Below are 144,179 nucleotides of genomic sequence, written 5' to 3' on the forward strand. Positions count from 1 at the left end.
TCAAGGCTTCCTCTCTATAGCTTAAGTGGAATCACAACACCCTAATCCTCTCAAAAACCCACAAACAACCAAAATTCACTTCAATCATTGATCATCTACACACAATCAAGCACACAATCACACACAAAAGCACAACTTATTGCATTCTAATCATCGTAATTGCTTCTAGATTCTCAACCAAGTACATAACACCTCTCTCTTCTTCTCTCTTTGCAAACACACCAATTGGCTCGGGGGGCTCAAACACAACCTACACACGCGGACATCATTGCACAAGAGAAAAGAAGAAGGGATGGGGGAGACAACACCAGAGACAATGCTGTCAAAGCTCGCTTCTTTTTCAATTCATTGGCTATGGTGGCTCATACACATAAAAGCTCTGTTAGAGCTCTCTCTCCTTCTCTGTCATGCTTGCAGCCTGAAAAAATAGTAGGTTACAAAAACTAAATTATCTCTCAAACGGTGCGGAATCAACCTACGTGCATGAGGTGCAAAAATGTTTGAAATGGCTTTTTCCTTCTGTGCTGGAGGCCAGGTTTTACAAAAAACGATTTTTGCAAAAAAAATTAAAGAATGAGAATTTTTGGCCCTTCAGTCAAGTTAAGCCATACATCCACTTTCCTTTTTATCACTAACCACGTGGCCTTCAGTTGTCAACTTGCCTTGCATGTACTAAGTGGCTTTTCAAATGAAAGGAGGGCCTCTTTATTTGCAATGAGATTATGAAGGTGATTAACATTTTGAATAGGTGCATGTCATGTGTGCAAGAATGGTGGGTGTGTAAGAATGATCAAAGTATGAACTTTTTTCCCCCAAAAAGGGGGGGACAAATTTATGATTTTTTGCCTTCCATAATCACTACATATGATCTCTGATTTGCTATAATCTACACGCCGAGCTATTTCCATATATATGTTACATGATATAGTTTTGCTCACTAGATTTTGAATTTCATTTTGGGGGGAAATTTTGAATTCATATAAACTAGCCATTTTGCCTGTTTGAATTCAAAAGTTTTCCTTTGATTGATTTCTTAATACTAGAGCTTTGACTCTCTTAAATTGCCAAATAAAGAGCCTCCTAGACTCCATTCTCTTCCTAATGACTTAGCTCTTTAGGTACATGACAAGGTCTTGTTTGAGCAAAGGATTTTAGAGGGTAATTTATCACATACCACCTTTACAAATTGTTTCTTTTCTTTCAAATGAGATCGAAGGTTCACTCCCTATTGAGACAGTTATAGGCCTACAAGCTAGGGATCGGTTTGGCACGCGTTGACAGTCCCAAGGTAAACCATATGGGCTAGTAGCTCATCGAATTTGTTTTAGCCAGTATGGTGCAAGGTTTATGAGGGTCCCTCTCACTCATATCCCTGAGTGTCTTCAATTATCTACTTCACGTATTGGAAGATGTCATATCTGTGGACATTACTATATGAGACATATTCCACATGTGGAGAATATGAGTCTTTGGGATTGACATTGATGCCTTCTCCTTGATTATGTGTTGCGATAGAGTCCCTATGTGCTTGTCAAATTCATTTAATATACTGATCCAAGCATGTCATATTGGAAAGATTTTTAGTAGTTACAACTTGATTATGTAACAAGTATCGATAAGCAACATTAATGGATGGTTGTTTCAACTTTTCAAGCTACAATTTTGCATATCTATTCTACCTAAAGTAAGGCTATGTCATTGCAATGAAAATGTTTCGTTATTTATAGCTATGTGTGATTTATGATCACATTCTATTATGGTTTGAATTTTTTTAGCAAGGACTACCTCTTAAGTGTTCCATCTAGCCTCTTATGGATTGCTATGGTTCACTATGGGAAGTAATTTGTTTTTTTTTCAAGACATATTCTCTCAACTTTCATTGATTCTATTAGCATAAAATAATCCATGGGAATTGGTAAGCACAAAACAATATAATTATTGAAATGCAAGCTCGGATACATTTTTCTATTGCATACATACTAGGTGTTATGGGCCCCAGTGCTGTAGCAAATGCATATTTGTAGTGGAATGCCATTGATCTTCCAACCATGCTCTCTTATAGTGCCCCCTAGTGCATGTATGCTTGACAGGTGGTAAGGTATGCCCTAGGGCCTTGTACCCATGTGGCCACCGACTCAAACCCTATCTAAGACATTCCTACAACCCTCAGCTTGACATTACTTTAGCAAAAACATATCTACAATGGCATGCAACTTCTTGCAGTTTCACTGGTTAAGAAGTTTTTTTGGCACAATAAGTGCTATCTTTTTATGGATTTTAGGGTGGAGGACACGACTCTTTATGGGTGATATTAGGTAGATTCACTAAACTTTGAAAGTGTATTCCAACCAAGTCCACTGCGAAAATTGTAGACTTAGCAAAGTTCTTTGTAGATAATTTGTCTAGGGATTTCCTAGACTAATTTGTGAGTGATTGTGATCCCACATTTTAACAGTCACTTCAATAAAACAGTCTTTAAATGATCGTGGTAGTCTAAGTCCTCCAGAGATGGATGGGTAGATTGAACGTGTTAAATGGGTGCTAGATAATATGCTAAGAGAATATGTTAGCATGAAGAAATTTGATTGCAAAAATTATCTCCCTACTTTGGAATTTGTAGGATTTTCAACCTAGATCACCAATTGCGATGGGCTTGGCTACAAAGAAGATTTAGTAAGTCAAGGAATTTATCAAGGACCAGGACCATATGGATATGCTGTAAATTTCTTGTCAAAAAGACACACATAGAAAAAATATAAGAAGCATGATGAGGAGAAATGTTGGCAACTTACTTTCATGAAAAATCATGAAGAGGTATTTTTACATGTTCTAGAACCTTCAGAAAATCTAAAAATTGATCACCCTTATCGATACCCAAGTGAGTTACAAATCTGCCTACACACTCTTGTATTCATTTGATCTTTTTATGTGTTGTCAATCAATATTTTCTCATTGATTTCATTGAGCCTCCCACTTACCACATGATCCTAAAAATATTCTTGACTATCATGGCATAGTTCAAGGGGGAAAATATTAGTGTTCCTAAGAAGGAATACCCCAATTTTGTTTTTGAGGACAAAAACTCTTCCTTAAGGGGAAAGTAATGTCAATCCAAGGGTCCTAAAAATGAGTTAAACAGGGTTTGAGTTAGTGGCCATGCAAGTACGAGACCCATGGCCCTACCATGTGTCAGGCATGCGTGCACAAGGGTCTTTGTGAGAGCATGATTGGAGGTCAGTGGCATTCCAGACAACTTGTAGTCTTACAATAGCATGATGCATCAACTCATAAACTTGAGAGTCCAATAACCTATAAGACCATGTTATAGAGATGCTTACAAACGTGTGCAAGCCAGCTATAATCTGCAACCATGCTAGAATGAGTCAATCATTAACTAGACCTATCCCCTAGGTGTTGTGATGATATTTTGAGTCTCTTAACTCCCTTCCACCAACACAATATTGGCATTGACAAAACTATGCCCTAGGCTGCTAATCCCCATATCCTACATTAATAAGTGACTTAAATCTACTAGCTTCTATGTAGAACTTTGCATAGTCACCATGCTAGGTGCTTAATGATCTTTCCCTAATCTATGTTTACCTTGATTATGTAAGAGTGATTTTTGCCATACTGGAAGGGGAGGTATGCCACTTGGCATGCGTGCACTGGTGGTAAAGCTAAGCATGGGCATGCGTGAGTTGGTGTTGATTTGCTGAAAGTATGCAGAAAAGCAGCCGCCGCAGCCACCACCTTTTATAGCAGCGTGGTACCGTTCTTAGCGTGCAGAAAAGCAAGCAGCGCGCACACACACACACACACACACACACACACACAGAGAGAGAGAGAGAGAGAGAGAGAGAGAGAGAGAGAGAGAGGGAGCAATTGACGCAGAGCAAAAGAGGTTGACGTAGAGAACAAGACGCAGAGTGCAGAAGAGATAGCGCAAAAGAGGTAATTTTCCTTGCTTTTCCATGCTACTGCCGGAGAGAGAGAGAGAGAGAGAGAGAGAGAGAGAGAGAGAGAGAGAGAGAGAGAGAGAGAGAGAGAGAGAGAGAGAGAGAGAGAGAGAGAGAGAGAGAGAGAGAGAGAGCTGTGTTATTGCACTCTGAGAGCTTGCTTTTCCATGCTACTGCCAGAGAGAGAGAGAGAGAGAGTTGTTTTCGTGATGAATTTACAGTTTTGTTAGGCGATTGCTCCTCCATCGCCCTGCTCTGTGTCTTCTCACATGAAAAGTGTAACGATTGACCACCCTAGCCCAATACATCTCTCTCTCTCTCTCTCTCTCTCTCTCTCTCTCTCTCTCTCTCTCTCTCTCTCTCTCTCTCTCTCTCTCTCTCTCTCTCAGATTCGTCCTCAATACCTGCACGCTTACATGCAAGCGCTACTCTGCAAGATCATTGTGTGTGTGTATGTGTGTGTCAACTGCACTCTGAGAGCTTGCTTTTCCATGCTACTGCCAGAGAGAGAGAGAGAGAGAGAGAGCTGCGTCTCTGCTGCCTGTTGAGAGAGCTGCGTCTCTGCTCAGAGAGAGAGAGAGAGAGAGAGAGAGAGAGAGAGAGAGAGAGAGAGAGAGAGAGAGAGAGAGAGAGAGAGAGAGTTGCATCTCTGCTGCGTGTTGGGAGAGTTGCGTCTCTGCTCTGTGTGTGTGTGTGTGTGTGTGTGTGTGTGTGTGTGTGTGTGTGTGTGTGTGTGTGTGTGTGTGTGTGTGTGTGTGTGTGTGTGTGTGTGTGTGTGTGTGAGAGAGAGAGAGAGAGAGAACTGTGTCTCTTTATACTGTAGCTCAGCGCTTTTGAGGGATTGTGGTCCCGCTTGCCTCTGATCAAGCTTGCGATTAAAGTTGCGCACATGAGCCTACATTGTGCTGTCTAGATTGCAACCCTCATAGGTGCTTAGCACCAACAGTAGCTGCTCAACCGGCCAGTGATGATGCTAGGCCTAATGTCAAGTGTCAGGGTTGCAGATTATAATCACTTCAGGTCAGAGAGAGAGAGAGAGAGAGAGAGAGAGAGAGAGAGAGAGAGAGAAAGGGAAAGAGGGAGTTTGCGTGCATCTTGGCTCATTCCAAGTTCTAGAGAGAGAGAGAGAGAGAGAGAGAGAGAGAGGGAGTTTGTGTGCATCTTGGCTCATTCCAAGTTCTAGAGAGAAAGAGAGAGAGAGAGAGAGAGAGAGTGTGTGTGCAATCTGCAATCGCAAGATGCTAATATAGACAAAAAAAAATCACGATGATATTGTTAGTCTAAGGCTTTTCGATTATACTTTTGAGCAGCAACAGCCAATTACTTTTTTCAAGTAATTCACGAAGATATTGTTAGTCGAAGGCTTTTCAATTATACTGTTGAGCAACAGCCAATTACTTTTTTCAAGTAATTCACGAAGATATTGTTAGTCGAAGGCTTTTCGATGTTCTGGCTGACTCCAAGTCGGAGACGGAGAGAGAGAGAGAGAGAGAGAGAGAGAGAGAGAGAGAGAGAGAGAGAGAGAGAGAGAGAGAGAGAGAGAGAGAGAGAGAGAGAGAGAGAGAGAGAGAGAGAGAGGGAGTCTGCGTGCATCTTGAGTAATTCACGATGATATTGTTAGTCTAAGGCTTTTCGATTATACTGTTGCCAATTACTTTTTTTTGAAGTAATTCGCAATGATATTGTTAGTGGAAGGCTGTTCGATTATACTGTTTTTTATTATACTATTGAGCAACACCCAATTACTTTTTTGAAGTGGCCATGCTAGTCGTTTCTTAAAAAATACTGCATGCATGCTTGTTCCTTGAATCAAATGTAAGAAAGAGAAGCTAACAAACTATCGTCATTTTTTTCTTTTAATTTACTAAAAAAACTAGCCCCTCTAACACTAGAGGAAAAGCATAAGTCCCCCTTCAACACTGGAGGAGATAAAAGTGGTGGGGGAAAGGCACATTCCTTACGGTATTATAAAAAATATGGAGAATTGTGCCAACTCCACACCATACTTATGTATGGTTTTTTTTTTCCACAACACACCAGCATTCTGTGCACAATGTTTGCACAAAAAACACTAGCATTTTGCACGTGCATGTGGCTGTATTGTACGGTTTACTGCAACAAACAATTTCATGTTGTCAATTAACGCAAAACTTCTGCATTGCCTTTTTTATTGAGAAACCATATTTCCTTGACACTCTGTCATTAGTTGGTGATTTAGTGATCAAGGCTGCTCATCTATTATGCAGTACTATGATGTTGTTGTTGAAAATCCACGGATCAATTGATTGCTAGTATATTGTTTAGCATTACCAATTTAACGTTCCACGTTTAGAGGTCGTTTTTTTGTACATATCAATTTAGGGTATTAAGAAGAAAACTGAGATTTTTTTTGTATACATATCAATTTAGGGTATTAAGAAGAAAACTGAATTTTACTTATGTTGTTGGATAGATGTGAAGGATTGTATGACTCTCCAAAAGCCTGATCACTTCGACATCAATCGTCCTCTCGATTGCAAATGTCGTGCTCTCCCATTCACACACTATAGTCATCATCTCATTTGTGCACGTTCCCGTCTTAAACTGTAAAATTGAGTTTACTTTTGTTGTGGGGTAAATATAGAGACCTATATGACACTGCAAAAGCCTGATCACTTCGACATCAAGTGTCTTATCGATTGCAAATGTCGTCATCTCTCATTTCTGTACGTCCGCATCTTGAACTGTAAAATTTATCACACACCAAAAGCATGATTACTTCGACACCAATCGTCCTGTCGATTGCAAATGTCGTTGTCTCCCATTCAGACACATTGTGGTGATTGCCTCCTTTGTACACACCCCCATTTTAAACTGTAAAGTTGCATTTAGTTATAGAATTCCATTGTTTAACTCGTCGACTGCAAAGATCGGATCTCGTACTACAACATTGTCTATCATTTTGACCCCCCCATGTCGTTGTGCCTAACTGAGCCACTTTCTGTTAGTTCCCATTGTAGGAGCACAATTCCCATTAGTTGTTACCCTTAGCACTCCATCCAATGTGAAACAGTTGCACTTCCTATTAGTTTGTACGTGGAGGGCCCGTCCTAGGTTACGAGCATGGATCTTGACCAAACATATTGCACTGTTTTATCAACTATTTGATGTCATTTACAAAATTTATTTATATACACTAATTTATTGATTTCCATTCCCTCCTCCTTGTCAATACAACACTTGTCATTGCTGCAAGAAATCTAGCTCCCCTTTTGAGCTGTGAAGTAATAAATGCTCTGGCCAATACATCATAATGTCATTTCAAGGGTTGTAGGTAAAATGCTTCCCGAACAAGTAGCACAATTGAAAAAGAGATTATACACACAATTAGTGCGTGTAGTGGATGCCCTCACATTGGACGAGATAACAACAACCTTGTGAGATGAGCGGCGCTTGCAAGCCTTGCTCTTTGAAGTGGTCCGCTCAACAGCCTTGAAGTTTGAGGGTGCAGATATTAGTGACGTGCAGCACCTTCTCTTTAGTATTGTTGGAGACATGCCAAAATGTGCTATTGACCTACGAGCTGACTTACCAGAGGACATACAAATGGAGAAATTACAACATTGGTATAACTGCTGGAAGGTTGAAAAGGAAAAATCCACTCGTGCAAGAAATATTGACACATAGAACACCTTCAGTAAGAAATTACGAAAGGAGATCCTTCGAGATACCAGAGGATCGATGTCTAGCTTGCACATTCAGAAAACTGTATTCAACTCATTTTGCTATGTCACCTTGGGCATTCCATTTGAGGCTATAAAACGAGGAAGGAAACTAGGATCTGGGTCATATGGAGACACTTATGAATGCAAGATCATAGGGATTTCTTTCCTTCCGTCTAACAATGTGTACTGCTGTAAGGAATTCAAAGGTCAAACAAAACAACAATTCAAATCATTCGCAATCAAGAGCAGTGTTGACCTCAATCACCGAGGTATTGTGTGTGCCCTTGCACATACAATTCAATCACCATGGATACTTATATTTCCTTATTTCAATAGATCTTCCCTTGGCAATTTGATGGAGTGTGTGCCTACACCTTCTGGAAGCATCAGTGAAATTGTACTTGCCATGGGTGATCAAAAACACAAAAAACCATTGAACTATGCTTCGTCTTTGATTCATGCACTAATAAAATATTTGGCATTTGCACATGACAATGGAATTATTCACAATGACCTTCACCCTTGGAACATTATGCTAGACTTCACTAGAGAGGGAATACCAAGAGTAGGTATTATAGATTGGGGTCTTGCCCTTCAACCACCGTATGAGAGAATACCAACAAATATTCGTAAGCCAAAAGAACATGCCAAAAGGCCTTAGCGAGCAGCTGAACTATTGAATACCAGATCTACATGCCCTTGGAGCAAATCAACCGATGTATATGCACTTGCATGGGTCATCAATCAGCTCGGTATTTTTTGCAACGAATTTTGTGTGTATTACAAACTTGACTTGATGCAAACAAGCATTGCTATCGAGGTTGAAGCCATACAGAATATAATCAACAATGCCTACCTTCTAGAGAATCCGTCTGAAAGAAAGACGCTCACTGATTTAGATAAAGATCTGGAACATCTGCATATGCACCCCAAACAATGCTTGCGTTTCATCTCTGAAATGTGTATTTCTTTTTTTCCCTGAGTCTAGAAAATTTATCGCAACTACCAAGCTCTTTTTATTTATTATAGAGATTCTATTCTTTTCTTCCAACTTGTCTCCAACATTAGCATGCCCTTCTTCAGTATTAGCTAAAAGTTCCATTATGGTTTGCAATAGTTCTTTGAACATTGATTTGTTGCCTACTTCCATTATATTCATCCCTTCTACTTTTTTTTGTTGTCCAATTTCATTATATTAGTCCCTTCTAATTTGAATCGGACTAATTTATATCTGTTGTGTTCACAGTTGCATTTAAGTGTAGGCCTTCTCAATGGCAATCGCTACTACGCTACGTGCTACCCACAAAAGACGCCGGGAATACGCCACTTTTCAAACTATGAATAGACAAAAAGTCCTACTTTGTCCTGTTGCTTCTTCATGGTTTAGTGTGTAGCATATTTATGAGGCTTGGCAAGAGGAATGCAACATCACAGCTCACAACATTTCCATCTGCGGAAGGTGTGGCATGTGCAATCTATCAAAAAAAGATACCCAAAACGATGGTCTTAACACCACACGCACGAAGCTAGCAAACGCAACCTTATTGAAAACAACTACAATGCGTAATCTCAAAGTGAATTGGACTTGCTGTTCTGCTTGCCTGAAAAGTTCAAGAGTAAGCAGCATTGTCATCTTGCAACCCGACTATATACAAGCCATCCTAAATACAAATCAACTAATTGTGCAACTCCTTAGCATCATCGATGTCACAATCAGCGTCACAAAAACAGCAACTGCGATTGCAAAAGGTCTGCTTGATAGAAGGTCGCTACTCGACAATCCACTAATCTGCATGTCTCGGCCAACTTCGTTACTTGCAAACACGCCACTAGCAACAGTGCTAGCATACAACATAAAGAATAATCCAATTCTCAAGAAGTACTGGTGCATCGCTGAGCAGCCAAACAAAAGGACATCTATTTGTATTCTATCAGCATCAACTATACATAATATCGTAAGGGACCACTTAGAGAACAATCCATTTGAGCTTATGCAACAAGCAGAAGCACAATGTGAAATTAACATATTGCAAAATTTGTTCAGCACAACAAAGAGAACTGCATTTACTTAAAGACAAACACGAGCTTGGTTCCATACAAATACATGATACCGCTTATCTAAGCAAGCGGACAGTTAGCTTTCAATACAATGGACTTCCGTCTCATGAATCTGAAGTGCAGGAGATTGCATTAGAATCAGAGATATTCCCTTTCCTCTTTCCTGTGGAAAGAGGAAACTACCAAGGAGAATTCGACTTTAGTGAATACATTAGAATGAAAATCGAAACTTCCTTCTCTGTGTACACATTGTACAAGCCATATTTGCTCATGATGTACCAATTGAAACAAGCTATCATGATTGCAAAATCCACAAATAGTAATTTTTGCAAAGGGATAGTGATATCTACAAACGAGCACACACCGCGGCATCTACACACGATACAATCTCCTAGCCACAATGCCAGGTACTCCACCATGGCATCGACGAAACTTGAGAGACCTCACAACCAAGACTTCAAGTGGAACGATTGCCCTGTAGAGTGTGCAACACTGTTTCACCTTTGCTTGCACGCTTTCCTGAATAAATACATCATCAATGGAAGTAGCATACTTGGCCATGTAGAGCATCACATGGTGCGCTACGAAGTGCAAAATCGAGGCTCACCGCATACACATGTCATATTGTGGATCTCTAACAAAGATTTGTGCCGAGTTACAAACGAGATTGCTGCATACATACCAGCAGAATCACAAGATATCTTCACCACCAAGCTGCGGACCCTCGTTACCACAAAACAGATACACAAATGCAAAGACTCTTGCAGAGTTATGGGATCAGCTAGAGTGTGTGAATACCGCTTCCCGTTTGAACCACAATACAGGACGACTTCAACTATGGATGCATGTACCGCTAGATGGCTTTACTACCGTTCTGGGTATGACCATCGAAATGTTGTCCCGTACCATCCCACAATCTTGCTCCTATAAAAGGCACACATGAATATTCAAAGAGTCACAAATTCATCTATATTGTATTACCTTCTCAAATATGCAATGAAACCAGAACCCCTTGGAAAACTGAACCTCTCCACAGATGATGCAGCAAGGCTTGGACTTCACGGCTTGGACAAAGCAAAGCTTCAACTAATTGCAGCCTCTGTATTATCAAAGCCAATATCTGCAACAAAGGCAGCAATCAATTGTTTGAAGATTCCAATCATCACAAGTAGTGAACGGGTTGAATACATCTACTCCTCTCCACCATCACTATGGCAAAGGTTGCTATCTCGTAGCCAGACTATAGTCATGCATCCAATTGATTTATATTGTGCAAGGCCCCTTCATTTTTAAAAGATTACATTCTATGACTACCACAGAAGATACAAAATTCTAAAACCACACGAACATACTCCTGTAGTGAGTTTTTGTGATGCGTACAACAACAGCATCATAGAGAAACAATGCCTCGTCAGATTTACAGAGTATGATCTTGGCCATCAAACAAAGGGATTCTTCTTCAATGTCTTGTTGCAAAAACTTCTCTTTAGGAATGAGATGGAACTTCTATCACCAACCAACACACCCTCTTCTTACTTCCTGGAGTGCAAAATCCGTCGAATGATTCTTGATGATGAAGACTTGGAGATGTACATAAATGAGCACACCCAACGCAATATGCTCGTCTCTGAAAATACAGGACACTTTAAACCTCATAAAACAAAAGCTCATCCTCAATCGTGAAGATCCACTCACTTGTACAGTGAATGACACAGTTGAACCAGGAGTATCTCAAAGTCGTGCTAGAATGTTGAAGCTACTGCAAGAGTTCGCTGAAACCAACAATGCAGTTCTGATCTCTCAACGGCAAGAAATCTTCGATCGTATATCAGGCCTAAGTAATGGCCTCCATGTCATTACAGGCATTCCAGAATGTGAACAAACATTCCTCATAAGATTCTTCACCTCAAGCTTCATAAAAAATAATAAGACCGTTATCCTGACTGCATCAACCGGAGCAGCGGCTGCTCGCCTTAGCAGCTTTGCAACTACAGTCCACTATCAATTCACGATTCCTTGTTCCAAACAGCATTTTCCATAAGCAATTCATCCCACAGATGAAAGATTTGTCGATATACATGGTGTCAACATCATTATCATAGACGAGATATCAATGCTAACGAGTATAATCTTCAATATGGTCGTTCGCCACATAGTTAACATCAGCAACTCTTGACCCATTCAGTCAGAAGCTCATCTTGCTTTTTGGGGATTTGGCGCAACTTCCTCCAGCCTGCCATCACAGGAGCCATTATGCCATGTTTGCAACATACAAAACTCAGCTTACATCGCTGCAGCCACTACCACAACATGACCTTCTCAGTTCACCATACTGCAGACCCCGCTTACGTCCAATTCTTGGATACGATCCGTGTCAAGCAACCAACAGAACAACAAATAGCAGAAACGCTTTCACAATGTGTAATTAATGAAGCTGAACTCCTACGAGTAATTGATGATGCTACTACATTGATATGTACTCATAGGGAGGACGTATATAAGTACAACAACTTCATTCTGCAAAAGTCCTTCTCGGCATCCGATATTTTTGCCATTCCACTAAAGACCAATGCTCTTGACGAACCATTACTGCAGGAATGTGGCTCCAAGACAAGGCATTCCATGAGATGGACAATATTGCAATTAGGGCTAGATATATGATTACAGAAGACATTAACTTGGCTATGGGTGCCGCAAATGGCTCCACTTGCGGTACACTTTCCATTCATACGACTATACCGGTCAAATTGCTGCTATAGAAGTAATATTACTTTCCACTAATACCACCATGACAATACGAAGGACTAAACATACTACAAAAGCAATCAATTGCAAATGGTTCCACAAAAGCACATTCCCTTTGTCACTCGCGTACGCAATCATTGGACACAAATCTCAAGGAGCTACGATATCAAAGAAATCCATCCTCATTATAAAACAAGCTTTCGCCCCAGGATTGGCATACATCATGTTCTCTCGGGTGACAGAAAGACGTCATCTCAAAATATTGAACATCCCAACCCCAAGGATGTTCTGGCCGGCCAGTAGAACACTTCCCCAATGGTTAGACATTTCCTCGCTTATTTTCACAAACAAGTCCTCTAACTCTTTCTGTCTTTCATCTCGTAAGGTGCATGGACTACACAATCAATTCTTTGACGACAGTTTTCTTGACTACAAATTTCCTTCATATCAAGTAACAACCTCCAACATCTCCTCATGAACACCGATCAGGTAACCATTCCTTGAATTAATCTATTTTGTAGCTACATTTTATGCCATTCAATATGTAGAAAACTCAACCATCATATTTCTCTTTCTCTATCATTCAGATATTTGATAAATTCATCAACATCGCAGCTACCTCAAAACCAAAAAAAAATTATTCTGTATACCCATCTTCAAATCAAATGCGACTAGCAAATATGGATGGCGAGGCCCCGAGTGCATTCATTGAAGGGTTCCGCATGACTCATCTCCTCCACTCATACATCAATAAACGCAGCAATCGAAACAAAGAATATAGAAATAACGAGCTAAAGTTGACAACAGGTACTTCGAGTTCTTCATATTCTTGTATTGCAAACACTGAACATTAACAAATTTGGTTACTTCTACAACATCTATTTTTTTTTTCTACACGGTTACAAAAAGAGATACTGTTATCATTGGGCATTGACTTTGATGAGTCAAACAAACTATTGCAAGACACAGAAGCCCAAGAAATACTGAACACAAAGACTGTTGGAATCACCACCTATGCAATCGAGATACTGCACTACGGTTACAAAATTGCCCTTGACAAATTGTTTGTTCTCTACAAGAATACAGCAAGCCATGCACTTTCCAACATGGTCAAAGAGTTTGGGAACGAATTCAGAGGGAACGAGAGAGCAATCTTAATTGATGAGAAATTCACATGGCATTTTACTAGAGACCTTTTTGATGCCCGGTTTCGTGAGACAACTGATCTATTTCGAAAGCTTGAACCGCTATATGGTAACCATATGCACCCCTTATAGAATATAATTATCTGATTATTATATGATTACATACTAATTGAGCACATCACTTCAGTGCAGAACATCGACAACGAAACCAACAAGGAGATCCCCAACAACATAACAACTTCACAAGAGGAAGCAGCACGTTCTGACGCTACTCCAACTCCTAAAAGACAACGACAGACAAAGAGAACTACATAGTTTACTTTATTAGGTGCAAAATCAATAACCGTGTTTACATAGGCATGACATCCGATTTTGAAGCTAAGAAAAGAGCACATGACAAATCCACCAAAATGGATGAAACATGATGTGTCGTCCTTTCTCCCATTTTGTCAAAACTTCGAGTTTCATGTACTGCACAATACACACGATAAGAACACTACTATTGCACTGGAAGCACAAGAGATAATTACTCAAGATGCAACGTCCACCAAAAGATACAATAATTTAAATGGACATCCTCCAAACTACAAGAAATACTATTATTTAAAACACAATATAGAATATAACGTACAATGAAATTTAATCTTTGTTCTAAGATAGCAACTCTCATTCAGTTTTCTCTTCTGTATTAAATAACTTCTCAAGAGTCTTTCCTCTAATATCTGTGATAATTTTTATGTTATGTTTCTCTATCATTTGTGAGACTTTTTTTAAGTTATGTTATGTTTAAGCTTATGTTCTGCAATTTTTTTCTTAAAGTTATATTACGTTCTTACTTTTCTCTACAAGAAGCTTTCAAATTTTAGGATTCAACCCCTATAGTACAATTTTAGGATTCAACCCCTACATGTTCTACAGCTCAATGACTGATCAGGATACTAGTTCGTCCACATTACCTAAATGTCTTGCAATAACATCAAGAGAAATAGACAATGCATTCCAACAACCCCATGTCTAATACTTCTACAAAAAATGATCAACTAATAAAAAACAAACCATGTAGCGACAACTGATATATTTTACAAGAAACTTATACGTGTACAAATGTTGCACCTTGTCTTCAGCACAAATTAATAGTATTCCTTGCTACTGCTTCTCAATAACTTATGCACTAAACATATCATAACTCATTCCGGCACTCTCCAACTTTATACCTTCTCCTCCAAAGCTTGGCAATCAAGGCATACTAGTTTGAGTTGAAGACACCAATTTTATATAAAACAAAGTGAAAAGTGACCATGGCCTCCAGAAAAGAATGTGTAATCCACTACTCAGTCCTCTTTATAGAAATAGAAAAACAAATGTGACCTCTCTCACAATGACCTGCACATACAGAAGACATTTCTTTGTTAATTCCGAAGAATTCAAGGCTTTACTAAGGCCTTCTGCAAGCCAAAAAGTACAGTATCCTGCTTTGCTACCGACCCTTTTTTTTTGTGCAAAGCAAGGCAATTATTGTTTCCTTGCATAGTTTCACTTCTAGAGACCAAACCCCTCTATGCGATAGTGCACTGGATTGTTTTCTTGGCAACCTTCCCCATCAGTTCAGGTAACATTCAACAGGAATGCGCACAAACTAGCAAAATTATCCCTCAAATTATCCAAAGCCCATTCCATCTCACTAGAGTTGCCATAAACCAATGACTAGGATGATAATATGGTTGTATTGCCAAAACCAGCAAGCAACCAACAAGCTACCCAAAGATGATTCTGCAAAGGGGACATCTCACATCCATATGAGCCAAGGTTCGTCGCATGCAATACATAGTTTCAATTTCTAAAACAAAGTGGAACACCGAGTGCCCATAGAATTGCAAAAGAAAGAGTCAATAGACCTTTCAGGGCCCATATCTCTATCTTCCCATATCATTACCATCTCCAACTTCCTACCAAACATGCTGTTGTTTCATAAAATCATTATTCAGAAGTCGTCAAGATTTACCTTTGGACACTAATTTGTAGTATTGGCACAATCACACAGAGCAAACACCATTAACAGATCCTTCCTACAAGAAGTGCCGATGAACAAAATTTGTAAGCATTGAGGTGATAAGGTTGCAGTATCTCAGCTCACGGCTTACGGATAAGACCAAGTATCTCAACTCACTACACAGATAAAGGCAGACTATCAAAGGCCAATGGTTGTGGGGAGGCTTTGCAACCGGTACCCCACTTTTTGCAATCCCATCATGTTTGAACCGAACCCTATGCAAAATGTAAGCATGATCTTCTCGCAGCTCCAAAAACCCTTCATAAATGTGGAGTTACAGCATGTCCCCTTCCATCCGTACCATACACAAAAAATAAGCAGAACCTTTGATTCATCATAGCTCCAAAAATGCTGTCTATCATCATAAATGCAGAATTAAACCGCGTCCTCTTCTATCTTTCTGTAGGTCTTTTGAATCAGTTTGCCTAAAAACAAAGGGACTCTGTTATTTAGTTTTCCCCTTCATTGAAGGACTTGGTGTTAGATTGTCCCATTTCACCTCCTAACCCAGAACCTACAGTACCATTATTGGATAGTCGCATTTCCACAGCAGATCCTCTACTTATCTGTACGCCTTCTGGCACCCCACCCCCAGGGTAACCTCTGGACATCATCAAGTTGTTCATAGGCATGGCTGCCTCAGAGGGGTTCATTTGAAAGACATTTGCCCCTCCCTGCCCATGCATCCCTTGCTGTGGCTGTTGTAGCTTCGCTTGTTGTAATGCTGCTACCTCATTGGGTGTATACTGCATAGGATTCCTCATCATTGCTTGCGACGGCATATGCTTTTGTGCTTGCTGAGGTGACATATACTGCATTGCCATCGGCCTATGATGTGCCTGATCAACCAAAACAGAAAAAGAAAAGGCGTCAGCTGAGGTAGCATTGCTCACATATAGCGTCATCTGAGCACATAAGAGAGCATCAGCTACTATACCTGTTGGGCTATTGGAAGTGGTTGAGTTTGAGCATCTGCTACAGCAGCTAAAAACATCAGATTTGATTGCAATTTCTGTTGAAAGCTGCATCCCACAACTCATCAATATTCAAGCCTAGGCCAGCTGACAGATTAACTTGCAAACCAATCAAATGTTAACTCATTCACAGGTAAATCCACAAGGGTGGTCAACGGGAAAAAGAGCAAGTTTTTCCTACCCGAGATACACTTTTTGGGACACATCTTCTCCACATAGGGTGTACAGATGGACCCCGCCAAGATAGAAACCATCCGGAATTGGCCACATTTATAGAATGTACATGAAGTTTGGAGCTTTTTGGGCTTATGCTCTTACTACAGGCGGCTCATTAGAAAGTTTGCGAAGATTGCTTCTCCATAGCATATCCTAATTGTTTGCTTGGGCCCTCAAAAATTGCATCATTCAAGACACTCAAGGAAAGTTCATGACTGGTCCTCTTTTGAGTTTACCAGATTTGTAGAAACATTTCGAGATTTACTATGATGCTTGTGGTAGCAGTCTGGGAGCGGTCTTAATGCAAGAGGGCCATGTCATAGCCTGTGAGGGTAGAATATTCTCTAGACGGGAAAGGATCGCACAAATCTATGAGAAGGAGCTGTAAACAGTTAGACACATTCTGACTCAAGGAGACATTTCTAGCTCGGAGCAGATTTCTGTTACCATATACGTGTGGTAGTGATGTGTGTGAAACACACTTAGGACCGCTGGGGCATTTTTTCCATCACTCGTGCATTGTATATACGCCCATCACTCTAGGGCTATCTTATCTTTCCATTGCACACTAAGTAATACACTCTCTTTTGTGTGCCTTGAGCTTCCTTCATCTTCTCGAAGCTGTGTGTGTTTCCTTGCAACCCTAATTCCAACAATTGGGATCAGAGCAGGTTGTGTCCTCCCGAGCTTAGTCGCTAGCAGCTCCATCACACGCCTGCTCACTTTCTCCAATTTCTGTGAGCTTTGGTGAGCGTCAACGGGTTGACAAATACTTCGGAATGCCTCGTAGAGCTACGTCTACTCAAATTTTTGATTCGGGCTCATTTCGGCCTCTGTTTCCACTACAAACAGTCCTGTGCAAGCAATTTTGTCATTTTTTGCAAAAATTTTGTCAGTGTCGTTTTCTGCATAACAGGTCCCTTACAGTCTTCTACAGGTTGTGCTATATAGCACGTGTTGGTCCCGCTTCGTTTCTCCTCGACACAGATGTGTCAAGATGTTTGCCGTTGGGATGGGGACAATTACCCTATGGGGGCTTACATGATGCAACATGTCCTTGTATCAAAGGGCGTTTGGATTATTGTGCAGGACATTGATGTATGTCCTAGTTCCGAGGATGTAGGCAATGTTGAGGATGTTGCAAGTTTTGGTTGCAAGGTTGTTGCTGGCAGAGCCGTTTTGCCTACGACTGAGCAAGCTCGTTGGGATGTAAGAGATGCGTGCTCATGCATTGATTGCCTTGTCTGTGAAGCGCACTATTACTCCTCATATTCGTTCAGCAAAATCTGCAAAACAGGCTTGTGATATTCTGGCTGGTCTTTATGCAAGTCACAATGAGACTAAAATTGCATTGCTGCGTAAAGAGCTAGAGTCGAAGATTATGCATGAGGAAGATGAGACGGACGCTTTCTTTGCTCGTGTCAAGGATATTAATGAGCAACTTTTCTACAGGCAAAGTCATTTCTACAATTCCCTTGTGCAGTCTATTCTTGATGCTTTGCCAGGTTCTTACCAGACTTTTGCTAGTACTTAGAGACTTATGACCCAAGGAAATCCAAAAGTTGTCAAATTTGATGCATTATGCACATTGCTGTTGCAAGAGTCACTTTCCAGGAAAAACAGGGCTAATCAGCGTACAATTGAACACACCTTTATTAATGCTCAAAGAAAAGGTGGTAACAACAATGTAGCCACTTCTCATGATTCTTCTGCGAGTGGTAAATCACCTTTTTCCTAATGCTTCTACTGGCAGCAATTTATCTGGGAATTTTGGTGAAAGGGCAAAAAGAAGATGCATTGCCATTATTGTAAAGCTAATGATCACTTGATCAAACAGTGTCCTAAGTTGAAGGCAAAAGAGTCTAAGAAGAAAGAGGTTGGTTCCACTACAAATGCAACTATTGTTGAGTCTTCTGTGAAAGTAGATTGTGATGTTGATGTTGATGCAGAATGGGCTTTTAGTGCAGAGTGCACTTACGATCCTTTTGTCCATGATGCATGTATTTCAGTTGCTACAGATGCTCATGTGTGATACTTTGACAGTAATGCTACAAAGCACATTACCTCTCACCGTGACTTGTTTACCTCTCTCGAGGATGTCCCTCGTGGAAATTCAGTCACTTGTGCCAACAATGCCTCTTATCCGGTCAAGGGAGTTGGAAAGACTATGCTGACTGCTATGAATGGCATTTCTTTCACACTTGTTGATGCACTTTATGTAGCTGGGATCAAGAAGAACCTTTTGTCTATATTTGCACTTGCTAGATTGGTCTTGTTGTGAAATTTGTGGATAACAGATGTACAGTTTATGATCTCAATTTTGGTGATGAGATAGTTGCATCAGGCATTTTATGTCGTGGGTTGTATAAGCTCACTTTGTATGACAAGTGTGGGCAGAATTTTGCGAATGCAGTTGGGGATTCTGAGGCTATTTCAAATGCAAAACTCTCGATCAATCGAACTCGAAGGATGACGGCTTTTTTATTATGCATCAAAGTGATGGTTCAGTTTTGGATCTGAATGGTAGCATCTTTTTTGTCGTGCCAAGGCATGCCCAAAGAGTGTCGCAATGTCCTAACTTCATGGTGTGGAAGTCGGTCTTGCCATGGTATCCTTAGATGGTAACAGGAAGAGCACCAATGAGTGGTGCAATTTTATGAGTTTGCCCTATGGCTAACTCAACCTCAAGCTCTTCAGTAAATTGATCATATTCACGGTAATAGACTTGGATACTCCAAGCTAAGAATCTAATGGAGCACACTTGAGAGAAACTGAAAGAACTGAACAAAATTGAGAGAGAGAGAGAGAGAGAGAGAGGACACAGCACGACGGAGTTTCGCGCCCATAGAGACTTGCCCCAAAGACTAGCACCCCTTTCTGTATTACTACTTTATTAATGCTTCGCAAAGTACAATGTCCGAGCGTCCTCTTCTCAACAACGCTCCCAAGCTAATGCGTCCGTGAATGAGGCCCTAGCAATGAATTGACCGTGGGCCTTCCAAAAGGAGCTTACATGAAAAGCTTCAAGTCTAAAAGCATCTTGGCTCAAAAGCTAGCGCTAGAAGCTGCCATCGCGATTTATGGAAATGTATACAGCTTGCCACGTCAACAATGCAAATCGCAGACGTCCGTACAATTGCCACGTCATCAACCTTCTACGCAATTTTTTAGTGGGCCTGCTTTATTTTTAATTTCTTGTGTCCCTTAGGTATCATTGGATAGGGTCCCATAAGTTGGTAGGAACTAAACTTTTAAAATTAGGCCTCTCCACAAGACTTGAAAGTTGGTAAACTACTTCTACATCTTTCATTAGGGATTTGACTCCTCTCTATCAGAGTCCGTCCTTTAGGTCATGCCATGTCATCACTTTGTGACATACCCCCTTCTTGAACGAATTGTAATCAACCTTAATTACGCCTACAAAAACAGACATAGGGCAAAAACTAGTTCAGTACACACTGACTAGACGCACTAGGCGACACATATCCAGTACTTGCACGAAGATGAGAGTCACTGAACATTCAGATCACATTCATTATCCCCGTCGAGATCTTAGATGAGAATCATGATCACTATAACGTATTTAGCAGTCACATCCAGATCGCACAGATCTCTAGCGAATGTCTTGATTAACTAAATCTTGTTACTATCATATCCACATCACCGCTCAGGTGAACAAGACCTAAACGTTGTAATCATTTCATCCTTGAAACATGCACTCAAACACTACACGCATGAGAGAGTACATATAACCGATTCATTTTCAGAATTAGCATTTCAAAGTACTTCTTTTCATAAAGTCATACAAAAGAATATTGTCAGCCTGTCACTATCCCTGAAATCACAAAAGAAATTAGTGACTTTATCCCATCTGGGTAATCTGTGACGAAGGAGCGGAGTAACTCCCATCGTGCAATCCACACCGCACCAAATTCAACTTGATTAGAATGATTTTTAGTGTGCTTTCTATTTAGACTTTTTAACTCTACTTGAGCATGATGTTTGTAATTTGTTTGAAATATAATTTATCGGAACTTGTCTCGGTATTGATTGAGTTTGCTTGATTCTAGTTTTGATGTTGGTTTCAATGCAAACTGGAAGACCTCTGGATGACGCAGGCTGCGGTCTAGGGAGCATCTAGTTGTATTTGGCGATGCATGTAGCGGTCAAGAGTGTTTGGTTGTAAATGGAAACCTCCAAGCGACGCTGGTTGTGGTCTAGGGAGCGTTTGGTTGTATATTTGGCCTCTAAATACCTCATGGCCAGGACTTCGGTTCTAGGGGGAGTATTTATGGAGGATTTGTCTCTCTGTCTTGTGTTTCCATCTGTAATCATCGCCATTGAATCGTAATTTGTGAAGCATATACTTCCAAGTTGGGTGAGATTGCTTGGGTATGTGATCCTAGTGCATGGAGACACCCCTTTAAAGATCAGTGCGGTCTAGGTGTGATGGCTAGCCTTGCTACGCCAGAATATCAAGAGCGAGGGGCCTAAAACCCAAACTAAAGAAATTGCCCAACTTAGAAAACTTGGCCGAGGGGCCTAAACCCTAGCAGAAGAAAAAACTACAAAATTTGCGTAGAACTTGCTAATGCGGTATTTGCTCGAAAATCGTGGAAATTGTTGATGTGGCAACATTGTACGGACGGCACGGTTTGGAGTGGGCGCTAGATTTTGGATCTAGAGCTTTTAGGAATTGAGCTTTTCATATCTATTGCTTTTGAGAGGCCAAGGGCCTTTAAATAAGAACTTGGGGTTCTTGCTCTGGCATTTCAAATTGCAAAGAGGTAGAGGAGCCCCCAGTAGTTATAACCTGTTGAAGCATTATAAAGAAATACCGAAAGGGACGCCAGTGTTTTGGGGCCAATGCTCTCGTAGTGGAGCTCTGCCGCTCTCTCTCTCTCTCTCTCTCTCTCTCTCTCTCTCTCTCTCTCTCCGTTCAGTTGTTTTCCAGTGCTGAATGTCTGTTCCAATTTGTTCTTTTCAGTTGGCATGTGGTGCCCTCCTGTTACATTGCTCCTCACTTCCTCCTTGTCTTCGCCATCTTCAAATTCCGCAAGGTTGACGTGTCTTTTCCCGTTGAACTTGCTCCTATTATTGCTGCAACCTCTACTTTGACACTTGGACGATGAATGTCCCTTTTTGCCGCAATGCATACAAAATTTGTTTTTGTAGCAATCTTTGGAGGATTGTACAAGCTTGCCACACTGGTAACACTTCTTTATATTGGTTGAACTAGATGAGGAACTACCGATGTTGATGAAGATGCAACTAAAGCACCTCCACTTGAAACTAAAGCACATCATTAGTCTATTGACGAGACTAGAGACATCCTCTCCTTGAAGCATAACTAGCTTGTACAAGTTAATCTTGAGACCATTCTACTATGCTTTGTCTTTGCATCAAAAAAAAATTCTAGGATATCCATGCTTGAATTGCAATGGTGCAAATATCAACGAAGTACACATAAATATCAGGGAATTGCAATGATAATTATACATAAAGCTTGTTCATCTTTGGCTTGAGCTTGTTCACTTAATGCGCTAGTTTGAGTGCCTTCACTTGTCGATGGTTCACATAGTGCTGTAGATTTGACTACGGACCATGATTGTTTCTTCACGAGATGCCCTCTAACTTTGTCTGCCATATATGAAACCCCTCACCATTGAATTTCTCAACTCCCTTTTCTCCCATTGTGCAAAACTGCAAATAACGGGGTTTTAAGACTTGGAGGCTTTCCAAAGTCACTGTCTACCTCTTTGCAAAACCACGATAATTAGATCATCTCCATGAATGAGAATTAGTGCATAGAATGCAAGAATATTGTGCTTGCATGCATAACTTATAACTTTGGGTAACAAGCAAACGAGAGAGAGCTATAGGAAATGTGTCCTTTTCTTTGAAAATCCCTAAGCTAAAAAAGTGCTTGATGCCTTTTGTTGTGGATGAAGCTTCCCTCTTACTGGAATTTTTTGCTCGAAAACAATGTGACTTTTTGCTCAGCTTTGAGAGATTAGCATATCTTTGCAAGAGGTGTTGCTATTTCTCCTTGGTAACAAACCACCCCTAGAAGGAGTGCATTGGAGATCTTTTGGACAAGGGATTGCCCACGAAAAAAGGCCCCCTGTCCGACCTGACAGAAAGGATAAGCCCGATTGGAGATTGATTGGCATTCAAAAACCTAGTTATGTGAACCGCCGATGGGAACCTGTTAACAAGAGAACACCACGTGCCAATGGAAAAGAACAGACGAGATACCTTTAAACACTTCAAAACAACTGAATTGAGAGAGAGTGCACGACACATGGAGTGACACAGTTACACCCCAAGAGAGCATTGGCCCCAATGGCGTCCCTTTCGGAATTTCTTTATATTGCTTGAACTCTGTACAACGGCGGCGTCACCTATTTGCACCTTCACCCGAAAGAGTGCTAGATAATGAGCTATGACCACATATTTAAAGGCCCTACGCCAAAAGCAATTTACATGGAAAGCATCAAACTCTAAAATCATTTGGTTCCAAAAGCATCTCGCCCAAAAGCAACCAGCACTAAATCTGATAATCCGTACAGTATGCCACGTCAGTAGTCCAACGCAAAACGCAAAATTCCGTACATCTGCCACGTCAGTAGCCCAACGCAAATTACGGAGTGTCGTACAGTCTACCACATCATCAGTTCTCCACGCGATGGGCTTTTAAGTGTGCGTATTGGTCCTGCTTTATTAAATGGCTTGTGCCACTAGGGCCCCATGGACGAGGTCCCATAAGTTGGAAAGACTTCTTTTAAAGTCTTGTCCCAATTCGACGAGGATTTGTAAGTTGGTAAAAACTTCTACTTCTTCTTCTTCTATTGCTTCTTCATTTAGAGTTTAGGCCCCTTGGCCGGGATTTGCAAGTTGGCTCAGGTCTTCAGTCGCTTCACATGTCAGCAGTTTGTGACAGAACCAACTACAGTAGAAGCGACCCCACTTTAGGGTGTTGTGTAAGGTCTAGTGACATCCGAGAATGGGGGAAAAAAGGGGGCACGCAATAGCCTATGCGAAACTATACCTTTCGGACCCAAAACATCATTCAATTTGATTTACTGACATCCGAGAATGGGGGAAAAAGGGGGCACGCACTAGCCTATGTGAAATTGTACCTTTCGGACCCAAAACATCATTCAATTTGATTTACTACCATGAAGAATTCCGCCCACAAGCCCACATTATAAAATCAAAATACCTTCCCACTTGAACCACCAACCCTCTATACCAAATAGAGTGAATGACCTAGCCAACCCTCCTCGTGAGGCTTTGTGGGAGGGTAAAGCTCAAATAAGATGTTAATGCAAAGTCTTACACAGCTCACAAACTCACACCTATTTTTGGCAAAACTTGAGGTGGTTAATGAAAGGGCTATAATGCTGGCTTGATCAAGAGGTATTGATGCGCACTATGCATACACAAAAATTCCAAGTGGACTGAAGCTATCCATGAAGCCAACATTCCAATACCACTTCTTGAGCTTGGGAAGAACTTGACAAGACATCAATTTGATGATGAAAATGGAGAACTGTGTGGTTTTTATTTGGCACATGGAAATGCAATACACAAAATAGAAAACTAGTGATCTCCTAATCTAATGCCTAAGCCTTCTCCTAATCAAGGTTCAATTAACCAAGATGATTAGTGCCACTAGAGACTAGAACCCAAGTACATAATTACCTTAGCTAATCTCCGCATTAATTAGAGAGAAGAGGTGCAAATGCTAATTAATTAAGAGGTACCATCTTCTTATGGCTCCGATACCAATTCTTAATCCTATGGTGGATTAATTAGAGAAGCATGCATAGTGATTTAGAACAACAACAATACACACAATGTATTAAGATGAAATCAAGTACATTATTCACCATAAATTCACACTATAAGTGTGTACAAGATAGGCTCTTAAGTAAAAAGGTGTTGTGCAAATGTGTAGTTACTAAAACAATGTATCTGGCCCCAAGAGGCACCCCAAATCAGCCCCTACAAAGGGGGATCAACCCATGAAGCTAAGACAATGGTTTGGAGCCTTGTACAACTAATTTGGATGCTTGTACACCTCACATGGAGGTCACATGAAAAGTGCCACAAGCTAATGACTAGACTAGAGAAGATACACATCATATGCTGGTGCATAGGCCAAAGGCTGCATACCCAACAGTTTTTACATCCATTGTGTTGTTCCATTATTTTGCCGCCTTGTCAAGTGACTCATCAATTTCATATGATATTCTCATGTGCAGTGCTTCCAAAGCAAAACACTTGGAGCATCTTTGTATGGTTGTCAAATTGCTCCGTAAGCACAAGCTCTATGCAAAGGAGAGCAAGTGTCAGTTTCTGAGGACAAAAAACATTACCTTGGACGTGTTATTTATGAACAAGGTCTCAACTCTCCACATGGATCGGGCAAGCTTGAGACCATTTTGAAGTGGCCATGTCCCGCCAATTTAGTAGACAGACATAAATGACATCTACCCTATGTGGACAAGTTAACTCCTACTTCTAGGGTTTAAGACACCCTAGGAAGTGTTATAGCACCCTTGTGAGCCCGTATGCAAGATGTGCATGTCCAAGCACTTTAGTATAGTTGCATAGTGCAGTTGCATACCCTCTGATGACACATGGGCACTGCCAATGGCATTGGGGAGTGTTTCCATACTGTAGAACTAGTACCTAACCTAGGCACTTGACAGCATATCAAGCACCTCTAATCTAATAATGTTGACAATATTAATAAGTGAACTGGCATTAATTAACGAAGTCATGTGGGAAAATCTGGCACTTGCACTACTCGACCCACGTCCGGTTTCATATTCCATAAAGAAAATAGGGGGACAATATGTCACAAACTGCTGACGTATCAAGTCACTGAAGAGCAGAGCCAGCCTTCAGATCACGGCCGAGGAGCCTAAAGCCTAAGAAGAACATGCAACAGCAGAAGAAGAAGTCCTACCAACTTATGGGACCCCATTCGATAGGGCCAAGTGACATAAAGGGATTAAAATAAAGCAAGACCCACACACACACAAAGACTTGTGTACTTGATGACGTGGCAACAATATGGACGCTCCGAAAATTGCGTTGACATGCTGACGTGGCAATTTGTATGGATTTTCGCCATTTGCGTTGCTGACGTGGCAACTGTACGGATTTCCATAAATTACGCTGGCAGCTTTTGGGCATCGCTTTTGGACCAGATGCTTTTGAGTTTGAAGGCTTTTCATGTAAACTACTTTTGGGCCTAGGGTCTTTAAATATGAGGCCATGGGCTCATTCTCGGGCATGCTTCCTAGAGAAGGTGCAGAGTCTCGAGTACCGGCTTGTACTGTGTTGATGCAATATAAAGAAATACCGAAAGGGACGCCAAGGTTCGGGGCCAACACTTTTTGGGGTGGAATTCCGCCACTCCGTGTCGCGTGTTGTCTCTCTCTCTCAGTTCAGTTGTTCTTGAAGTGCTCAAAGTCTGTTCAGTCTGTTCTTTTCTATTGGCACGTGGTGCCGGTCTTGTGACAAGGGTATCAGAGCATCAGGCGTGTGCTTTTCTGAAAGCATAACGGTCCTACAAAAGAGGAGGCAGAACAAACCAGAGACTACTGGAATTTTATTTGAAGTATCTTCAAGCCCTGAGCCCAGACTTATTAGCCACTCCCACCCTTACTTCATTGTGCATCAGGCGCGCTACCGTCTTCATCGCTCTGTCTTACAGGGCATAAGCCATAAAGAACCCAAGACATGGCGTTCATGGATTCAGCAAAATATTTGCAGCTTCACGACATTCTTTCGCGGCATCCTCAGCAGAATCTTCCAATGCTACAAAGTTTTCAACAATTTTTGAACTACATGTTACCCCCTCTGATGCCCCAGGTGGTACCTCCTCCTCCGGCACCAAAAAGTACGAGAGCTTCCAACCGGCAACCTTCTCAGCCGTCTGTTCCAATCGGGGGAGTCTTCAGGAATATGGTGCAGCCATCTGACCCTGATCCAGTGCAACCGTGTTTGCCACCGTCATTGCCCCCACCTCCACCACCACCACCGCCGCCGCCACCACCAGGCTACAATGGTTGGAGCCCATATGGATACCCTTATTATCCATACCCGGGATATACGCCTAACCAACCCAAAGATTTCAAGGATGGCGGAACGACAATCAAATTTTTCACTTTTTCCGGGGTGAAAGATCGGAAGAAAGCATTGCAGTTCCTACAGCAATTCGACAACATCTATGCTTTGGGAAACTATACGTAAGAATCCAAGATTTCTCGAGTAACGGGATTTCTTAAAGATAATGCTATGCAATGGTGGAGTTCAATCGCGACACAACCGCATGCTCCAAGGACCTGGCAAGCTTTCAAGACAACTTTTGCACGCAGTTACATGACTTCTATGTTTGAAGTCCGGATTTTGCCATAGTGTGGCAACTTGAAAATGCTTGCCACCGAAACCATGGACGACTATAACCAAAGGATTCTCGACGTGTATCTTCCAGTGTCCTTCTTTAAGTTCATTTCCTTGGAGGACCAGTGCGAGCGCTACACCATTGCACGAATATTCTCTTTCCAAGCAAGTCTCTACCATGCAAGTGCTTATGGACCATGCCGCGGTCGACTACAAACTGATGAAGGGAAAGCTAGAGTTTACTACAGAAGAACCTCCGGCCACTAACCACAACTCTCGCCAACAAAGAACAAATTCTCGAGAGTCGTGAAAGCCAACCGCAAAGGCCTCCTATGACACCTCAACAACGAGATACCTTACTACAAGAAGGCCGATGTTTTGGATACTTTCAAACCGGACAACTATTTTGGTTGTCCCCAATGCACTGACAGACCAGCGGAGCCGACGCCCGCACCGACGGTCAACAGAAACCCAAGACCATCTCCAACCAAACGAGCTAAACTGGCCACTGGATAAGTACATGACATCTATGACATACGCCTTGAAAGTACAAATGAATTGTGTCGAGCATATGGCAAAGTCAACGGTTTGAAAGCCCTAATTTTCTTTGACCCACGAGCTACAAATAACTTCATCCATCCAGAATTCTTGAAGCAGATGGACTTTGATTATGATGCAGAGGGTGAAGAAATTGAAGTTGAGCTAGCCACAGGGCAAACTCAAAAAGTGGTACCGCTCATTAGTACTCTTCCACTGACTATCCAAGATTATCATGGAAAAGTCGATTTCCACATTGTGAAGTTGGGCAATTGTGACGTTCTCTTGGGCATGCCTTGGCATGACAAATGATGCTACTCTCCAGGTTCGGAATCGAACCATCACCGTGATGCAGAAGGGCAAGTCAGTCGTTCTCAAAGTTCGGTTGTCCGAACAAAACCCTGAATGAACTATCTAGTTGTTTTATAGTTAGATACTTTTGAACTTTGTTTGAGAAAGTATTGTTTGAAACTTTGTTTGAAATAGATGGTATCTGTTTTAACCCTGTCTTGGTGCCGATTTGAATTGTCTGACTCTAGTTTTAATACTGGTTTCAATGAATAGTGATTTTTACTCCCAACTAGAGTAGTGAGAAAGAATGCTTGTTCATACTCATGACCCGGACGCTAGTGGTTATCTGCGGAGGGAGTATTGAATGATTGAAAAGTGTTGTTTTTACTCATTGCCCTGACCTGGATGGTTATTTACGGGGGGAGTATTATGAAGTCTAAGCAATTCTTACTCTCAGCACCTCCAAATGACGCAGGCTACGGTCGGGTGGGGGGGGGGGAGGGGGGGGGAGGGATGTTTGGTGTAAAAGGCCTCTATATCTCATGGCCCGGACCTTTTTAGGTTATTTGGGAGGAGTGACGAGGGAGTCGTTGAATGACTCATGGCCCGTACCGGGATGGTTATTTGTGGGAGAAGTGTTCATCGACGACTTTATGTTTATATGTCTTGTAACATGCATATGTGAGCATTTGTGTTGTACGCCGGAATATCAAGAGTTTCGATCTGGACGAAAGGAGAAGACAACTCCTTGATCAAAAGAGCCGAAAAGAGAAGCCGACTCCTTAACAAAAAAAAAAGAGCAAACTGATTGTCCCTCGCAATGACCCTCAGAAATTTTTGAGCTAACTTGAATTGTATTGCAGATATGTTGTAATCGCGGACGATTACTTTCTTTCAAGAAGGGGGGATGTCACAAACCGCTGACATGTCAAGTCATTGAAGAGCAGAGCCAACCTTCAGATCACGGCCGAGGGACCTAAAACCTAAGAAGAACAAGCAACAGCAAAAGAAGAAGTCCTACCAACTTATGGGACCCCGTTCGATGGGGCCCAAGTGACATAAAGGGATTAAAATAAAGCAAGACCCATACACACACACACACAAAGACTTGCGTAGCAAATGACGTGGCAGCAATACTGACGCTCCGAAAATTGCGTTGACATGCCGACGTGGCAGTCTGTACGGATTTTTGCGATTTCCGCTGGCAACTTTTGGGCATCGCTTTTGGACCAGATGCTTTTGAGTTTGAAGGCTTTTCATGTAAACTGCTTTTGGACCTAGGGCCTTTAAATATGAGGCCATGGACTCATTCTTGGGCATGCTTCCTGGAGAAGGTGCAGAGTTTGGAGTACCAGCTTGTACTGTGTTGATGCAATATAAAGAAATATCGAAAGGGGCGCCAAGGTTCGGGGCCAATACTCTCTAGGGTGGAATTCCACCACTCCGTGTCGCATGTTGTTTCTCTCTCTCAGTTCAGTTGTTATTGAAGTGCTCAAAGTCTGTTCAATCTATTCGTTTCTATTGGCACGTGGTGCCCGTCTTGTGACACAATATAACCAGATGCATGAGTTTCCAATATCTTGAAACAATAGGATTTCATAAAATAAACAAACTATATTTAGAAGTTAGAACTTGAAAGTTGACAGTAACAAGTTACAAGTGACACAATGCAAAATAGACTCAAAGGCACAAAACATAGACTCTCAATAGTAGGTACTAGGAATTTAGACTCCCAAGTTCCAACTAGCAACACCTGAAAGTTAAGTAATTACAATTTATTTCAAAATGATATCCAATTGAGCCTTAAGGCCAAAAATTTGTAGACGCAAAAAAGGCATGGAAGTTTTATATCCAATCATACTCTTTAACATTTGCTGACGTTTACAAGGCCAAACATACACATATGAAAAAATTATGCCCTCAGGACCTCAACACCCCATCGCTAGCGTTTCAATCTCCTCTACCTCTTGGCGTTTCCTTGGAGGGGGGTTTGGGACCCCATCTGGTGCTAGTCTTCTTTCTCTCTCTTTCACTCCCACAACTTTTACTCACAATCTTCTCTTTCTTTGTCTATTGCACACCTCTCATAAGTAAAAGAACCTTGTGTACGTATTGAGCGCCAATCCTAAGGTATCACCATCAATCACTTCCGCTGCACCTAACAAAAGTATGACTGTGAGCCATGATATTGTAAAGTCTGATATAATATGGTAGTAGATGTTGAGTAGAGTGCCAAAGATTAATAATCTTAGCTTCACAGAGTTTCAAAGTGAGCTATTGGATCTCTATAGGACGAGTGGGAGTATGATCCCATATACTCCATGGTGTGGAATCTTGTGAAACGGAGAGATCACTCTCACATTTGAGCACGTGACAATGTTAACTCCACAAACGGTTCACCTATGGCAATTGTTGAATTGAATGGTTGGAAACATTTCTCCATCAATAATGGGTACTTGCTGCATGAAGGAAGAGTATGTATATCCACAAACTCAAAAACTAGGCTCCAAATTCTATCACGTTAGTGCAAGTCATCTAGAAAACATTTGCAATCATAAGACGGCACTTTACTAGCCAAATTTGTACCAAAAAATCTTAAGAGTATGCCTTACTTGTGCTAAGCATTGTAACAAGGGACACCCTTTTTCGGGCTTCCCGTCCCCACTTGCCGTCCCGCCCTCTTTTTTACACTAAAAATCTATTTGAGTCCCGTCCCCCATTCCCCGTCCCGGAATGCGTCCCTTGTGACTATGGTGCTAAGTTTAAACAAGGTCAAGCATCTGAAGGAAAGCCGGTTGTTGCATCCATTAAAGATTCCAAATGAGAAGTGGGAAAGCATCTCTTTGGATATTATTATAGGTGTTCACCCCACCAATCGCAAACATGATTCCATTTGGGTTATGGTAGACCGTTGACAAACATGTGCTAGTTTATTACCACCAAGTTAATAGTACGAACTTCAAAGTTAGGAGAATTGTTTGTGGAGAATGTTTACAAGCTATATAGACTGCGCAATAACATTGTTAGCGATGACAATCAAAACTTCAATGATAATTTTTCGATAGCCGTATTTGAAAAGCTGGGTATGATGCTTAGCTTAAGTCCCATTGATAATCCAATACCATAGTCACAAGGAAACTCCGTTTTGGGCCATGTCGCATCGAAAACTCTGTTTTCGAAGTCGCCCGTTTCTTGTTTTCTAGGTGACGTATCATTAACAAATTTATGAAAGCATACAAAACAAAACTAAGAAGCCATTTCTAATCCACTCCATTGCAAAGAGCAAACCATTTCCATCTTAGATGGCCTTTCCGGTCTTGTTTCCATTTTCCATTCCATACGACTGTCATCCACAAACGAATGGTCAAACAGAACGGGTAAAACAGGCACTAGATATTGCTTTACACATATGGACGCAAGAAACAAACTAATTGGGAGAAGTATTTTCCATATAACAACCAACTTTAGTCCATTCATGCTAATGTATGGCTTTCACGATGGGGTTATCCAAGGAGAAAATTCAACAAGCTGAGGATTTTTTCCATAATCACATGGACATGTTACACATTGCTCGTCGCAATGTATGACAAACACAAGACCGTAATAATCAGCATGCAAACGAAAAAGGAGACCTATTCCCTTGAGGAAGGTGATATTCCTCTAAGTTCAGGAGCATTCAGAAAGTCTACACAAGTTGTCTCCAAGCTATTGTGGACCATTCACAATACTTGAGAAGGTAGGTTAAGTTGTCAAAGGTGCAACGGAAAAGGCAGATCGGAATGAATATACAAGGGGGGATGGGGGTCCCTCTATGGAAACTCCCCTCATATGTCCGACTCACCTACTAAAACCCACAACCCCATAAAAAAGGGAAGGGGCCCGCGGGGGGGGATGCCACATCACTAATCATTAATAAGTGATAAACTAGCATGTGACCAAATCTGATCCCCTACCGTCCAAAAACTAGGAACAACTGCACAAATAGAGTCTGACCCCAAGAAACCCTAGGAACAAGTTACAAAGGTCCTGCCATGCCAGCCTACCAAGTCACCTAAAACACATCGATAGCTCGTATCGCCAGAAAAGGTACATTTGCCTCAAATACGGCCGGACACACCCACAAAACACCCCCCACTCCCTAAACTGCTCCTAGGAGATAATGGAGCCATCTAGGGTCTTCTCACAAACAAAGTGATATTATAGCAGAAAAAAAATTATTTGAATAGTCGCCATCCACACAGTTGGTGCAAAGATCTCGTCACAATGCACACCTGGTCTTTAGGAAAAACCCTTGGCAATGAGGCGTGCCTTGTTTTTATCCAAAGACCCATCTCATTTGTACTTTGTCTTGTAGACCCACTTAACACCAATGACCTTCCGCTTTGGTGGCCACACAACCAACTCCCATGAGTCATTCCTCTTGATGGAATCAAGCTCTACCTCCATGGCCTCCTTCCACTTCGATTAAGAAAGGGTCTCATCAATTGTAAGAGATTCTCTATCCTTTGCCACTGAGGACATCAAGGCATAGTTCACCTGTAATAAACCTCCAACTGTCTCAACATTTTGCAATCGTCAAGACTCTCATATTATCTGCATCACACCAATCGGGTGGAAAGTTTGAAGTAGAAGCATCTCGCAATGTCTCCAATAGCCACTTCGGTAACTTGACTGATTTGCTTGCAAATTCGAGAACTATTTATATCTCCTCCCCATCATCTACACCATGGTGAGAACCTTCATCCATTGCATCATCATGAGACTGTGCATCGCTTTCTGAAGCTTGAGGGTCAAGAACCAGAGAAGAAAGTTCATCAACCATAGGAGAGAAAGCATCATCTAGGTCACCAAGAACAGGCCGATTTGGAAATAATGTGGAGACTTGGGGACGGAAGCCCCACTAAAGAAATATGCTCGTCGAAGACCACATCTCGGCTCACCACAATCTCCTTCCTCTCAGAATCATAAGGTCGATATCCCCTGGAAAAAGTAATGTAGCAAACAAAAATCATTCGGTTGGACTTTAAGATCAAATTTCCCACCTTGCTTCTTCATAACATGGACATAGGCATCACTCCCAAAAAATACGAAAATGAGACATTAAATTTTCTATTGAAGTTAGCCTTAAATAGAGTCAGTCCAGGAAGCAAAGTCATAGGAGACCAATTGAGAGTATGAATCGTTGTTGCAACTGCCTCAACCCATAAGGTCCTAGACAAATTTCTATGCTCGACCATTGTCCGTGCCATCTCCACCATAGTCCTAATCTTTTGCTCCACAGCTCCATTCTTAAAAGGGATCCAATATTCGCAAGCTCTTGCTTAGTGCCATGGTCCGCACAAAACTGTACAAAAGCATGGGAGGTAAACTCTCCATCCTTGTCTGCACAAGTAGCATTTAACTCTTTACTGGACGACTCCTCCACAAGTGTACTCCAATTCTTGAAGATCTCAAAAGTACTTAAGAAAGTATACCCAAGTAAAGCGGCTGAAATCATGCACAAGCAACATAAAATAAAGAGCTCCACCTAAGGATGAAGCTACATAGGTCCACAAAGGTTGGTGTCAACCAACTCTAAAATTGTAGTAGCTCGGTGTGTTGTAACACGCTTGGGCACCCAAGCGAGAAATCTATAGCAACACACCAATAGCAATTGCAACAACTGCACTGAATAGACAGAGAGTGAGAGAGGAGACTCAACATGAAGCGGCAAAATCTCGCTTCCAGATGCACTATCACCAACCACTGGCACCCCTTTCGGTATTTCTTTCTTTATTGATGATCACAAAGTACAATGGTCGGGAGATGTGCTTTGCGTCAGCTACCAAGCTAATTTGCCAAAGCCACCCCCAAGGCACTCTTTTATAGGTCACAAGAGACCCCTAATTCTGGGTGCCCCAATGTTCCTTTTTATGCCCAAAACAAACCCTCCAAAAGTTGGTGTCAAAAACTGCTAAAAACAGGCCGTACTGACTACCACATGAAAACCTGCAATTCACGGAGTTGCCCACCAGCTTTTGCTGAGGCAATTTTTGATGCTTTTCTTTATGTTATGTCCGTCCATGCTTCAAGTGTCCACTTCAATAGACATGGTCCACTTCACTGTCATGCCACGTCATCACCTGTGACATACCCCCTTCTTGAAAGAAGAGTAATGGCCCTCATTTACACCTGCAAAACAAACAAAGGACAGAAACTAACTCAAGAGACACCGACTCTATGCACCCATGCACCAAACTACCCACATCCAGAACTTGCACAAAGACGACAATCACTGAACAATCACATCACATCATCATCCCGGTCGAGATCTCATATATGAATCATGATCATTGTAACTTATATAGCAATCACATCCAGACCGCGCTGATCTTTCAAGGATGTCTTGATCTACAAAATCTCATTACTATCACACTCACATCACCCATCAGATGAATAGATAAAATGGAGAAGTCTCAAGAGACTCACATGAAAAGCATTGTGAATCTTCCAAGTATCTCGCAACTTCATTCGAAAGGATACTTTGTCATCTCTCTTCCTATCAGTCGTTGTCATTTTCCCTATCAGATGCTTTGTCAAAATCCATGGTGCGTGTTGCAACAAGTCGGAGGAACCTTTGTAGAACAACAATCTGTTGCATCTCTAGTATGACTGGCGAGGGGGTAAATCAACAGCAAACACACATCGAAACTTGAAAATTAGTAACTTTTGAACTCTAAAAGATATGGTAGAGAGTAGCTCTCTACCCATATAAACTCGTCCCTAAGTCAAGCGCCCCTTTCGATACTTCTTTTATATTAATAAGTCACAAATTACAATTGTTGGGGGGTCGTTCTCTACAATTGTGCACCCATGCACTGATTTGCCAGAGAGGATCCCCAAGCCACACTTATAGAGGCATTGAGGTCCAAAAGCAAAAGCTAGAGAATCTCGCCCCCAAAAGCAAGTACTGCTAAAAACATGGGAGCCTAAAAAAAAAGCTTTGCAAATCAATACTTTCAAAACTGTCACCAAAAAGCTACCCTCGGTCTGCCATGTCAGCACCCAAAAAAAAAAAAAAAAAACGATGCATTTTCACGGCAAAAAAACTGGCGCAGATTTCAACATGTCCGTACAAGGTGCCACATCATCACTTTGTTGACACATTATGAGGAAACAATATGAGGAAGTAGACAAAAAAGAAGAGAAGAGATGGATACTTGACTCAAGCATGTAAAGCAACGAATATACCATGAGAAGATGTCCACGGTCTCCAAAGAAGAGCTGAAGAATTGACCAATTTATAACTTCAACCAACAAAAAAGAAGATTTAAACGGTAGTACAAACTCACACAGCACATTCATTGAGATTCCCAAGATTTTGATTCTCCAATATTGATAATATCAGGTCCTTGTTTTCATCGAGATACTGCAAAACATAATCTTTCAAGATTAGATTGTATCTTGAAACCCAAAAAAATCCTCAAAACTATTTCAACTAATCTTGAATATAATTTCTTATCGCTATGTTCATAGAAAGATTCAGCACTCTCATTATCGAAATGAAAACAAATTCAAATACACAATATTTCCATACATGTTGACATCAACATTGTTATTCACAAGGAATGATTGACGTGCAAGGACGCTAGCCAATGGTGACGAAATCCATTAAGAGTAAAATAAAGACAATTTTGACTTTAAAAAAACCTTTCTCACAAGAAAAGGGAAGTACACTAGTACGGGCTCACTTAATACACGTCCACCCAAAAAGGAGACCTACAAGAACATTCAAAAATGATTTGAACATAGGGCCTTACTCAGCTCCTCAGACCGTCAACCTACCTAGAATAACTTAACATAGAGACTAATCCAAGAGACTTAGCATAACATAATACATTATACTATCCAAGAGACTAATGTAACATTTTGCCACAAGAGGAAAGTTTCAAAGTCTATAATCGCACAACTCTAAAGAAGGCTTCCAAAAATCTCTCTCTCTCCCCCCCCCCCCCCCCCCCCCCACCAGCACCTTCTTTACCACTGAGATGGTAAAGAGAGCCATTGACAGGATGAGGACAAGCAGGGCATATGATCATGATGGTCTAGAGCAGAGCACTTTATACATGCTAGAGATATGCTGGTAGAGGTTCTTGCAGTGTTGTTCAATCGTGCTAAGTGTGAGGGGTTACCTGAGACTTGGGAGGTTGACTACTATTGTGCCTATCTTCAAAGCAGGTGATCCCACAGAGCCTGGGAATTACCGCACTATTATGGTTGGGCACACATTGGCACGGTTGTATGCATCCATTCTTGAGCAACACTTAGAGTAATTGGGTAGAGGGTGAGGGTGTACGAGCAAAGGGCCAAGCCGGTTTCAAGAGGGGTTTCTCCACTCTTGATGATATTCTGAGACTCAGAGCCATCATTGAGGAGGGCAGGTCACATGGAAGACGGATTTATTGTAGCTTTGTGGATTTCCGCAAAGCATTTGACATGGTACCGAGAGCTCGATTGATGCGCAAACTGCAGGAGATGGGGATGCCCAGAGTGTTGATTTGGGGGATTATGGCTCTATACAGATCAATGATGGGACATGTACACACTCCGGAGGGGATATCTGATTTAGTTCACTCCACCACTAGGGTGAAACATGGTTGCCCATTGTCTCCTACTCTCTTTGGTATGTATGTTGATGAGGTGTCTAATTACATTGACAGAGAGGGTGATAGAGATGCACAGCTGGCAGGGACGTGGATTCCATTGTTGTTATATGTTGATGACATTGTGTTGATCTCTGACTCACCAGAGGGTATGCAACTACAGCTCGATGCATTACACAGTTTTGCAAGCATAGTGGATTGTCTGTAAACCTTGGTAAATCCAAGGTTATGGTGTTTAACCCCACACCACAGTGGATCAAGAGATTAGCACCGACTTTCACATATAATGAGGAGATTCTAGAGTATACAAATGCATACACTTACCTTGGGGTTGTCTTCACTGGGCCGAGGTTTTCTTTGGGGAGAGCAGCAGAGACAAGACTGACTAGAGCTTTTGCGGCCTTGGCAAGCTTGGAGAGGATGTGTTCGCGGGTTCAGTTCCAAGAACCTCGGACAAAGTTATGGCTCTTTGATACTTTAGTAGCCTCAGCTATGTTGTATGGGGTGTAGATATGGGGACCTTCTGTAGGCCTGGATGGTTGGAGACGTATGGAGAGGCCCTTGGTATCCATGATCTCTCGACTGATCAGAGCAAAGGCCTCTGTACCCCACGCTATCATTCGAGCAGAGCTAGTTGCCCCTCCTATGGAGATTGAGGTGCTTACCAGCTTAGTCTCCTTTGTGCACAACTTGTGGGATACTACGAGAGACAGATATACTAGACTGGCCCTTGAGTCTTCCAGAGAGCTAGCTCTTCAAGGGGACACTTCATGCTGGTATGCACAGATGACATCATGGTTTCAAACGCATGGCTTCACCATGGACAGGCTACACCCTTTCCAGTACTCTCTTCAGGCACCCTCGATGTCTCTTACACGGGTGGAGATTACTAGACTCATTCGTCGGGACTTGATCAAGCTGGATACCAAGAGGACATGGATAGAGCTGCCATAGGAGTTGGGCATGAAGATGGCTTTCTATAGGTTTGTGATTCAACCCAGCTACATGGACACACATATGTCTCATGGTTTGCGGTGTGCCATTGGTCAGAGACGCACATCCTCAAATCAACTGGAGATTGAGACTGGTAGATTCAGAGGGGCAGATAGCAGGATATGCAGCTTATGCCAACTAGAGCCAAAGACAGAGCTACATTACATATGTCATTGCACAATGTACTATGAGATATGGGGCGGTTTCCATTGCTTATTCTAGGGTCATGAGTTATGAGGATCAGAGATGTCTTGGGCTATATCTACTTGAGTTACACAGATATAGAGACACTTTACTAGGGAGAGATAGAGAGAGACAGTCGCAGAGACAGATTGCAAATTTCTTTTCACTAGATATGGGATAGCCAGAGGAGCAGTTCGCTTTTCTTAGGATTGACAAGTATCCTATGACTGCACAGCTCTTCGAATACAATGGTCAAATGACGCCTATGCTCCTCTTCATTCTTCGAATAGACTATCATGTCATCGAAGAATGTGCCAACAAACTTTTAATGCGAGCGGAAAATCCAATCCATCATCCTATTGAACGTAGCAAGCGCATTTGTAAGACCAAATGGCATCACTAAAAACTCATATAGACCAAATGTTGTCCTAAACGCAGTCTTGTGCACATCCTCTGGCCTTCTGCAAATCTAATGGTGTTGAAAATTGTAGCACCCTCTAAACAGTCAAGAATATCATCAATCCTTGGAATAGGAAACCTGTTCTTGATGGTATTCTTATTCAACGCACGGTAGTCAATACACATGCGCCAAGAGACATCCTTCTTCTGCACTGGGGAGCAAATGTCACAAACTGCTGACGTGCCAAGCCACTGAAGAACGGAGCCACTATGTAGATCACCAATGAGGGGCCTAAACCCCAAGAAGCAGAAGCAGTAGAAGAAGATGACATGGCAAACTATACGGAACTCCAGATTTCGCATTGACTGCTGACGTAGCAGACTGTATGGATTTCCGTGATTTGCCCTGAAAGGTACTGACGTAGCACTGTACGGATTTTCGTAATTTGCGCTGGCAGCTTTTGGACAAGATGCTTTTATACCAGATGCTTTTGAGTTTAAGGCTTTTCATGTAAACTGCTTTTGGGCCTAGGGCCTTTAAATAAATGTGAGGCCATGGGCTCATTCTCTGGTATGCTTTTGGACGAAGGTGCAGAGGATGGAGTACCGGCTTGTACTTTGATGATGCAATAAAAAGAAATAACGAAAGGGACGCTAAGGTTTGAAGCCAATACTCTTTGGGGTGGAATTCCACCACTCCGTATCGCGTGTCATCTCTCTCTTCCAGTTCAGTTGTTATTGAAGTGCTAAAAGTCTATTATGTCTGTTCTTTTCTATTGGCACATGGTACTATCTTGATTGTCCGCCCTCCTTAAATTCTTTGGTCTTTTTGCCCTTGTCCTCGAGAAAATCATATTGGTTGGCTCTGTAAAAGTGTTTCTTCTTTGAATAGAACATGTGGTCATAGGAGTCCAAACTCTCATAGGAGGATGAATCCAGTAGAATTGTCAGAAACCACAATCTTGAGTAAAACGCTTTTTGTCGATTCGTTCCACCCTAAAATGTCGAACTTTACACCATGCTGCTGTGTATGACTTATACTACAACGAACAAAGATTATGAGTGGCCGTTCAAACGTTTATAAATAAAGTCACTTGCTAGTCGTACATTGCAAACTTACCTTGGTCGCGCAACCCCGAGAGTACTCCCACTCTTCTTCAGTCACTTCGTCACCGCATTGTTGTGCGCTTTTCAATTGGTTGTGCAACCATCTTAAGCTCATGAAGGTTGGTAGGCTCTCCAGAACCGCTGGATAGTGCATCGGTGGTCGTCTTCCCCGTCTCCACTCGATTCGTGCTCTTCTTTGCCTTCTTCTTGTTCTTTCCAATACTTTGTTTCTTGCTCTTTCTCTCCTCTTCACTCGAATCGAAAAAAGAAGAGCTATCCGAACTGTCAGAAGAGGATGACTTGGACAGTCCTTCGAAAGTGTACATGCTTCTTCTATTTTCTTGCAATAGCAAAAGAAGATTGACGGCCCAAATAACCGGGGTAGTCACTCCCCTTGTTGCGTTTCTTCGATGGTTTTTTCGTCCCCAAAAGTTGGCTGATGTCTTTCGACAACGTCATCAAGTTCTTCAGTAAACATCTTGGGGGTAGGTGTCACAAACAGGTGACATGGCAACAAGTCCCCCACAGACACAATGCTGACGTGGCAACAGGCTCCGTGAAACACGCCGACAGGCTGACGTGGCAGAATGTACGGACCCCCGAAAATTTGCACCGCAAATCACGCTCCTGACGTGGCAATCCGTACGAAAATCCAAAAATTGCGCTCGCTGATTTACGGCAGCTTTTGGGATTGGATGCTTTAATTTTTGAAAGCTTTTGGGATAATTGCTTTTGAGTTTAAGCGCTTTTGGGGCTCTGCTTTTGGGCATCCCTTGTACCTTTAAATAAGTGGGCAAGGCCTCACTTCTTAGAGAATCTGGACATAGAGTCTGAGAGTGAGCACTTGCCCGCTCTCTTGTACTTTGAACACAGATTAATACAAAAAGAAATATCGAAAGGGGCGCCGGTCTTTGGGGCCAATATCTCTAAGCACGGAACTATGCTGGGCCATGTCGACCTAATTGTGAATTGTGAACTGTTTTCAAGTGAATCTCTGTTGTGTTGCGGTAGAATCTTGACTTGGGGTGTCCAAGTTTGTTACAGTAGGAGGTTTCTTGAGGGCTGGTTTTAGTGGTGAGTCAATGGCTTTCTGCCAATGCGTATGCACTCCGTCAATCGGATTCCGGGTCAAAAATTTGGAATATTGTGGATCATTTGCAAATTGGAGCATCTGCTTTGAGCACTCATCAACCTACTATGGACGTTGCATCTCCATGAGCAGATATTGAGTAGGCCGAGATGGCTCGTATTCGTGATCTGCTAATCCATTCGAATGTTTTGTGTTGCCTCCCGTTCCACATCTTGCTGTGCACCATCGCAATCTTTTAAGAAAAGGATGCCTTGCATTCTTTCTTTCCATAAATCGAATCCAATGCCTTCGAATCTCTTGATTTTGAAAAGAAGGTCATTGTATCACTTTTATGCTCAAAAAACAGAAATTTGATTTTCCAAAAAAAAAAAATCAAAAGTTAATAATTGCTAAAATTTCACTAATTTTTGCAAAAATTTTGTAAAACGAACAACGAATTTCGTAAAATTTATTAATTTCTAGAATTTTCTAAAAAAATTTACAACATCTGAATTTTTCAAATTTGTCGTCCAAAAATTTGGAGACTTTCACAATTTCAAGACGCAATCCACAAATTGATAGATAAGGCAGAAGTATACATCAAAATGCCCAATTTTCACTACTGAAATTGACTTGTAAATGCTGAAATTTTGGGCCACTTGACTATTTTTTAAAGTGTTCACATTGTTCAAGTGGCCAAATGGCCCATTTTCATAAAAGGTCCGAAAACCTCATCACTTGAGGTTTTGGACTTCAGAAAAAACATGAACTTCTCCTTGCATCCAACGCTAAGAACCCATGCTGCCCGTCTTTGTCTCTGTGCACTCAACGTGCACGCTCACACCACTATGTAATCTCACCAACTTGGGTCTGCGAACCTCCTCCTTCAACTGGTATTAGAGCGTCCTGCAAATTCTTCGCGAGGAGTTCGCCGCGAACAGCTGAGTAGTTTAGCCTTGCATCCTCGAGAAGCCTTCTCTCTCGTATTAGGAAGCTTTCATCCCAAGTTTCCTCTCCGACTCTCTTATTACAATTCCTTTCTTTCACGGCAAGTGCATTTCAAAAATTGCATCTCTGAGTATACGCTTCACTCTTGAATGGGAGCATGTTTCTTATGTAAGAGAATTGTAGAATTTGTTGAAAATTTGTGAACAACAGTCGGCCAAAAATATACTGAAAATATGATGTGAAGCTCTCGATCAAAGCTACACGATGGAAACAGTCTGGAGGTGACGCCTAGGCATTTACCCCCAACACAAGGAAGCAAGTTGGGCTTTGATACCATTGTAATCACTTCCGACGGGCGATCAGACGGAAACACACAAAAAACTACAATCTGCAAAACTCTGTAACACATTAGACTTCTAGAAGTTCTCTAAAGAAGAGCCGTTCAGTAGACTATCCTCGCTATTTGGGTTGAAAATCTACTTTCAAGGAAGCAAGAAAATCCAAGAAGCATGTTTGCTCAAGGATGATCCCAGTTCATCGTCTTCGTCATCAGACCATTCAAAGAGCTTCTCTTCCTCTAACTCCTAACGAGGAGGATAGGAAGCATCGGAAGCGGAGAAGGACTCAAAAGCACAAGAGAGGCAAGAAAACCAAGAAAAGCAGATCCCACAAAAAATCTAGAAGGCACCGCAAGCATTCTAACAGTTCCAACAAGTAAAACCACATCCTCTGCAGTTCTAACTCTGACAAGCCAACGTACGGGAAGAAAAGAAGATCATTCCACTGTTTAAATCGATGTCCTTGTTCTTCTTCTTCTTACCTTTGCCTTTCTTGTTACCTCCTTGAGCGATCAAAGCTCCTTCTGCATCAACAACACCTCCTGCTTTGAATGCGGAGTGCCCCTCTATCTATTTGGGGGAAGGGAGAATCTCGTCCCAGGTGAGAAAAGAGGTACGTCCAAATGTGAGCAAACTCTGAAAGTAGGGATCAAAGTGTGGGGGAAGCTTGAATAGTAAGAGGCCAGCCATGCGTACCGAGGTGACGTCGCCTCCGGCAGAGACAAGGTCGTCCCAAAGCTCCCGCATGCGGCGGGTCAACCCATCTAGTGAGTTGAAATCCTTGAACTGGACGTTGTACAACTCCCGTTCAAGTGTGATCTATCTGGCAAACGAGGTCTCCTCAAACTAGTCAAGAATCCGTCTCCACAATGGTTGTGCATGCTCCTCTTTAAAAACTTCCTTCGTGATGCGGTCCGAGAGGTTCATCGTGAAGCCTTGTATGTCCCGATCCACCAACTCGTCAATCTGATCCTGAGTGGCGATGGGAAGTGCATGCTTCGTAACCGAATGGGTGAAATCATTCAACCATTCCCAGAGTCGATGGTAGACAATGATTGTGCGGACCCGTATAGTTGTGCAAATCCAACTTCTTCTCCTCAGCAAACTGGGTGAGGGCATAATTGTTGGATGTTGCGTTGGCAGATGACGACGTAGTCGTAGAAGTAGAAGTGGCCGTCGTCGCAATGAACGTGCTGGCCCCCTTCTGGGATTGTTGTTGTTGTCCCTTTTGCTTTGGAGTCGACATGTCGCGTGCTCAGAGAATAGTCCCAAGGATCAAGGGATAATATCTCACCGTCTACAAAGCTGTAGCAATCAACAATAACCACTATGACAACCACCGGATGGTGTCCTGACGAGCAATGGAATGATCGACCACGCAATAGGCAAAAATTCAGCTTGATGTCTGCCCAAAAAACACCTACTTAGGGGTTGAAAACACTGCTGTAACAGAAACAGCGTGCATGTACGCCACCGAACGGTACCGGAGCGTCGCAGAGTTTGTAGTGAAGGGGTCCTCGCTTTTTTCAGCCGTCGAAGGGGCTAAATACAGAGAAACAAACAGCAAGTAATCAATGCTAGAAAAGTACCGACGTCGTGTAGATACCTGACGAAAAGAGTGTATCTGTTGGTTTCAGGTGGTAGATGATTCTATAGGCAAGTAAACTTTAAAGGTTGCTCCCTTCGAGTGCAAGAGGCTTAGCGTTTGCTGAAAACGCAGCAAGTAGACAAAAAACGTGAGGGACCAGAAAAACACAGATCTGGCCTCGGAAAACGCTAGGCAATCTGGTGGTCCTGGTGCGTTTTTGCTGCAGAGAGGGAGCGCCAAGGGGGAAATTTGCAGATTGCTGGCTTGCACGCCTTATCGCAAGGCTGATCCAACAAACGCCGATGGCTGCAAATAAAAACGCTGGCCTGATTGCAAAAATGTCAAAAAAGAAAATCGCGCAAATTACAAAAATCCGTACAATCTGCCACATCAGCAACTCGTTTTACGCAGGTCCGTACTGCCACATCAACAGCCTGACATCGCGATATACAGGCAGTCCATACAATCGACATGTCCATACAGTCTTGCCACGTCATCAGTTTGTAACAGTACTGGGTTCAGATGTTTTAAAATTGAAAGGCCAAATGACTCTTTATGGGTTTTCTTGCCATTTGCCCTACCTACTTTTTATAAATGTCATGTCAAAGTCACTTATTAATAAATGACTCGAGCCAATGTTCATATACCTATATGCTTAAGTGATTGTCCTGTGCAAGTGAGGGCATGCAACTATGACCAGATTAATCATGCACGTCCTTCTAGAGGCTCACAAAATGCCACACTACATTCTAAGCTAACTAAGATTGATGTTGACTTGTAACAATAGCTTGTCCACGTGGCTCCAGTGCAATGCGCATGTGACACATTCTGCAACCTGCAACTACTAAACTGCCAAAGAGCTCCCCCAAGGCGCATATTTAAAGGCCCCAAGCCCTGAAAAGCATCAGATACAAAAGCGAGCATTGAAAATCACCTAATTCCTACATGTGGGCTGTCACGTTAGCATCCCCTAATTCGTGGCAAAAATTACAAAAATCTATACCATGCCTCGTCATCATCTGTGAGTGTATAATATGTCTCCCCTTTAATGAACATGCCACGTCATCCCTTTTGACATGGCGCCATTAACACTACGTTCATCTGTGGTCCCAAACAAGCAAGTTGGCCTTCGCTTCACTATCAAAGAAGATTAGGGCAACCTGATCTCGTACTTTGCCTCACACTCTGCAGAGCTCAATAACTCTCATCCTTGTGATCTACAAGGGTCTCCATGAAATCTGGTACAAGTCCTGCTTTCATCTATCTTTTCTTTGTTTTATCCTCGACCGCCTTTGAAGTTTCTCAATTGTCCTCAGCTTTCTCCTCTTTCTTTGGACACTTTGCAAGAGAATGTGTCCCTCTTCACGACACTCGTAGCACTTTCTGTGCTTGTAGTATTGCGCCCACTGTTCGGCAGACAACTGAGGGTTTGTGGATTTCTTTTTGTGAACAACCTTTTTACCCGATCTTGACAAGACCTTTGCACCGACTACCGGTATGTCTACTATTCGAACCCTTTTAGCCATCATCGATGGCCCGTGTAACACATGGACATCAACTCGCCTTTCTCAACAACAATTTGGAGGAGGTGTATGTGGAGCAGCCTCCCCGTTTCTAAGTTCTAAGATGCGCGACAACCTTGGTGTTGATTTTTCAGTTTAATTCCTGGTGTTTTCTGTCCTACCACCTTGTCAAGTGACTTGCTAATTAGACTTTCTTCATTATTTCCTTGACTAGAGATTTGGCAAATAGAAGAAGATATTTGTTGGAATTAGGGTTGCAGAGAAACACACAGCTTGGAGAAGACGAAGGAAGCTCAAGGCACACAATAGACTGTGTGTTACTTAGTGTGCAATGGAAAGATAGATAGCCCTACAGTGATAGGCGTATATACAATGCACGGGGAAAAAACCTCCTAAAGAGGGAAAAAATGCCCCGGCGGTCCTAGTGTGTTCACACACATCACTACCACATGTATATGGTAACAAATCCCCCCTGGAGTGATGCGGTGAACGAGAGCTGGCACATGAGTAAAGGGAAGTGCCATGCCCTAAGGACAGGATCAGTCCACAAAGGGGAGTAAGCTCAAAGCTTTGCGGAAAGCTTCAAGCTTCTCACAAGACAATGCCTTTGTGAAAAGATCTGCGAGGTTGTCCTATGTTGGCACATAAGGCAAGCTGATCTCTCCTGCTGAGAGCCTCTCCCTGACATAGTGGTAATGCACCTCAATGTGCTTTGTGCGAGCATGAAAAACTGGGTTCCTCGCAACTGCCAATGCGCTCTGACTGTCAGTGTAGATAGTGTTGGCAGTGTCCTGTCCAACACCCAAATCAGCCATAAGGCGTCTGAGCCATACACACTCAACCGTAGCTGTGAAGACTACCCTGTACTCAGCCTCACAACTCAAAGTGGCCACAGTAGGTTGCTTCTTGCTCAACCATGATATACATGAACTGCCAAGCATGAAACAAACACCACTTGTGGACACTCGCGTGTCAAAACAACCAGCCCAATCTGAGTCCGAAAAAGCATGTAAGTCTGGCGGCAATGATCCCCCCTTGGGATAAAACAAGCCAAGATGTAAAGTACCACTAAGGTAGCGGACAATCCTCTTGACAGCCTGCCAATGCTTAGACCCTGGGCTATGCATAAATCCGTTGACCTGTGAGACTGCAAACTGAATATCCGGCCTCGTGTTGCGTACATAAATGAGGCAGCCAACAGCAGTTTGGTAAGAAGAGACATCAACAGGATCGCCACCATCATGTAGACTCAACTTCAAACCTATTTCCATGGGAGTGGCAATAGGTTTGCAATCCTCAAGTTCAAACTTACATAGCAATATCTCTATGTAACTTTTCTGACACAAGGCAATATCACCATCACACTGCTTAAACTGTATACCCAAGTAATGATGCAACAGCCCTAAATCTTTCATCTTGAAAGTAGCATTCAAATCAGCCTTAAATTCAGCAATATGTCTCTCATTTGGTCCAGTGATCAGCAAATCATCAACATAAAGAACCACAATGAGAAGTACATCACCCTCACGCTTTACATACAATGTGCTTTCTGTTGGACTGTTACAAAAGCCTCGTTTAACCAAATGAGTCTCAGCTTTCTCATACCAAGCACGAGGAGATTGCTTCAACCCATACAAAGCCTTCTTACATCTGCACACTTTGTCCTCTTGTCCTTTTATGACAAAACCGCGAGGCTGCGTTACAAAACTTCCTCAAATATGTCACCATTTAAGAAAGCAGTAACAATGTCTGATTGATGTACATCCCAACCAAAATGAGCAGCCAATGCACATAGAAAACGTACAGTAGTCATACGACAAGTGGGAGCAAAAGTCTCTTCATAATCTATGCCTTTTTGTTGTGCATAACCTTTTGCAACAAGTCGAGCCTTATGGCGATCGATCTCACCATCCGGCTTGCGTTTCAACTTGTAAACCCACTTCGTACCAATGGCCTTTTTTCCAGGAGGCAAATCACATAAAGTCCATGTGTCATTTTCGATAAGTGCATCATATTCTGATTGCATGGCAGCCATCCAATTTTCTGAATTCTGTGCTTCATCAAAAGACAGAGGCTCCTCAACATCATGTAAGCTAGACACAACCGAAGCATAACAATCTGATGCATAAGATGCATGGCAAGAGCCTGAACGAGTACGACTAGACAAAGGTGCATCCAATTTACTGTCACGCAAAGTGTGCACCAGCCATTTTGGCATACCTCTAGCCTGCTCATTTTCAGCCCTTTCCTCATCAAGTACATTATGTACATTTGCATCAGTAATAGGCTGATCTAAAACATTTTCAGAAACCCCCATTGGCTGTACATTTGCCTCATTGGAACTTACATTCGTATTTCCACCACTGAAAAGAGGCAACAAAGTGTCATAAATGTCCTGTGAGAGTACATTATTGTCTCTAGTACATGACAGCAAGGGCTGAACAGAATCTTCCACAAACACTACATCCCGAGAAACCAGAATACGTTTTGTTTGCGGATGATACAACCTGTAACCTTTGCTTTTAGCACTATAACCAACAAAAATACATTTGACAGCCTTATCATCCAATTTTCTGCGCTGCACTTGTAACACCAAAGCATATGCCAAACAGCCAAAACCACGCATGTGCTCAATATAAGGCTTTCTATCATGCCATGCTTCATATGGAGTAATAGACTACAAAGCTTTTGTAGGACACCTGTTAAGTACATAAGTGGCACACATGATGGCCTCAAGCCAAAAAGAATGCGGCAAAGCTTGACTTTTGACCATACATCGTGCCATTTCCTTCAGTGACCTGTTTTTCCTCTCAGCAACACCATTTTGCTGAGGTGTATAAGGCACTGTACATTGGTGTTTTATCCCACGACTAGCCAGAAATGCATTAAATTCATGAGACATATACTCCCCCCCCCCCCCCCCGATCGGAACGGAGGGTGCCCATAGTACATTTCGAGACATTTTCAACCATAGCCAGAAATTGTTTGAAGCACATAAAAACTTCGGACTTCGCTTTAAGCGGAAATACCCTTGCATGCCTGGAGTAATCATCAATGAAAGTCACGAAGTACAGATAATTGCCTAAGGACGGAGTTTGCATGGGCCCACAAACATCACTATGCACAAGCTGCAACCTGCATGTGGCCCGAACTGAACCATCCTTTGGAAATTTAGAACGCTGCATCTTACCCAAAATACAGCCTTCACAAACATGTTTGACAGGTGCTTCAAGAGGCGGCAAAGAAGCAACCATATCAGATTTCTGCAAACGCAACAAACTGGCAAAATTCAGATGACCAAAACGTGCATGCCAAAGTTTTGCATCTGAAATAGCCCTTGAATCTGCAACAGCATTTACAAAATTTTGTCCACACTTTTCATACAAGGTGAGCTTATACAGCCCACGGCACAATAGCCCAGATGCAACAATTTCATCACCAAAACTGAGATCATGAACTGTACATCTGTCATCCACAAATTTGACTACAAGTCCAAGTCTAGCAAGTGCGGATACAGACAAGAGATTCTTCTTGATCCCAGGTACATAAAGTGCATCAACAAGTGTGAAGGAGCTGCCATTAGCAGCAGAGAGCACAATCTTTCCAACTCCCTGAACTGGATAAGAGGCGTTGTTGGCACAAGTGACTGAATTCCCATGAGGGACAGACTCGAGAGAGGTAAACAATTCACGATGTGAGGTAATGTGCTTTGTAGCACCACTGTCAAAATACCAAACATGTGAATCTGCAGCAACTGACAAGCATGCATCATGGACAGCGGGATTGTAAGTGCACTCTGCACTAAAAGCCCATTCTGCATCAACATCAGCATTACAGTCTCCTTTCACAGAAGACTCAACAATGGCTGCATTTGTAGTGGAACCAGCATTTGCAGTGGAACCACCCTCTAGCTTCTTAGCCTCTTTGGCCTTCAACCTAGGACACGACTTGATCAAGCGATCATTAGCTTTACAATAATGGCAATGCATCTTTTTGCCCTTGTCACCAGAATTTCCAGACGAATTGCTGCCAGCAGAAGCATTAGGAACAGAATTTTTTCCACTCGCAACAGAACCATAAGAAGTGGCTACATTACTGTTACCACCCTTTCTTTAAGAAGCAATAAAAGCCTGTTCAACTGCACGCTGTCTAGTCCTGTTTTTTCTGGAAAGTGACTCTTGCAACAGCAATGTGCATAATGCATCAAACTTGACAATTTCTGGATTTCCTTGGGTCGTAAGTCTCCCAAGTACTAGCAAAAGTCTGGTAGGAATCTGGTAAGGCATCAAGAACAGTCTGCACAAGGGAACTATCTGAAATAACTTCACCTGCAGAAATAAGTTGCTCATTGATATCCTTGACACTAGCAAGGAAAGTGTCCATATCATCTTCCTCATGCATAATCTTCGACTCCAGCTCTTTACGCAGCAAAGCAATTTTAGCCTCATTGCGGCTTGTATAAAGACCTGCTAGAGTATCCCAAGCCTGTTTTGCAGATTTTGCTGAACGGATGTGAGAAACAATGGTGCGCTTCACAGACAACGCAATCAATGCATGAGCCTGCGCATCCTTAACATCCCAACGAGCTTGTTCTGCCGTAGGCAAAACAACTCTAACAACTGCAATCCTTGCAGCAAGACCTGCAACATCCTCAACATCGCCTACATCCTCAGAACCAAGACGTACATCAATGCCCTGCACAATGTTCCAGAAACCCTTTGACACAAGAACATGTTGCGTCATATAAGCCCATATAGGGTAGTTGTCCCCATCTAACCTGTCCTCAGCAACAAACATCTTGAACACATTTGTGTTGTTGTTGTCAGCCATGGTAAATGCTGCACCTGATGTGAAAACTACCCGAAAATAGGAGAAATGGAACGGGAACAACCTGTGCTATATAGCACAAACCGTAGAAGACTATAAGACACCTGATATGCAGAAAACGGCACTGACAGAAATTCTGCACAAAATGACGAAATAGCCTGTGCAGTACTGTTTGTAGTAGAAACGGAGGTCGAAATGAGCCCAAATCAAAAATCTGAGCAGACCGAGCTCTTCGAGCTCGCCCAAAATATTTGTTGACCTGCGAACGCTTGCCAAAGCTCACTAAAATCGGAGAAAGTGTGCAGGCATATGCTGGAGCAGCTGGCGACTAAGCTCGGGAGGACGTGACCTGCTCTGATACCAACTGTTGGAATTAGGGTTGCAGAGAAACACACACAGCTTGGAGAAGACGAAGGAAGCTCAAGGCACACTATAGACTGTGTGTTACTTAGTGTGCAATGGAAAGATAGATAGCCCTAGAGTGATGGACGTATATACAATGCTCGACGAAAAAACCTCCTAAAGAGGGAAAAAATGCCCCGCCGGTCCTAGTGTGTTCACACACATCACTACCACATGTATATGGTAACAATATTTTTCTCTCTCAACAACTTTATGTCTATGAATTGTTGGAGGCTTTTGGCTTGATCAATTGAGCCTATCTCTACTCCTATCGATGTCAAGCAGTTATCGTCCCTATACGACCCCTTCGCTTTAGCTAAAACGAAGTAAGTATCAAAATTTGGTTGGCTCTCTCAATTGGTTTTTGAACATCTATTCTGAGCTCAGTTTCCCAATGAGATTTCTCAGCTCCTTTATGCAGAAGCCCACCCAATCACATCTTTAACAAATCTTGCAATATTTGAAACAATCACAATCGTTGGGCAATTGGTATGTCATTGGCTCCAAAATTACTCTCCAAGGATGAAGTGATTCACATTGGGATGGAGATCCAGATTCACGATGATCGACTACATATTACACCTTTTCGTTCGGTTCAAGAGCGATTTCATGGAGCAATAAGTAGTCCACTGTTGCCTTATCTTCCACAAAGGCCGAGTATCGTGTTGCTTGTAGTGCTACATGCAAGCCTATTTATTTTAGAGTTACTTATGGAGTTTTGTTTTCCGCAACAAGCCACTATAATTTACATGCACATATTGCGAGGAACCCAATGTCACGCCAAGACCAAACATATAGAGATACAGTACCATTTTGTTCAAGAGAAGACCCTCGATGGTACCATTCGGCTTGTGTATTATTCTTCATCTAATAACCCCACTAACATCTTTACCAAACCTCTTCCGCAAGTAAATTCATCCCTTCACTCCAGCTCCATTGGATTTATTCCCTGTCCCGGTGCTGAGAGGGGGTGTTTCGCCTCATGTCTGAGGGTGGCTCCGATATCTCCCAGGAACAGATTAGGGAGTGAGGGCCTTTTTTGTGGGAAGGACGAGGATAAAGCTACAGGCTTAAAGGCTAAAAATCATTCAACACAGCCGTTGCCCCCTTTTTCTAACTACTAAAAAAAGCAAGAATCATTTGAACAACTTCACCAAAATACTTGTCAACCCCAGACTCGGGAATAATGCCCGAGTATCTCAATGGTCTAATGCCAGGCTTTTGTAATATACTTGCCATAACCTGGCAAGAGACCCGTACCAAAAGTCTGTAGAAAGATGCATAGCACCGACAAAAATTACCTCATTTTAGGGAAAGAATGGAGTATCTTAGTGTCTTCTTGTTGCCTTGTACATGGAGATAAGAACATCACATGCAGTAAGAAGTATTTCATCTTAGTACTCTCCATTCCAGACAAACTACATAAAACATATCATTTCCAGTAAGACGTAAAAATGTCAGCAGATTTTATGCACTCACAATCATTGATCCATCCCTTTCAACAAAACTTGTTAGGATAGAGAGGGAAAACCTTCTGCACAAGCTCGGTGGTCACAGAAGCAATGGGGGGGTGAGAATGGGGGCCACCTGGGGCATTCTGAGAAAGATGTTGCTGCATTCTGTGTGAAGAATCTCTGTGTGTAAGGATGTACTTGACGATGAGAACAAACGTGGCATCAACAAAGCCAACAATGGCCGGAGAAGCAGTGCAGAAGATATCCAGACCCGTGATGAGGAGGAAAATAGGGGGAAAAACTTATCTCAGAGTGAAAGCAGGCCTCAAAACAGCTGCCCACAAAGTGTAAACAAGGTGAAGGTGGCCACGAAAGCCACAGGAATGAAACCCAACAACCACTGCATGAGGGTGGTAGCATAGACAGTGTGGCCCGCTTGGAGGCACGCGGCTCTGCAGGCGGGGGCGGTGTAAGCCTGAAGGCTTCTAAGTGCTTTCAACATTCATTCTTAATGTTCGCGCTAATCAGCAGTGGTCGCATCATCATGCATGCTCTCTCATTTTTGCGTGCTCCGTCAGCCTCTTCAAATCCGGGCCCACTTTCGTACAAATTCCAACCAGCCCTTGGGGTTGTGGACGTGAGCCGAGCACGAGAATCTTGAGGTGCGTGGACGGACAGAAATAAAGCCGCGGTTCGTATCTGCTAGGTGAATCAAACTCACGACTTGTCCCTTGCCAGACAGATGCCCTAACCACAGCATCCAAGGCAAAACATATGTGGTGAACACAAAATGTCATGCCAAGGGTAGGACTATAGGAGGGCACGGCCCTGGCCAAGGGCCGATAGATACACATGCGATACAGGGGCTATATATAGGAGGGCCAAGGGCCTATATATAGGTATGGTTGGGTGGTTATTGGCATGTCTATCTCCCTATGCTCTTTCATTGGTATCAGAGCCCAGGGGGGAGAAGCCATGGAGGAAGGGGGAAGGAGATCGATCGATTGCATGAGGCATGCATGATCTCTCTCTCTCTCTCTCTCTCTCTCTCTCTCTCTCTCTCTCTCTCTCTCTCTCAGCGGTCTTGGAACTCGTGAAAGCCGTGGGCATGGCCCCTTGAAGATACGAAGCCGAAGAGGACGAAGTCGAGGCCGGCACAGGGCCGTGGGAGTGACTGCTTGCAATGGAGTGGGAGCCTCGACAGGCCAAGCAACGCGGGCATGAGCCCTTACACTCAGGAAGCGGTCAAAATTGACCTGCATGAACGCGGAAGCTCTCTCTCTCCCTGGTTTCGCCATGGCCCAAGAGGCATTTCTCGACAAGCCTGTCTTCTCGGATTCGAACCGTAGCAGGATCTCGTTTCCTGTTTCTCTGCGCAGTCTTTCCGCCATGGCTGTTGCAGAAGCGTTTTCGCATTATTTTGGTGATTTTTGAGTTGGGCACCCTATTTTGGGGCCCCCTACTCTATTGTAAGCATGTTTTCCCAGGCAAAGGTCCGAGACGCGCATGCAAGGGTTCCCAAGGGACAGAAGGATATGAGACTCCGTGTAACACATGTTTGTTAGCGGCGCTCCGTATGGCATGCTTATGCATGTGCATGCTCTACGGTTGATGAGACACGCTCTCTTTTATGACTGTGGATGACAAGCCAACAGTCAAGCATGGTTTATGGCAAGGACCACGAGGAGTATCTACAGCTATGAGAGACATGAACGGCACGGCATGCAAGGCTACCAACAAGCTTAAGGACGACCGAAAACCTGCCAAAGCTAAAGCCATATCTTTTGATATGGAGCACTTTCGGTATGAAGGTATTGGCAAGGCAATGATATGATCTTCATTATTCGAGCAAGGCTTTGACTCAAGATTGGACATGGTTCGAGGTTCAAGGATGCTCGAAAACGCAGGCACTGTGGCCGATACGACAAATTGCTCGAGGGCATTTAGCAAGTAAACAATAGGAGGTAAATAAAAGATTTCAATACCGCTTTTTTTTCCTCAAGAACATGTTGCATCAAGACACGAGAAAGGCTTGTGCGAACCGTGTTGTTATCAAATTTGCTTGCACGCATGGCTTATCCAAGGCATGAAAACCCCGCACGGTTGGATCATGCCGAGGGTTGTGTTTAGCAAACTTTGGTTGTCCGAAGACCAATGACTGGTTTGATGACCAAAATCAAGCAAGGCTTGAGTAAGAAATGATCTCGTTTCACAGCAAGGCTTCTATCCATGCCTGGCAAAGGTTAGGGCGTGGTAGTGCTGGAGAATCTCATGCAGATCAGCACGGTCTGTTGCTAATCTTGATGAAGGACGCAGCAGATGCTCGACGGGACCAACCATTAACGACCATTTCAAGAAGCCGTCACGCAAATTGTTAGGGCTTGTTTTCTCGACATCACTGGAGCAAGGCTTCGTCTCCGTAATCAAGCCCAACAAGTACGAGGTACATACTTTGCAAGAAATTTTATTTTATTTTTAATTTTTTCTTTTCAATACATTGTACAATTCAACAAGATCGATTATTTGTGATTGCTCGACAAGGTCGACTTTCTTTTACTATGACAGTTGTCTATGAGCAAGAGTATCTGTAGCTCTAAGGCATGGTAGCATCCAAAGTGGGTCTACTGAAAAGTATCATGCAAAGACAAGACTTCCATGTTCGGCCTATGCTATGAGCATACAAACTTGGGACGGACTTGACAATAGGCCAGCAGGTTATTTCATTACGTGACAGACGGGCGTATATGATACGAGGGACGTATCTATACATACGACATTCCCCACTCGTGGAGCAGATATGGCTATACGCCATTTTTAAGCTAGTTTTCTTCCATGGAATATCGAGCCAACTGGTTACAGCAACGACCAGGTTAGCCAATTTTACAATCTTCTTATTTTTCCATGTTTACATCTTTGATTGGAAACTATTGCTTTTGTGCAAAGCAAGGTGCTTTGACAATTTTATATGAAGCAAGGCTTCTTCCTTGTGCCAAGGTACTGCCCAATGAGTTGGCATCAAGGGCATTGGCACACAAGTTTGGGAAACTAGAAAAATAGGGAATCTCAGCTCAGAGAATCCCTACCGGTTTAAACTATGCAAGGCACTTATGGTTTCAGCTCTCATGTTTGCGGCCGTCATAATCGCCAAGGGCATGCAATTCCTGCATTCAAGGCATGCTAATCAGGTGGCATGAATTCCACCGCCTCATGAAATACGCTTCCGCTATCCCACTCGCAACTCTGTCAAGGACAAGATAGGTTCGGGATTGTTTAACATGATTTTTGGGTTGTTGTCAACACAAACCAAAATTAAAAAGAAACCTACATCTAGTACTTCTTTCACAAGCAAAGTGCCATTTCTTAAGTCATTTTTTCTACAAGTCACGACCCCATACATGGTAAGTGGGTCAAGTTGTGGCTTGTGTTTTCTGTTACCTCTCTCGATGAGAGCATTCTACATGCAGATTGTTGCATGCTTATAGGATAAGCTGAAAGTCAGGCATAAGATGTGTAAGAGCACACAGATTGGGCCCACACTCTATAAATTTACGGAAAGTTCCTCAGCCCAGCATGCTCTTCTTCTCTCTCCTTCTTCCTCTCTCTCTTTCGAAGAATAAGAAGCTCTTTGATACATGTTTTGCTGGTGAGTCAATTTGAGCCAAGGTGCTCTAATGCTCAGCTAGAACTTGGCCAAGATGCCATTAGTCTTCATCGGTTTAACGATTGAACACTAATTTCCATAAGGGCTATGAGCCACACACAGGCTGGCTAAGAGTCATTGTCTGATCTCGGGTACGACCCAAATGTTGGCATTCCTTGGGTGATTGTTCTTAAGATCGAACAGATCTACCCAGTGGATTACACAACGACGTTAATGGACAAGCAAGAGTCTTGCCATTACGGATGTTTAGGATGTCATTTTTGCGTGACATGTTTTCAGTACAACACTCGAGTTGAGATTTTGATAACCATAAACTCAACTCAGTTGATCTCTACCACAAATTTTAGATGCAACAAACTGTTGCGACAGCATGGCTATCCATAAGAGCTACGCTTTACACTTGTGTGGGTCTTCTGCTCTCTCTATAGCACTACGAGTGGCTATGGACGCATTGTTTTGGGGTAAGACCCCGCGGGTGCTTACTAAATCACCCCATAGGCATTGAGAATCACAGCTTAATCTATTCCCATTATACTTTCAAGGAAAGAGTTCCGCAATCTACCATGCGGTAGCGGAAAAAATCAACTTTTCAAGTTGATTTTCATCATTCCATACACGGTTAACTATGTTGGTTACCGTTACCTGCTAGTTGAGAAGTTTCTACAACGGGTCTTACCAAAGGGTTGACTACGCAGATTCTACCCAACGGGTTTTGATTGCGAAGGCAACACCAAGGGTTTCCAGTGCAATGTTGCTTTTTTTTTTTCGCAGGTGGGAGACGTGCTCCTATGCATTTGAATACGAGTAACTGAAATTTTAGTTCAACCCCCATGGCCATGCCAAGGGCATGTTGGAGGAAGTATTTTGGGCCGTAGTGTCCAATGTATATTATGTTGTTATAGACCCACTTGTAGGGTTTATTTGGCACATCTTGTCACATGGGATACATCATGGTCTAGGGACTCACGGAGTTCGGTTTAGCCAGTGTGGAGCAAGGTTAATGAGGGTCCCTCTCACTCGTAGAGTGAACTTGCAGTTACCTCCACACACAAGTACATTTTGTACTTATAATGTTCTTTTTTTCAGCCATCCTTAGTTGAGACATATTCCACATGTGGCTAATATGAGTCTCTAGGATTGACACTGGCGCCCACTATATCAAATATGTGTCACGACAAAGTCCCTAGGTGTTGGTCACATTTGTTTTTTAGACCATTTTCACCATGACGTATCAGGAGCAATTTCAGTGGCAAAAATTTGTCGGATACTTAGAATGACTTGTTCAGGTACAAGTACTCCTAAACAGCATTATAGATGGTTGTTTATACATATAGCAAGGCTCTGAGCTGTCAATGAAAAAGTTTCATTGTTTGTCCCTGGAAGTGATTAATGTTTCACCTTCTATTATGGTTCAAACATTTTAGCAAGGCTTGAAAATGCTTGCAACTGAAAGTATTTAATTTCTTTTCAGAACTATTTACACTCCTCTTTACTAGGTGCTAGGCATAGCACATTCGCCATAAGTATTGGCAAGGAGGATCATGGATATCCAGGTTCGGATCTGTTTTTTGCTAAATGCATGCACATTAGGTGTTATGGGCCCTAGTGTTTAGCAAAAGTTGATTTGGAACGGCATGCGTATTCATCAAGTTGTTGCTTATGAAGCATTTTGCACTCTATGTGCAGTATCTCTATGAGATTACTTTTGGGTCTACCAATCCCCAACAGAGGTCATGGCTCGGTTTGGGTGCTTGTGGATTTTTCAAGTTAACCACGATGGTTAGTCTGGACGTTGTTGATTCCCAGTTATCTGGGAAGACTGTCTGTAAATTGTGGGGAAAGCACACCTCAGTACTGTCAGTTATCCAAGGGGATAGGCAAATTACAAAGTGTAATCTTGTGCTAAAGTATATGAAAAGTGCTCTACTTGGAGTTTTCTTACCATCAGATAAAGCATGTTTGCGATTAGGTTTAGTCTCTTCATGTTTAAATCGGGTTCTCAACCTTTAACACTAGTCATAGTGGGGTTGTTTACTGATGATTTTGAGAACAAGTCAAGGACTTATACTTGGCTCATGAGTTATGTCAGCAAATTACTTTCATGGAAAGTGAAAAACGGTACTCTTTCAGGTACATCTTTGTTGTGATAACTCGTTTAAGCATGCTCATGTGCATTCTAAATGGAGTCTACACACTAGATGGTTCCAAAAGGACAACAATGTGCAAAATCACGATGTTATTCTTGATTTCATTGAACCTCCTACTGTATCGTGTTTTGATCAAACAAACAGCTGGATCCATGACGGATACCACTTTGGAAAACATTAGTGTTCTTATGAAGATCCTGCCACTTTTGTTTTCGCAGACGAAAATGCTTCTCCAAGGGGGGAGTAATGTCATGCCAAGGGTAGGACTATAGGAGGGCATGGCCCTGGCCAAGGGCCGATAGATACACATGCGGTACAGGGGCTATATAAAGGAGGGCCAAGGGCCTATATATAGGTATGGCTCGGTGGTTATTGACATGTCTATCTCCCTATGCTCTTTCACAAAAAAGGAAAAGAAAACTCAGCCAACATCTCATAGTGCACGATGATTTTGAATTCCATGCCCTACTTGCCCGTCGTCAATCCCACGGCTATGGGAGGGTGTCCACGCCCACGCGCGCGCGCGTTTGTGTCTCGTGTGTGTAGAGATGTGTGTGTGTGTGTGTGTGTGTGTGTGTGTGTGTGTGTGTGTGTGTGTGTGTGTAGAGGCAAAGATGAGATGCCCTATACCAAAAAAGTATTACATTTTACAAGCAATATGACAGAAGCAGGAAGAAAACATTGCATTAAACCATTCTTGAGCATGAATCCAACAAGGGAAAAGTTGAGAGTGTATTTGAAAGCTTTGCCCTTGTTCTCGTGCATGAGGAATGTTCCTCGAATGTTCTCATAGCATTTCTTAATATCCGTAGAGTAGATTCCTAGTAGAGTGAATTAGCATGTTTAGGGAGGTTTAGGAGCACCTCATGGATAGAGTCTATTGTCCACCATGTTAAGATCTTTAAAGACAGGGTCTACTATCCACCACTCCTAGATCTTTAAGTGGTGGCATACAAGTGCTTTTTGGCTAAGCCTATATGCTCTATGATTAAGCAAAGGAATGCATGTCTTTAATATGCAAGCCATGAAGAGGGAAGCTTGTGAAAAGCAATGTCTACTCCACTGGTAATCCATCTGAAGGAATTTTTTTAGCTTTATAGGTTGTCATGAGGTATGGCAAAGGTAGGTAGTTACCACAACCAAATCAGTTAAGGTTGTGTTCAGAGTGTCTTTGATGTGAGGGTTGCGTGTGATTTTAAAATCATTTCCATCAACACCCTCTTTATGCTTCTTGAAGTACCAAAGCTTTACATATGAAGACATGGTTGTTGGCAGCCTTGTCAACATCGAAGACATGATACATGTCCTTTAGGACCAGGAAATCCCTTTCAAGTTGTGGTACACCTTTTATGTGTTTTTTTCTAGTAATTTCGAGTACAATATTAAAAAAAATATTGCTTGGGATAGTATCAAGACAAACAAATTTTATCAGCAATCAAAGTTTGTAACATATGGCATAGCTTTATATTGGCATTGTGTAGACAAAAAGGTTTGGGCATGATATGATTTAGACCCTTCTCAAGGGTTGTTTAGGCATATGATTTTTAAACACGTCAAGGTAAAAAAAGAGAGCATGTTCCTTGGGACAAAACATGACGTGTAAGTACAAGTGTTAGAGGCAGTAAAGGTCACCTTTGCATTACATACATGTAGCTTCATGGGTTCATTAAAGCTCTAGATTGAAGATGCATTCAAACCAAAAAGGGGAGGTGGATATCCCAATCTCAAAAAAGGACATACTAAGAAAGCATCTATAGAAATATCCATGAGATGATTATGGTACCTAACAGGATAGAAGATGGCTCCAAGATGGTGAGCCTTGGCTTTGAGCTCGAGATTACTAGCTTTATCCTTCACACAAGATTCCTACATACACTAGTTGTACAAGATGTTTTTAGCACTACTCTGGCAAGTAGGATTATATAAAAACCTAGTGTGTGGGGGAGGGGGGTAGCTATCTGTTGGGGTATAAAGCCCAATGTGGTCGCCCAGGTAAGTGGGTGGGCCGCCAGGTATGTACACATATTCTTTTGTAAAAACCTAATAAGAACTCACTATGCTCTACACATTACAGTAGAGCGAGTTCACCATATCATCGTGCTCTTCTTCTCGCACTCTCTCTCGCGTCGCACTTCCGCTCGTACTCCTTCAACTGGTATCAGCGCTCAGATCGAGGCTCGGGGCAGCACTGCAGGAGGCTAGAGTCACCAGCTTAGATTGGAGTGAAATTTGACAGGCAAAGACACGGCCCCAAATCCTGTGGGGAGAACCGTAGGGCTTGGTGTGCTCAGAATTTCATTCTGAGGTCATCTCGGTCACCGTTCGGCTTCGACAAAGTTCTGCGCAGACCATTTTCGACTACGTGGCCTCAGCGGGTGCATATCCGACTCTGCAAATTTGGGGTTTTCGGCCTACGGCTGTAGGTGCTGAGGATATCGACACTCCCAGAGTGTTGATTTGTGGCTGTCTATACATCGAAGGACGGCTCACAGTTCTTGGAGACGTGTCACAAACGACACGGGCGCATCGACATCCACTAGTTCATCAGGTAGCTTGTGTTTGCTGCTTGATATTCCAGATTTCATCCTGACATTGCAGGTACTTCCACATGGGATGTATTGTCAGAGATGATGTATGTCTGTTGAGGGTTTGCTGGCTGTGAGTCACGCAGCAAACAACCGCCGCAGCGGTTACAGCATACAGTGGGAAATTTGTGGATGTATGACTTTGTGGGAAGTCTATGTACTGCCAGATTTACTGCAGCCTTTGTTGAGGGTCGAGTGAGGTTTTATTGAGCTGGGGGATTCTCGAATGTTGAGATCCTTTCGGTGATACAGGTCTTGGAGCGATCCCTCGAGCACCCTTAGATAGGTAGCTAGGATGTATTGACTGTGAGTTAGACAGTTGGGATTGCATCTTTGCTTTACTGCCGTTGAGGCATTGTCACAGTCTATGCTTACAGGACAGTGACAGGATAGTCAGAGATAGTACAGGTGCAGGACAGGTTTACCCACAGCTTACAGTGTTAGAGAGACAATGGTTTTTTGAGCTGTTTTTTGGTCTGTTTTTAGTACACCAGAGCCATTTTACAAAGGAGACTCTGCCAAAATTTCTGCAGAATCTGAAGCTTTCTTGGTTCATTTGACAGGTTGATATTGGTTCAGAGGTCGGTTTACAGGGGAAACTCTGTCGAAATTTTCCCAGGAAAGTAAACTACTGTGAAGCGTAGCTATGGCTGGATCACAGGACACTGCTCTTTACAATATCAAGAAGCTGGATGGAACCAATTTCCCATTGTGGAAGAAGCAGATTTGGCACGTGTTGGTACAAAAGAAGCAGATAAAACCTATAAAGCTCAAGGGGATAAAACAAGAAGATATGGACGAAGATGAATGGAGCGAAATGGATGAATTGGCACTTTCTACCATTATGCTGACTTTGGCAGAAATCGTTTACTTCAATGTAGCAGACGAGATGTCGGCTTATCAAGCATGGTTAAAGCTGAGTGATCTTTATGAGAAGCAGAGTGCAGCTTCACAGGTATACTGGCTTAAGAAGCTTGTTGACTTGAAGATGAAAGAAGGGACACCTATGTCCAATCATCTGAATGAATTCAACACAATCTATAGTTAGTTGTCAGCTCAAGGTGTCAAGTTTGATGAACCTGTTAGAGCTATGTTCCTGTTGATCACATTGCCGGAAAGTTGGGACACTTTTCGCACAGCTTTGAGTAATTCTACACCTCCAGATGGTTTGAACATAGCAGGTGTAGAAGGAAGTCTGCTTACTGAAGAAACCAATAGAAAGACAATGGACAAAGGCAAAGGAACAGCCTTAGTTGTCAGGGGAAGGACCAAAGAAAAGTACAAAGGTGGAAAGAGGAATCAGTCTTGTAGCAAGTCGCGCAGTGCTAAAGGCAAGAGTGACATAGAATGCTACCATTGTGGCAAGAAGGGTCACATGAAAAGGCACTGCAGATAATGGAAAGCAGAAAAAGGCAAAGAGAAAGCTGAAGACCATGGTGAGAAGAACAAATCCTCAGTGAAGATTCAAGAAATAAATGTGACAAACACTGTTGCAGAAGATGACTGTCTAGTGTTAGGAGACATCTACTTCTTGAAGAATACAATGGACTCAGCTCTTCTTACATCATCTGATGGAAATGCACTGAGTGACTGGATTATAGACTCAGGGGCATCACTTCATGTGTCTCCAAACAAGGAGTGGTTTACCTCTTATGTGACCACTAAAGATCATGTTCGGCTAGGCAATGGGCAGACATGTGAGATCTTAGGTGTTGGAGATGCTCAATTGAAGTTTTAGAATGGCTCTTCTTTCACGCTGAAGAATGTGAGACATGTTCCCGCAATAACAAAGAGCTTGATCAGCACAGGTTTACTTGATGATGCTGGCTACGTCACCACTTTTGGACAGAACATGTGGAAGATATCCAAGGGTTCTATGACAGTAGCACATGGAGTAAAGTCTGGAGGACTTTACATGATTTATGTATCAAATGTCTCTAAAAATGTAATCAATGTAACCGAGTAGCCGAACGTTTCTTTGTGGCATAGCCGGTTAGGACATATGTCCAAGAAGGGAATGGAAATCTTGTCTCGTTCTGGTTATTTGCCTGGCTTTTCATTTAATGATTTTGAATTCTGTGAACATTGTCTGTATGGTAAGCAAACATAGCAGCCACATAAGCATAGAAGCAGTAGAAGAGATACACAGTTGGCACTTGTTCATAGTGATTTGTGTGGACCTATGCCTAACCTATCTCTAGGGGGAGCTTCTTACTTTATGACATTTATAGATGATTACTCGAGGAAAGTATGGGTTTACTTTCTCAAGCACAAGGATGAAGCGTTTAGTGTTTTCAAAACGTTTGTGACACTTGTGGAGAATCAGAGTGGCAAGAAGCTTAAATGCTTACACACTGACAATGGTGGAGAGTATGTTTCAAAGGCCTTTCAGGACTTTTGTGAGTCAAAAGGTATAAAACGTGAACTTACTGCTCCTTACAATCCTCCTCAAAATGGTGTTGTTGAGAGGATGAATAGGACCATACAAGAGAAGGTCAGAAGTATGTTGTCTAATGCACAGCTGCCAAATGGGTTTTGGGCTGAAGCTGTATCAACGGCTGTTCATCTTGTAAATAGATCTCCTAGCAAGGTTTTGCAGAAGGATTCAGTGCCAGAGATGGTATGGTCAGGCAAAATTCCCTCATACAAGCATCTCAGAGTCTTTGGCTGCGAGGCATATACTCACGTTCCAAAGGAATTTAAGAACAAACTTGAGCCAAAGAGTAGAAAGTGCATCTTTCTAGGCTATGGTAATTCTGTTGAGATGGGGTACAGACTTTGGGATCCCGAATCCAGAAAGGTTGTCCGTAGCAATGATGTTCACTTTAATGAATCCAAATATCATTCTAAACCAGAGAGGGCTGAGGAGATTAGAAGAGTTGTCTTCCAAGAAGATGGACTTGCATGTGCAAGACAAAATGTCAGGGCTCAAGAGGAGCAAGGACAGGATAGAGTGGAACCACAGGTTATGGCTGAGCATGAGCCACCTATTGTGCGTAGATCTGGACGTGTCACGCGACCTCCTGATAGGTTTGTTCCATCTATGAACTATGTCATGTTGACTGATTGAAATGAGCCTTCATGTTACAAGGAAGCAGTGCAAATGAAGGACTCCGAGAATTGGCAATTGGCCATGCAATTAGAGATGACAGCTCTGCATAAAAACAAGACATGGAAGCTAGTTAAATTACCACAGGGCAAAAAGGCTCTACCTTGTAAATGGGTTTACAGGTATAAGATCACCGCTCATGATAGTCAGCCAAAGTACAAAGCAAGGCTTGTTGCCAAGGGCTTTAAGCAAGAACAAGGCATTGACTTTGATGAAGTCTTCTCTCCGGTGGTCAAGATGACTACATTGAGATGCTTTCTTGCATTGGTTGCCATATTAGATTTGGTGTTGCACCAAATGGATGTCAAGACAACGTTCTTGCATGGTGATTTAGATGTGGAAATTTACATGTAGCAGCCAAAAGGGTTTGTTGAGAAAGGCAAGGAAGATTGGGTATGCCAGTTGTTAAAGAGTCTTTATGGCTTAAAACAATCACCGAGGGCATGGTACCATAAATTCCACAAGTTTATGCTTTCTCAAGGCTACAAACTTAGTGAGTTCGATCACTGTCTATATACAAAGAAGGCTAAGGATGGTAGTTGGCTGATCCTTATTTTGTATGTGGATGACATGTTGATTGCTGGCAAGCACTTGGAAGAAATTTCAGCTTTGTCAAAGATGGCAAAATCGTTTGACATGAAAGACATGGGTGAGGCAAGTCATATCCTTGGTATGCGCATTGAGAGAGACAGATCAAAGAAGTTGATTTGGTTATCTCAAACAGAGTATATTGACAAGGTTTTGCAACGTTTCAATATGGAGAAGGGAAAGGCACTGAGTGTTCCATTGCCACCATATGTGAAACTTAGCAAACAAGATTGTCCCGTGTCTGAGGAAGAACAGGCTGAAATGGATAAGATTCCATATGCGTTTGCAGTGGGTAGTTTGATGTATGCAATGATTGCTACTCGCCCAGACATTGCATTTGCAGTGGGAGTAGTAAGTCGATACATGTCAAACCCAGGCAAGAAACATTGGGAGGCAGTGAAAGGAATATTGAGATACCTGAAAGCTACAAAGAGTATGCGTATATGCTATGGGAGTCAGGAGCTAAGTGTAAAGGGTTTTACAGACTCAGATTATGCAAGTGACTTAGACAACCGAAGGTCTAAGTCAGGGAATGTCTTTACATTGGCTGGTGGAGCAGTATCATGGCGTTCTAGATTACAAGACTGTGTTACTCAGTCTACTACAGAGGCTGAATATGTTGCAGCATCAGAGGCATGCAAAGAATCAATTTGGCTTAATCGACTAGTAACAGATTTGGGAATCAAAGAAGAGATGCTTGTGTTATATTGTGATAGTCAAAGTGCTATACAATTGGCTCGCAATCAAGTTTATCACTCAAAGACAAAGCATGTGGATGTGAAGTATCATTTCATCAGGGAAATCCTCGAGGATAAGCAACTTCAGCTTGTCAAAGTTCACACCACAAAAAATCCTGCTGATCTACTTACAAAAGGACTTCCCTCAGAGAGCTTTGCGCATTTTCGCAAGCAGTTAGGTGTAGGGTAGTACATCACTTCTCTACATCTCTTGTATATTAGCTTGTATAGTAGCTTCTCTCACACTTAAAGTACCACATTGGACTTTAAGTGGGAGGTTGTTGGGGTATAAAGCCCAATGTGGTCGCCCAGGTAAGTGGGCGGGCCGCCACGTATGTACACATATTCTTTTGTAAAAACCTAATAAGAACTCACTATGCTCTACACATTACAGTAGAGCGAGTTCACCATATCGTCGTGCTCTTCTTCTCGCACTCTCTCTCGCGTCGCACTTCCGCTCGTACTCCTTCACTATCCACAAATGGAGGGGTCTTGGTCATATGAGGAGCGACATGATTCTTACTAAAAAATGAGTAGCTAGGGGAAGATTCAACTTACAAGGCCAAATAAGTCCAAGATTCTTGTGGGGATGAGTGTGGCTGGGTAAGGAATCTGGAGTCATAAGATCTATTTTTTCCCCTTCCTTTGTTGGGGTCCCCTTGTCCTCTCTTACCAACTATGGTGTCTTTAGGACCCATGGAAGGGAGCACTATTTTTTGGAGGAAACGTTCCAAGTCATTTTTAGGGCAATTAGGTGGTGTTGGCTGACACATGCCTTTAATCTTTTCTTGTACCAACGGTGGATTGATGGCCTCTTGGATTTTGTAGCTACCCGCTTGAAGAATTTTAGAGTGGAGAGCCTTAAGGATCTTGCAAGGAAGGACATAGATATTTTGTGTAGCATGAGCCATAGCATGGTCAAACGAGAGAACATAATTACCACCTTTGCAAAAATATCCTTCTATAATGAAGCCACAACCACACTTTATAAAGGGCTCGTGTTCAAACATTCTAGATCTGAGTGGTATATGAAGAGCTTGTCCTAGTATAGGAAACGACACCTTTAGCCCCTAGCATGTAGCCATAGCTAGTGAAACACCTTTGAGTCTCGAAACTACTCATGGAGAAGGGGTAGGCCATACGATAAGATTCCAAAAATTTAGAGGTATTTGTGTTTAATGCATGTGTTAGCCCAAGTTTTGTAGCAGCCTTGTGTTTATCATTTAGGAGGGTAAGAAACCGACCTTCATTGAGAGGGCTAGGAGAGCATAATTCCCAAAGGCCCAAACCTTCTAGCTGGTGTCCAAAAGATGTGTTAGGTTTAATGGCCATGTGGTCGATCGCCGATCACTAACTGCTACTAACCCTAAGTGTACAACTATACACTTGTGTGAGCCACTAACACTAAGTACAATGTGTATTGTGCCTTAGTGCATAAGATAGAGAAGAAAGAAAGGGGGCACATAGTGTGTGTCGGCTCTCCAACTTGTGTGTGTGTGGCAATGGTGGTGTGTGTGTGTGTGTGCAATTCAACTTCCTCTTCCGTTGTGCTCTCGGCTCCTCTCCTTCATTTGGTATCAGAGCGGTTTCATTCTCGAAATCGCTTCCATGCGCATGCACTTTCAAGAGTGCCAACAGGGTTCCGACTTTGGCATCGGCAAATTCAGCATCTGAGAGCGTTTCCAACAGGTATCCTAATGTTTTACCCCCCTTTCTGAGCCATTCGTGCCATCAGAAACCTCATTCGAGCTACGGTTCAGGAGATGCATTTTTCAGCCCTCTTTTGGTAGTTTGTGTTGCAGAGCTTCCATAGCCGTTACAAGTACCATTGTCGCAATCTCTTCCATCTATGAGAGCCACGGCTCATTCGGGAGTGTGTAGCCTCTTTTGGAGTGGCCTCATACACACACATAGAGTGGGAGTTTAACGGCATGGTACAGATACAGATACAGATACAAGTACAGGTACATAGAGCGGCTTGGTTAGCTTTCTCTGTGCTTCTCGGCCTCAATCTTGCCTTCTGTTATGGCATCGGCATCGACTCACAGGCTACAGGTTTCAGTGCTTGCGATATTCTGGTTCTAGTGGGGGAGCAATTTTTTATGCATACATGCATATGTTGGCACTTTTGACAGTGTTTGAGCTCTTTTGAGAGAGCTGTTTGACTCCCCGCAAGGATATTTCTTTGCACGAACATGCTTTTGGTGCCTATTTGAGCGTCGTGACAGACTTGTACGTCTCTGTGGATACTGCCATTGTACGCTTTTGTGGAGCCATCTTTTGGCTAGTACAGCAGTCCCAACCATTTTTGAGACTTGGTTCGGATGATAGCCATTTCTGAGACTTGGCAATACGTTTTGATTCATAACCTACGTTGTTGAGGGTCGATAGTGTAAGGTTTTCATTTAGCTAGGATATTCTCAAATGTGGAGATACCTTCGATGATACAGGTAGCTGGAGCATCCCTTACGAGGCCTCACATGCTTTTGACACCGAGTTGGCGGTCTATGATCAGTTTGACAGTTTATGCACCTTAGTTGGTCTCTATACAATGTGCTTTTGAGAGGCATTGCCCTCTTTTATGCTTTGTGAGTGACATACTTGGTCATTTTGTCTCGTATTTTGGTTGACATAGTCAAAATCATTGATATGGTTGGCAATGCTAGCTGACTCCTTCATACGAAGGTTGAAAAGTTTTCGCATCATGAAAAACTTATTGCTAGCCATATCCTTTTTGTAAGTGTCGCATAATTTTTGCCATAAAGCATGAGCAGTCTCGCATTCTAACACTGAAAAGTACATCGATTCACCAAGGTGCAGTCTAATTGTAGACCTGAATAGCTCATCAAGCTCCTCCCACTGAAACTGAGTCGTGTGCATATCTTCAATTCTAGCCGCATAGGCAATAGGCAACTTTTGCTTCTTTTGGAAAATCACATCATGCATTTGGTTCTTCCAAAGCTAAAAATTAGTGCCATCAAACTTCTTTATGTCATAAATGTCACGGTCTTTGCTAGTAGACATGGTGACAAAACTACCAAAAGATTTTGGAAAAATTTCGATAGAGTGTCCTTTGTATTTCTCTTTTTGTCCAAATTTGTGCACATTGCATGACCATTGATGATGAGATGAAAGCAATCTTTTTGCTTTGTTCGTTGCCACCCTCTTGGGATATCTTTTGCACAGTTGTTAGTAACTCTGCTCCTAATGGTACGCTAAAATACGATGATGTTACTGCACTTTTGTCAGAGGAGATGCGTCAAAAGACCATGACTAGCTCGTATCATGACGAAGCTCATTATGTGCAAAGAGATGATACGCAACATAAGGGTCGTTCTTCGCAACGTGAGTCCAAGAAAGAGGGCAATAGAGATGCATCAAAGGGTAGATCAAAGTCTCGTGGGCGTCGCAATGTTCAATGCCATTATTGTGATAAGTTTGGTCACATAAAGAAGGATTCTTATGCTTGGAAGCGTGACAAAGAGAAGGAAGTTCTTTGTGATGACTCTCTGCAAGCGTACTTGTCTCCAAAGCAAAGTCAACAAGTTATCTAAAATTTTTTTGGGCAAAAAGTGAACTCCGACATTCATCATCGGCATTGGCAACCTATTTTTCTTTGCCAGTTTCCATCTAGCAAGGCTAATCATTTTCCATGTGTGACTGATCATCAACAATTACTCTTTAGCTTCACTAGGCGGTTTATTGAAACAAGGTATTCATCTTTTCTTGCTAGTACAACACATTATACCATGGATTTGGATGTTGAAATGCATCATACTTTTGATTTTGAGAACCCTGTCCTAGTTTTGACAATTAATGCCCCACGGTTGGCCACTCTCATGGAGGGTGCCTACGTGGTAGCTGGGCCTCCAATATGGATGGGCTACACCTTCTTTCTCAGAAAAAGGTGGGTGAAGTGTTAAAGAATACCAAGCCATTGATTTTTCAAGAAGAGGAAAATGAGCGCAACAAAGATACTGCGAATATATCCCTAAGAAAATGGGATGGTATTCACGATCTTGGATGCACAATAGATGCAATCAAGGCATTGTAAACAAGTCTAACACTAAAGGGTAAGGCCTATAAATGGTGGATGTTGCTCAAGGAGAAAGCATCATACCATAGACATGGGCAGCCTTCGAGAATGTGTTGAGAAGGAAATTTTTTCCCACAAATGAAGCGGATAGAAATTGGTCTACACGGGACAAGTGCTCTATGCATCAACATAAGACATTGTTAGAGTATATCTTGCACTATCATGATGTGACTCGCAAGCTAGAAGGTCTAGACACCTTTTAGCAAGTGCATAGGTTCATTCGTGGGTTGACACTAGAGCTTAAGAAGCATGTTAAAACTAGGACTTCAAGATGCTTGAGGAAGCTATAGTGTAGACATGAGAATGAGAATTGAGAGAGATTTTTGAGGGAGTTTTTTTATAAAAAAAACTCACAGTAGCAAAAATAAAAAAAAGCTCCCTCGTGGAGAGAGCTCTAGGAGGGAGATTTCTGCATTCTCTCTCTCTCTCTCTCTCTCCTTATCTCTCTAATATATATATATATATATATATGAGAGAGAGGGGGTATGGAGAGAGAGAGAGAGAGAGAGAGAAGAGAGAGAGAGAGAGAGAGAGAGAGAGAGCGAGAGATGGAGGGGAGGGAGCGACAGAGAGAGAGAAAGATATAGATAGAGAGATGGAGGGCAAGGAGAGAGAGAGAGAGAGAGAGAGAGGGAGAGAGAAGGGAGAAAGCTCTCTCTACGAAGGAGCTTTTCAAAGATATTTTTTTATTTTTGCTAATGCAAGTAAAAATCAAGAAAAAAAAGCTCTCTCAAAAAGCTCTCTCCATACCTCTACTTTGCAGCAGTATATACATGATGATCCTGATGAAAAAGCATTACATAACACTCACGTGCCTGACAATACACATGCAAATGCACTAACACCTCATGGACATAAGAAGAAAAAATTTATAGTGGCTACATTTGATGCGTCCAATAGCCAAAGGGGCCTACGGCCATCTATCTAGTGAAGAGTTTGAGAAAGCAAAGAAGGAAAAGTTATGTTTTAAACTATTTAGGAGTAGACACGGCAAAAAAGATCGTCCCAAGAAAAAATCTGCTACCCAAGTTAAAGAGAAAGCGATGCATATGGTGCAGTTGCTACCTCTCAAGTCCTCTTCTTGCTTTTCCAATGTGGAACTAACCCACACAAAAGTGGTGCACGAGGCTTTCTCCCTTCTCTCTCTCTATCACTATCTCTCTCTCTCTCTCTCTCTCTCTCTCTCTCTCTCTCTCTCTCTCTCTACGAAGGAGCTTTTCAAAGAGATTTTTTAATTTTTGCTAATGCAAGTAAAAATCAAGAAAAAAAAGCTCTCTCAAAAAGCTCTCTCCATACCTCTACTTTGCACCAGTATATACATGATGATCCTGATGAAAAAGCATTACATAACACTCACGTGCCTGACAATACATATGCAAATGCACTAACACCTCATGGACATAAGAAGAAAAAATTTAAAGTGGCTACATTTGATGTGTCCAAGAAGCCAAAGGGGCCTACGGCCATCTATCTAGTGAAGAGTTTGAGAAAGCAAAGAAGGAAAAGTTATGTTTTAACTATTTAGGGAGTAGACACGGCAAAAAAGATCGTCCCAAGAAAAAATCTGCTACCCAAGCTAAAGAGAAAGCGATGCATATGGTGCAGTTGCTACCTCTCAAGTCCTCTTCTTGCTTTTCCAATGTGGAACTAACCCACACAAAAGTGGTGCGTGAGTGCTGTATTATGGCCCCAATGTGGCAATCGACCTTTGGTCCACACGAGCTTGTGCGCATGCACATGTTTATCCAAGGTCACAATGTGAGAATCTTGATAGGCGATGGTGCTTCACACAATTTCATTAACTATAAGTTAGTGAAACGGCTCAATTTTCCTAGACTCCTAGTTCCCACTACTACAAGGTAGCAATGGTTAGTGAAACTGCTCAATTTTCCCTAAACTCCTAGTTTCTACTGCTACAAGGTAGCAATGATTAATGCCATGATATTAAGGTGTAGGTACACAAGTAAAGGATGTACCGTTGGAGATTCAAGGGTACCACATGTCCTTGAATTTCCAATTCATGAATATGGATCGGGTAGATGTGATACTTAGTTGGGAGCTTATTGAGAGTGGTTATATATCGGGTAGTGCACTATGTAATCATGTTAATGAACCATGTGACTTCAATAGAACGGGTTCTAAAATGCAACAAAAAAAAAGGCAATTTAACAGAGATACATTAAAATAAGCGATTTTTATATTCCATTTTGAAAAGGAATTCCTGAAATAAGAGGTCATTTTATTCATTCAAACATGTTAAGAAAGGGATTATTTAATTACCCCACGAATGCACGTTATATAAGGGGGTACTGAATAGTGAATCCTAGAGGGTTATATGGGTTAGGGCCATCATTAAAGCATAGTTATGAGCATAATAGTTTGATGTTTGAATCCACTGGCGTGCACGTGTTGCTATTGGGGAAGAAGGATATTCCTTCCTCGCCACTTATTTGTACAACCAAACTTATGAAGCTCTCTTCTCAAGATAAATAGAAGAACTCTTTTTGTGTTACTGGTTGTGTCATTTTCTGTCAAAAGTTGATAATGTTTTAAAATAATAGTTGCTCAACACGCATTCTTCTCTCTCTTCTCTTCCATCTATGGCTAAATAACTATTGCTAGAACAAGAAAATATTGCTAGTAAATTAAATGAATTATAAATGGAATACAAGGATGCGTTTCCAGATGATTTTCCACTAGGGATACCGCTGACACGTGTTGTGCAACACAACATAGACGTTGTTAGGAGTTTTTTGGAGCAAGGGATTGCGCATATGTATATACACATGCATGGTGCATCAAATAAAGGATTTCCCATTTTCCAGAGCTAGGTGGTTGCATGGGGCCCACATGTGTACAGGTAGGACAACGTGTACATAGTGCATCGATTTTCACTATCACCAGTACCAATGCGTTTTTTCTATAATAATGAGGAGTTGGTAGCACGTAAAACTTCTCCAGGAATCTATCTGCGGGCCGACGACATGAGGTAAGCAGGTGCGTCAGATGGCATCTAGTGGCATCAAGAGGTCGAATGGGGTCAATACTTGCACGTAGATAAGTACGGACACAACGTGGGTGTTTCCTTGTGATAATTATGCAAAAAGGTCATCATGAGAACTGTATTTGGGGGCCACTTCATGTAGTTGCGGGATGCATTATTGGAAAAAGTTGAGTGCCAGGTGTGCGGATGGATGCAGAAGGGTGACAATTATGCACTACGAGGCCACTTTTTGGCCTGTTTGGGGTCCGTTTGAGGTCAACTAAAAGACCAAAGGTGCCCAAGTAATAAAGCTAAGTGTGGGAACTGAAAAACCTGAGAGAGGACAAGAAAAACGTGGAGAGAAGAGGAGGAGCAGCCACAAGTGAGTTTTTACTGTTTTTGGAGTCTATTTTGGCCATAAACTGCTCATCCAAGGTCGGATTTGAGCACTTTGACATTGTAGACTGAGATTTTGGGCCGTCTCGGACGTGATGGTGCTGTCCATTTGCCAAATTCCTCACTATTTTTTTGTTGTTTTGGCTGTGCAAGTTTCTCCTATAAGCGAAGCTTCTGCTCCAATTTGTGATTGTATTTGCATATTTTACCCATATTTTGTGAGCTGTTTGCCCCATTGGTGTTGGCCCAAGCTCAATTGTATCTTAATATCAGAAATTCTCCTCTTTTGAGTTGAGTTTTTTTTTTTTTTGTCTCTGTGTGGAGTTGGCAAATGGATAGTCTCTCTCCTGTCACTCCATTGGTGTGTTCCCTGTCTCGGCCAGGTGGGTTGTGTAAGCCAAGTGGTGCCCCATAGTGTGTGTGTGTGTCATCCCAAGAGTGTGTGTCGGGTCATTATAGAGGCATTGTGTGTGTTTCCATCCCGCTCACATTCTTTTGGCGCCCCCACGGAGGATCTTCTTTGAGTACCTTCGACTTCAGGATTACATGTTGCAGATTATAGATTACGGGTTATAGGTTACAGGTACAGGTGTTTCACACAGGTACAGGTAGCTGAAGTAGAGTGATATACTAGCAAGTGGGAGTCACTTGCAGTTGCCATGGGTATGCATCAATTGGCGCATGTTTGAGCGCATTGTCTTGTATTGTACGTTGCTTGTGGATACTGCCATTGTACGCCCTTGTGGAGCCATACTTGGTTTTATTTGGCAGTCCCAACCATTTCTGAGACTTGGTCTGGAAGATAGTCATTTCTTAAACTTGACTATACGAGATTTGCATAAGCTTTCGTGAGAGGGTCGATAGCGTGAGGTTTTATTTAGCTGGGGGATTCTCAAATGTGAGATCCTTTCGGTGATACAGGTGGCTAGAGCACCCTTTTCATGACCTCGCCATAGGCTATGTACTAGTGATTCCTACTTGATGCTCGAGTTCTATTGTTAGCAGGCTATGCATACATATATAGTCTATATTTTGGTTTCTTACTGCTCTACTTTTGGGGAAACTCTACCAAAAATTTTCCAAGTTGTGATGGTTGGTTTTTTGGTCTTTTGAGCCATTTATGTTGTTATGCTGCTGAAATTTTGGCAAAATTAGAGGATAAGTCAGATGTGCCTTCTTGGGAGTTGCATGGTTGGCTTTAATGGATGATCAAAACGGAGTTCAATTCACTCCTTTTCATTTAACACAAAGAATCCAAATAAATGTTCATGTGTCCAGGAAGATTTTTTTCCAGCAGCGCATAGTCTTTATGTTCAGGCCAAGAAGATTAAGAGAGATACTGGAATGCCCTTTGCCTGTTGTAATTCCGATGATTAACTATGAAAACTCATTTGATGTGCATGTGTTTGTCCTTATCTAAAGACAAGCTCCATTGAAGTTTCTAGGGATTGAGTCAGTCAAAAGTTTTGGGTTCTTGTACGTGTGTTCGAAGGGGTTCTCAAAACATCGTAACTTGGGTAGCCATGGCTTTCTCTTATCCAAAATTTCATGGAAGAAGTGATGAAGATGTGGAAGACTTTTTGGAAAAGATGGAGGTTGCTTGCATTAGCAACTAGATTCATGACCCGGCACAGATGTTACGTCTTCTCTAGATTTGTTTGAAGAGTGATGCACGAGTTTGGTCCAAAGCATTTGAAGAGGAGTTGCGTGCGGTGGATCCACCTGTAAGATTGAGTTGGGACAATCTAACACATGGATTGGAAGTGGAGTTTGTGAAGACAGAAGATCCTGACAAAGTGTGGCAAGAAGTACAAGGTTTGGTGCAAAATGAAGGTGAGCCAGTAGATGCGTACATACGTAAGTTTTCATTGGCATGGGAGCGGATGTGCAAGGCCTTAGCACCACAAGTACCCCCACCTGACATGATGAAGAAGGACACATTCTTGGCTGGTCTTTGGGAGAATATACGTTGGAGAGTGGAGCTAAAGAAGCTTAGAACATACGAAGATGCATTGGAGGTGGCAAGGAACAAAGAGTGGAAGCTGAGGAAAATGAGCTAGCTAGGCGTGGAGTCTTCGCCCAGGAGGCCTGAGTTTCAGCCTATGGACTCTTTACAAGGTCGCATGCTAGGGGTTCATCATGAACATGTGGTTTCTATTACTCCTCAAGTTATGCCAGCAGTGGTCACTATAGCAGTGCAAGATGATGGACTAAGGCAAGACATGAGGCAAGTGGTAGACTTAATGAAGAATCTTAGCCTAAACATCTTTGGTAATGTGGAAAATAATCGAGGTCGGGGGAGGTTTGCAAATCAGCCAGGAGGTGAAGAAAGACCTAGAAATGGTGTTGGACAAAGCAATGGTAGGTTTTGGAGGCAGACACCCACCTGTTATAATTGCGGAGAGTTGGGCCACATCAGCCCGCAATGTGATAAGCCACCAAGGATGGGGGGAGACATGTATCCAATGCCAAGATAGGTGCTAACTAGGTCAAATGATTATGGCATTGAAATTAAGGGAGAAGAAAGACTAGTGGTTTAACCCAAGAGGAAAAGGGAAAGACAAAAGTGATAAGTGTGGTCACCTTGGAGAAGGCAACAAAGCTCGAGAATACATTAGTGATGCCTATTAGGAAGAGAACCACAGAGGACAAGGAAGTAAGAAGTGCCCCAGGTCCTAGTAAGAAGAAGGGAAAGAGCCATGAAGGTGAGGATGTCAACGCCAAGAGGAAAAGAAGGGCTCATCGCAAGTTTCATGTTTCAGATTTTCCACTAGGGGATGGGCAATTAAGATATGACTTGAAGGAGGATCTGACAAGCAGGAAGGCAGATGTTACTTTTGGGCAGCTTATAGAGATGGTGCCTAAGCTAAAGCGACAGTGGAAGAGGATGGTTAACCAAATGGAGAAAGAGCCAGAGAGAGGTTCAATAAAGGTGTTGGCAATGGATGAGCTACCTGACATTTGTCCAATAGTAGATGTGTGGCATAAAATAAAAATTCTAGGACAAGGTTATGTTGATGGCGGAGCCCAAATATGTGTCATAACACACTCAAGCGTTGAGAAGATGGGTCTGACAGTGTGACTGGGGTGTCAGGCTTTCGAATCAGATTGGCAAACCATCAGAAAGTAAAATGTTTGGGTGTTGTAAAGAGCTTATAAGTGGAGGCGTATGATGCAAAGGTGGTGGTTGATTTTCATGTGATGCCAGCGGGCTTGGGAGCATATCCTATTATACTAGGCAGACCATGGTTACGTGTAGTGGGAGCTGTTCAAGATTGGCGATGTGGTAGGATTAGCCTCTATGGAAAGACAGGTGCTAAGAAGCTATATAATATGGACACAAGGAAGGTATTGGAAGAGATTTATGAAGATGAGAATGAGTCTAGTGATGAAAACTATTCCACAGTGACAGATGAGGACAGTGGTGGTACTACCAGCAGTGATGAGGATGTTGATGTTGCATTTCTTTTGATGGACAAAGAAATCCATGAGTCTGGTTTAGTCTAATTTGCAAATGAGGTTGAAGATGAAAGTGAAGGGCCTTATGAAGTGATTGAAGAGCTGATGCAAACCAAGGTTGAATTGTCAAAGAAGCAGGAATTGACGACACAAATGATCAGTGGAGACCTCTCAGCTATGGAGAAGGAGCTATATTTGCACACGCTGGCTAGTTTTTTGGATTTGTTCATTACTTCATATGAAGAGATCATAGGGTTCAACGGTGAAGAGATGCATATAGAGCTGAAAGAAGGTGCTAAGCCAATGCAGCAAAGGCTAAGAAGGATGGGTCAAGAGCAAATGGAAGCCTTGCGGGAAGAGGTAGACAAGTTATTGAAGGCAGGGTTTATAGTCCCAGTGGAGACCACAGATTGGGTGAGTCCAGTAGTAGTCAGCCCAAAGAAGGATGTGAAGTGGAGGAATTGTGTAGATTTTAAACCCTTAAATGCAGCCACTAAGAAGAACCCTTAAATGCAGCCACTAAGAAGAACCCATATCCTCTTCCATTCATCGATCAGATCTTGGATTTAGTGGCAGGTTATGAAAGGTACAACGTGTGTGATGGTTTTTCAGGCTATTTCCATTTGAAGATTGCTCTTAAAGACTGAACAAAGACAACTTTCATTACGCCATGGGGCTGTTACTGCTACACGGTATTTCCATTTGGGTTGTCAAATGGACCATCTTTCTATCAAGACAGAGCAAATTGGGTATTGGAACCATTCATTGGTAGTTGTGTTAAAGCTTTTATGAACGACTTCTGTGTCTACAACAGTAGGGCTGAACACCATGAGAAGCTGCAGATGGTATTGGCTTGATATGATGAATGTGGAGGACAACTAAATCCAAAGAAATGTCATCTAGCACAGCCAAGGGTGAAGTTATTGGGTCACATGGTGTCAAAAAATGGCATTGAGGCTGATCTACACAAGGTTAAGTCTATTATTCTTCTTCCATCACCTACAAGTACAAAGCAATTGGAAACTTTTATACACAAAGTGAAGTACATGGCACGGTTTATTCCATTGTCTTCAAAGCTCTTTTATCCATTACAATAAGTGGCAAAGCATGATCCATTACAATGGGATGACAAGTGTGAAGAAGTGTTTCAAGAGGTGAAAGAGGTGTTAGGGGGGTTGTCAGCTATGCAGGCTCCTGATTGGGAGCAAGTGTTTTATGTAAATCCATCAGTAGGGGATGATGCCATTGGAGCCATACTATTGCAGAAGGGGAAGGGCAGCCATTATATGAGGCCAGTGTATTGTGCAAGCCGAGTAAAGTTGGTAGCAGAGAGAAAATTCTCAGAAGTAGAGCTAGTGATGGCCAGTGTAATATTTGCTTGTCGACGATTTCGTCATTACTTGCTACCACGACCTTTTGTTTTATTGACGGGTTATGCCTTTTTTCCACAATTAAGTAATGGCACTAACATGTCAAATGTGTTCAAGAAATGGGTAATTGACCTGCAAGATTTTGAGTTCTCTTTTCTAGTGGAAGACAGTACAAGGGCTACCCTAGATGATTTGTTGACTCACAAGGAGAATCTCCTCCTTGTTAAGGAAGAGGCGGTGAGAAGGGTAGTTGAAGAAGTGCCACATATCAGCAATGCACATGTGTTGTTCTTTGATGGCTCATACAGAAAGAGCCATGATGCAGCTTCAGGGGGTATAGCACTTTATGATCCACAAGGGAAGCTAGTATGCAAGAGAGGGTTAGTTGGATGCGCATAGTAACAATGAGGCTGAATATGCTACTTTGGAATCCGGATTACACATTTGTTTGAAGCATGGGATTAGAAGGTTGAGCATAAAAGGTGATGCCTTGTTAGTTGTGAAGCAAGTGCTGGGTGTGTGGAAGAGCAATAACACTTCATTGAAGGAAATGTGTTTCAGAATTAAAGGCTTGTTAAAAAATTTCGAAGCATGGAGCATCAGGCACATTGAACGTGCTCTAAATGGAGAGGCACATGAAGCAATTCAAAGCATGATTGAGGAGCTATTTGTGTTGAGGACCAATTTACCTCTTTATCATGGCCGGGAAAGTTTGGCTCAAGAAGAGGAGTTTTTGCTAGGAATCATTTCGAAGGGCATTCAGAAGTCTAAGAAGTAGTTTTGTGCGTAGAGCATCCAGGTACAAATTGATTGGTGATGTCTTATACATGAAAGGGGCTGATCTCGTGTTGAGACGTGTACCTTGGCGGGAGGAGCTTTATAGAGTGTTGGAAGATAATCATGAAGGTGCATGTGGCGGACATTTTGCTCTAAAGATCACCTTGCATAAGATCTTGCAAGAGGGGTATGTATGGCCTAGTTTGCACAAGGATGTTCATCATTGGTGTAGGTCTTGCAATAGGTGTCAAGCATTTGGGAAGAGAGTGTTGAAGCCAGAGCTACGAAAAAGCATTATGGCATTTGATGTATTTGAAAAGTGGGAGATTGATTCAATAGGCCCATTATCTATCACAAGCAGGGGCAAAAGCTATATTTTGACTGCAGTGGACTATCTCTCTAGATGGGCAGAGGCTATAGCAGTAAAACAAATCACTGCAAAGGATGTGGAAAAATTTGTGTACGATGAAATATGTTGCAAGTTTGGGGTGCCACTGGAGCTACTTTCGGACAAGGGGCCAGGATTTAGAGCTAAACTACTAGACTTCTTATGCGCGAAGATGAAGATTAGGAACCAACATACCACTCCTTATTATCCACAATGTAATGGTTTAAATGAAAGATTCAATGGTGAGTTGGTACAAATTCTTTCAAAAGTGACAGAGCACCAAGGAAAGAATTGGGATTTGGAATTGCCTAGTGCATTATGGGCTTACCGTACTTCGGTGAAGACAGGTACAGGGTTTACTCCATTTCATTTGGTATATGGAAAGGAAGCACTATTGCCTGTGGAAGTAGAGTTGCCTGCGGTCAAGATGTTAGAAAAGTTTCTTGGGCCGCCTAGTGATGCATTCAAAGAGAGGCTCTTATAGTTACAAGAGGTTCAACTGGATAGGATGAGCGCATTGAAGCATTATGGGAAGATGCAAGATAGGGCTTTAGCAAAAATAAATGAAAAGGTCAAAAGTAAGGGTATCAAGAAACATGACTTGGTTTTGTGCTACAAGAGTAAGATGGACAAGACATTCCAAAAGAAGTTTCAAATTAAGTGGGATGTCCCTTTCAAGGTAGTGGAGTGTTTTCCGAATGGTACATATCAGCTGGCTAACCTAGATGGGATTCTACATAAGTCAAGGGTATATGGATTGCGTCTGAAATTGTATCATTCTAGATTGATGATGGTGGAGCAAGATGAGCTGTCTGCAGAACAAGTAATGTCTGTGAGGGATGAGGAGACCTGTGACGCGGCGAGTCTCATATCTCTTTTTGCTGCTGATCATGAATGATCTAGCAAGCTAGGGGATGGGCAAACTATGTTAGGAGTTTTTTGGAGCAAGGGATTGCACATATGTATATAGACATGCATGGTGCATCAAATAAAGGATTGCCCATTTTCCAGAGCCAGGTGGTTGCGTGGGGCCCACATGTGTATAGGTAGGACAACGTGTACATAGTGCATCAATTTTCACTATCACCAGTACCAGTGTGTTTTTTCTATAATAATGAGGAGTTGGTAGCACGTAAAACTTCTCCAAGAAGCTATCCGCAGGCCGAATACACGAGGTAAGCAGGTGTGTCAGATGGCATCTAGTGGCATAACGAGGTCGAATGGGGTCAATACTTGCACGTGGAAAAGTACGGACACAACTGGGTGTTTCCTTGTGATAATTATGCAAAAAGGTCATCATGAGAACTGTATTTGGGGGCCACTTCACATGGTTGTGGGATGCATTATTGGAAAAAGTTGAGTGCCAGGTGTGCGGATAGATGCAGCAGGGTGACAACTATGCACTGCAAGGCCACTTTTTGGCCTCTTCAGGGTCCGTTTGAGGTCAAGTAAAAGGCCAAAGGTGCCCAAGTAATAAAGATAAGTGTGGGAACTGGAAAACCTGAGAGAGAATGAGATAAAACATGGAGAGAAGAGGAGAAACAGTCGCAACTGAGTTTTTGCTATTTTTGGAGTCTGTTTTGGCCATAAATTGCTCATCCGATGTCAGATTTGAGCATTTTGACATTGTAAAGTGGGGTTTTGGGCCATTCCGGATGCGATGGCACTGTCCATTTTGCCAAATTACTCACTTTTTTTCTGTTTTTTTGGCTGTGTAAGTTTCTCCTATGAGCGAAGCTTCTGCTCCAATTTGTGATTGTATCTGGTATATTTTTACCCATATTGTGTGAGCTATTTGCCCCATTGGTGTTGGCCCAAGCTCAATTGTATCTAAACATCAGAAATTCTCCTCTTTTGAGCTGATTTGTGTGTGTGTGTGTGTGTGTGTGTGTCTCTTTGTGTGGAGTGGGAAAATGGATAGTCTCTCTCCTGTCACTCCATTGGCGTGTTCCCTGTCTCGGCCAGGTGGGTTGTGTAAGCGGAGTGGTGCCCCATAGTGTGTGTTTGTATCATCCCAAGAGTGTGTGTCGGGTCATTACAGAGGCGTTGTGTGTGTTTCCATCCTGCTCACAACGTGGTTGCACGAAATAAGCCATTTAGTAAACCACCCCACAGAGTGAGTCATTTTGAAGCTATTGAGGTGGAATGCGAGCTTGCTGACTTTGTCAATAGAGGGTGGTTTTCATACAACTAAGCACGTCCCCATGGGCCTCTTCCATTTTGTTGGTGAAGAAAAAGGGTGGTAGTATTCACATGTGTGTAGATTATCGTGGCCTTAATGGTTATTGTTAAGAAGTATTTGTTGCCTAGACTAGATGAGTTATTTGATAAATTCACCCATGCTTGTATCTTTACAAAGATAGATTTCTGGTTAGGGTTGGTTATGCCCTTCGGGTTGACCAATGTGTCAGCTACTTTCATGATGCTTATGGGTAGTGTTTTGAAACCATATCTGAGAAAGTTTTTTATCATTTTCCTTGATGACATCTTAGTGTATAGTGCCTCTGAGGAAGAGCACTTCAAATATCTGAAGTAGGTGTTTGAGTTGCTATGACAAAACAAGTTATATGCCATGGAATCCAAGTGTGAGGAAATTCACTATTTGGAGCATGTAATTTTAGTTTACGAGACTTCCATATGGAAAAATCCAAAGTGGATGACATTACGAGATGGCCTTCTTCAAAAAATATGGAAGAGCTTTATTAGGATTTGCAAATTTGTATTGACGGCTCGGTAAAATCTATGCACGTATTGCTGTTCCTATGGCGGACCACCAACTAAAAGTCAAGGGGAAAACCTTTCAGTGGGGAGAAGCTCAACATTAAAGTTTCGATGCTCTCAAGGTCACATTAGCTACAACTCCTATTGTAGCTATAAGGCCAATTCATGTGTGCACACCTTCTTAAATTCAAACACTTAGAGATTTGAAGCAATTGAATTGACACAAACAACAAGCGAAAAGGATTCTTGACTTTGCATAACATAATTATTTTGCTTATAAAAGAGAACTCTATGCAATAGTGTCTGCTTTGAAAATGTGGCGACATTATTTGTATCGGGCCCAGTTTGAGATTGTGCTTGACCATGAAAGTATAAAATGTTTATGCAAGAAATCGGTTTGAAGGGTTGAAAGGCTAGGTGGACTGAGATTCTTCAGGAGTATGACGCAACACTCCAATATTGTAAAGGATGATACAATGTGGTAGCTAATGCTCTTAGCCATATGCTTGAGATCAAATATCTTCTTTTTACAGAGTTTTGAAGTGAGTTTTTGGAATCGTTAGGAAAAATATGAGCATGATGAAACATACTCCAAAGTGTGGAGTGATATGAAAATAAGGGATCCTTCTTGTTCCAATGATGGGAGTGTGCTTTTTCCATACACACCCACCCAATTATCCTATTTTGAGTGATGAGCTGTAGAGATGGAAGAATGTTTCCATAGATGATGGGTACCTACTCCATAAGGGGAGAGTTTGTGTACCAATGGACGCAGACATTAGATGCCAAATTCTTTATGAATGTCATGACGATCCCAGTGCACGGTAGCTAAGCATAAAGAAAACTTATGCACTTGTCCAACGACAGTTTTATTGACCAGGTTTATACGGGTATGTGCATTGCCAAAAATGTCAAGTTAATTAAGCAGAGTGCCTGAAAGTAGGATGTCATCAAAGCTAATATCTAACCAACCCAAATGTTTTTCTCATATTAAACTGATCATTTAACGTGGGAGAATAAACGGGAACAAGGGTTAGAATATAGGTATGTGCTTTAGGTGCATCTCAGCATGGGACCAAAGGTAATGGGTCCAAACGGGAGATGGTCTATCAAAGAGAAATGCTAATGGATCTTAAAGACCTTAGGATTAGCTTCATTAAAGACCTCCAAAGGTGAGTGTTAAAAAGGTCCTTTGACCTTAGGTAGGCTAGGGCTAAGCTTGAGGTGCTTGTCGTGCTTGCTGACTAAGGTGCTTGAGGTGCTTGTCATTCTTGTTGATGACTAAGGTTCTTAAGGTGCTTGTCGTGCTTGATGACTAAGATGCTTGAGGTGCTTGTTGTGCTTGCCAACTAGGGAGCCTGAGGTGCTTGTGGGGACACTACCCATGCTTGAGGTGCTTTGTCATGCTTGTTGACTAAGGTGCTTGGGGGTAAGGTGTGCAAAAGTCAACAACTATCCCTACAAGGAGGGGGCGAGCCCTACAAGAGGGGGTACAGAGAGAACACACACACCCTCACACAAAGGCAAGCTTGGTACAAAGAAAGCAAAAGGGACACTTGTCAAGTTCCTCCTCATGTTGCCCTCATGGTGTGCCTAAAGCCTATTGGTTGGCCTCCAAAGGGGTCCAATGATAAATTAGTTAATTTAATCAATTGTTTTTGCATTTATCAAGTCCTCTCTCTCAAAGGGGAAAGGGGGACACTTGTCCCAAGACTAGCATGCATGCGAAGGCATGTAAGTGCAAGTGCAGGAGTGCAGTGTGCTGTGGAGGAGACAATACGCTTGGGTTTGGGGTGGAGCTTGAGTGGATAATCCCACTTGCTCCTTATTGCTTTATTTATCAAAGAATAAGGTTAGTAAAGAGATGGGTGACGCCCGGTGCTCGAGCAGTATGGCCTGCACCCTTATAGAAGGGTGGGGCAAACATAAAGAAAAAGTTTGAATTATTTCTTGTATAGTAATCCATGGCACATTGAAAATTTTTAGATGAGAAAGGAGTTCAATGGTGATGACAATTTAAAGTAAACGAGGGACAACAATACTGCTTGGACTACATTTTAGAAGGATACTATTTCAATGTGGCATATAGAGCTACAAAGATTGGGCTTTCATGACAAACTTACTGTTGATCATGAATTTGTGGCAAGGCCTATTGCTTTGCATCAAGGATATCGCACTCCATCAAGCCATCATACAACAAATGCATATACTAAACTCCTATTAATCTTTCAACTTGATGTACCTACATGACTGAGAATTTATGCTTTGGCTAGAGAGAATGTTGCCCTTGCTATCAACAAACTACACAAGATCAATCAAATCCTACCCCAAATCATTGAAGATGATGAAAATGATCAAAGAGAGTGGAATAACAACTCCCACTTGATTATGCGTAAGTTCATGGATATGCATGGCCAAAAATTGCGCAGTGACTCCATGGCCAGACAAAGGCATGGGCAAATGCTTCAGGGGCCTTCTTCTATCTCTATTATCCCCTCATGCATCACATGTCCCTAAAAGACTCAAATCCCTATGAACTATACACTAATTCCTTCATTCCAGAGAATTATTGGAGCTTCATCTTGAAGGAAAGGAGCCGGGATCACAACAGAAGAGGAAGACGAATCGCACACACACACACACACTCACACACACACCACCATAGCCACATAGACAAGTTGAAGGGGGAGAGTTGACACACACCATGTGCCCCCTTTCTTTCTTCTCTATCTTATGCACTAAGGCACAATACACATTTTACTTTGTGTTAGTGGCTCACACGTGTATAGTTGTACACTTAGGGTTAGTAGCAGTTAGTGATGGGCAGTCTGCCACATGGCCATTAAACCTAACATTCTCCCACTTGATGGCCAATGTGGGAGACCATAAGAATGGAAGAGAACCACTGTTCACCCAATGCCCATCAACTCAGGACAGTGATGAAACTGATGGATGGAGAGACTTTTAGTGAGTGCATCCGTTGTGTTCTTTGACGTAGGAATATTCACTAAATCAAGGCTCTTGTTTTCTAGGCATTCACGACTAAAGTGATAACACATGTCAATGTGTTTCGTTCTAGAATGAAACACTTGATTGTTAGCCAAGGCAATAGCACTCTGACTGTCACAATGAAGAATTGTTGTACACTGCTCCAATCCAAGATCTTTCACTTGGCAAGCAAGCCAAATAGCTTCTTTGCATGCCTCACTCAATGCAACATACTTTGCCTCTGTGGTAGTAATGGATGTACAGTCTTGAAGAATAGATCTCCAAGAAATAGCAGAACCATCAAATGTGTAAATCCAACCTGTTGTTGATTTACGACTGTCAACACAACCTGCATAATCAATGTCTACAAATTCTTGAATGGATGACTCTCCATGACCATAGCATAACTGTCTATCTACAGTGCCACTCAAGTATCTGAGAATCGACTTGACAGCATCCCAATGTTTTTTATCAGGGTTAGACATAAATCTGCTGACAACTCCCACTGCATATGCAATGCCAGGTCTTGTAGCCACCATGGCATACATGAGACTACCACAAGCTGAAGCATAAGGAACCTTAGTCATTGTAGCTTTTTCCTCAAATAGATTTGGGACAGTCGTTCTTGCTAAGTTTCAAATATGCAGGCAATGGAGTACTCAAAGCCTTTCCCTTTTGCATGTTGAAATGATCAAGAACCTTGTGTACATACTATTTTTGAGAAAGGTACAACAACCTCTTCTTACAGTCACGAGTAATGTGCATACCCAAAATGTGATTGGCTTCACCCAAATCTTTCATGTCAAATTGAAGTTTCAGCTTGGTTTTCAAGTCAGCAATGTCCTTCTTGGAATGACCAACAATAAACATGTCATCTAATAAAGGATAAGCATAACAAGCTATCCATTAGGTTGTCTTTTCACGTAAAGACATGGATTCTCATTATTGCGCTTATAGCCTAGGGAACACATAAATGCATCCAACTTTTGATATCATTGTCTGGATGATTGCTTCAAGCCATAAAGACTTTTCATAAGCTTATAGACCAAATGTTCCTTGCCCTTTAGCACAAACCCTTCAGGTTGTTGCATATAAATCTCTTTCTCGAGGTCACCATGTAGGAAAGCTATAATGACATCGATTTGATCAAGCTCCATATCTTCAGTGGTGGCAACCAAAGCAAGCAACATTCTCAGTGTGGTCATCTTGACCACTGGAGAAAAGATCTTCTGAAAATCGACACCATATTCTTGCTTGAAACCTTTGGCCACTAAACGAGCTTGGTTATTGCCAATCTTCTTCTTGTAAAACCCATTTACAAGGCAATGCTTTCCTACCTTTTGGCAACGGAACAAGTTTCCATGTTTTGTTCTTTGCAATACTGGACAGCTCCCTCTTCATAGAATGTTCCCACTAAACCTTATCATTGGCTAGCATAGCCTCTTTGTAACAAGAAGGCTCACCACTACCTGTCAGCAAAACAAAATCCACGCTTGGAACAAAATGTTTTGGTGGATGTGAGACTCTTTGAGATCTCTGTGGGGCTGATCAGAACTCGTACTAGCCTGTGTAGAAGTGGCTTGGGAGTTGTCTGGACAGGAGGTGATACATCGGAAAATGTCACTTTTTGGGATTCATCCTCTTTCACTGGTCGTCTATGCATCTTGGTCTCATTAAAAACAACATCACTGCTACGGATCATTGATCGACTTTCTGGATCCCATAAACGATAGCCAAATCGACCATCTACACCATAGCCAACGAAGATGCATTTCCTGGACTTAGGATCTAGCTTAGCATGCAACTCCTTGAGTACATGTGCGTAAGCTTCACAACCAAATGTGCGGAGTTTTTCATAAGACAATTTATGTCCTGACCATAACTGCAAAGGTACACAAAACTGTAATGAAGCATGTGGTGATCTATTGATCAAGTACACGGCTGTGTATTATGATTCAGCCCAAAACGCTTGCGATAAATTAGCATGTAATAGCATAGGTTGTCAGGACACGGGTCCTGTACCCTAAGAACTAGGTTGGTCATGGACTACGGCCAAGGGTCGGGCTAGGCTGTCGACAGGGGATCCGTCTAGGGCAAGGGGCTAGGAGCCCGCCTATAAAGGGAGGTTGGGAGGAGGATCCAAGAAGGCCTAGTTGCCTAGTTCTTACACTAGTATCAGAGCCTAGGTCTCTCTTCCACTCTCTCTCTAGGCGTGGTCACTTTGGGCTCCTAAAAAGAGGGCCTTTTAGGTGAGAACCATTGCTTTTTTGGGTCTCTTGCCGTTTTTAGCCGGTTTACTTGTCAAATCGGGCAGAGCTTCCTGTTTTGGACGCAAGGCTATGGTGCATGCTTTGACAAGGTCTTGGGCTTGAGAGAAGCGCCATGCTGAGGTAGGGGGGTTGCGAGAACCTCGCGGCCATAGCCAGTCGGTGCGACCCCCACCATCATCATCTCTGAAGAGCGCTGTTCTTCCACGCTACCTACAGTCTTTTTTCATCAAAAACTCTTTTGTTTTCACATGCCAAGGCCAATTGGCATTTGATTTTAAGCTTTGGACACTCTTGGCGGCCCTTCCCATAGGCAAGGCAGCGCCTTCATGTGCAGGCAAACCTCCGGTGAAGCAAGCCGAGCAATTCGAGCAAGAAAAATTCACTACGACTTTCCCAAGGTCAGACTGTAGAAATTACAGCACCTACTATTTTTTTAGCAATGAATTCAAGAGTTCACTTTCAATTACGCTTCGGCTCTTAGATACGAGGCGGAGTTTGATTACGTGCTACGACGATTCGCTGCTGCTACGACATGGAGTTAGCTATACTTTGCAAGTGCTACCAACATCAGGTATTTTTTCTGATGCTTCTTACACTGCACGGTGTAGCCATGGATTCGGATATCAACATGACATTCGATTTTGAGCAAAGTACTCCCGATCCTGCCAAAGACGGCTCATGGCCAGATACTCTCAAGGAGAGTACCCGCGACACTACGGCAGGAGAAGATACTTACGAATTACTCGATATTCACGAATTTCGTGCACTTCAGACACGCATGACAGTCATGGATGAAAATTTTAAGGCTTTAAATGAAAATGTTACTAAACTTTCCACTTTAGTCATTCAATTGATGCAACAACAGACTAAGAATCCTGTTGACACCCACATGCATGAGCATGTTGGAACACAAGGGCAAGGCCCAATTAATGAAACACTGCATACTCTCACTGCCAAAGAGGTAGATGATTTATTGAAGAATTTCAAACCACCAGTTTTCAAAGGCGAAGACCGGGACCGTAATAAGGATGCAGTGAACATCTTTCGTAGTAAATGGGATGGAATCCACGCCTTATGGGGAACTTCGGATGCAGTAAGAGCTCTGCAACGAGCTTAACTCTGGAAGGCAAGGCCTACAAATGGTGGATGTCTCTCAAAGAGAAGAACATCATACCACAGAGTTGGAAAGCCTTTGAATCAATATTTAGCAAGGAATTTTTGCCTACAAACGAGGCCGATCGGAATTGGACAGCTTGGGACACGTGCTCCATGCGCCAATTTCCGTCTCTCCTTGAATATATCTCTCAATATAGAGACGTCATCCTCAAGTTGGAAGGATTGGATACCTTTCAACAAGTACGAGGGTTCATACGAGGGCTGACTCTAGAACTTAAGAAGTACGTCAAATCTCAAGACCCTAAAACACTTGAGGAAGCCATAGTGAAAGCACATATTCATGATGACCCTGATGATAAGAAAACACATAACAGTCACGTACCTGCTAGTACACATAGTAACACACGCACTCAGTACGGGCACAATAAACGAAAATTTACAGTCCTCTCTCCGCTGAGGATTTCGATAAGGCCAAGAAAGAGAAGCTATGTTTTCAATGCTTAGGAAGAGGCCATGGCAAAAAGGATTGTCCCAAGGGGAAATCTGCTGCCCAGGGGACAGAGAAAGCAGTACACACGGTGCAACTACTGCCTCTCGAGTCTTCCTCCAAGTTTTCTACAGTGGAAGTAACACACACCGAGGTGGTGCATGAATGCTGTCTCACAGCTTCCATGTGGCAAAAAACCATTGGACCACATGAGCTAGTACGTATGCACGGATATTTGTAGGGGCACAAGGTGCGCATCTTGGTAGATGACGGTGCTACGCACAATTTCATCAACTATGGATTGGTGAAAAAGCTCAAACTGCCTCAAACTCCGAGTACCCACCGCTACAAGGTAGCAATGATGAATGGACATGATAGTGAAATATGGGATACTCAATGCCGAGCTGTTCCATTGGAAGTACAAGGGTACTCTACTTGTTTGGATTTTCAAGTTATGAACATGGAAAGGGCTGATGTGGTTCTTGGTAGGGAGTGGTTGCATAGCCTAGGACCATCACTGAAACGTAGCTATGAGCACAACAGTTTGATGCTTGATTCCCATGGCGCACATGTGTTGTTGTTAGGAGAAAAGGATATACCATCATCACCACTGATTTGTACTACTGAGCTGATGCATCTCGTTTTTGATAATGAAATAGAACAAGTTTTCTTGTGTTACTCATTGTCTCATTTTCTTTCCAATCTTGAGTCTGTTGAACATTCCTCAACGCCGCATGCTTCTGTCTCCTCTATTCCACCAATTTCTAATTCTACACAAGCAAACGTTGCTCATCAGTTACAAAAATTGTCAAAGGAATTTCAAGATGTTTTTCCTAATGATTTGCCATCAGGTTTACCACAGACACGTTCAGTGCAACATGGCATTGACGTGGCTGCAGGCTGTAAGCCTGTTAGTAAACCGCCTTACCGTATGAGTTACTCAGAGGTTGCTGAGGTGGAATGTCAGCTTGCTGACTACCTTAGCAAAGGGTTTATACAACCCAGTTCTTCACCATTGGCTTCGCCTATACTTTTGGTGAAGAAAAAGGACGACAGTATGCGCATGTGCGTAGACTACCGGGGCTTAAATGTGGTGACAATTAAGAACAAATACCCATTGCCAAGGGTCGATGAGTTATTTGATAAGTTAACGCATAAACGATTTTTTTCAAAAATTGATTTGAGGTCAGGGTATCACGAAGTCCGTATTCGGCTTGCTGATATACCTAAGATTGCATTCCGAACACGGTTTGGACATTACGAGTTTTTGGTGATGCCCTTTGGGTTAACCAATGTGCCCGCGACATTCATGACACTTATGGATAGTGTCTTGAAACCATATCTGGGCAAATTTGTCATTGTGTTCTTCGATGACATTCTAGTTTATAGTGCTTCTGAAGAAGAGCACTTACAACATCTCAGGCAGGTGTTTAAGTTGTTACTTTGTCGAGAAATTTGCGGTCTTGCCAGGAAAGCACCGGGCTTATGGCTGTGAGAGTTTGTGAGAGAACTCGACAAAAACTATATGAAGGAGTTAAACCATAGATGCCATGAAGACTAGGGTTTGGAAAGAAGTACAATCAAAGAAGCCCACCCATTCTCTCTTGCACTCACACGCACAAAGAAAGAACACAAAAGAAAATGTCAAAATAACACAAAGATGAAAACATCAAGGCTATGGTCATATCGTATCATGGGTAATATGAAAGGGTTAACAGATGAGTTAATGGCATTCAATCTTGGCTGCCCAAATAGGCTACGAATTGTTCTTTGGAATTGTAGTTTTGTGCTTACCATAATATATATATTTTGTCTAGTGATTGGGATTAATTGTGTGTACAAATCCTCTTGGTTCATAGCAAGATAACTACGCTTACGTCAAAAGAAAAGTTATAGTCTATTAGAGGTAGTATGATGGGATCCGGTGATAGAAGTATTTCATTGAGCCTTTCTGGGCCAAAGAGAAACACTATACGTTGTTGAAAGTGTATTTTACGGCTAATCCATACGTTAATTCTAATAGATTGTACAGAGTGAAAGCGATAGAAATGATCATCATGTGGGTTATTCATCTAGGATAGTATGTGAGAAATGTAGATATGAGATAAGTGAAGAGATGAGAAGTTTCCCTCCCAAGCCCTATTCTTGCCCGTAGGCAATAAGGATACTGCGGGGAGAGATGTACCTGTAGAAAAGAGAACCTAGAATTTGCAGAGAGGATGAATTACTAAGAATGAGAGAGATAGGTTTGCTTTAGGAGATGAGATTAGATACATATATATATGTTGGATTGGAGATGAAAAGAAAACAACAACAAATCAAGAAAACATCAATGTAGAACACATCTTACTTGAAACCCTTCGGCACCATTATTGATGGAGAGAGAAGAAGAGTGGATAATTCCACTTTGATTGATACGCCAAGTACAACACCTTCTTTGATTAGAGTTGATCCTCCAAGGATGGCGTACAAGAATGGCTAGTTTTCCTCTAGGAGAAAGTGTAGGCTTGGGCTTATGTTAATGGGGCTGAGTACAATTAGGCATTACTACTCACTCCCTCAAGAATTCCTCTCATCAATGGCTTGAATGCTTGAGTTCCTTCCAAGGAAGAAGAGGTCCCCTTTTATAGGTGAAGGGAACCCACAAGGGTTTACACAAGAAGAGAGGAGCCAATGTGAACAGGAATTGGAAAAGTTGGAAATGAGCTGTCCCTGCATGATGTGGGCAGACTGGGGTCCAGAATTTTGATCATATCTCCTTAACCGTGGCTCCAAATAAAAAAGTAAAAATATGGGCAGAAACTTCAGCTCATTAGCTACGATTTTCATTTTAAAATCATTTTCCAATTCGGATTGGAACCTTGTGTAAAAAATTCATCAAAATAGGGTCCATTTATGGCAGCAAAAGTCTTCATGTGGTCTCCTTAGCCTTGACTTTCATTTAATTCCAAAGGACACCTCATGCCATATGAAAGCATGACATTGCTCCTTGACAAAGTTTTGTAATCATGTTTGCAATAATGCATTAAAATAAGTGTATCTTTGAAATCATGCCACCTAGTGTCCCACTAGGATATGATTCCCTCCTAGTAGCTATTTAAAAAGAAATATAAGAAAAATATGAAAAATACATAGAATATATATATATTGGAGTTTACCCTAGATATAGGATCTAGCTAGGGTGTGAGATGATAATGAGATAGTAGAAATAAAGAATCAATGCTTTTTGCCCCAAGTTAAAGAGGCGGAGCTATTGATGCTTTTCCCATAGTATTTTCTGATGGTAAAGTAAGGATATGTTACCCTTGAGAAAAATAATAGGATGAGATAGAAGGCTTATTATTATACTTAAATATGCATATGTACATTATAGGAAAGATAATTATGTATCTAAAAAATTACAAGATAACTCTTGTAGCATGCGTTCCCACTATGTACGTGTCACAACACGACAACGTGCAAACAAGTTATATGCCAAGGAATCTAAATGTGATTTTCTCAAGGAGGAAATTCATTATTTAGGGCATGTCATTTCAGCTAATGGCCTTTACATGGATCAATCCAAAGTGGATACCATCCGAAAATGGCCACCTCCTAAAAATCTGGAAGAATTACATATATTTTTAGGCTTTGCAGGTTTTTATCGACGGTTCGTTAAAAACTATGCTCACCTTGCTGTACCTATGACGGACCAACTAAAAGGCAAAGGTAAGTCTTTTCAGTGGGGTTCCGCTCAACAGCAAAGTTTTGAAACACTCAAAGATGCATTAGCTACAGCTTCTATACTGGCTATTGTAGATCCTTTGAAACCATTCGTTTTGGAAATCGATGCCAGTGACCGTGCTATTGAAGCAGTCTTGTTACAAGACGGATGGCCAATTGCATTTGAAAGTAAGAAGCTGGGTGCAGCTCAGCAGAATGATTCTGCTTACGAATGTGAACTCTATGCAATCGTGTCTGCCTTAAAGACATGGCGTCACTATTTGTATGGAGCTCAGTTCGAGATTGTGTTTGACCATGAAAGCATCAAATGGTTTACACAACAAACAGATTCAAAGGGTCGAAAAGCCAGGTGGACCGAGATCCTTCAGGAATATGACGCCAAGTTAAGGTATCGCAAAGGCCGATACAATATAGTGGCAGACGCTCTCAGTCGAATGCCAGAGATCAATTCGCTCTTGTTCACGGAACTTCGTTGTGGATTTTTGGAATCTCTCAAGGGCAAATATGAGCAAGATGAAACATATTCCAAAGTGTGGAGCCATGTTCAAAAGAGGGATCCTTCTCACTCCAATGCGGGTAGTGCACAATTAACCTCCACACCTAGTTCTCCTTTATCAAGTGATGAACTACAACGATGAAAGCATTTTACCATCGACAATGGGTACCTACTCCACAAGGGGAGAGTTTGTGTACCGACGAACACAGACATTCGGCGCCAAATTTTTTATGAATGTCATGATAGTCCAAGTGCACGGCACCCGGGGATTAGAAAAACTTATTCGCTCGTAAGACGACAGTTTTACTGGCCAGGTCTACATGGCTTTGTTCAAAATTATGTCTTGCATTGCCAAAAATGTCAAGTTAACAAAGCAGAGCACCTGAAAGCAGGAGGACTCTTACATCCTTTGGAAATTCCCAATGGAAAATGGGAAAGTATCTCCAAGGATTTTATAGTAGGTTTACCAACCACTATAACGAGGTCATGACTCAGTATGGGTGGTCGTAGACAGGTTGAATAAACTCTGTAATTTTATTCCGACCAAATCAACGGTTAAGACACAGGAACTAGCAAGATTATTTGTGGACAATCTATACAAATTGTATAGGTTGCCAAGTAATATTGTTAGTGACCGTGACCCAAAGTTTAACAGCCACTTTTGGAGAGCGGTATTTAAACGATTGGGTACACAAGTCAACCTCAGTACAATTGACCATCCAGAAACAGATGGTCAAATAGAACGGGTTAACCAGGTGCTAGAGGATATGCTAAGAGCATACGTCAGCAAAAAACAGACAGAATGGGAAGAATACTTACCTATTCTCGAGTTTGCCTACAACAGTTCTAAGCATGTTACAACAGGCTTCAGTCCTTTCATGCTCATGTACGGATTCCAACCTAGGTCACCAGTTACGGTAGGGTTGGCAACCGAAAAACTCCAATAGGTTAAGGATTTTCTCCAAGACCACATGGATATGCTGAAACTTGCTCGTCAGAACGTCCGACAAGCACAGGATTGGTATAAGAAATACGTTGATGAGAAACGTCGGCAAGTTACCTTCGAAGAAGGGGAGGAGGTATTTTTACGTGTGCTAGAACATTTAGAAAGTCTGAAAACTGGACCGACACCTAAATTATCTCCCTGGTATTGTGGGCCTTTCAAAATACTCAAGCGAGTTGGTGATCGTGCCTACAAACTACTACTACCATCACACTCTCGCATTCATCCTGTGTTTCATGTAAGCCAGTTACGAAAGCGATTACATGGGGACGACAACGTCATTGACCAACAAGTTTTGGTCGATTACATTGAACCTCCCGTTACCGCATGAACCTGAACATGTTATGGATTATCATGAGTTGCATACACGCCATCATGTACGACAACAAGCCTTAATTAAGTGGAAAGACCGACCTGAAGAAGGTTCCACTTGGGAAAACATTAGTGTTCTTAAGAAGAAGTTTCCCACTTTTGTTTTCAAGGACGAAAACTCTTCTTTAAGGGGGGAGTAATGTCAGGACACGGGTCCTGTACCCTAAGAACTAGGTTGGTCATGGACTACGGCCAAGGGTCGGGCTAGGCAGTGTGGACAGGGGATCCGTTTAGGGCAAGGGGCTAGGAGCCCGCCTATAAAGGGAGGTTGGGAGGAGGATCCAAGAAGGCCTAGTTGCCTAGTTCTTACACAGACGCAATCCGCTCTTGGATGGTCCTATTCATTCATTCTGCAACACCATTTTGTGCAGAGGTATAAGGAGCTGTAAACTCATGCTTAATTCCCCTACTTGAACAAAAGTTTGTAAACTCTTTGGAGGCATATTCTCCACCATTGTCTGAGTGCAAAGCTTTCAACTTATGTTTAGACCGAGTTTCAACACTAGATAAGAACTTCTTGAAGCAAGAAAAGGTCTCATCTTTAGACTTCATGGCGTAGACCCAAACATGTTGTGTTGCATCGTCAATAAATGTAACATAATAGGACAAACCACCATGGGTTTTAGAAGGAATAGGCCCACATAAATCACTGTGCACAAGCTCTAAGGGTTTTCTTTCTTTGTCAAAAGAATGTGTACGATGTGTCCGTGTTTGCTTTCCATATTGACAGTGCTCACAAAAGGAAAAATCAAAAAATGACAAAGACGGTAAGTAGCCCAAACGAGAGAGTGTATCCATTCCCTTCTTTGACATATGTCCTAACCGGCTATGCCACAAAGCAATGGTTGGCAGCTCGGTTACAAAAAGAATACTATTTTTATTAGATACATAAGAGAGGATAAAGCGAATCAACTTTAGAACCATGGGATATAATAAGATTACCCTTCGCAACACGCCAAGACTGCTGATGAAAAGCGACTTTGTAACCCAAGTCATCAAGAGTCCAACCGAAATCAGATTTCGTGTCAAGGCTAGAACATGACGCACATTATGGATGATAAACTTCACCCCATTTGCCATAACAATGGCAATATCACCTATGCCAACAATGTCACAAGAGTAACTGTCACCAATTGTAACAGAGCCAATGGTTTCCTTGTATGTAGTAAACCAATGCCTATGAAGTGTGACATGCAATGAAGCACTCGAATCAAGAATCCATGTATGGGATACATCACCACTAACAAGGAGTTCAATTGGCATAGAACTCTACAAAGATAGAGTTTCCTGTGCATCATAAAAGACATCATTATTTTCAGTCAACATATTAATGTCTTGCTCATCACTGTGATCCTGAACTATGTTCAGTTCTTCAATCTTAACCGAACTCTTTGGTTTCTCCTCTTTATCATCATGATCTTTGCCTTTACCTTTTCCCCGCAGTACACCTAAAGAAGATTCACCCAAAGCTATGGAAGAACTTCGAGATGAACAAGATTCTTCACTAGAACTCTTTCCAAAGATCAAGAAGTCCTTTGAAAAGTTTCAAAAGAGATCAAATATTTAACCCAGTAAGAAACAAAAGCCCGCTAGCCAAGATTGACAATCTTTGCACCCCCAAAATTCTAAGAGGCTTTGGAAATCGCAAAAAGCTCTTCACAACTCGTGTATGGGGGCATGCCCGGTGTGGGCATGCACCCTACTTTGGAGTTTTAATTTAATAATGGGCCTTAATCCCACATCATCCGCCCACATGTGAAATAGAGCTCTCAAGAAGCGAGCTACGGCATTTCTGCCGACTGCACCAAGAGAGAGAGAGAGGTAGCACGCGGTGCAGAGCTCAACAAGAGAACCCGCAGAAACAAAATTACCTGCTTGGGTCAGCATGAATACACCGAGAGAGACAAAACGCAGTTTGGTGGTGGTCAAGAATCACGCCCTCTGTGTGTAAGGGCACCTTCACGCGGCCCACCTTGACAGAGGTTCCTCCTTCTTCTCCATGGATTCTCACATGCAAGCTTATCTAAGAATAAACCACGCCCTGCTAAGAAGAGACCATGGCTTTGATACCAATATGAGACCAAGGAGTCTGAAACATATCTCTCCTCCCAACCTCTTCCCTTATATAGGCAAACCCTTGAGCTCAGTTTAGACTAGCCCTTGGCCTCTAGACCCTTGGTCTGACATTAGCCCTTGCTATGTTCCTCAGATGCAAGCACATCGCTCTCAAATCACGTCTTTAACCAGAACATCTTGGCACATAGACCTAGCCCCATAACCCTTGGTGGCTACTACTGCACCCCACGCAACCCCACCGACCTCACCATTTATAGTGGGCCAGCTAGAGTCGGTTGCAACATAGATATGTTTCCAAAAAAAAACACTAAAACAAAATTAGGAAAAATACTTGGAGGGGATGGTTCACACCCCTCTTCTCCCTTCAACATTGAAAAAAAATGATGCCATCCAACTTAAAAAACCACCAAAAATTCTATCTCCCTTTGACCTCAAATTGATTAACTCAAAATTGCTAATTGAGAGGAGAATGAAAATGGAAAATCCCGCTTGAACTGTATTTTCTTTTAATTTAAATATTGGCTCAAAGGGATTTCAATTCTTAAAAGTATCAAAATTTTAAAATTTTTGGGTATTTTGAATGATTGCTTGTAGTTTCCAGCAGACACTATCACAAATCAAAACATGTTTCTTTTTGAGAGCTCAAATAAAGTGTCAAGATGAATCTCATTGTTGCTTGTGTATCATTCAAGTGCTTGACTTGTGGTTGGTCATTAAAAAAATAAAAAAATGACAAAATTTGCTTTATACCCGACATCTTTGTATGGTCAAATCTACTAATGAGAGCATGTAAAATCAAATTGGTGCATTTCATTGTGATGAGTCTTGCATGGATTACTTTGAAAAAGTTGAGGTTCATAATTCCCCCCCCCCAAAAAAAAATAAAATAAAATTTGTGTGGATAGCTTGGATTGATCAATGAAGTTGAGGGACTAAAAAAAGAAAGTTTGGGTGCGTTGATAGCCAACAAAAGAATGTGTGTGCGTGCACGCGTGTGTGTGTGTCTGTTTTTTCTTGTTTGAAAAATTCCATTAAGGGGAGGCTCTCACGGGGTAGTTGTGTGTGTGTGTGTGTGTGGGGGGGGGGGGGGGGGGGGGGGGGGGGGGGGGGGGGGGGGGGGGGTAAATAAAATGGCAAATATCCACAATATACACAAATCAAAGTAACATTTGTGTTCCAATTTTTGTTTTTGAATGATTTTTTTCTCAGTTACACTTAGTCGCCCATGCACATCCCCACAAATTCAACTATATTATCAAATTATGTTGTCATTGATGGATCAAAACATGTAATCTTAATGTCCAAGCATGCACAAAAAATTACTCTTGCTAGTTTCATGTGATATTTTTGACAAAAACATTCCTCATAAAGAATGCCATATTTAATCAACGAAACATCTATCACGAGGGCATCATGCTAATCACCCTCTTTTTGAAATCACTCAAACCATGCTAAGCCATAACATAGGAAGAGACATAGAAGCAGTTTTGACTGAGAAATCATGCACAATGCCAATTGTTCTCTCTTTCTTGTTGCTTTAATTTCTTTGCTTAGTTGAATACACACATTTACTTGAAACTCATCCATGCACAAAAACCCAATTGTCAATTCAAAATTGAATTAATGTACTTAATTAATGCACACTTTTCTCTCACTTTCCAATTCAATCTTACTTCATAGTCATTTCAACATGAGTTGCTCATATCCAATATCCCAAATCACTCAAAACTGATTGGGTTTGTCATTTAGTTTTGAACTTGAGTAGACTCATAAATTAATGAAATATACCACACCCAATCAATTTGGTATACATTACAAGAGTAATGCATATAAATCCTTCCCAATTGTGCACCAATTGAGTCATGGATCTCAATTTTCAAATCAATTAATGAATGATGCATACACCAATTATTTTGGCGGATTAATCATCATAGTTGGTATTCGATACCAACTATTTATCCACAGGTTGGATATCTAATGCCATTGAGCATGCATAAAACACTCAAATTTAGACCAAAACTTTATGTATCAAATCCATTAATTTCTCATTGCATTATTCCAATTGCATACTTGATCAAACATAAGTAAATGCATGCATGCTTAAGATCTCCAATAATAAATTAACCTTAATTTGACTCAATCAAGCAATGCACATGCTTAAAAAGTAGGTACACAAGCTCAATTTTGCATCAATTACCAATGAAATTAGACCTATGCTTAATGCTTGTATGCACATTTGATGCAAATTTATCAATCCAAAAGCATCTATGAGTCCCATTTGACCATCAATCATGAAATCAAGTGGTCTTGATATGGGCACACACACTCACTTTTTCTCAATTTCTTGGCATTAGGCATAACCATTGATTGGAATTGCTTAGCATACACATCAATAGACTATTTTATATATGATCAATTTTTTTGTGTTTTAAGTATGCAAACACAAAACATTAGGTACACGTGTAATGGTAATTGATAATCATCTATTTATTGCAGCTGACAGGTGGAAAAAGAGTTAGCAGCTATGATGGATTATGCAAAAGGATATTACAATTTATGTATATTTGATTATTCAAGTGCTCCTTATGAGCTTTGGCCATTTATAACCGGCCGGCTAATTTGTACTCAATTTGAGCATTCAAGAAATCTATAAGTAAATTTGTGCAAGAGGAAAATGCTCATTCTTTCACGGGGGGAGATTGTACCCAGTGTCTGCGCTATTCTTCTCCTCTCCTCTCTTCTTTCTCTCTTGTCGTGCCGACGTAGCACTCCGTTCTAGAAGGTGCACATGCACGTGCTCTCTTGCTCTCTATCTCTCTCTGTTTTTCGTATGATTTGGTTATGTGCTATGGGATTCATCAGGTATACAAATTTGTCGATTTTACGGCTTGCAAGTATATTGTTTTTAGTGTTTTGCAAGGCTCTCTGCACTCCCGTTTGTAGCAGATGGAGCTTTGGCCATTTATGTGACTGGCCGGCCGGCCAGTTTGTACTCAATTTGAGCATTCAAGAAATCTATAAGTAAATACATGCAAGAGGAAAATATTCGCTCTTGTACGGGGTGAGATTGCACCTAGTGTATGCGTTATTCTTCTCCTCTCATCTCTTCTCTCTCTCTCTCTCTCTCTCTCTCTCTCTCTCTCTCTCTCTCGTCGTGCCGATGTAGCACTTCGCTCTAAGAGGTGCACCTGCACATGCTCTCTTGCTCTCTCCCGCTCTCTGTCTCTCTTTGTTCGCATATGATTCGGTTTTGTGCTACATGATTCATTAGGTATGCAGATTTATCGATTTTATGGCTTGCAAGTATATTGTTTTTAGTGTTTTGCATGGCTCTCCGTGCTCTCGTTTATAGCAGTGGTATCAGAGCTCTGGCTACGTCCTCGAAGATACAAATAGTCATGGCTATGGAGAAATTTGTCCACAACAAAGATCAATGCTAAGTCCTTTATCTCTCTCTCTCTCTCTCTCTCTCTCTACTATCAAAATCTCCAACCTGAATGCTAAATTTACATGAGATTTTTCTTTGTGTTTCATGTATAGCTTTGTTTGTTAATCAACAATATAGTCTAAAGGGAAGGTTATGTTTTGGCACGTAGATCACATGTGAGAGATGTATACAATAAAGAAGCGAAAGTTAGAGAATTTAATTTTACATAGCTTGATGAAGAAAAGAAATTTTAACTTTGTAGAGGCTCATACACGTAATGAAGTAGTAGACAAAGAAGGAAGTGCAAGAGGAATTTAGCATGTGCCATGTCATAATAACTAATATCTAATTCTCCTAAATGATTTTCTCATGTAAAATGATCATTTAATATGGGGAAGTGCCAAGGGAGAAAAAGCTAGAATATTGGTTAAGTTGGCAAACCGGCCACAATAGGGATCCAAAAGAGGGAAAATAGGGATCCAAAGGGAGAGCCATCTGCAAAAGAGCAATGTGCAACAATGGGCTTTAAAGACCCTAAGGTTCAACCCATTAAGACTTCCAAAATGCTAATGTTCCAAAATTCAAAGGTTGTGTCCAATGGCCAAGCTTAATGAAATTGGATGCTTTATGAGTGTACCAAAAACTCTTCAAGACTCCTACATAGGAGGGAGCGATCCCTGTAAATAGGGGATGAGAGAGAAACACTCTCTCTCTCTCTCTCTCTCTCTCTCTCTCTCTCTCTCTCAGGCTCCCTTTACACAAAGGGAATAAGGGAGACATGTCAGCTCCCTAGGCCATTGCCCACAAGGTGCACTTAAATCCTATTGCATGGCCATAAAGGTGGACCAATGAGAATTAGGCTAGATTAAATCTAGTTTAATTCATTTTAAAACACTTGATAAGAGAACCAATAAGAATCAAGCTCTCTAGAAGACTATTGGATAGTCTCGCAAGGGGTCCAATGAGCATTCAACAGCCCAATGGCTTGCCTGATTCCTATTGGCCAGAAGACAAAGGGGTCCAATGAGAATTTAATTGATTTATTTAATTACCTCAAGCTCTCACAAAAGGGGAAAGGGGGACACATGTCACAAGGCCATCACTTATGCTTCTCAATTTTCATTGGCTGAGCTTTGCAGGGTCCAATGGGGTGCCAGCATGAGTAATTTGCAAGAGGGGTCGACCAAGAGAGAGAGGGGGCTGATTTTGGCAAGGCATTATCACACACACACACACACTCACTCACACAATCTCATGTGTGAAGCAAGAAGACTCTCTCTCTCTCTCTCTCTCTCTCTCTCTCTCTCTCTCTCCTTCTCAAGCTTTAATGGAAAGCTCATCACCTACTCCAGGCTTGTGAGAAGGCAAGCCTACATCAACAATTCTTGGCTTTATGATGCAAATCCAACCAAGAGCCAAGCTTCAATGCATGCGCATCTCCTCTACCATGCTAATTACTAAGCTATGCTAAGCTATTATGGGTGATTAAGTGAGGAGATATACTTCTTTCTCGTAAGACTAATCCTTCTTCCTCTCAATCTACTCTCATACTCCTCTAGCTCTCACCATCTTGGAAGGTGTGTGAGGTCTTGGGTCTGAGACCGTGAGGGAATTGATGTTGTGTTTTGTAAGTGTTTTCTTAGTGCTTGAAGCTTCCATATTCATTGCACTAGCTAGTTATTGAAGGAAGAGAAAGAGTTGTATTGTAAAATATATCCCTTGATGGGGGAAACCTATAATACAAAGCCTTTTGGAGGGGGAACCGGCTCCGTGTAAATCCGGTCCTCAACTGTTGTCAATAACTTAATTTCTCCCTCTTTTGAAGTATTGTTCATGCTTATCTAACTAGGGGTTATGCTTTTTGTTGCTCTCTCCATCCAAGCAATCTTGCTATGCTCATTAGGAATCTATCCTAATGAAGTGCTCACTATGTTCATGTTATTTTCCGCTACACACAAGTTACTTGGCCTTTAAATGTTACATTGGTATCAGAGCACAAGGTTTCTCTTTTCTTGCTCAAGAAGGGAGGTCCTCAAGCTAGCTATAAATGGTTGGTATTATTAAATGCAATTGAGTAAGTACAATAGGGAATTTTCAGCCTTGCAGTGCGCCTACCTTTGTGCAGATAACGGGGCATCACCGTCGAGAGCTATGATCTTTAAAGTGGAGTCCTACGGGACTTGCCTATAGCTTAACCACTATTGATCTATTAAAAGCTTGACAGGAGCCGGTACTATTTTGGTGTTGAAAGACCCTCTCTTTTATTACTTTCAATTAATGATATTCGAGCCACGGGTACAAGATTTTGAGTGCTTTTCTAAAGGGGTAAAGAGGAGCAACAACTAGGTCTTGAAGTGCCAAAGTACACCTAAAAAAAGTTTATACCTAAAAGTCGTTAGAATGGCTGACAATAGTAAAGAGAGTGAAATTAATGTTGACAACTTTGATTTTGCTAATGAGTAGGCTACTAATGATGCCCCTATGCTTGTTAACTACCTTGTTTCTAGGCTTCAACAAGCCATGGGCAATCCATCCCTCCAAAGTGAAGTGCAACGACAGCTTCGTGCTCATGGGATTCTCCAAAATCCTCACCATGACGAGAGAGTACCTAGGAAGCCTCCTTGCGAGACTCCCAAAAGAGGCCTCTCTCCGATTCGGGAAGAAGAAGAGGATCCATACGAAGGGCTCAAAAATGTGCTCTTCGATGACGCAACTCCTTCCCAAAGGAGAACTCAAGAGCCCCCATCAAAAGAACGAGAAAGAAGTGAGTCTCCTGCCACCTCGGCAGAGATGGCTCCCCGAAGACGGCGGGAAAAACGCTCTCCATCACCTCCTAAATGGAGAAGACCATTGCACACTTCTCCACACCATAATCCAAAGAGGGATGACAGAAAACAAGAGAAGAAAAAGGCGAGAAAGAGTCACCTTATTCTCCATGTTCTTCATCCTCTTCCTCTTATGAAGAATATGATGGTGCAGACAAAGAGGATCAAGGCAAGAAAAAGGCAAGAAAGAGGTCACCCTCTTCCTCAAATGCTTCATCTTCTGAAGAAAGTGATGATGCAACTTTTGAACATAAAAAAGAAGAGGCCTTAGGAAATCCTATGCCGCGTGGAAGAGGTCATCCAAGTTCAAGAAGCTCAAAGAGGGAGGAAAGAGCATCTCTTTCCTTACCTACGATGGCACCTTTGGTGCTACGGACAAAGTCTTGGCTTTCATCCAACAATTCGATGCGGCATTTTGAGATGAGGGATTCATGGAGTCCTCTAAGATACACCATGTAGCTATGCACTTTCAAAAGTCCGCCAGGCAATGGTGGTCTAGCCTACGGGCAAACGGTGAAGGTCCACAAACATGTAAAGCCTTAAGAGCTTCCATTATGAAGCAGTTTTTGGCCACCGATGCCAAAGACAAAGTACTCATTGAATGGCGAAGCTTGAAGCTCTCTTCCAACGAATCCATTCATAAATATGTAGACAAGTTTTGGGACTTACATCTCAAAGCCATTGTCTTCAAAAAGATGGATTTTGGAGAGGAAAAACAACAATTTTGTGCGGGCTTAACTGAAGATATGGCGGAGTATGTCAACTCCCAAAGGCCACGCACCATATCTGCGATCATACACCATACCATGGTGGCTTCTCAAATAAATTTCCAAACAGGGGCTAAGAGAAATCTTAAGCCCACGGAAAACAAGGGTTTCAATGAGCCTAAGGGGAAGGAAAATGTCCAAAAGTCTCCTAAGGGAAATTCCAATAACAACAAAGCTAAGAGGAAGGGAGTTTACAAAGGCAAAAACAAACTCTCTCCTGAAGAGCTTGAGCGTTATCGCAAGGATAACCGTTGTTTCAAGTGTGGTGAGCAAGGGCATGCGTACCACGCTTGCCTCCAAAATAACACCCGCCATGAGCCTCCTAGAGCTACTTTGGTCGAAATCCAAGAAGGGGAAGCTCACCACAAAGGATCTCCTCTATGCCATGCTTGGGGAAAGGTAAGAGAACATGATGCTTTTTCTCTCTTTGACCCTGGTTCTACTCACAATTTCATATCCACAGAGTTGGCCACCAAGCTAGGCATCCAAGCCAATGAGATGGGAGATGTCCTACCCGCCCGAGATGGTGCTTTCAAGGGGCAAGAAGCTTCAGTCACTCCCTTAATTGGGAAATGAGGCTCCATGTCCAAAGCTATGTGGACAAAGAGGACTTCTTTATCTCTCCTCTCAAGCACGAGGACGTAATCCTAGGGGCACCATGGTTTGATCGCATGGCTATCAATGTTAAATTCCCTGAAAGGAAAATCTACATTAGGTTCAGGGAAAAGGATATGTACATAAGCGCTAAGGAGATGGGTAACACCATACCCATTGTACATATGCAAGCTTTCAATAAGTCAATAAAGAGCTCTATTTCCGTGTACACGATTTTTGTTAAAGATTCTAAAATGAACCTAATGCTTTAGCAAAAGAAAATATAAACAATCACAAGGAACTAGACTTATCCAATTTTCTCAAGGGATTTCAAGATGTTTTTATTGACGACATCCCTTGTGAACTACCTCCTAAATGAGGCAATGATGACCATACAATTGAACTTTTTCCAGGAAGTTCACCGCCTCATAAACCTCCTTATAGAGTTTCTCAAGCTCAACAAGAGGAGATTATGCGGCAAGTGCATGAGTTAGTTGAGAAGGGCATGGTTAGGCCTAGCTCATCTCCATTTTGTTCACTCGTGTTATATAGTGCAAAAGAAAGATGGCACATCTCATATGTGTGTCTACTATAGAGCACTAAATAGGATCACTATCAAAAATAGGTTTCCCGTTCCACAAGTAGAAGACCTATTTGATAAGCTACAAGGGTTGACCTACTTTAATATAATTGACCTAAAAAGTGGCTACCATCAAATAAGGATAGTTGATCAAGACATTCTAAAGACCGCATTTTACACTATGTTTGGTCTTTACAAATACATTGTCATGCCTTTTGGCTTGACCAATGCACCAACCACATTCAACCATTTGATAGAGAAGCTATTCAGGCCTCATCAAACCTTTACTGGAGTGTTCTTTGATGATATTATCATCTACTCTAATTCACCAGACAAACACAAGCAACACCTCCAGGTAATATTTCAAGTCTTAAGAGAGAATAAACTTTATGTAAATCAAAAGAAAAGTGAGTTTTTCTTACAAGAGATTCAATATTTAGGTCACATTATCTCTCAAGATGGCATCCAAATGGATCCATCAAAGCTAGAGGTAATAAAAGGATGGCCTAAACCAAGGCATCTTCATGAACTAAGAAGCTTTATAGGTATGTGTGCATACTATAGATGCTTCATAGAAAAGTTCTCACTAATAGCAGGACCATTACATGACCTAACAAAGAAAAATGTTAGGTATACATGGTCTACTAAGGAGAAGAATGATTTTGAAAAGAATTTTGAGAAGAATGCTTTTGAAAAGCTTATCTCTCAACCTGTGCTAACACTGCTGGATCTCTCAAAGCCATTTGAGGTCCAATGTGACACTTGTGGTGATTGCCTTGGAGTTGTCTTGCTCGAAGAAGGGCATGCCATAGCCTATGAAAGTCGAAGGCTCGACCCTGTTGAGCAAGCTCTAGGCATATATGAAAGGAACTCCTCACAATTCTATATGCCTTATATTCGTGGAAGCACTATCTATTGGGGACTCCATTCATTCTCCGGACGGATCACCGAAGCCTTAAATACTTCATGACGCAGACCAAGCTCTTTGATAAACAAATGAGGTGGGAAAATTCCTTTCGTAATTTCATTTTCATACCACTCACAATGCTGGCAAGCACAATCAAGTATAGGGAAAAAGAGGAACCATTTACTTTACAAGATGGTTATCTTCTCTATGACAATAGACTATGTGTTACTTACTCACTACGTGAGAAAGTAATGTATGAATCTCATGCTCCTCCTTATGTGGGGCATAGAGGGATTCAGTCTACCTTAAAAGGGATTGAAACATATTTCTATTGGCCTACCATGAAAGCAAACATACAAGAGTATGTTTCTAAATGTGTGGTATGCCAAAAGACAAAGTTTGATAGAGGGAAGCAACTTGGATTGCTTCAACCTTTGCCAATCCCTAATTATCTAATTTTATCTTTGGATTGCCTAAGTCTATCCATGGGAATACAAAAATATGGACGATAGTAGACAGGTTCAATAAACAAGCTCATTTTATACCTGTCAAAAATACTATCAAAGCCCATCAAATGGCAACCCTCTTCATATCACAAATCTTCAAGTGTCATGGCTTGCCAATGTCCATAGTGTCGGATAGAGATCCTAGAATGACCAGTAATTTTTGGAAGGGTCTCTTTGAGAATTTAGGGACAAGGCTAAACTTCTCTTCGGCCTATCATCCGCAAATGGATGGCCAAAGTGAAATAGCTAACGTAACAATTCTTGATCTACTAAGAGTCTATGTAACGGAAGTAGATAAAAGATCCCAATGGGAGAAGTACTTACCCTTAGTGGAGTATGTCTACAATAACACTGTACATACTTCCATGGGGGAAGCACCTTTCGAGGTAATTGAGGGAAGATAAAAAATTACCTTGCTACTTAAGGTACATGGGAAGATCTTTGCTGCAGATGAGTATAGCCGAGACATACAAGAATATTTCCAAAAGATTAAGGATACTATCTCTATCTCAAAGGAAAGGCAAAAGGTTGCTGCTGATAAGCACAAAAGAGCCCAAGCCTTTAAAGGAAATGATTGGGTCTTAATTAAATTTCCCAAGGCTCGATTAAGGCACATCACGGGCACATTAAGTCTCTATTAAGGCGCATCACGGGCAAGAATCCTAAGGGACACCAAAAGTACTATGCTAAGTTAGCAAAAAGGTATTATGTTCCCTTCCAGTTTCTTCGACCAATCAATGAAATTTCCTACTAACTCAAGTTGCCCAGCCATTGGCTCATACACATTGCTTTTCATGTGAGCCTACTAAAGCCTTACAAAGGAGAGCCACCTCAAGAACTAACTATTGAAGACCCACCATAGATTGAGGACCAAGACGAGGTGTTGTAGCTCGAGTCCATTCTCCGACATGAAGACAAGGTATTAAGAGGCGATAAGACTATTCGATGATATCTTATTAAGTTTAAGAATTATCCTTTTGAAGATGCTAGATGGATGCAAGGCATACAATTAAAGGATAACCTAAACCTTGTCAATGATTCCCTAGAGTAAGCAAATGTACAAATGTTTAAAATGAACAAAGTTCTTGTTTTATAAGACTCTTTTTTTCTTTATTGTGCACAAATGTTAAGTAGTATGCATGCTTAGAATCAAGTTTGCGGAGATGATGTCTCCCAAACACGAAGTAGATCTTGTCACTCTACTATGGAAGATTGATAGGACTAATGTGTAGACATGCTTACGGCACCTTAGGCTCTCAAGCGCCAAATGGATCAGTCATCCATTCTGGAACGATGTCGTAGGGTAAGATTGTTAAGTATGGAGCCTGATTTACCCTTGTATTTTTCTGTGGTAAAAGTGCACATTTGTAAGGCCCCCATTATGAGGAGAAGCCATCGTGCGTGAAGGAAAATCACTCATCGGAAACCAAAATTTTCACGGACAAGAATCAGGGGCAACTTTAAAGGCCTCGGGGGCGGAGGCCCCCGAGACTTTTTTCTTTGTCGGAATATTCTTTTTCGCCGGAATATTATGGCCAGACGGCGGCTGGAAAGTGGTCGGAAAACAACCGGTCGGTTGGCCGGTGGCCGGTAGTCAATGGCCGATGGCCGGTGGTCGGAAGTCAATGGCCGGTGGCCGGTGGTCGGTGGCCAAATTCAAAAGCGGACTTGTCTTCTCAAGGGCGGCCACTCATGGGCGGATTGGACGGTCCGATTTGGACTTATTCGCACAAGGGCGGCTACACATGGCTGTCTCTCATAAGAGAGGGCAGCCCTTTTGGCCTATAAAAGGAGGCCATTTCTACACACATTGTAGAGTGTGAAGTTGATGCAACAAGGTGAGTGTGAGGTGGTGAGAGTGAAGCAAGGCGGGAGCTCCATTAAGGGTATAATCCCTTTGTAAACTACTTGTTGTTTTGAAGTACTAAAGCCATTGAGTGGCTGCTTTCGCGTGGACGTAGCCCACATTGGGTGAACCACGTATATCGTGTGTACTCTCTCTCTCTCTCTCTACTCTATAAGCTCGTGTATATAAATCTGTCTCTCTCCATTAAGTAATCTACTCAATTATCTATTTAGCTACGTCTTATTTCCTAACAACTGGTATCAGAGCAAGGTTTGCTTGTAGCTAAATTATCTCAAGGAAATATTTCCTTGAATTGAGTGGGAGTTATGGCGGAGGAAGGGAAGCTCAAGATTAAGAAGTTCAACGGCAAAAACTACCAACATTGGAAGATGCAGATTGAAGACTATCTCTACCAGAAGGACCTCTATTTGCCACTAGGCGGTCTTGCGAAGAAGCCCGCAACAATGGCAGATGAAGCATGGATTGTCCTTGATCGAAAGGCACTGGGAACAATCCGGTTAAGCTTGGCGTCAACGGTGGCCTTCAATGTTTTGGAGATGAAGACCACGGAGGACTTGATGAAGTCACTTGACGACTTCTACGAGAAACCATCGGCATCCAATAAGGTATTTCTTATGAAGCGCTTGTTCAATCTAAAGATGGCAGAGAATGGTTCAGTTGCAAAACACCTAAATGACTTTAACACAAACATAAGTCAACTTTGATCAGTGAAAATCAATTTCGATGACGAAGTGCGAGCTCTCCTTATACTATTATCTCTACCGGATAGTTGGGACAGCCTTGTGATGGCTGTAAGTAATTCTATCTCTGGCACAAGTAATCTTAAGTTTGATGATGTTGTGGGTGTTCTCCTAAGCGAGGAAATGCGAAGGAGAAGCACAGGAGAATCATCAAGTGCTGCACTGTCAGTGGAAACAAGAGGAAGGCCTAAGGAGAGGTTCAAAAACCAAAAGGGTCGTGATCGCTCAAGGCGGCGCAAGTCACGCACAAAGTCAGTTCTTGAATGTTGGAACTGCTGCAAGAAGGGCCACGTCAAGAAGGATTGCTGGTCCAAGAAGAAGAAGGAGACAGAGTCTCAAGTCAACAAGCCAACATCGGAGGCCAATGTGGCAGGTAAAGTCGAGCAAGATTCTCTAATTCTCTCATTAGACAATGTGTCTAATTCCTGGATAGTAGATTCCGGGGCTTCATTCCATGCGACACCACACAAGCAACATTTCCAAGACTACACCAAAGGTAATTTTGGGTATGTATATTTGGGAGATGATGAAGCTTGTGAGATTGTCGGCAAAGGTACAGTTTCTGTCAAAACTGCTAACGGAAATGAATGGAAGCTTAAAGATGTTAGGCATGTTCCTTCTCTTCCCAAAAATTTGATCTCTACAGGACAATTGGATGATGAAGGTCACAACATTGCATTCGGAAACAAACGGTGGAAGATCTCAAAGGGATCTTTGGTGGTTTCCAAGGGTGAAAAAGTCGGTACACTTTACTTGTGTGCTGCTAGCACGCAACCTTTAGCTTGTGCAGCAACTACAGAAGTTGACAGTGCGGTGTGGCACTACCGACTTGGGTATATGAGTGCCAAAGGAATGCAAATCCTTCAAACAAAGAAGCTTCTACCAGGTTTGAAAGAAGTGGACTTAGAGTTCTGTGAAGATTGTGTTTATGGTAAACAAAAGAGGGTAAAATTTCAAAAATCAGGAAATGAAAGAAAAAAAAAAAAACTTGAGTTGGTTCATTTTGATGTTTGGGGTCCTGCAAGTACACCATCACTTGGTGGCTCATTGTACTATGTAACATTCATAGACGATGCGACTAGAAAAACATGGGTTTATGTCATGAAGAATAAATCCGATGTATTTTCCATATTTCAAAGGTGGAAAGCCTTTGTGGAGAATGAAACAGGTACCAAGGTTAAATGCCTCAGATCCGACAATGGAGGTGAATATTGCAGCCAAGCTTTTGAAAGCTTTTGTGCTAGCAATGGCATTCGGAGGCAAAGGACAACCCCAAGGACACCTCAACAAAATGGGATTTCGGAAAGGATGAACATGACAATCATGGAACGAGCACGAAGCATGCGGCTACATGCAGGCCTACCGCTTGAGCTTTGGGCGGAAGCTGTAAGTACGTCTGTGTACTTAATCAATCGGATACCCTCAACGGCATTGGATGGGGGAGTTCTAGAAGAGGCATGGACAGGTAAACCGATGAATTAGGCATTTCTCAAAGTGTTTGGGTGTGAGGCTTTCATGCACATAGATAGAAGCCTAAGATCAAAGTTAGATGCAAAGTCCAAAAAGTGTTTCTTCATTGGCTATGGAGAAGGAGACTTTGGGTAGCGCCTATGGAATCCTGAAGATGGTAAAATCTTAAGGAGTAGGGATGTAATATTTAACGAACAAAATATGTACAAAGATTACTTGGAAAGAAAAAAAACAAAAGAAACAGGCGATGAGTACATGGTGCTTGAGGACAGTGAAGACTCAAGGACTGCAAACTGTGACAATGTGCAACAACGTCAACCAAATGAGGAGCCTCAACCTATTCCTTGAAGATCTACAAGAGCAAGTAGACCTCCAGAAAGGTTTGTTCCTTCCTTCAACCATCTCTTGATCTCAGATTCTGGAGAGCCGGAATCACATGAAGAAGCTATGCAACATGAATCCAAAGAAGAATGGACGAAGAGCATGTAAGTGGAGATGGACTCACTACATCGCAACCAAACATGGGAGTTGGTTGAGTTGCCTAAAGGCAAGCGGGCACTTCAAAACAAATGGGTGTACAAGCTAAAGGAAGAAGAAGGTGGGAAGAAAAGGTACAAGTCTAGGCTTGTGGTTAAAGGTTTTTCTCAAAAGAAAGGTATTGACTTCAATGAAATATTTTCTCCTCTTGTAAAAATGAACTCAATTAGGCTTGTCTTAAGCCTTGTGGCTGCTCATGATCTAAATCTCGAGCAAATGGATGTAAATACGGCATTCCCTCAAGGTGACTTAGAGGAGGAAATCTACATGCTTCAACCAAAGGGGTATGAAGTAAAAGGTAAGGAGAAAATGGTTTGCAGATTAAAGAAGAGCTTGTATGGTGTAAAGCAAGCATCAAGACAATGGTACTTGAAGTTTGATCGATGGATGTTGGATCATGGATTCACAAGATGCAACTCGGATCACTGCGTCTACACGAAGAATTTGGTAGATGGAAAATTCATCATCCTAATGTTGTATGTTGATGACATGTTCATTGCAAGTGCTAACATGCAGAACATCAAAGACCTAAAAGAGGAGCTGTCCAAATCTTTTTCAATGAAAGATTTAGGTGCTGCAAAGAGGATACTTGGTATGAAAATATCAAGGGACAGGACGAAGAAGACAATAAAGCTATCTCAAGAAGATTACATCAAGAAGGTACTAGAAAGGTTTGCAATGCAAAATGCAAAACCAGTTTCTACACCTTTGGCTGGTCATTTTAAACTAACGAAGGATATGTGTCCAAAGACACAAGAGGAGATAGCCTATATGTCTAAAGTTCCATATGCTGCAGCGGTAGGTTCTCTAATGTATGCTATGGTTTGGACAAGGCTAGACATTGCACATGCAGTGGGAGTTGTGAGTAGGTTCATGGACAACCCAGGTAAAGATATTGGCAAGCTGTGAAGTGGATACTTAGGTATCTAAAAGGGACAACAACAAATGCTTTGGATTTTGGAGGAAGTGATATTTTTCTAGAAGGGTATGCTGATGCAGATATGGCAGGTGACAAAGATACTCGAAGGAGCACTAATGGCTATGTGTTCACGGTTGGAGGCACAACAGTAAGTTGGGCTTCAAAGCTGCAGAAAGTGGTTTCACTTTCTACCATGGAAGCAGAGTATGTAGCAATGACGGAGGCAAGCAAAGAAATTCTGTGGCTTCACAGATTCTTAGAAGAGCTTGGATTCAAACAAGAGAATTGTGTCTTGTACAGTGATAGCCAAAGCGCTATCCATGTTGGGAAGAACTCAGCCTTTCATTCAAGGACAAAGCACATTGAGGTGAGATATCAATTCATACGCACTCTTTTGGAAGAGGGACAACTCAAGCTAGGAAAGGTGCATACAAGTGAAAATCTTGCAGACATGTTTACAAAGGTGGTCAACAAGGAGAAGTTGAGCTTTTGCTCATCTTCAATCGGAATTCAAGGATAAGAAGCCAGAATGGAAAGCAGTCACAGGTTTGGTTTGGAGATCAGTCTCCAAGTGGGCGATTGTTAAGTATGGAGCCTGATTTACCCTTGTATTTTTCTGTGGTAAAAGCGCACATTTGTAAGGCCCCCATTATGAGGAGAAGCCATCGTGCGTGAAGGAAAATCACTCACCGGAAACCAAAATTTTCACGGACAAGAATCAAGGGCAACTTTAAAGGCCTCGGGGGCGGAAGCCCGAGAGAATTTTTTCTTTGCCGGAATATTCTTTTTCGCCGGAATATTATGGCCGGACGGCGGCTGGAAAGTGGTCGGAAAATAACCGGTCGGGTCGTCGGTAGTCAATGGCCGATGGCCGGTGGTCGGAAGTCAATGGCCGGTGGCCGGTGGCCGAATTCAAAAGCGGACTTGTCTTCTCAAGGGCGGCCACACATAGGCGGATTGGAGGGTCCGATTTGGACTTATTCGCACAAGGGCGGCTACACATGGCTGTCTCTCATAAGAGAGGGCAGCCCTTTTGGCCGATAAAAGGAGGCCATTTCTACACACATTGTAGAGTGTGAAGTTGATGCAACAAGGTGAGTGTGAGGTGGTGAGAGTGAAGCAAGGCGGGAGCTCCATTAAGGGTATAATCCCTTTGTAAACTACTTGTTGTTTTGAAGTACTAAAGCCATTGAGTGGCTGCTTTCGCGTGGACGTAGCCCACATTGGGTGAACCACGTATATCGTGTGTACTCTCTCTCTCTCTCTCTCTCTCTCTCTACTCTATAAGCTCGTGTATATAAATCTGTCTCTCTCCATTAAGTAATCTACTCAATTATCTATTTAGCTACGTCTTATTTCTTAACAACTGGTACTAGAGCAAGGTTTGCTTGTAGCTAAATTATCTCAAGGAAAGACTTCCTTGAATTGAGTGGGAGTTATGGCGGAGGAAGGGAAGCTCAAGATTGAGAAGTTCAACGGCAAAAACTACCAACATTGGAAGATGCAGATTGAAGACTATCTCTACCAGAAGGACCTCTATTTGCCACTAGGCGGTCTTGCAAAGAAGCCCGCAACAATGGCAGATGAAGCATGGATTGTCCTTGATCGAAAGGCACTGGGAACAATCCGGTTAAGCTTGGCGTCAACGGTGGCCTTCAATGTTTCGGAGATGAAGACCACGGAGGACTTGATGAAGTCACTTGACGACTTCTACGAGAAACCATCGGCATACAATAAGGTATTTCTTATGAAGCGCTTGTTCAATCTAAAGATGGCAGAGAATGGTTCAGTTGAAGAACACCTAAATGACTTTAACACAAACATAAGTCAACTTCGATCGGTGAAAATCAATTTCGCTGACGAAGTGCGAGCTCTCCTTATACTATCATCTCTACCGGATAGTTGGGACAGCCTTGTGATGGCTGTAAGTAATTCTATCTCTGGCACAAGTAATCTTAAGTTTGATGATGTTGTGGGTGTTCTCCTAAGCGAGGAAATGCGAAGGAGAAGCACAGGAGAATCATCAAGTGCTGCACTATCAGTGGAAACAAGAGGAAGGTCTAAGGAGAGGTTCAAAAACCAAAAGGGTCGTGATCGCTCAAGGCGGAGCAAGTCACGCACAAAGTCAGTTCTTGAATGTTGGAACTGCGGCAAGAAGGGCCATGTCAAGAAGGATTGCTGGTCCAAGAAGAAGAAGGAGACAGAGTCTCAAGACAACAAGCCAACACCGGAGGCCAATGTGGCAGGTAAAGTAGAGCAAGATGCTCTAATTCTCTCATTAGACAATGTGTCTAATTCCTGGATAGTAGATTCCGGGGCTTCATTCCATGCGACACCACACAAGCAACATTTCCAAGACTACACCAAAGGTAATTTTGGGTATGTATACTTGGGAGATGATGAAGCTTGTGAGATTGTCGGCAAAGGTACAGTTTCTGTCAAAACTGCTAATGGAAATGAATGGAAGCTTAAAGATGTTAGGCATGTTCCTTCTCTTCGCAAAAATTTGATCTCTACAGGACAATTGTACAATGAAGGTCACAACATTGCATTCGGAAACAAACGGTGGAAGATCTCAAACGGATGTTTGGTGGTTGCCAAGGGTGAAAAAGTCGGTACAGTTTACTTGTGTACTGTTAGCACGCAACCTTCAGCTTGTGCAACAACTACAGAAGTTGACAGTGCGGTGTGGCACTACCGACTTGGGCATATGAGTGCCAAAGGAATGCAAATCCTTCAAACAAAGAAGCTTCTGCCAGGTTTGAAAGAAGTGGACTTAGAGTTCTGTGAAGATTGTGTTTATGGTAAACAAAAGAGGCTAAAATTTCAAAAATCAGGAAATGAAAGAAAAAATAAAAAACTTGAGTTGGTTCATTCTGATGTTTGGGGTCCTGCAAGTACACCATCACTTGGTGGCTCATTGTACTATGTAACATTCATAGACGATGCGACTAGAAAAACATGGGTTTATGTCATGAAGAATAAATCCGATGTATTTTCCATATTTCAAAGGTGGAAAGCCTTTGTGGAGAATGAAACAGGTACCAAGGTTAAATGCCTCAGATCCGACAATGGAGGCGAATATTGCAGCCAAGCTTTTGAAAGCTTTTGTGCTAGCAATGGCATTCGGAGGCAAAGGACAACCCCAAGGACACCTCAACAAAATGGGATTTTGGAAAGGATGAACATGACAATCATGGAACGAGCACGAAGCATGCGGCTACATGTAGGCCTACCGCTTGAGCTTTGGGCGGAAGCTGTAAGTACGTCTGTGTACTTAATCAATCGGTCACCCTCAACGGCATTGGATGGGGGAGTTCCAGAAGAGGCATGGACAGGTATACCAATGAATTATGCATTTTTCAAAGTGTTTGTGTGTGAGGCTTTCATGCACATAGATAGAAGCCTAAGATCAAAGTTAGATGGAAAGTCCAAAAAGTGTTTCTTCGTTGGCTATGGAGAAGGAGACTTTGGGTATCGCCTATGGAATCCTGAAGATGGTAAAATCTTAAGGAGTAGGGATGTATTTTTTAACGAACAAAATATGTACAAAGATTACTTGGAAAGAAAACAAACAAAAGAAACAGGTGATGAGTACATGGAGCTTGAGGACGGTGAAGACTCAAGGACTGCAAACGGTGACAATGTGCAACAACGTCAACCCAATGAGGAGCCTCAACCTATTCCCCGAAGATCTACAAGAGCAAGTAGACCTCCAGAAAGGTTTGTTCCTTCCTTCAACCATCTCTTGATCTCAGATTCTGGAGAGCCGGAATCATACGAAGAAGCTATGCAACATGAATCCAAAGAAGAATGGACGAAGAGCATGCAAGTGGAGATGGACTCACTACATCGCAACCAAACATGGGAGTTGGTTGAGTTGCCTAAAGGCAAGCGGGCACTTCAAAACAAATGGGTGTACAAGCTAAAGGAATAAGAAGGTGGGAAGAAAAGGTACAAGTTTAGGCTTGTGGTAAAAGGTTTTTCTCAAAAAAAAGGTATTGACTTCAATGAAATATTTTCTCCTGTTGTAAAAATGAACACAATTAGGCTTGTCTTAAGCCTTGTGGCTACTCATGATCTAAATCTCGAGCAAATGGATGTAAATACGGCATTCCCTCAGGGCGACTTAGAGGAGGAAATCTACATGCTTCAACCAAAGGGGTATGAAGTAAAAGGTAAGGAGAAAATGGTTTGCAGATTAAAGAAGAGCTTGTATGGTTTAAAGCAAGCATCAAGACAATGGTACTTGAATTTTGATCGATGGATGTTGGATCATGGATTCACAAGATGCAACTCGGATCACTACGTCTACACGAAGAATTTGGGAGATGGAAAATTCATCATCCTAATGTTGTATGTTGATGACATGTTGATTGCAAGTGCTAACATGCAGGACATCAAAGACCTAAAAGAGGAGCTGTCCAAATCTTTTTCAATGAAAGATTTAGGTGCTTCAAAGAGGATACTTGGTATGAAAATATCAAGGGAGAGGACGAAGAAGACAATAAAGCTTTCTCAAGAAGATTACATCAAGAAGGTACTAGAAAGGTTTGCAATGCAAAATGCAAAACTAGTTTCTACACCTTTGGCTGGTCATTTTAAACTAACGAAGGATATGTGTCCAAAGACACAAGAGGAGATAGCCTATATGTCTAAAGTTCCATATGCTGCAGCGGTAGGTTCTCTAATGTATGCTATGGTTTGGACAAGGCCAGACATTGCACATGCAGTGGGAGTTGTGAGTAGGTTCATGGACAACCCAGGTAAAGAGCATTGGCAAGCTGTGAAGTGGATACTTAGGTATCTAAAACGGACAACAACAAATGCTTTGTATTTTGGAGGAAGTGATATTTTTCTAGAAGGGTATGGTGATGCAGATATGGCAGGTGACAAAGATACTCGAAGGAGCACTACTGGCTATGTGTTCACGGTTGGAGGCACAACAGTAAGCTGGGCTTCAAAGCTGCAGAAAGTGGTTTCACTTTCTACCATGGAAGCAGAGTATGTAGCAATGACGGAGGCAAGCAAAGAAATTCTGTGGCTTCACAGATTCTTGGAAGAGCTTGGATTCAAACAAGACAATTGTGTATTGTACAGTGATAGCCAAAGCGCTATCCATCTTGCGAAGAACTCAGCCTTTCATTCAAGGACAAAGCACATTGAGGTGAGATATCACTTCATACGCACTCTTTTGGAAGAGGGACAACTCAAGCTAGGAAAGGTGCATATAAGTGAAAATCTTGCAGACATGTTTACAAAGGTGGTTAACAAGGAGAAGTTGAGCTTTTTCTCATCTTCAATCGGAATTCAAGGATAAGAAGCCAGAATGGAAAGCAGTCACAGGTTTGGTTTGGAGATCACTCTCCAAGTGGGAGATTGTTAAGTATGGAGACTGATTTACCCTTGTATTTTTCTCTGGTAAAAGCGCACATTTGTAACGCCCCCATTATGAGGAGAAGCCATCGTGCGTGAAGGAAAATCACTCACCGGAAACCAAAATTTTCATGGACAAGAATCAGGGGCAACTTTAAAGGCCTCGGGGGCGGAGGCCCCCCGAGACTTTTTTCTTTGCCGGAATATTATGGCCGGACGGCGGCTGGAAAGTGGTCGGAAAATAACCGGTTGGTTGGCCAGTGGCCGGTAGTCAATGGCCGATGGCCGGTGGTCGGAAGTCAATAGCCGGTGGCAGGTGGTCGGAAGTCAATTGCCGGTGGCCGGTGGCCGAATTCAAAAGCGGACTTGTCTTCTCAAGGGCGGCCACACATGGGCGGATTGGAGGGTCCGATTTGGACTTATTCGCACAAGGGCGGCTACACATGGCTGTCTCTGATAAGAGAGGGCAGCCCTTTTGGCCTATAAAAGGAGGCCATTTCTACACACATTGTAGAGTGTGAAGTTGATGCAACAAGGTGAGTGTGAGGTGGTGAGAGTGAAGCAAGGCGGGAGCTCCATTAAGGGTATAATCCCTTTGTAAACTACTTGTTGTTTTGAAGTACTAAAGCCATTGAGTGGCTGCTTTCCCGTGGACGTAGCCCACATTGGGTGAACCACGTATATCGTGTGTACTCTCTCTCTCTCTCTACTCTATAAGCTCGTGTATATAAATCTGTCTCTCTCCATTAAGTAATCTACATAATTATCTATTTAGCTACGTCTTATTTCCTAACACGGAGTTGGTATATGATGCCGTTGATAAGGATGATACAAGCTCGATTTGCTGGAAGACAAGCGAGGAGGATAGAGCGGACGAGTCCACATACTATGGCGAGGAGGCGAAGTTTGACAAACCTGAGCTGGTAAAGATAAAGCTCCTTATTATGTGTTTGATGATATGCTATTAGCCAATGTTCAAGAAGAGTAGGGAGCAGAGCAAGCCGATGTGCTTGATGAAGACCAGGTGGAGCGATCTAGGCCTTTAGGTGATGATATTCATGTAAAATTGGTGTGTGGTGCCATGCTAATGGCCATGCTGATGAAAGTGGTAGTGGAGTGTGCCATGGTGGTGTAGCAGGTTTGGCCATAAGGGATAGAGTAGCCATGCCTATGGAGGAAGAAAAGGATGATACAATACATAACAATTTTCTCTCTTCCTTGGCAGAGCATGATGCAGCGGGAGAGAAAATGATTGAAGAGCAGGAGGTTGAAGCTGATAAGCAGGTGGTGCCGATCAACCTTGAACGGCTGGTTGACAAGGAATGGCTCGGTGATGCTGGAACCGAGTGTGTGGCCAAAGAAGAGGTTGTGTTGCCAAAGATGGTGGAGATTCCAATGCAGCATACATGGCCATTAGTGGATAAAGGAGAATCCCGGGTAGTGGCTTTGCTTCCATTGAAGGTATGTGAGCTATGGTTGATGAATATGATGGTAGATACAGCTATGTGGTGGATGATTTAGCAGGTGCAGGGGTCTATGGTTGAGACCTCCACTGTACTTGGTTGGGAGGGAGGGTCAGACGTGTGTTCGAGACATGTTTTTTGGATGGTGATATGCTTGATGGTGCTCTGTATGGAGTAGAGAGTTTGCACAGGGATGTTTGGAGTGTTGAAGGTAGGCTATGGGCAGCCTACACACATAATGGTATATGTGCTTGGGTACGGCACTATGGGAAGCAATTACAGATGGGTGGAAGATACCAAAGGCAGGTGTTTGATCCAAGCGGAAGCTATGTGATGCAGGGGGTGGGGCAACCCACTTGAAGGTTTGGCAGTAGGGAGCATAAGACTATGTAAATATGGTTTTGGTTTTCTCGTAGTGTATGCCAGGTTTTGTAGTTAGAAATGGAATAAAAATCTTTTTGGTTTGAGCAAAAATTCTCAACTAAGGGATGGGCAATGATTTTGCAGCCAAAGTTGGTCAACCATAGAAGATGGCATGGGCAGGTAGGTGCAAGTGAGCAACAACATGGCAAATGGCTAGAGCAGCTAGAAAAATCATGGTCGAATTTGAAGTTGGCAGAGATGGTGGAGCCAAGTTTTGGCCCCTTATTTACGGGCATTGAACATCCCGAGGATTGGTTAGCAGATTTCGAGTTATGGCTGTTGTCGATGCATATGTTGACGGATGCGAAAAGTTGCAGACGGTGCCGCTGTTGATGCGTGGACGGGCCGATTTGGTTTGATGGTTTAAAGAGCACTGATCGAGAATCATGGCAGAGGTTGCAAAGTCAGTTTCTGGAGCGGTTGCGAGAGGTGCTTATGCCGAAAGAAGCTGGTGCAAAGCTGAAGGCGGTATTCCAGGATGTGAGTAAGGATTTTTCTATTTATCTTGAGCAGTTTGAAGCTTGTTGGAAGCCGTTAGAGGTTGCGGACGGTGCAAATACCTATGAAGACATGGTCTACCTGGCCAAGATGAAGAGCAGAAAGGTGAAACGAAAGCTATAATTGGGCATGTTGAAGCCGACAGATTATGTGCCTGTTGCGGTGGTAGCGAAGTGTTCTTTGGTCCAAGCAAAGGCAGTTTTCGGTTGTTCAAAGTGCAGAGCCTATTGAGGTAAGGCTGTTATATTTCTTGGAGATTTCCGGTTTGTGATATGCATGTGCCGAGGGTGGATGAGCTTGTCAATGAGGAGAAGCTCTATGTTGAAGTGGACTAGGATGCAAAAGCGGTAGCAGATGTTGAGGTTCTGGTGCAGCTTAAAGAGGTAAAGAATGTTCTTGTGGAAATTCTGGATGAAAAGGTAGTAGAATGCAATCAAGATGCAGATAATGAGGGTTCAAAAGTAGATGGAGAAAGTGAGCAAAGCCATGAAGATGGTCAAGTTGTGGAGTAGCAAGCGGATGAAGATGCTTATACTGAGTTGGTATATGATGCCAGTGATAAGGATGATACAAGCTCAATTTATTGGGAGACAAGCGAGGAGGATAGAGCGGATGAGTCCATATCCTATGGCGAGGAGGTGAAGTTTGACAAACCTGAGCTGGTAAAGGTAAAGATGCCTTATTATGTGTTTGATGATATGCTAGTAGCCAATGTTCAAGAAGAGCATGGAACAGAGGAAGCCGATGTGCTTGATGAAGACCAAGTGGAGCGGTCTAGGCCTATAGGTGATGATATGCAAGTAAAACTCGTGTGTGGTGCCATGCTAATGGCCATGGTGATGAAAGTGGCAGTGGAGTGTGCCATGGTGGTGCAACAGGTGCAGGGTTTGGCCAGAAGGGATAGAGCAGTTGTGCCTATGGAGGAAGATGAGGATAATAAAATAGAGAACGAGTTTCTCTCTTCCTTGGCGGAGCATTATGTAGCAGGAGAGAAAATGATTGAAGAGTAGGAGGTTGAAGCTGATAAGCAGGTGGTGCTGATCAACGTTGAAGGGCCGGTTGACGAGGAAGGGCTCGATGATGCTGGAACCGAGTGTGTGGCCAAAGAAGAGGTTGTGTTGCCAAAGACGACGGAGATTCCGATGCAGCATACATGGCTAGTGGTGGATAAAGGAGAATCCTGGCATGTGAGCTATGGTTTATGAATATGATGGTAGATACAACTATGTGGTGGATGATTCAGCAGGTGCAGGGGTCTATGGCTGAGGCCTCCACTTTACTTGGTTGGGAGGGAGGGTCAGACGTGTGTTCGAGCTTGGTGTCATGTACATGTTTTTTGGATGGTGATATGCTTGATGATGGAGTAGACAGTTTGCACAGAGATGCTTGGAGTGTGGAAGGTAGGCTATGGGCAACCTACACACATAATGGTATATGTGCTTGGGTACGGCACTATGGGAAGAAATTATAGATGGTTGGAAGATACCAAAGGCAGGTGTTTGATCCAAACGGAAGCTATGTGATGCAGGGGGTGGGGTAACCGACTTGAAGGTTTGGCAGTAGGGAGAATAAGACTATGTAAATATGGTTTTGGTTTTCTCATAGTGTATGCAGGTTTTGCAGTTAAAAATGGAATAAAGCTCTTTTTGGTTTTAGCATAAATTTTCAACTAAGGGATGGGCAATGATGGTGCATCCAAAGTTGGTTGACCATAGAAGATGGCATGGGAAGGTAGGTGCAGGTTAGCAACAACATGACAAATGGCAAGAGCAGCTAGAAAGATCATGGGCAGAGTGGTGGTAGCGGAGATGTATGACCGATGCGGTTTATAGGCGAAGAAAGGCTCCAGAGGGGGCTAATTTGGGGAGCAGATGAAGGAGGTTCAAGGTGCAATCTTTGGGCCTAGAAATGTAGAGCTTGAGGTGCTGAAGGAGTAGGTCTAGACGGCTCATCAAATAGAGAAACTGTGTTTGTCTTCTTAGGAGTTCCTAGACCTCCTGTTGTAGCTGTTGATTTATTCCTCTCACCTTTAGTGCTTCTTGTTTTGCATCTGCTAGGTACATCTCGCGTAGGCTACTAATAACGTTTTGAAATTTGAATTGTAGCTTTAGATGCTCTAGATGTTCTTCAATGTCAAAGGAATGGATGAGTTTACCACTTGGATCAGTCTCCAAGTGGGAGATTGTTAAGTATGGAGCCTGATTTACCCTTGTACTTTTCTGTGGTAAAAGCGCACATTTGTAAGGCCCCCATTATGAGGAGAAGACATCGTGCGTGAAGGAAAATCACTCACCGGAAACCAAAATTTTCACGGACAAGAATCAAGGGCAACTTTAGGGGCCAGGGGCGGAGGTCCCCGAGACTTTTTTTTTCCCTCGCCAGAATATTCTTTTTTGCCGGAATATTATGGCCGGACGGCGGCCGGAAAGTGGTCGGAAAACAACCGGTCGGTTGGCTGGTGGCCGGTAGTCAATGGCCGGTGGCCGGTGGTCGGAAGTCAATGGCCGGTGGCCGAATTCATAAGCGGACTTGTCTTCTTAAGGGGGGCCACACATGGGCGGATTGGAGGGTCCGATTTGGACTTATTCGCACAAGGGCGGCTACACATGGTTGCCTCTCATAGGAGAGGGTAACCCTTTTGGCATATAAAAGGAGGCCATTTCTACACACATTTCATAGTGTAAAGTTGATGCAACAAGGTGAGTGTGAGGTGGTGAGAGTGAAGCAAGGCGGGAGCTCCATGAAGGGTATAATCCCTTTGTAAACTACTTCTTGTTTTGAAGTACTAAAGCCATTGAGTGGCTGCTTTCCCGTGGACGTAGCCCACATTGGGTGAACCACGTATATTGTGTGTACTCTCTCTCTCTCTACTCTATAATCTCTTGTGTGTGAAATCTATCTCTCTCCATTAAGTAATCTACTCAAATATCTATTTAGCTACGTCTTATTTCCTAACAACTGGTATCAGAGCAAGGTTTGCTCCTCGCTAAATTATCTCAAGGAAAGGATTCTTTGAATTGAGTGGGAGTTATGGCGGAGGAAGGGAAGCTCAAGATTGAGAAGTTCAACTGCAAAAACTACCAACATTGGAAGATGCAGATTGAAGACTATCTCTACCAGAAGGACCTCTATCTGCCACTAGGTAGTCTTACAAAGAAGCCCCCAACGACGGAAAATGAAGCATGGAATGTCCTTGATCGAAAGGAACTGGGAACAATCCGGTTAAGCTTGGCGTTAACGGTGGCCTTCAATGTTTCGAAGATGAAGACCACGGAGGACTTGATGAAGTCACTTGAAGACTTCTACGAGAAACCATCGGCATCCAATAAGGTATTTCTTATGAAGCGCTTGTTCAATCTAAAGATGGTAGAGAATGGTTCAGTTGCAGAACACCTAAATGACTTTAACACAAACATAAGTCAACTTCGATCGGTGAAAATCAATTTCGATGACGAAGTGCGAGCTCTCCTTATACTATTATCTCTACCGGATAGTTGGGACAGCCTTGTGATGGCTGTAAGTAATTCTATCTCTGGTACAAATACTCTTAAGTTTGATGATGTTGTGGGTGTTCTCCTAAGCGAGGAAATACAAAGGAGAAGCACAAGAGAATCATCAAGTGCTGCATTGTCAGTGAAAACAAGAGGAAGGCCTAAGGAGAGGTTCAAAAACCAAACGGGTCGTGATCGCTCAAGACGGAGCAAGTCACGCACAAAGTCAGTTCTTGAATGTTGGAACTGCGGCAAGAAGGGCCACGTCAGGAAGGATTGCTGGTCCAAGAAGAATAAGGAGACCGAGTCTCAAGACAACAAGCCAACATCGGAGGCCAATGTGGTAGGTAAAGTAGAGCAAGATTGTCTAATTCTCTCATTAGACAATGTGTCTAATTCCTGGGTAGTAGATTCCGGGGCTTCATTCCATGCGACACCACATAAGCAACATTTCCAAGACTACACCAAAGGTAATTTTGGGTATGTATACTTGGGAGATGATGAAGCTTGTGAGATTGTCGGCAAAGGTACAGTTTCTGTCAAAACTGCTAATGGAAATGAATGGAAGCTTAAAGATGTTAGGCATGTTCCTTCTCTTCATAAAAAAATGATCTCTGCAGGACAATTGGACGATGAAGGTCACAACATTGCATTCGGAAACAAACGGTGGAAGATCTCAAAGGTATCTTTGCTGGTTGCCAAGGGAGAAAAGGTCGGTACACTTTACTTGTGTACTGTTAGCACGCAACCTTCAGCTTGTGCAACAACTACAAAAGTTGACAGTGCGGTGTGGCACTACCGACTTGGGCATATGAGTGCCAAAGGAATGAAAATCCTTTAAACAAAGAAGCTTCTACCAGGTTTGAAAGAAGTGGACTTAGAGTTCTGTGAAGATTGTGTTTATGGTAAACAAAAGAGGCTAAAATTTCAAAAATCAGGAAATGAAAGAAAAAATAAAAAACTTGAGTTGGTTCATTCTGATGTTTGGGGTCCTGCAAGTACACCATCACTTGGTGGCTCATTGTACTATGTAACATTCATAGACGATGCGACTAGAAAAACATGGGTTCATGTCATGAAGAATAAATTCGATGTATTTTTCATATTTCAAAGGTGGAAAGCCTTTGTGGAGAATGAAACAGGTACCAAGGTTAAATGCCTCAGATCCGACAATAGAGGCGAATATTGTAGCCAAGCTTTTGAAAGCTTTTGTGCTAGAAATGGCATTCGGAGGCAAAGGACAACCCCAAGAACACCTCAACAAAATGGGATTTCGGAAAGGATGAACAGGACAATCATGGAACGAGCACGAATCATGCGGCTACATGCAGGCCTACCGCTTGAGCTTTGGGCGGAAGCTGTAAGTACGTCTGTGTACTTAATCAATCGGTCACCCTCAACGGCATTGGATGGGGGAGTTCCAGAAGAGGCATGGACAGGTAAACCGGTGAATTATGCATTTCTCAAAGTGTTTGGGTGTGAGGCTTTCATGCACATAGATAGAAGCCTAAGATCAAAGCTAGATGCAAAGTCCAAAAAGTGTTTCTTCATTGGCTATGGAGAAGGTGACTTTGGGTATCGCCTATGGAATCCTGAAGATGGTAAAATCTTAAGGAGTAGGGATGTAATTTTTAACGAACAAAATATGTACAAAGATTACTTGGAAAGAAAACAAACAAAAGAAACAGGTGATGAGTACATGGAGCTTGAGGACGGTGAAGACTCAAGGACTGCAAACAGTGACAATGTGCAGCAATGTCAACCAAATGAGGAGCCTGAACCTATTCCTTGAAGATCTACAAGAGCAAGTAGACCTCCAGAAAGGTTTGTTTCTTCCTTCAACCATCTCTTGATCTCAGATTCTGGAGAGCCGGAATCATACGAAGAAGCTATGCAACATGAATCCAAAGAAGAATGGACGAAGAGCATGCAAGTGGAGATGGGCTCACTACATCGTAACCAAACATGGGAGTTGGTTGAATTGCCTAAAGGTAAGCGGGCACTTCAAAAGAAATGGGTGTCCAAAGTGAAGGAAGAAGAAGGTGGGAAGAAAAGGTACAAGTCTAGGCTTGTGGTAAAAGGGTTTTCTCAAAAGAAAGGTATTGACTTCAATGAAATATTTTCTCCTGTTGTAAAAATGAACTCAATTAGGCTTGTCTTAAGCCTTGTGGCTGCTCATGATCTAAATCTCGAGCAAATGGATGTAAATACGACATTCCCTCACGGTGACTGAGAGGAGGAAATCAACATGCTTCAACCAAAGGGGTATGAAGTAAAAGGTGAGGAGAAAATGGTTTGGAGATTAAAGAAGAGCTTGTATGGTTTAAAGCAAGCATCAAGACAATGGTACTTGAATTTTGATCGATGGATGTTGGATCATGGATTCACAAGATGCAACTCGGATCACTGCGTCTACACGAAGAATTTGGGAGATGGGAAATTCATCATCCTAATGTTATATGTTGATGACATGTTGATTGCAAGTGCTAACATGCAGGACATCAAAGACCTAAAAGAGGAGCTGTCTAAATCGATTTAGGTGCTGCAAAGATTATGCTTGGTATGAAAATATCAAGGTAGAGGACGAAGAAGACAATAAAGCTTTCTCAAGAAGATCACATCAAGAACGTACTAGAAAGGTTTGCAATGCAAAATGCAAAACCAGTTTCTACACCTTTGGCTGGTCACTTTAAACTAACGAAGGATATGTGTCCAAAGACACAAGAGGAGATAGCCTATATGTCTAAAGTTCCATATGCTGCAGCGGTAGGTTCTCTAATGTATGCTATGGTCTGCCTGGACAAGGCCAGACATTGCACATGCAGTGGGAGTTGTGAGTTGGTTTATGGACAACCCATGTAAAGAGCATTGGAAAGCTGTGAAGTGGATACTTAGGTATCTAAAAGAGACAACAACAAATGCTTTGTATTTTTGGAGGAACTGATATTTTTCTAGACGGGTATGCTGATGCAGATATGGCAGGTGACAAAGATACTCGAAGGAGCACTACTGGCTATGTGTTCATGGTTGGAGGCACAACAGTAAGTTGGGCTTCAAAGTTGCAGAAAGTGGTTTCACTTTCTACCACGGAAGCAGAGTATGTATCAATGACGGAGGCAAGCAAAGAAATTCTGTGGCTTCACAGATTCTTAGAAGAGCTTGGATTCAAACAAGACAATTATGTCTTGTACAATGATAGCCAAAGCGCTGTCCATCTTGCGAAAAACTTAGCCTTTTATTCAAGGACAAAGCACATCGAGGTGAGATATCACTTCATACGCACTCTTTTGGAAGAGGGACAGCTAAAGCTAGGAAAGGTGCATACAAGTGAAAATCCTGTAGACATGTTTACAAAAGTGGTCAACAAGGAGAAGTTGAGTTTTTGCGCATCTTCAATCGGCATTCAAGGATAAGAAGCCATGATGGAAAGCAGTCACAGGTTTGGTTTGGAGATCACTCTCCAAGTGGGAGATTGTTAAGTATGGAGCCTGATTTACCCTTGTAATTTTCTGTGGTAAAAGCGCACATTTGTAAGGTCCCCATTATGAGGAGAAGCCATCGTGCGTGAAGGAAAATCACTCACCGGAAACCAAAATTTTTGCAGACAAGAATCAGGGGCAACTTTAGGGGCCTCGGGGGCGGAGGCTCCCGAGACTTTTTTTTCCCTCGCCAGAATATTCCTTTTCGTCGGAATATTAGGGCCGGACGGCGGCCGAAAAGTGGTCGGAAAACAACCGGTCGGTTGGCCGGTGGCCGGTAGTCAATGGCCGGTGGCCGGTGGTCGGAAGTCAATGGCCGGTGGTCGGTGGCCGAATTCAAAAGCGGACTTGTCTTCTCAAGGGCGGCCACACATGGGCGGATTGGAGGGTCCGATTTGGACTTATTCGCCCCAGGGCGGCTACACATGGCTGCCTCTCATAAGAGAGGGCAGCCCTTTTGGCCTATAAAAGGAGGCCATTTCTACACACATTTCATAGTGTAAAGTTGATGCAACAAGGCGAGTGTGAGGTGGTGAGAGTGAAGGAAGGCGGGAGCTCCATTAAGGGTATAATCCCTTTGTAAACTACTTTTTGTTTTGAAGTACTAAAGCCATTGAGTGGCTGCTTTCCCGTGGACGTAGCCCACATTGGGTGAACAACGTATATCATGTGTACTCTCTCTCTCTCTCTCTACTCTATAATCTCTTGTGTGTGAAATCTATCTCTCTCCATTAAGTAATCTACTCAAATATCTATCTAGCTACGTCTTATTTCCTAACATATTTTGCATCTCAACGGCACCCTATGACTCTTCAGGTAGGAGGAGGAGTGGTTGCCTTGGGGAGAGCAGTGGCACAATTTCTGAGTGGATTTCAAGAGGTTCCACCCCTGTCTCCTCCTTGGTGGTTCTTTGTCGTCCATCTCTTTGCTCTTGGTATTAGAGGAGTTGTCAGGATTCATGTCCATTAATTCACTAGATGAGGTGGAGTCAGGAGGTGTTGAGGATTCATAGGAACTCTAGGGGAGAGCACACAATGGCTGCTTATGTTTATCCATGACTTAAGTCTAAATTTAGGTTGTTATGAATGACCATCATTTCCATTAGGGTGGTTATTTCAAGAATGAATTGTTGATGTTGTTTCAGTGAGCTTCGAAGAGTCTCAAGCCTCACCCTCTATCCTTTGATGCACAAGCTCCTCAATGATAGTATCTTACTGCAATGACAGAGCATCTATCTTGTGCCAAGAGTTCTCAGCCCTTGCGTGATACATTGTTACTTAGCGTTACCTACAAATAGCATATGTTGGTGGAAACAAGGCATCTAGAGATAGACATTGGCACTTCCTTTGACTCCGATTGAAGAAAGAGAGAGAGAAAAAGAGGGCAAGAGAAAGAAAGAAACAAAGAAGAAGAGAGATTGTAGATTAAGAGGAAAACAAATAAAGCATACCTTCCAAAAATTGGAAGGGTGTTCCGTTGTACACGGACTGAATTTCTCTCGCATTTACCCTCCCTCTTTGCCAAAAGGCAGTGCCAATAAAAACCTTGCATGATTGGCTATTATTCATATGTTGTTGGATGTAAAAAGCCACGAATTGATCTTAAAACCTTATGTTGTTTTTACCAACAATAGATATCTATCTACTAACATAATATGGCGAAAGGGGGAGCCCTTTACACGTGTCGCAATGTGCGATCTGAAGGCTAAAATCCAAAACTAAAAAAAAACCCCTTTGCACGCGATAAAGAGGGAGAGAGGGGAAGAGAGAGAGGCCACCGAAGAAGGCGGCCGGCTGTACTAGTGTTGTTGGTGTATGCGCTCTCAAATGTGTGCCACCTTGATTGCTACATCATTCGCATTGTGCTATACTATGAAAGTGTTTGATTTTCTTTCTGGGTCTTCTAGACATATTCCTTAGCAACACCATAAAAGGGTAACTCACTTTTGACGTGAATCAAGCTGGATAGGCAGCTAAGTATTTTGTAAGTGGCTCAATGAAAGCATTTAGTGGCTTATGAAGCAATCAAACGTTAAGGAAACTCCAGCTTTTATTTAAGACACATCTATACTATTATAAAAAGAGGAAAGATTCTCGCTCTCTCCTTCAAACACGTGTTGCTTTCCTCTCTCTCTCTCTCTCTCTCTCGTTTCGAACACGTGTTGCTTTTATCATTTCAATAACCATTTTCCTTCGGCTACAAAAGGGCACTTATCAAGACTCTCCTTGCCCTCACTAGATGATGAGACTAAATGCATGAACTTAGGTTATTCAAGGCTGTTGGTTCTTAGAACTATAAATCGTGTAGGAAGCATGCCTTCCATGCATCGATCGAACTTGATTGCTATTCTTCCAGTAGCTAATAAAGCTTTATTACATGGGAAGAATAGCAATCATTCATAAATTAATGCAAAGAGCTATGCAAGAGCCTTCACTTTTGTCAAAGTTTCAAAAGGTAAAACACAAACATAATTATGATGTTTTGAAAATGTGAAAGACAATTGAACCAATATGCGACCACCATTTAAAAAAATGCAAATTTTTTATGGAATCAACAAAGTTTTTACTCCTAGCTAGAACTCTCTTGGCAAAACCACCCCCCCCCCCCCCCCCCCCCCCCCCCCCCCCCCCCCCCCCCCCCAAAACCCACCCTCCCAAAAAAAAAAGAAAAAGAGAAAAATGGCAACTGTTGACTCAAGTTTGAATTTTGCATGTCTCTCTCTCTCTCTCTCTCTCTCTCTCTCTCTCTCTCTCTCTCTGTGTGCACTATGCAAGACAAGGTTCTCTCTCTCTCTCTCTCTCTCTCTATCTCACACACACACACACACACACAAGGCAATTCATGCACAATGCAACACGTGGTCTCTCTCTCTCTCTCTCTCTCTCTCACACACACACACAACTCTCCACCTATCGTATTTCGTGGTATCACATGCAGTTCACACACAAGGCAGTACGTGGTCTCTCTCTCTCTATCTCTCTCTCTCTCTCTTCCCCCTTGCATATTTTCTGATCTCCTCCAAATGCTAGCAGTCCTCTACAGGCTGATTTGGGCGCTTATATGTCCATCGCCGCATAAACTTGAGGCTCAGTTTCTTCCATCGTTCATTGCCTCTTGGCTTGAATGCACCGTGAGTTTTTTTTTTTTGGTGTCTGACAGTAGAGGCAATGGATGGCGAGGCTATGGGAGAGGCAAGTGGAGGGGAGCAGAGTGAGGGTGGGAGTTCCAAAATATTCCATGGGATCTTTGCAAATGCAAAAGATTTTAAAGAATCTACGCAACTAATGAGTTTATTTTTAGTTGAGCAATATGTATGTGCTCACTAAAGTTTTTGAGTTGAACTAGGTAGGTGTGACAAAAGTTTTTTCAGGGGAATCAAAAGTGCTTCCCCTTTAATGTAATTTTAGTGCGAACTGATGCTCAAAGAGGAAAGGGAAGGATTTCAGGCAACGTAGCATATCTCAAGAAGATTTAGAAAATTTCTCATGTAGGAAAACAGAGTCTTTTCCAGTGTTTTTCATACAATGAATAACATCATGAGCTTCTGCTCGAGTACATACCTAGCTAGGTATGCAGTGCCTCCCTCACAGAAGCTCATAATGTTGAGGTAAGTCACAATGTGGGAATTATTGTGAGAATTTGCTGGCATGCACATTGCTCCCAAGGATCGGACTAAGGGGAAAGGCGCATGTGGGTTGTTGTCATCAATATTTTCATTTATCACTACTTCAGTAAAGGGTTTAAAGATAGAGAAAGCTAGAGATGATAGGTCATCATAAAAAGTATGTTAATAAACCGCAAAGCGGCCCATTGGTAAGAGTGAGCAAGACCCATTGTAGGCGGATCACGTGAGCTCGTGTGAGATTACATAGAGTGAGGATAGAATAAGCCATGACAACGAAAAAAAGCCCCCCCTAGCTTCTTGCATTTTTTTTTGGATGTTTAATCATCACCTTGCAGTTTCTAAATGTCGCAAAGGGCCTCGCAAATTGGACATTGCCTTTATGACACAATGAGCAATGAGTTAGCAATGCCACATGTTGTGGATTAAGAGTGCCATTGAGCAATGCCGAAATTCCCCCAAAATCCCTCTCCAATGAGCTCAAGATTTAGTAAAGTGGCCTTCTTGAGCTTCCTAAAGCCCAAATGGTGCCCTACAAAAACCGAAGGGCTCTTGATTTTGTCATCCAAAATCCAAACCACGGAATTTGACCCATAACTCAAATAGATTTTGCATTTGAAGCCAAAATCCATATAAAATCTGCTCGTTAATATTGTAATTTGACCACAACTATCGTTTTAAGCCCGAATTGGGTGTAATGGAGCCCGAACATATCCAAAAATAATCATCGACAATCCAAGCATCAAAGTTGGTCACAAATTTTCAACCTACACACCCTTGCATTGCATTTTTCTTGTTTGATGAAGCACAAAACCCAAAGAAACTTGCTCAATATTCAACTAAAATGAGCATATCTTGTCCAAATGGAATCCGTTCATGTCAAAGACTATCAACTGAAACCGTGGCAGAATGAAATGGATCACTTGGGCATGCATTCCAAAGCTAGTCCAAAAATTGCAGACCTGGCCCTCGAAAAGTCTTAAAGTGCTTATAACTTCCCCATTCAGACTCCAATCAATAAGACATAAAGACAATCTTACAGCGAAGTTTGAGCACCACATAATCATCCCATAAACTTGCACTTTGGAAACTTTTGAGAATCCCAACTCACATGCAAAAAGAACACACTTAGTGGCCCAAAAATCCACATTTGGCTCATTTATACTTGGCTGCATCCATTCCCCAGATATTGCACAAATAATATACACTTCAAGCTTGCATAAATTGCTTCCCTTAGCCCTTTCTTCCATTATGAAATAGAAGCAACATGACATTTTTTTCTATATTTAAAGATATGACAAGTTGGTGTGTGTATCCATGAAGTAGTGTCAATCATACGAGGCACTAATGGCATCGAGGGTGTTGTCGATGGAGGTGGAGCAACTGCTCATGTAGAGAACACAACCTGTTTAGGTAAAATTGGAAAGAAAATGCTAGTTAGCATAATGGATTGCATTCTAAACTATGGAGAAGGAAATGATGAGAAGAACATATATACCATGCCAAACATTGCTTTTGTTGTATGGTCCTCTCCAAGTGGGCTAGTCAGGGGTACAATATGCACTGCATCTAGAAAAATAAAACATTGAAAACCATTTAACTACTTACCACTCTACTAGCTAAACAATCAAAACAAGAGATGCCACCAAGTACGAATGAAGGAGACAAAGTGGGTGAGAGTCTCGTCCATTAAATAAACCTCCCATTCAAGCTTTTGCCTCAACCCCATGCATTGTGCTCCAAGGAACTATTGACTCTATGCAATGTTGATGAGCTGAGTGATTGAACTCTGTCATCCTTGGGAGCCTCTACTGCTCTCTAAATCTGTTGTGAATGTGGCCTCCTCTGGATCGTGTGCTATTGTAGTAGTCCACCTCTAGCATAATAACATACTAAATTCAAAGCTATTATGCAAAGTATGTGTGAACCTGAAAATGGTAGGGTAGTGCTCTATAGTACATCACATACCACAAAAGGGCATGCTATCTCATGGCAAGGTGAATACAGTCATCAACGGAGTAGGATGCTCGTGGCACTAAGTCTCTTGGCCTAGGATATGCTCTAAAGTGACAGAGCATATGGAGGACAAAGCGTCCACTTGACACCACATTATGCCTCTACACCCAATACAATGCGTGATTGGCCACTCCTAGAAGGTGAGTGGATCATGAGTCATGGAAAAAGTAGCTGCAATAGCTTCCAAGGCCTCTGCCACTGACCTGGTCTTTGGGCAAAAAGGAAGACTATAAAAACAACGCTATGTGCCATGAAGAAAATCCTATGCCAATGAGTGTATGTGTGCTAAAGAGGGTGTAAGAATCTGAGGTGCCTTCTGTTGTTGTGGGGGAACTAATTGCAGTGAGGTCTGTGGCTGGTGTGAGGGCATTGGTTGATGTGGGTGCATCGACTGCTATGGGGGCTCCCCTCTTTCTTTCTGTGATTGTTGTGGCATGGTGTCTGCATTGAAAAAGAACATAATCATAATCAAGAAATGAGCATAGATGCAATGGAATTCTAATTGCTAAATATAGTAACCCAAACCCTCTAGGACTAATACATAGATATGGTGACCCAAGACTTTTCTACCCATGGTCGGCTAGTGTTAGCTCTATGACCATCAAGATATGGTACTGTAAAATGAATATACAAATAGTCATCCATAGCAGTAGGTCTATGTCTATTATATATATGTATGGTAATATCAACCATACCTACGTATGATCGGCTATAACATTAATTCTATGTCCTCTTATATATGGTACAATATGTTGTATCTGCCTCTAGTCATTTATAATGTTTACTCTATGTCTAATACCTAGATATGGTACCCAAAACCATTCTACTTATGGTTGGCCAACGTTATCACTGTGGATATCATGATACAGTACAACACAATGCATTGACGTATAGTCAACCATATCGTTATGTCTATCTAATACACATATATGGTAGCATCAAAACTTATCTACATATGGTAGGCTATAGGATTAAGCCTATGTCCATCTAATATGGTATTGTAAGCCCCAATTCCCTATGGTCATCTATAGCGTTTGCTTTATATCTCATATGTACATATGGTACCTTAGATTTTTTTACGTTTGGTCGACTATAGTGGTATCTCTATGGCCATCAAGATATGGTACTATACACTGCATTTATGTCTGTTCTATGCCCAATCCTTTAGCAATAGATGACCATAATTAAGTCTATGTTTAGTTGGCACTATGGTAGTCTCAGTTAGATTATTTTCTTAGTTTAATGGAAGCCAATCAAGGATTTTGAGATCAAAGGAGGCAAACTAAACATGGGATCATACGATTTTTCACGTGGACCACCTCAAAAGTTGCTGGCAATGCCGAAGGTAGTTGCTATAGCATTGTTTTATAGTTTGCTAAAAAATGAAGGGTAGCTCGATGAGCAACATGATGTGCTTGTTGTCTGTACAAGAGATAGAGAGACATATATACCTTCATTCATAGCAAAAAGTACAAGGTATTGACTCATGGTACTAATCACCCACAAGATAAAATAACCATCAGCTCCACCATACATAGTATTGACTAAATAGTATGACATCCTTACTTACATCCTCGATGCCCAATAGTGGATGAAGAACTAGGCACCAATATATTCATGCATTCCTCCTAATTCTAAAGGAGTGGCCATACACTCCCATGCAATCAGTGAAGACGATCCTTGATTGCTACCCCATAGGAATTTTAGTAGTACAAATTTGAATGCATTCAAGTTTTTTTCTGGACCAATCAATAATATGCAAAAGTTACTAAAGGTAAGGGATCAATATAGCTTGCATTATTCTGATTCTAACATGAAATGGCCATTTTGCACAATGCCAACCAACAATTTTTGTATAAACCTTTTCAAGAAGCCATCTTGTAGGTGGTTTTGTGTCACCATGACCCCCAAAGGGTACCCAAGATGTCTGAAAACATGACCCACTGGGAGTCTCCTCCCCTACCACATCAAGACATTGAAATCCCTAGCTAATACATCAAATAAGATGAGACTTAACAATATTAACATCATATAAACTAGCTGAAGGAGTACGAGCGGAAGTGCGACGCGAGAGAGAGTGCGAGAAGAAGAGCACGACAATATGGTGAACTCGCTCTACTGTAATGTGTAGAGCATAGTGAGTTCTTATTAGGTTTTTACAAAAGAATATGTGTACATACCTAGCGGCCCGCCCACTTACCTGGGCGACCAAATTGGGCTTTATGCCCCAACAAACTCCCACTTAAAGTCCAATGTGGTACTTTAAGTGTGAGAGAAGCTACTATACAAGCTAATATACAAGAGATGTAGAGAAGTGATGTACTACCCTACACCTAACTGCTTGCGAAAATGCGCAAAGCTCTCTGAGGGAAGTCCTTTTGTAAGTAGATCAACAGGATTTTTTGTGGTGTGAACTTTGACAAGCTGAAGTTGCTTATCCTCGAGCATTTCCCTGATGAAATGATACTTCACATCCACATGCTTTGTCTTTGAGTAATAAACTGGATTGCGAGCCAATTGTATAGCACTTTGACTATCACAATATAACACAGGCATCTCTTCTTTGATTCCCAAATCTGTTACTAGTCCATTAAGCCAAATTGATTCTTTGCATGCCTCTGATGCTGCAACATATTCAGCCTTTGTAGTAGACTGAGTAACACAATCTTGTAATCTAGAACGCCATGATATTGCTCCACCAGCCAATGTAAAGACATACCCTGACGTAGACCTTCGGTTGTCTAAGTCACCTGCATAATCTGAGTCTGTAAAACCCTTTACACTTAGCTCCTGACTCCCATAGCATATACTCATACTCTTTGTAGCTTTCAGGTATCTCAATATTCCTTTCACTGTCTCCCAATGTTTCTTGCCTGGGTTTGACATGTATCGACTTACTACTCCCACTGAAAATGCAATGTCTGGGTGAGTAGCAATCATTGCATACATCAAACTACCCATATGGAATCTTATCCATTTAAGCATGTTCTTCCTCAGACACAGGACAATCTTGTTTGCTAAGTTTCACATATGGTGGCAATGGAACACTCAGTGCCTTTCCATTCTCCATATTGAAACGTTGCAAAACCTTTTCAATATACTCTGTTTGAGATAACCAAATCAACTTCTTTGATCTGTCTCTCTCAATGCGCATACCAAGTATATGACTTGCCTCACCCATGTCTTTCATGTCAAACGATTTTGCCATCTTTGACTTCAAAGCTGAAATTTCTTCTAAGTGCTTGCCAGTAATCAACAAGTCATCCACATACAAAATAAGGATCAGCCAACTACCATCCTTAGCCTTCTTTGTATATAGACAGTGATCGAACTCACTACGTTTGTAGCCTTGAGAAAGCATAAACTTGTGGAATTTATGGTACCATGCCCTCGGTGATTGTTTTAAGCCATAAAGACTCTTTAACAATTGGCATACCCAATCTTCCTTGCCTTTCTCAACAAACCCTTCGGGCTGCTGCATGTAAATTTCCACATCTAAATCACCATGCAAGAACGCTGTCTTGACATCCATTTGGTGCAACACCAAATCTAATATGGCAACCAATGCAAGAAAGCATCTCAATGTAGTCATCTTGACCATCGGAGAGAAGACTTCATCAAAGTCAATGCCTTGTTCTTGCTTAAAGCCCTTGGCAACAAGCCTTGCTTTGTACTTTGGCTGACTATCATGAGCGGTGATCTTATACCTGTAAACCCATTTACAGGGTAGAGCCTTTTTGCCTTGTGGTAATTTAACTAGCTTCCATGTCTGGTTTTTATGCAGAGCTGTCATCTCTGACTGCATGGCCAATTGCCGATTCCCGGAGTCCTTCATTTGCACTGCTTCCTTGTAACATGAAGGCTCATTGCAATCAGTCAACATGACATAGTTCATAGATGGAACAAACCTATCAGGAGGTCGCGTGACACGTCCAGATCTACGCACAATAGGTGGCTCAGGCTCAGCCACAACCTGTGGTTCCACTCTATCCTGTCCTTGCTCCTCTTGAGCCCTGACATTTTGTCTTGCACGTGTAGGTCCATCTTCTTGGAAGACAACTCTTCTAATCTCCTCAACCCTCTCTGGTCTAGAATGATATTTGGATTCATTAAAGTGAACATCATTGCTGCGGACAACCTTTCTGGATTCGGGATCCCAAAGTCTGTACCCCATCTCACCAGAATTACCATAGCCTAGAAAGATGCACTTTATACTCTTTGGTTCAAGTTTTTTCCTAAATTCCTTTGGAACGTGAGTATATGCCTCACAGCCAAAGACTTTGAGATGCTTGTATGAGGGCACCTTGCCTGACCATACCATCTATAGCACTGAATCCTTCTCCAAAACCTTGCTAGGAGATCTATTTACAAGATGAACAACTGTTGATACAGCTTCAGCCCAAAACACATTTGGCAGCTGTGCATTAGACAACATACTTCTGACCTTCTCTTGTATGGTCCTATTCATCCTCTCAGCAACACCATTTTGAGGAGGATTGTAAGGAGCAGTAAGTTCACGTTTTATACCTTTTGACTCACAAAAGTCCTGAAAGGCCTTTGAAACATACTCTCCACCCTTGTCAGTGCGTAAGCATTTAAGCTTCTTGCCACTCTGATTCTCCACAAGTGTCACAAAAGTTTTGAAAACACTAAACGCTTCATCCTTGTGCTTGAGAAAGTAAACCCATACTTTCCTCGAGGAATCATCTATAAATGTCATAAAGTAAGAAGCTCCCCCTTGAGATAGGTTAGGCATAGGTCCACACAAATCACTATGAACAAGTGCCAACTCTGTATCTCTTCTACTGCTTCTATGCTTATGTGGCTGCTGTGTTTGCTTACCATACAGACAATGTTCACAGAATTCAAAATCATTAAATGAAAAGCCAGACAAATAACCAGAACGAGACAAGATTTCCATTCCCTTCTTGGACATATGTCCTAACCGGCTATGCCACAAAGAAACGTTCGGCTGCTCGGTTACATTGATTACATTTTTAGAGACATTTGATACATAAATCATGTAAAGTCCTCCACACTTTACTGCATGTGCTACTGTCATAGAACCCTTGGATATCTTCCACATGTTCTGTCCAAAAGTGGTGACGTAGCGAGCATCATCAAGTAAACCTGTGCTGATCAAGATCTTTGTAATTGCGGGAACATGTCTCACATTCTTCAGCGTGAAAGAAGAGCCATTCTAAAAATTCAATTGTACATCTCCAGCACCTAAGATCTCACATGTCTGCCCATTGCCTAGCCGAACATCATCTTTAGTGGTCACATAAGAGGTAAACCACTCCTTGTTTGGAGACACATGAAGTGATGCCCCTGAGTCTATAATCCAGTCACTCAGTGCATTTCCATCAAATGCTGTAAGAAGAGCTGAGTCCATTGTATTCTTCAAGAAGTAGATGTCTCCTGACACTAGACTGTCATCCTCTGCAACAGTGTTTGTCACATTTATTTCTTGAATCTTCACTGAGGACTTGTTCTTCTCACCATGGTCTTCAGCTTTCTCTTTGCCTTTTTCTGCTTTCCATTCTCTGCAGTCTCTTTTCATGTGACCTTCTTGCCACAATGGTAGCATTCTATGTCACTCTTGCCTTTAGCACTGCGGGACTTGCTACGAGACTGATTCCTCTTTCCACCTTTTTACTTTTCTTTGGTCCTTCCCCTGACAACTAAGGCTGTTCCTTTGCCTTTGTCCATTGTCTTTCTATTGGTTTCTTCAGTAAGTAGACTTCCTTCTACACCTGCTATGTTCAAACCATCTGGAGGTGCAGAATTACTCAAAGCTGTGCGAAAAGTGTCCCAACTTTCCGGCAATGTGATCAACAGGAACATAGCTCTAACAGGTTCATCAAACTTGACACCTTGAGCTGACAACTGACTATAGATTGTGTTGAATTCATTCACATGATTGGACATAGGTGTCCCTTGTTTCATCTTTAAGTCAACAAGCTTCCTAAGCCAGTATACCTGTGAAGCTGCACTCTGCTTCTCATAAAGATCACTCAGCTTTAACCATGCTTGATAAGCCGACATCTCGTCTGCTACATTGAAGTAAACGCTTTCTGCCAAAGTCAGCATAATGGTAGAAAGTGCCAATTCATCCATTTCGCTCCATTCATCTTCGTCCATATCTTCTGGTTTTATCCCCTTGAGCTTTATAGGTTTTATCTGCTTCTTTTGTACCAACATGTGCCAAATCTGCTTCTTCCACAATGGGAAATTGGTTCCATCCAGCTTCTTGATATTGTAAAGAGCAGTGTCCTGTGATCTAGCCATAGCTATGCTTCACAGTGGTTTACTTTCCTGGGAAAAATTCGAAGAGTTTCCCCTGTAAACAGACCTCTGAACCAATATCAACCTGTCAAATGAACCAAGAAAGCTTCAGATTCTGCATAAATTTGGGCAGAGTCTCCTTTGTAAAATGGATCTGGTGTACTAAAAAATAGACCAAAAAACAGCTCAAAAAACACTATCTCTCTAACACTGTAAGCTGCGGGTAAACCTGTCTTGCACCTGTACTGTCTCTCACTGTCCTTTCACTGTCCTGTAAGCATAGACTGTGACAATGCCTCAACGGCAGTAAAGCAAAGATGCATTCCCAACTGTCTAACTCACAGTCAATACATCCTAGCCGCCTATCTAAGGGTGCTCGAGGGATCGCTCCAAGACCTGTATCACCGAAAGGATCTCAACATTCGAGAATCCCCCAGCTCAATAAAACCTCACTCGACCCTCAACAAAGGCTGCAGTAAATTTGACAGTACATAGACTTCCCATAAAGTCATACATCCACAAATTTCCCACTGTATGCTGTAACTGCTGTGGCGGTTGTTTGCTGCGTGACTCACAGCCAGCAAACCCTCAACAGACATACATCATCTCTGACAATACATCCCATGTGGAAGTACCTGCAATGTTAGGATGAAATCTGGAATATCAAGCAGCAAACACAAGCTACCTGATGAACTAGTGGATGTCGCCTACAGTCTGTGTGTAGATGCGCCCGTGTCGTATGTGACACGCCTCCAAGAACTGTGAGCCGTCCTTCGATGTGTAGACAGCCACAAATCAACACTCTGGGAGTGTCGATATACTCAGCACTTGCAGTCGTAGGCCGAAAACCCCAAATAATCAGAGTCAGATCTGCACCCGTTGAGACCACGTAGTCAAAAATGGCCTGCGTAGTCCTTTATCGAAGCCGAACGGTGACCGAGATGACCTCAGAATGAAATTCTGAGCACACCAAGCCGTTCAAGCTCTCCCATAAGATTTGGGGCCGTGTCTTCGCCTGTCGAATTTCACTCCAATCTGAGCTGGTGACTCTAGCCTCCTGCAGTGCTGCCCCGAGCCTCGATCTGAGCTCTGATACCAGTTGAAGGAGTACGAGCGGAAGTGCGATGCGAGAGAGAGTTCGAGAAGAAGAGCACGACGATATGGTGAACTCGCTCTACTGTAATGTGTAGAGCATAGTGAGTTCTTATTAGGTTTTTACAAAAGAATATGTGTACATACCTGGCGGCCCGCCCACTTACCTGGGCGACCACATTGGGCTTTATACCCCAACACTAGCTATAAGCAAATATAAATCCAATGCCTGCATAATTCTTTCCATATTAGTAGTGTTACCTGTAAGAAATAGTATGGTATCATCCACAAATCCGTTCCCCAATATTTGCTTTTTGTTAACCCTCATGGCTCACGGACACCATATCACCTACGACGGACATTGTATTATTTATTTGGTAGAGTCAAGTACGGGGCTTGTCGGTCCAATAGGAAAAGGGTAAGAGTGATCCCGATGAGAGGCGCACTCTAACTGGAACATTCAAGGGATTAGTTGGCTAAGCATGGACGCCCAAGTGTGAATGGAGCGAGCTCATATTAAAGTCAACTAAACCTAAAATTCACTCATTCTCTCATTTGTGTAATAGAAGAGTGCTCTTGCTCCATCTCCATCTCCATCTTCGTCTTCTTCACCTCCTTGTGTGTGTGTGTGTGTGTGTGTGTGTGAGAGAGAGAGAGAGAGAGAGAGAGAGAGAGAGAGAGAGAGAGAGAGAGAGAGAGTGTGGGAGATCGAGCATTACGAAGGCATGATGGCGATGAAGCGGTTAAGCGCGGCGTAGCGGCGTCTCCTTCTTCTTCGCCGCGAGGAATCCTCCACGAAGCAAGCGTAGAGCGGTGAGTGACACACCATCGCCTTCTTTGAGCTTACTAGTTTATGCTTGTTGTGTGCTTGGAGCCATTTATGGCTCGCACACGGTGTATCGGCAAGTTCCTTGCACTGACATGTGCGACATACGCGCACATTTTTGGCGCCGCTTCCGGGGAATGCCATACATGAAGCTTGAGTAGCACTCTGTGCTTCTCCGTGGTGCAATTTCTATTGTAGGAAAGGTAAGGATGGAGTGTGTGTGTGTGTGTTGAGAAGAGGGATTTGGTGTTATAGTGTGTGTTTTTTTTGTTAATGGAGTTTTCAAAGGTTCTGTGTTTATTCTCTGTGTATTAAGGTAGTTAGTTTTCTTTGTTAATGGAGATTTCAAAGGTTCTGAGTTTATTCTCTTTGTATTAAGGTAGTTAGTTTTCTGTGTACAGGGAGTAGGAAGTAGATTAGTGAGAGTTAATAGAGTGTGTTAGTGTGTAAGAGTAGGTGTATTAGTTAAAAGTAGGTAGATAGAGTGTGTGTGTGCTCTTGCGCAGGCCGCGGCGACCTTATCTTTTAAAAAAAATAAAAAATAAAAAATAAAAAATTTTAAAGGTAGGACCAGGATCGAGAATATCTCCCAGACCCAAACCCAAGCTCACGCTCAGGCCTAGGCCTCAGTTGCATTTAAAAAAAAAAAACGAATTTAGCTTCACACGTAGCTAAAAATCAATTTTTTTGAGGACCAACGGAACGCCAGATGCCGGAAAATTGTGCTGTAAAGCACACAGCGACCCTATAAGTGATATGCTCGTTTTGAGCTATCACACACTTTAATAAAAAAAAAACAAACATTAAAAAAATATTAAAAACGTAAAAAACACGAGTGAAAACGGACGCTTAAAAAAGGTAAGCGGTTAACCTTCGAGGTTATTCGTCGACGCTTGTAGGGAACCCAAAGCACATGTATCTACGCTCTGGTCGTGAGTTAGAGTCCGAACAACTAGCTAGTGCTTCGATTTACGGGGGTACTCACTATCCTTCCACGCTAGGGTCTACGCCGTCGGCGGGGACCCAAGGTAGTGCAACCCAAGACCTAAATATAGCGGCTAGCGACTCTTCCTCTGACTACGATATTATGGAAGAGCATCTTACACAAAGCCCCGAGGGAACAAATGAAACCGTACCTAGCTAGGACCAACAACCTGGAACTAGTGTTTTTAGCTGTTTGATGGAAACTTTTAGTAGAGCTACGCGCTCTGAACCTACGGCTAGTGAAGTAAATGAAGGGGGTGGGGAAGTAGAATCACCATTCACATCTCTCGTAGACCCTACACTCCCTCAGAGTGTCCACGTGGACGTTCCACCTACCTCATTTAATGAGGGCCCTACCGAGCTACCACCTTCCAATGTCGCCTCTAAGGTAGCGGTGACTAAAAGTCAAAACACGGGAAGCAACAGTGCATCCACCTCACGGCAACCCTCTAGTACACCAAGTTTGGATGGGGTATTTCTCAATGAAAATTGGGAATATGACCTACACACGGAGACTTTGACCGGGGCTACACATACCATGTGGGTTGGTTAGAAGTTGTACAATCCACATCTAGTGCCACTAGTCTAGAGGAACAACAACACATGATCTGCAATGTCATCCATAGGATTATCCAGTCCGAGAGGCAAAATCGAGGAATAAACATACCTTCGTTGGGTCCTATGCGATTTTTCGACACGGGCAAAGGGAAACAACCCACTCTATCACAAATGGAGACTCCCCCAGTGAGTCCCATCGATCCCCCATATGTTGTTTCGCCAGGGGTCTCAATGCAATCTGAGCCCACAAGTGATAGCTTTACTTTTCCAAGTCTAGCTCATCTTTCCTTGGATGACACCATGGATACCATGCCTACCCCAATGATGAGCATGCCAAGAAACAGCCCATGGACCGCGTTTGTTAGTAAAGCACCGCTACATGGTAGCTCAATGCCAACAGTACCTACAAGTGTGTACCAATCGTATGCACCTATGGGTCATCACACTCATGTAGTCCCTACCCCTCCCATTGTTTCAACTACCTATGCTCCACAACCACAATACACAAGTTCTTATTTCCATGGGACTATACCAGCTAGCATTAGCATGTCACATCCGACATCTGCTATGGCTAGGGCCACTCATATGAACTATGATATGAACTATGGACCACCACATGGCACAACATCGTACCCAATGTGGAACCCAAGGGCTTCCTATGCGCCAAGCCCAATGCCAATACCTACTCCACATGTAGTCTCTGGAGCGCCTTCACCCACGGTGCCTGCTCACTTAGGTGACTTGGCAACATTTGCTCAAGCTATTGGTCGATCTATTGCTGAGAATATGCGTAACACGCCTGATAGAGAGCCTAGAAGTAAGGCAGTACAAATAGCCAAGCTCACACAAAAATTTAGTGGAGACGGGGATGTGAGGAAGCATATCGAAGTGTTTGAACAAATATGCGATTCTCTAGGAGAACACAATGACCTACATAAGAGCAATGCTTTAAGCCTAACCTTAAGTGGAAAGGCTGGGGATTGGTATAGAACCCTAAGGGTGGAAGAAAAAACGATTTACCCTACTCTTAGGAGACTGTTCTTAAAAGAATACATAAGAGAGGGAGTGCTTTGGGGTGTAGCCTCTCAGCTCCAGAAAGCCCAACGAGAGGAAGGAGAGTCGGTGAGAGACTTTATAAGTCGCTTGAAGCATTTGAATTCTCGTTGTAATCCAAATGAGCGCTTCAACAATAACCAATTGCTTGATAGATTCATTAGGGGATTACGACATGAGGATATCTACAATGGCTTAGTCATTAGAGGTATCACCACTTGGGAAGCATTCACCACCAATGCGATCCAATTGGAGGATAATTTAATGATTCAAGGAGAAAGAGTGTCTGTTGAGTCTAAATCTATTAGCTCATAAGCATCGGGGCATCAGCCAATGACCCTAAAGCCTATTGCTAAGGAGCCAAAGATATTTGAGATGACTTTAGCAGATCTCACCAAGGCTATTCAAGAGAGTCTTAGAGACAATCGTGCTCTGCAGAACAATCATATGTATCAAAGAAGGGAGCAACAATGGTGCTCAGTATGCTATGGACCGCATAGTACCAGTGAATGGCCTACTTTTAGAGTAAAATTCAATGGGAACTGAAATGCATGTGGAAGGTATGGTCATCAAGCTAAGGATTTCATAGTATTTAAGCGCGCGATGGCCAATAGACCAACCTTAGCATGGACAGACACACCTCGAGTGCCTGCATTGATGCCGGCCCCACCTCTTGAACAAACAGCACAACACATGGTTCCTAGGGCCCAAAATGTTGTTCAAACAACACCCTTACCACCTCCAGTGCTAGGACCGCAACCACCACATCCGAGAATCACTTCTGTGAATCAAGTGGGTTGTGAGTCATCTATTTCTTGTTTGGAAGGCTATGAGGAAGATATAGATCCTAATATCTCCTATGGGATGGATGTGCTTGAAGAAAGTCCACAATACTACATGGAGGACTATTGGGGACAAGTCAAACCTGTATATCAAGTAGCTGCTCTTGTGGCAAGAGGCCAAAATATCAATTACACTGCTAAGAGACCACCTCTTCAATGCTATGAGTGTGGAGGTCCACATCGTGTAGCCGAGTGTCCTATTAAGCTACAAAAGAACGCCACACTAATGCAAACCAATCAAGCAAACACATCTACAATGCCGATACTCATGTGTAATTGATGTGGCATAGATCATTTGATTACCCAATGTCCAAATAATCCAAATGCACCGAAGATCACGCCATTAAACTTGATTGAAGTTACCGAGGAGCCATCACCAAGTACACCTGTGGTACCAGTAAACGTACTCACACGATCGATGCTCCAAAAACAAAATTATATTCTTGAGGAAAGAGACACGGCATCAATTGCCTAATCTCAAAAAAAGAAGACAACACGAAGAAAGAGAACGCAAAAAGTAGCGAAGTCAGACCCCAGTTCAAAGACCAACATAGGGACTGGTGATGACCCCGTATATATGAACGACGCTGAAGAAGATTCTGATTCAGGTGAAACCATGGAGACCAAAACAACCACTAACATAGAAACCAACAAGGAAGATCCTCATGAGCCACAATGGCCAGGATCCAAAAAGAAGATAGGAACTTACCCAAACCCTACAGAGGAGATTGAGCGAGTCAAGCAATTAAGGAGTTTGGTAGAAGATACCCAAAGGGATCTAGAACCAGCACCTAGGAAGATCCAGATTACAGACACCATGTTCCCTACGCAACAACAACCTCACCAAGTCCATAGACCATTGGACATACCTAGTGTCATCCAAGAAGAAAGTGACTTAAAGTCATGGGAAAGTGGGCGTACTCACTTCTTGATGGAAAGAATGTTTACAGAGGGACTACCCGATCCTATCGAAGAAATGGAGATCCCATCTTCCCCACGTTAAGGGACTCGAGGCCAAAAGGTGCCGTTAAACATTGCCAAATTGATGGATTTCATGTCTTCAGAAGTTAGAACCACCATCATGTCCAAACTATATAAAGACCCCGAGCTAGTCTCAGCTCTTCGAGCCTTCCTCAATGGAGAACTGAGGTTTGGGCTACCACAATTTGCACAGATGGATGGAGCTGGGGAGATTCCAATAGAGGAGGAACACTTAGATCCACAACCCAACCTAGATGAGAACCTTGTTATAGAAATACATGTTAACAAGTTGGGACAATACTTTGAGGGTGATGAATCCAATGCGAATCCAATGAGGGTGATGAATCCAATACTTTGAGGGTGATGAATCCAATGCGACCATACCAATCACTACTAAGGGATTAACTGTGAAGGGAATCCTTGATGGTGGCGCTGGGTTAGCATTGTGACTAAAAATTGATGGGAAACTATGGGAAGACCTCACCTTGCGACCACAACCATAGTAGTGAAGATGGCCAATGGGTCTATTGTTAAACCTATTGGGATGCTAGAAGATCTCAAGATCAAGGTCTTTGGACATAAAATAAGGATTACCTTTATTGTTATGGATTTCTCCAAACACACTATGGCATCGGAGATGATCTTAGGACGTCCTTTCATGAGGGAAGCAAAAATGGTGCATGACTGGTCTAAAAACCATGTCTACTTGTAGTTCCAAGATTCTGTCATTCGAGTGGATCTTGTGACGGGTCGAGCACATCCTCTAGGAAACAGGTTTATAATTGATCATAGATCTGACACCACAGTTCACTCGGCCCCATTGCAGTATTGTTACACGTGTAAAGCGGACAATGATGTTGGGGAAGATTCTCCTTATATGGATGTACTACCTGGGATGACTGAGTCGGACAATGTGGATTGGGTCC

At 42.3% G+C, this 144,179-nt stretch overlaps 1 protein-coding gene across 2 annotated transcripts; it reads right to left on the reverse strand.

Moving 5' to 3' along the window:
- Nucleotides 1-15,649: 15,649 nt before the first annotated feature.
- On the reverse strand, nucleotides 15,650-52,142 carry LOC147429919 (GRF1-interacting factor 3-like). Of its 2 annotated transcripts, none has more exons than XM_086496108.1 (4): nucleotides 51,652-52,142; nucleotides 35,433-35,509; nucleotides 16,599-16,683; nucleotides 15,650-16,500 (listed from the first exon to the last, which is right to left on the reverse strand). In XM_086496108.1, the coding sequence occupies exons 1-4, from the start codon at nucleotides 51,736-51,738 to the stop codon at nucleotides 16,111-16,113; spliced, it is 639 nt and encodes a 212-aa protein (XP_086352234.1). In that variant the 5' UTR covers nucleotides 51,739-52,142; the 3' UTR covers nucleotides 15,650-16,110. The 2 variants fall into 2 exon arrangements, with proteins under 2 accessions (XP_086352234.1, XP_086352235.1); XM_086496109.1 differs by having other exon boundaries at nucleotides 51,600-51,724.
- Nucleotides 52,143-144,179: the final 92,037 nt, after the last annotated feature.

Source organism: Adiantum capillus-veneris, chromosome 22 (assembly GCF_014529385.1).
Source record: "Adiantum capillus-veneris isolate H3 chromosome 22, ASM1452938v2, whole genome shotgun sequence".
Taxonomy (NCBI): Eukaryota; Viridiplantae; Streptophyta; class Polypodiopsida; order Polypodiales; family Pteridaceae; genus Adiantum; species Adiantum capillus-veneris.

What these genes read in the sequence shown, in the direction of transcription:
- LOC147429919 (XM_086496108.1), bottom strand. Translation starts at nt 51,738, where the DNA reads ATGCAGCAACATCTTTCTCAGAATGCCCCAGGTGGCCCCCATTCTCAC. An exon ending in CCACCGAGCTTGTGCAGAAG is followed by an intron (nt 35,510 to 51,651) that starts GTTTTCCCTCTC and finishes TATGTTTTGCAG; the next exon opens with TATCTCGATGAAAACAAGGA. An exon ending in CACTTCCAATAGCCCAACAG is followed by an intron (nt 16,501 to 16,598) that starts GTATAGTAGCTG and finishes TTGGTTGATCAG; the next exon opens with GCACATCATAGGCCGATGGC.